General features: G+C 43.4%; 1 protein-coding gene and 3 pseudogenes across 1 annotated transcript; 1 reads left to right on the top strand and 3 right to left on the bottom strand.

Moving 5' to 3' along the window:
• Window positions 1–39,399: 39,399 nt before the first annotated feature.
• On the top strand, window positions 39,400–103,961 carry LOC141917701 (secretory carrier-associated membrane protein 1). The gene is made up of 9 exons (XM_074811096.1): window positions 39,400–39,617; window positions 66,326–66,403; window positions 71,962–72,060; window positions 72,338–72,449; window positions 76,895–77,023; window positions 93,538–93,697; window positions 97,351–97,452; window positions 99,273–99,390; window positions 101,124–103,961. Exons 1-9 carry the CDS (start codon window positions 39,561–39,563, stop codon window positions 101,280–101,282), a joined length of 1,014 nt encoding a protein of 337 aa, XP_074667197.1. The 5' UTR covers window positions 39,400–39,560; the 3' UTR covers window positions 101,283–103,961.
• Window positions 103,962–106,972: 3,011 nt separating this feature from the next.
• On the bottom strand, window positions 106,973–107,740 carry LOC141917607 (uncharacterized; annotated as a pseudogene).
• A 188-nt stretch (window positions 107,741–107,928) lies between these two features.
• Window positions 107,929–109,182, bottom strand: LOC141917606 (uncharacterized; annotated as a pseudogene).
• A 68-nt stretch (window positions 109,183–109,250) lies between these two features.
• LOC141917806 (LHFPL tetraspan subfamily member 2 protein-like) lies at window positions 109,251–142,715 on the bottom strand (annotated as a pseudogene).
• Between the last annotated feature and the right edge of the window lie 1,464 nt (window positions 142,716–144,179).

Raw genomic sequence — 144,179 nt, 5'->3', positions numbered from 1 at the left:
CCTCGGGAAGTGGGTGCGCGCCGTTGGTGGAGCAGGGACTCCCCGGCCGCCCAGCGCTGTTTTGCTTATTGCCGCTTGCTAAAATAAATAATTGAAATTTAATTTGTCCTAACTTGCATCATTTTGGCAAGATAGTCTATAACAATACATAAATCTTCTTTCAGCAGGAATAACTCTTCTTCCATGATTACATCCTGCTGTCTTGGCCAGTGTTAATGATTGCTGGGCTCTATAAGTGTGCTCATGCTTACCTTTGCTGCCTGTGGGATGGGAAACAGCCAGACAAGTTCAGTCTCAGAGAAAAATGAAGATGGTTTTGTAATAAAACATATATGGTATTTGTTATTCAAATCTCAAAGGGAAAAAGAAGTTGTAGTCAGGACATCCACCTCCCCCCCCAACTCCCCGGGGCTGGGGAGCTTCCCCCCCCCGGGGCACCGTTGCCTTCGGGGTGGAGGCAGCTGAACTCCTCCCGCTGCTGGCTCCAGCTGGGACAGGGCTTGTTCCCGGGGCGCCACCGCCCGACCCGAGCAGAGTGCCCAAGCCGAGCCCTGGAGCAGTGTCGCGGAGCCTGGTCCAGCGTGGGGGAGGGGGGGGGCAGAGCTGCCCACTCCCCAGCCGGGAGGGCTTGTCCCGAGCACCCAGCTGCCCCGGGGGGGTTGGGGCTGGGGCAGGGGGCACCGAGCGGCCCTAGTGAGGCTCCGTAATGCCAAATTAGCGTTTAGGTTTCTTCTCAGAGACAGGCGGCAGTAAACTGTCTCGAGGGGGCTCTGTGCTGAGCCCCCCCCCCTTCTAACCCACTCATACTTGTAACCACGTTCTGTTAATACCAAATTGCGTTGTACCTAAACTATGTTGTGGCCGAATGTATCGGGTCTGGCTGAGCTGGAATTGGTTTTCCCCTGTAGCAGCCCTCATGGTGCTGTGTTTTATGCTGGGAGCTGGTAGGGTGTTGATAGCACACTGGTGTTGTGGCTACTGCTGAGTAGTGCTTACACAGCACCAAGGCTCTTTCCGACATTTCCCCCCCACAGTGGGACGGGGTGGGCAAGATCTTGGGAGGGGACACAACCAGGACAGCTGACCCGAACTGACCAAAGGGATATTCCAGACCATATGACGTCTGCTCAGTATAAAGCTGGGAGAAAGGAGGAAGGGGGTGGGGTCACCCTTGGTCCTCCGAGGCAACCACTACGCGTATTGGAGCCCTGCTTCCTGAGAAGGCCCGACATCGCCTGTTCATGGGAAGTAGAGAATAAATCTGTTTTCTTTTTTTTGCTTCCACGCGCGGACCTTTGCTTCGCTTTGCTTATATTAAAACTGCTGTTGTTTTACCCACAAGGGTTGGGTTTTTTTCCTATCTTATTTTCTTTCCCTTCTTTGCCCTATTGAGAAAAAAAGGGGAAGGGGGGGGAAGTGATAGAGCGACTTGGTGGGTACCTGACATTTAGCCAAGGTCAAACCACCACAGTCTATTTTGGCGCCCAACGTGGGGCGGGACAACGGCAGTTTTATATTAATTGTGCTATAGCTATAGCAGTTAGTAAGCGACAAGCTCTTGTGCTGGTCACAGGTTTGTTTATTGCTCTGCTTATCTATATTTTGCTAAGCTCGGGAACATGCTGGAAGAAATTGGGAACATCATGAGTGGTTTTATTCTGCAAGCTCCCGAAGTACTTATTAATCCTTATGTTAGCTCTTTGATACTGTTCATTAATGCTATTCGCCTATTGTGGGCTGTGTGGAGCTCGTTAGGTTTTTGGTGTAAGAGAAAGCAAATTTTGGGTGAGAGAATACCAAAATGTGCCCTGAGGCGGCCTGTCCCTGGGTGGCAGGGGGAGTGGAAGGATTTGGGCAGATTCCTAGGATGGTTATCACCTCCTGTAGCCTGGGATCTTACCCCTGAACAGGCAAGCAACCCTGCAAAATTGACACAACACCTGATAGAAGGGTGCCTTGTCTATCCCGATGAAAATCAGCAACTCCTAGCGCTGTACTGGGGCCTGGCCTGTGCTTATCGAGCTGCAGTTCAGTGCTCTCAAAGGACTGTGGTGGAGATGGGAACTCAAACAATAACAACAACAGCAGAGATTGCCCCAGTAGTAAAAAAGAAACAGTGGACAAGGAGAACAACAGGCCCATACCCTCGATTAATAAGGGACGAGAAAGAAGAGGAAGAAGCGGGTCCTTCAGCAAAGGGGTCAGAAGAGGGAATAACAGAACTCAAACAGGAGGCAGAAACTACCCGGTCCCTGACATCATCAGAACTGCGAGATCTGCGGAAAGACTATAGCCGCCAGCCAGGTGAGCGGATTGCTGCCTGGCTGCTTCGATGCTGGGATAATGGGGCTGATGCTCAGCAGCTGGAAGGTAAGGAAGCCCAACAGCTGGGTTCCCTTGCTAGAGATCGAGGAATTGAAAGGGGAATTGGAAAAGAAACAGGAATTTGCAGTCTGTGGAGACGGCTCCTTTCAAGTGTTAGAGCAAGATATCCTTTCAAGGAAGATCTTACGGACAACTCCCCAGGGAAGTGGACTACTGCAGATGAAGGTGTCCAGTACCTGAGAGAATTAGCAGTGCTGGAAGTCATCTATAGTGATCCAGATAATGATGAAGCCCCTAAAAATCCAGAGGATGTCCTGTGCACACGGGCCATGTGGAGGAAGGTGATTAAAGGTGCACCATCCTCGTATTCTGCCGGCTTGGCTGCGATGTACTACCCAGAAATGGATGTGGGAGAAGGACTAAGATGTACGCCAACTGTGGAGGCAGTCTCTTCCTGGCTTCAGAACTTTGAAGAGAGTCTTGGTACCTCCTCATCTCTACGGGCGAGTGCCTTAGATGTCAGGAGCACCCCAAGAAATCGGTTCTCTTCCACCCCAGTCAGAGGGAAAGGGAAACCCAGGCGCATGACACGTGGCGAACTTTGGTTCTTCCTGCGTGACCAGGGGGAGGACATGAGGAAGTGGGATGGTCAACCCACCTTCAAATTGGAAGCTCGTGTACATGAATTGCGAGGAAAGACCCCTGCCAAGAAGACAACATCCAAGAAGGTTGTTAATGTAGCTGGCATGAAACCGCAAGAAAGTAATCAGCGATCTCCCAGATACAGGAAGACTGAGACCACCTCCCTTGGCCCTGATGAAGGAGTTTCCGGCCTGGCACAGCAAGGGTCAGACAGTGAATACTCTGACCAAGAACAGGAATAGAGGGCCCCTGCCTCCAGCCAGGAGGAGGAAAGGGATGATCGGGTGTATTGGACAGTGTGGATTCGATGGCCTGGCACATCAAATCCACAGAAGTACCAGGCTTTAATCGATACCGGGGCACAGTGTACATTAATGCCATCAAGTTATAGAGGGGAAGAACCTATCTGGATCTCAGGAGTGACAGGCGGATGTCAAGAACTGTCAGTACTGGAGGCCGAGGTTAGCTTGACCGGGGACAAGTGGGAAAAACATCCCATTGTAACTGGCCCAGAAGCCCCTTGTATCTTGGGCATTGACTACCTCAAGAGGGGGTATTTCAAAGACCCAAAAGGATACCGATGGGCTTTTGGTGTGGCCAGTGTGAACACAGAGAAGGTCAAACAGTTGTCTAATCTGCCTGGCCTCTCAGAAGATCCTTCTGTTGTAGGACTGTTGCGAGTTAAAGAACAACAGGTGCCAATTGCTATGAGGACCGTGCACCGACGGCAGTATCGCACGAACCGAGACTCTCTGGCTCCCATCCAAGAACTGATCCGTCAACTGGAGACCCAAGGTGTCATCAGTAAGACACATTCGCCTTTTAATAGCCCAATATGGCCAGTGCGAAAGTCTGACGGAGGGTGGAGGTTGACAGTAGACTATCGTGGCCTGAACGAAGTGACGCCACCACTGAGTGCTGCTGTACCACATATGTTAGAGCTCCAATATGAACTAGAGTCAAAGGCAGCCAAGTGGTACGCCACAATCGACATCGCCAATGCATTCTTTTCAATTCCTTTGGCAGAAGAGTGTAGGCCACAGTTTGCTTTCACGTGGAGGGGTGTCCAATATACCTGGAATCGACTACCCCAGGGGTGGAAGCACAGCCCCACTATTTGTCATGGACTAATTCAAACTGCACTGGAAAAGGGTGATGCCCCTGAACATCTACAGTACATCGATGACATCATTGTGTGGGGCAACAAGGCAGAAGAAGTGTTCAAGAAAGGACAAAAAGTAATTGAGATTCTTCTGAGAGCTGGGTTTGCCATAAAGAAAAGCAAGGTCAAGGGACCAGCACAGGAGATTCAGTTCTTGGGAATAAAATGGCAAGATGGACGCCGCCATGTGCCTATGGAGGTTGTCAACAAGATAGCAGCTATGTCTCCACTGACCAACAAGAAGGAAACACAAGCTTTCTTAGGACTTGTGGGATTTTGGAGGATGCACATTCCAGGTTACAGTCAGCTGGTGAGCCCTCTCTATCAAGTAACCCGAAAGAAGAACAATTTTGAGTGGGGTCTTGAGCAACAACAAGCCTTTGAGCACATCAAACAGGAGATAGCTCGGGCGGTAGCTCTTGGGCCTGTTCGGACAGGACCAGATGTGCAAAATGTACTTTACACATCAACTGGGGAGCATGGCCTCACATGGAGCCTCTGGCAGAAGATACCAGGTGAAACTCGGGGTCGACCATTAGGATTTTGGAGCCGGGGATATCGAGGATCAGAAGCCCACTACACTCCAACTGAAAAGGAGATACTGGCAGCATATGAGGGGATTCGAGCCGCTTCCAAAGTTGTTGGTACAGAAGCACAGCTCCTCTTGGCACCGCGATTGCCTGTACTACATTGGATATTCAAAGGAAACATCCCTTCTACACACCATGCAACCAGTGCTACCTGGAGTAAATGGGTAGCGTTAATCACGCAACGAGCTCGACTGGGAAAACCCAACCGTCCAGGAATCCTGGAAGAGATCATGGACTGGCCAGAAGGTAGAGATTTTGGAGCACTGCCTGAGGAGGTGGCTCGTGCCCAAGAAGCACCGCCATATAACGAATTACCAGAAGATGAAAGGCGGTATGCTCTGTTTACTGATGGATCCTGTCGTGTGGTAGGAAACCATCGAAAGTGGAAAGCTGCTGTGTGGAGCCCCACAAGACAAGTCGTTGAGGCCACTGAAGGAGAGGGCGAGTCAAGTCAGTTTGCAGAAGTAAAAGCGATCCAACTAGTCCTAAAGTTTGCTGAACGAGAAAAGTGGCCAGTACTGTATCTCTACACTGACTCCTGGATGGTGGCTAATGCCCTGTGGGGGTGGGTACAGGAGTGGAAGAAGACCAATTGGCAGCGCAGAGGTAAACCCATCTGGGCTGCTGCATTGTGGCAGGACATCGCTGCCCGAGTGGAAAACGTGGCTCTAAAGGTACGTCATGTAGATGCCCACGTGCCCAAAAGCCGTGCCACCGAAGAACATCAAAACAATGAGCAAGTAGACAAGGCTGCTAAAATTGAAGTAGCTCAGCTGGACCTGGACTGGGAGCGCAAGGGTGAGCTATTTGTAGCTCGATGGGCCCATGAAACATCCGGGCATCTCGGGAGAGATGCAACGTACAGATGGGCTCGTGATCGAGGGGTGGACCTGACCATGGAGGCCATCTCACAGGTCACTCATGAATGCGAAACATGTGCTGCAATCAAGCGAGCCACACGAGTAAAGTCTCCCTGGAACAGAGGGCGATGGCTGAGTTTTCGATATGGTGAGGCCTGGCAAATTGACTATATTGGACCACTGCCACGAACACGCCAAGGCAAGCGCTACATACTCACCATGGTGGAAGCAACTACTGGTTGGCTTGAGACGTACCCTGTAAATCATGCCACTGCCCGAAATACCATCTTAGGTCTTGAAAGGCAAATTTTATGGCGACATGGTACTCCTGAAAGAATCGAATCAGACAATGGGACCCATTTTCGAAATAATCTCATAAACTCCCGGGCAAAGAAACACGGCATTGAGTGGGTGTATCACATCCCTTATTACCCACAAGCGTCTGGAAAGATTGAAAGATACAATGGACTGTTGAAGACTATGTTGAGAGCATTGGACAATGGGGGATGGAAACACTGGGATATAAATTTAGCAGAAGCCACTTGGCTAATTAACACCAGAGGATCTGTTAACCGTCCTGGTCCTGCCCAAACCAAACCCCTTCATACTGTGGGAGGAGATAAGGTCCCTGTAGTACACACAGGGAAATGGCTGGGGAAGGCAGTGTGGATTGCTCCTCCCTTGGGAAAAGGCAAGCCCACTCGTGGGATTGTTTTTGCTCAGGGACCTGGATGTACTTGGTGGGTAATGCGGGAGAATGGGGCTACTCAGTGTGTGCCTCAAGGAGATTTAACCTTGGGGGGGAAATAATCTGTGGGTTGAGTTGTATGTTGCAGGAAGTGATGGAGGAAGTAGGAACGACGAAGAGTGAACCAGATACGTGCGATGATGACCCAAACCTAGCCGGTGCTGGAGTCCAACAGTCAAACATACTGCTCCTGTCGTGAACATCCATCTTGACAGATGGGAGCCAAGTCACTGAACATCTGGAGGAGTGAAGAAAGCTTACGGAATGAATAAATGAGTGTTATGTGGGAGCTGGGCATGACGTAAATGGTATGGAATAAGGGGTGGAGACTGTACTGAGTCTGGCTGAGCCAGAATTGGTTTTCCCCTGTAGCAGCCCTCATGGTGCTGTGTTTTATGCTGGGAGCTGGCAGGGTGTTGATAGCACCCTGGTGTTGTGGCTACTGCTGAGTAGTGCTTACACAGCACCAAGGCTCTTTCCGACATTTCCCCCCACAGTGGGACGGTGTTATAAGTTGAGAAAACGAGACCAAAAGTTTCCAACCCAATCAGAATTTATTATAATTTCAGCAAGTAAAGTTAGCGAGCAAAAATCAGCGCTGGGCAGTCGGGGAGTCTCCGCTCCATCAACGGCGCCACTCTTCCCTTTTTACAGTCCCTTTTTATATACAGTCTTCTTCCTGGTTGACGTAGTTTCTTACGGTATACTCTGCGCATGTTCGTTTTGCTGCTAGGGGGTCGCAGGGATGGAGGTTCTCAATCTTCCTTATTCGATCCTCTCAATGTCTGGGTGGAGACTTGACCTGTGGGGGCTGATTAAGCAGGCCAAACGACATCTGGGTGGAGACCAGACCTGTGGGGGCTGATTAAGCAAGCCTAACGGCATCTGGGTGGAGACCAGACCTGTGGGGGCTGATTAAGCAGGCCTAACGGTATCTGGGTCTCACCCACCAAGAGGCCCCCAGCATATCCTGCCAAGCAAACAAGCACTTTATTCTGCTGACATTTTAGTGAACAAACCCACCCAATCTATCACAATCCCCCCTTTTCTATTTCTTAATTTTGTTCACTAAATCTTTTTAATTCTTGTTGACTCAAATTCAAGTTTTCTTCCATTTCCATATCTCCTCGGAGTGGTTTGTATTTAGTTCTAACAAGCATTAAGTGTGCAGCTTCCAAGCGACTTTTTACAATTGTAATTAGTTCGTTAAAAATGCATGGTTCAAAAGTTAATCCCAAAATAAGCAACAGCAGAGGGCCAGCTATAGTCGAAAGCAAAGTTGTTAGCCAAGGGGAATAATTGAACCAGGATTCATACCAGCTCTGTTGAGCCTCTCTTCCCCGTTTCCGTTGTTCCAACCTCTTTCGTAACTTAGTCATTGTATCAATTGTTACCCCTGTATGGTCTGCATAAGTACAACATTCTTCCTTGAGTGCTACACATAATCCTCCTTGTTGTAGTAACAAGAGATCTAATCCCCTTCTATTTTGCATTACTACCTCAGATAAGGATCTTAATGACTTTACTAATCCATCAATCGCTAGCTCAATTTTACCGAGATCTTCGTCTACTGTTACTCGGAGTGCCTTCATTTCTTTTTGATTGTTTACTAAGGAGGCGATTCCTGTTCCTGCGCCTATGCCACTGATGGTGAGAAGAGTAGCAATGGTAAGGACAGTGATTGGTTCTCGTTTTACTAAATGATGTTCAGGGGTTATATGCTGATTATAAATATATTCGCTAGGATGGTAAGTAATACGTGGTATTATTGATACCTGAATGCAGTATTCACTGCTTTCGTTAAATGCAACAAGAGATATACACGGGGTGATCCCAATGTTTGAACATATCCATTTCGTATTAGCGGCGGGAATCAGCCACTGTGTAGGTCTCTCGTTTTTTGATATTTTTGCTCCACAGAGATGCATTTTATGGGTGGGGACCTTTCCAATGCATCTCCCTTTACCTGTTACTTGGGACAAAGTGAGTCCCTGTGTCTGGTCCTTTCCTTTTTTCCACAGGTACCGTGCAGGGTTAGTTCCATTTACTCTTTTAGCTTTAGCAGTCATTCCTACAGCTTCATAAAAAGGTGGCCTAATATTATAACATAACCAACAGTCTTTCGTTAACTCAGGTTTGGTTTTGTTTAGTATCCCATAACTAGCTTGTATAATTTTCCATAGAGTACTATATCCATATATATTGATTTCAGAGGTCAAATTAGTGGGTTGGGTATACTTTCCCTGGTAATTAGTGGTATTGTTTTTAACATTAATAGTAGAAATTGCCAGATTTGGTCCAATGGGTTCTGGGGTTTCATTAGGTGCAATTTCTTTCTTAATTGTTATAAGATTTCCCCGATCTGCTCCAGGTTCCCAATGTCTAATTCCCCAGGTTCTTCCCAGGATCCACCCTGGGTCTTCTGGCTTTTTTATATTAATATATATATATGAACATGTTCCTTTAGAGAGCATCTCTCCTGAGGGACCTTTCCAAGGTGGTGTACACCCAGCTGGACCAAATCCTACTTTAAGATACTGATCTGGTCCCCCTCCTGGAGCCCAATCAGAAGCGATAGTTTCACAGCCCCAATAGGCACAAAAATAATGGCCAGGGTAATTACAATATGGTTTCCCTTGGTTGGAACTAGGACACATGTAAAATCCTGTTAAATTCAAAATTTTACCACAGTGGTCTATTCCCGTTAGATCACACAATCCCACAATGAAGCTTGGAGCCCCTGGTACAGTTGATGTACGTAAGATTTTACCATCTAATCTGGTTAGGGACCATTTAAAAGGTTGGTGTGTTTCCAGTTCTGCAGTACAATAACTTAATTTTAGCCATAACAATATTACAATTATGATATGCAAGGTTTGAGATGATGTTCCCCTGTATACCAGATTCCCTCTGCGTTGATTCCTGTGAAATGCAGACAGGGTTAAAAGTATGTTATTCACCCATTTTTCTTTACCAATCCCGTGGTAATTCTGCCAGCATCTCAGCAACGCTCCAGTTGGACGGCTCCTTCCTCCACAGTCGTCTTTCCCTCTGCCTCGCTCGTCGACTCAGGTGCTTCGAGCCACGAGGTGTACCATCTTCTCGGCAGCAAGGATGTTCTTCAGGAGGAAACGCTCGCCATCTAAGATCCTGTCTCGTAAAATAGGATCTCCAATTTGTATGTTTAATTTCAGGAACGTCACAGCGGACTTTACTGATGAGCTTACGACAGAGGCTCTCAGTGATTTCCGCTACAAAAGGCTTTGGTTCATTCGGGTGATAACAATAAAAATTTGGTTCAATTCCTTTTGTAAATATATCCCACCATTCTTTTGAGCCCGAGGTTAATTCTCCTTTAAATATTTTGCAGGTTAATGTCCAATTAGTGATTTCCCTTTGCAATTTATAACAGGAGATGCAAACCCCTCGGGGAGGGTATCCTTCAACACAATGAGTCCACCACCTTTCCTTGCATACTTTACAGGTATAACATACAAAGGGATGACAATTACAGTACTTATTTCCACACCTTATTCTAACATCATCATTACTTATAAGTCCATCATCTAAGTAATAAGGGTTAAGTAAATACTCAATCCTGTAAGGGTCCAAGTCCATTAAGTCCTCTGGAATTTTAATTTCAAGTCTCCAACCGTGCTGGTGATTTTCCACGAAGAGTTAGTGATAGGTCCTTTTATTAAGCGGGCATGGGTCCAACCTCGTTCAGCAGTTCGGACAGCAGTCTCTGTGGTAAGCAATACAAGGTAAGGTCCGTCCCATTGAGGGGTTAATGATGATTCCTTCCATGATTTAATTAATACCCAGTCTCCTGGCTGGATTTTATGAATAGCCAAGTCCAGAGGAGGTCTTTGCACCACCATTCCCTTTTTCCATAATTCATTTCGATATTTCATTAAGTTTATAATATAGGAGTTTAATTTCTGGTCTCTCGATCTAGGATGGTCTTGGGGTTCCTCTAAATCATAAGGCATTCCGTATAGCATCTCAAAAGGTGAAATCCCAAGATCAGCCCTAGGTCTAGTTCTCAAATTAAGTAGTGCGAGTGGTAAACACTTCACCCAGGATAACCGGGTTTCCATCATTAGTTTGGTGAGCTGTTTTTTAATTTCTGCATTCATCCTCTCTACTTTTCCCGAACTTTGGGGATGCCATGGTGTATGATGTTCCCATTTTGTTCCCATTGCCACCAAAACCTCCTGTATTATTTTAGACACAAAGTGGAGACCTCGATCTGAGTCAATAACTTCACTCATTTCATATCTTGGTATTATGTTTTCTAACAGTATTTTTACTACTGTGTGAGCAGTTGCTCTAACAGTGGGGAAAGCCTCTACAAAATGAGTTAGGTGGTCTACTATCACTAGCAAATATTTATATCTTCCCACTTTTGGTAGCTCAGTAAAATCTATCTGAATGTTAGCAAATGGTCTGTGGGCAAGCTGTCTGCCACCCAGTGGTCTTTCTCTAACTTGGGTTTTATTGACCCTTTTGCAAATTAGGCAGTCTTCTACTACTCGTTTTGCCAAATTATATATTCCAATGCTCATATATTTAGTAGCAAATTGGTCTACTAATGCTTGTACTCCCCAATGAGTCTGATTGTGAAACCTTTGTAAAGTTTCTAGTGCAAGTGATTTTGGTAGAATAGTTCTCCCATCGGGGAGATTCCAATGTCCCTCCTGGTTTTCTTTTACGCCCATCTCCTTTAATTTAGCTTTCTCCTGTAGGGTGAAGCTATACAATCTGTATTTCTTTACCTCTGAGGTATCGTGGCTAAGAGTATCAACCGGGGTCCAGTCTTTTAGGGCCGCTCTTTTTGCTTCTCGGTCAGCTACATTGTTTCCCCTATTTCGGATATCCACTCCTTTTTGATGTCCCTTTAGATGTACCACTGCAATTCCTTTTGGACTCCGTAGAGCTTTTAATATCTGCACTATTAATTCCTGATGGGTTATGTCCTTTCCCTGTGAATTTATTAATCCTCTTTCTTTCCATATTTTCCTAAAGGTATGCACTACTCCATATGCATACTTAGAGTCGGTAAATATAGTTCCTACTTTATTTCTTAGATATTCCAAAGCTCTTAGCACTGCATATAATTCACACGCCTGGGCTGACCAGGAATGATTTAATGGTCCTGATTCCAATACTTTGAGATTTGGTCCTTTAATAATTGCATATCCTGATTTTCTTTTCCCATTCACTACTCGTGACGAGCCATCCACAAATAATTTTTCTCCTTCTCCTAGTTCTTCCTCTTCCAAATCTGGTCTAATTTTAGTTTGACTTTCTATGGTTATGAAACAATCATGTATCAACTGTGAGTCCCAGGGTTCTCCGTACAGGAACTGGGCTGGATTCTGGAGGGTTGTGACTTCCAGGGATAGTTTTGGGGAATCAATCAATATTCCTTCATATTTTAAAAGCCTGGAATCTGTGACCCATTTTTCTGCCTTTTGTTGCAAGATGCCCCGAATGTTATGAGGCGATAAAACCCTTAATTCTCCATTAAAAGTTACTTTATTTGCTTCTTCTACCAGGAGTGCAGCTGCTACTACTGCTTGTAGGCAGGTGGGCCAACCCTTGCTAACCGGGTCTAGTAACTTAGACAGATATCCTACTGGTTTCTTTTTCCCTGCCCAGTCCTGGGTAAGGACTCCATAGGCAGTTCCCTCATCAGTATTAACAAAGAGGGAAAAGGGTCTTTTTAGGTCAGGTAAGCTTAGTACTGGGGCAGTTATAAGATCTTTTCGCAGTTGTTCCAAATGTTGTTCATCTTCCATGGTCCATTTTAGCAGGTTATCCTGGCTCAATTTATTATACAAAAATTTTACTTTGCTGCTATAATTTTCAATCCATTGTCTGCAATACCCGACCAGACCCAATAATTGTCTTATCTGCTTTTTATTTGTGGGAGGGGGTATTGACAATATCCCTTTTATTCGTTCGGGATCTATTCTCTTTTCTCCTTTTGATAAATAATGCCCCAGATATTTAACTTCTTCTTCCACAAATTGTAGCTTGGATCGTGATACCTTCAGTCCCTTTAGAGCCAGGAAGTTTAATAATTTAATGCTTTCTTGCCTTACTATTGCTTCCTCCTTTCCTGCAATTAAAAGATCATCCACATACTGGATCAAGATGGTATTTTCATTTACCACATATTCTTGGAGAATTTTCTCCAATGCTTGCCCGAATAAATTTGGTGACTCGGTAAATCCTTGAGGTAAGACCGTCCACCTTAATTGCTGTCGACGGTGGGTTTCAGGATCTTCCCACTCAAAGGCAAAATAATTTCGGCTTTCCTCACTCAAGGGGCATACCCAGAAGGCATCTTTTAAATCAATTACACTATACCAGTGATTTTCTGGCCCTATCCTACTAAGCAAGGTATAAGGATTAGCCACTATGGGGAATCGAGTTACGGTTCTTTTGTTAATTTCCCTTAAATCATGCACTAATCTATAAGACCCATCTGATTTCTTTACGGGTAGGATGGGAGTGTTAAAGGGGGACATACATGGTTCTAAAAGGCCTTTTTCAAGTAACCTTTCAATCTCAGGCTTTAACCCCCACTTTCCTTCTGGTGGAATTGGATATTGTTTGATTCGTATAGGTACCTCCGGATTAATAATGGTTACTGAAAATGGAGGTATCTGTAGCTTACCAATCGTTTCTGGGGTATACCATACCTCTGGGTTAACTTCCTTTTCATCTTCCACTCGAAGGGGGCATAATCTAATCTTTAGTTCTTTATTTTTTACTTCCAAATTAATTCCTAATTCTATTATTAGATCTCTACCCAATAAATTGTAATCAGCCTCAGGGACTAATAATAATGATCCCATCCCAAATTTGGAATGTGTTTCAAATACTATATTTTTGATAATGGGTACTTCAAAGGGTTCTCCCTTGGCTCCTATAACTTGGGCCGTTTCTGACGATACTTTACAGCCCTGGGGCATTATCTGGATAGTGGATCTTTCAGCCCCTGAATCTACCAGGAACTCGAATTCCTGTTGCTGGGGACCTACCTTAACTTTTATCAAGGGCTCCTTATGTTTTTGGGTCCCCAGCAAATAGAGCCCCTGACACCCCTAATCTTCCTTGAACATTCTTTCGTCCCGCAGCCGCTTCCTGCATTCCCTTTTTATGTGTCCTCGGGCACCACAATAGAAACAGGTGCCCTGTTCTCTTCGTCTTATCATTTCTTCAGTTTTTTCTGTCCTGAATCTGGGGTTTTCTTTTAGGAAATCCCCATATTTTCCTAGTGTACGAGGAGGTGTCTGATTCCTTGGGCCTTTTTGTCCCTCCCGGACAGCTGCCACCATCATCTTGACTTGCTTCTTATGATTTTCGTCATCCCTCCGGATGTACACTTTCTGAGCCTCTCGCAATAACTCATCTAACCCCCGGTCCTGCCAGTTGTTCATCTTTTCTAATTTTTTTCTTATGTCATCCCAAGATTTGGCTACAAATTGAGTTTTCAGCAATGCCTGTCTCACTTGGGTGTCCGGATCCAATCTTGAATACATCTGGAGGCTTTTTCTCAGCCTCTCTAACCAATCGGTGGGGCTTTCCTCTTTTTTCTGCCTCTCATTAAAGGCTTTGTTTATATTTTGCCCCCTGGGCACAGATTCTCGGATGTCTTGAATAATAATAGTCCTTAGGTCCTGCATATGAGTTCTGTGGTTTGGGTTTTGGTGGTCCCAATTTGGTCGCTGTAGGGGCCATTTTTCATCTGCAAAAGGACCTTGTACATGCTGGGCATCCCATATTCTCATTCCGGCCCTTCTGATCATATTTCTTTCTTCTGCAGTAAATAGTATACTCAAAATAGACTGCATTTCATCCCAGGTATAGGTGTTAGGACCTAGGAATTGATCAATCCTTTCAGCAACCCCCAAAGGATCTTCTATCAGGTTTCCCATTTCTTTTTTGAATTCCCTAACATCCCCTGAGTTAAGGGGTATAGATACAAATCTTATCCCTGGTTGTGGTCCCCCCATTGGTGTCTCCCGGAGTGGATATAATTTTTGTTGTTTTGCCTGACTTCTAGTTGCCCTTCTGGAACTTCTGGGGGCGTCTGAGGAAGTTCCAGAGTCGCTCTCAGTTTCCTCAGGGGCTGAGGGTGGTGGATTGGCAATAGGTGGTGGGGGTGGTATATAAGGTGGGGGTAATAAGGGAACCTCTTCTTTGTCTCATTTTTTCTTATCGTTTTTCCCACCCCCCTTTTCTTTTAGGGTAAACAGATAGCTTTTGGCTCCTGATCCCATCCACATGTTAGCATAATCACTCTCCTCCGGATTAACCGGTTCCTTAGAATTGACATATGTGTTTAGGGCCTCACATACCCAATTTTCAAAAGACGCAAAGATTGGCCAGAAGACATGTTCTTCCTTAATATTCTGACCTCCCCAAATTTCCATACAAAAATGGATCATTTTTGCTTTATTCTTTCCTTTGCTTTTTGAAAAATCCCTCCAATTTGTCAACATTAATCCTAAGGGACTATCAGGCGGGATAGGGGGCAACCGCACAGGGGGCCCTCCACCCATGGGACCAGGGGGCTTGCTTTTCCCCTGTCCCATCTTCCGAAGCGCACTCTTTCTCACTCACACACGTTCCCCTGGTTCGTGGCCCACGCCCTCGCGGGCTATGGGAACCGCACTACTGAGGGTCCGCACTCGCTTGGTTCCACTGGAACCACTCACATGCAACGCTTCAGGATCACCAACCCCAACCGAACGGATTTCCAAATATACTTACACGTCCTGTGTCTTCGTCCGGACTTTTTGTGCACAAAGATTACAGGGTCGACCGGTTCCTTTTGCTCACTACTTTAGATTTTGGGTTCGTCAGTGGAAAGTGTGGAGACTTTGGGAACAGCTAGGACCACCAAAGGATGGTGGGGCGCCTTCCCTGCTGCCCAAGTCCAGCCACTATATTTCCATCCGAGTCACGGCACCAAATTGTTATAAGTTGAGAAAACGAGACCAAAAGTTTCCAACCCAATCAGAATTTATTATAATTTCAGCAAGTAAAGTTAGCAAGCAAAAATCAGCGCTGGGCAGTCGGGGAGTCTCCGCTCCATCAACGGCGCCACTCTTCCCTTTTTACAGTCCCTTTTTATATACAGTCTTCTTCCCGGTTGACGTAGTTTCTTACGGTATACTCTGCGCATGTTCGTTTTGCTGCTAGGGGGTCGCAGGGATGGAGGTTCTCAATCTTCCTTATTCGATCCTCTCAATGTCTGGGTGGAGACTTGACCTGTGGGGGCTGATTAAGCAGGCCAAACGACATCTGGGTGGAGACCAGACCTGTGGGGGCTGATTAAGCAGGCCTAACGGTATCTGGGTCTCACCCACCAAGAGGCCCCCAGCATATCCTGCCAAGCAAACAAGCACTTTATTCTGCTGACATTTTAGTGAACAAACCCACCCAATCTATCACAACGGGGTGGGCAAGATCTTGGGAGGGGACACAACCAGGACAGCTGACCCGAACTGACCAAAGGGATATTCCAGACCATATGACGTCTGCTCAGTATAAAGCTGGGAGAAAGGAGGAAGGGGGTGGGGTCCTCCGAGGCAACCACTACGCGCATTGGAGCCCTGCTTCCTGAGAAGGCCCGACATCGCCTGTTCATGGGAAGTAGAGAATAAATCTGTTTTCTTTTTTTGCTTCCGCGCGTGGACCTTTGCTTCGCTTTGCGTATATTAAAACTGCTGTTGTTTTACCCACAAGGGTTGTTTTGTTTTCCTATCTTATTTTCTTTCCCTTCTTTGCCCTATTGAGAAATAAAGGGGAAAGGGGGGGAAGTGATAGAGCGACTTGGTGGGTACCTGGCATTTAGCCAAGGTTAAACCACCACACCGAACAGTTTTGTAATTCTCTTATGTAAATAAGAAATAAGATATATGTATATAGTTTCTATTGTTAAAATCAGTTGTTAGAAGGGAGCTAAAATGGCCCCCATCTTCAAGCCACTACAAAAACACCTGTGCTGAGTCATCCCCCCTTCTCTGATGGAAACCTGAGAAAAGCCCGCGAAAACGGGAGAAAAGCCCTCCAAACTTGTTTACACCTTTGCAGACCCCTCAGGGTACGCCCATCATGAATATGGATGAAGCCTACACTATAAAGGGACTCAGTTCTGTCCTGTAAGGTGTGTGTCCTGGTAGAGCAGAGACTCTTGGCACACCCAGCGCTGTTTTGCTCACTCGCCGCTTGCTAATAAAATTTTATTGATCGCTAAAAATTGAGAAGTGGTTATTTCCCACTAAATTACAATTAATCAATAACAGGCTTGCTGGTGATAGCTATGCTGTGCCTGCACATTCCTAAGATACAGGCATCCCCTGCCATGGGAGAAGGGCTCTACTCCTTGGATGAGGACCAGCAACTGGTCCACAGGGAAAAGAAGCAGAGGGAAGGATGGTTTGATGATGAACTACTCTTTGTAGAGTCCCAGAAGAGACAGAGCAGAATAGGACTAAGGGAAATATGAAGAGCAGCAGAGACTGATGGCTCCACTGGGGCCAGCTTTTACTTTTCATATCTAACCTTCATTTCAAATGACATGACACTGAGCAATGTCATTCTACATCAGCAAAAATGATTCTTTGCTCAAGCCAAGAATGACTCAATTTTGTTATTACACACTTAGAGCACCTGGACATTAGCAAAATCAGTTACTCTAACAAGTATGAGATTTTGGTTCTCTGCTGTGAACTAAAGTTCAGTTCTGATGCCCCTGAGGCACTGCATGAGGAACAGTGGCTGGATGCACATGTCTGGGGTATAGCATTGAGGGTACATTCAGTCAGAGCAACAGAGTGGGATAAAGCATGGAGATGCAGGGCACGAGATCACTGGCAGTACTAGACTGACCTTTGGCAAAATGACCACAACCTGGCTATGCATCAGTTACCTGTTCCCTGCTACGATTCAGCTATTGCCCCGGGAATCCTTATCCTACCTCTGAAAAGGTGAATTGTCCACAGAGAAGAATTCCAAATATCCTGCTACAGTTCTGGAACACAGTGGGAAAACCTAAGTGTTTGGCTTCAGAAAGTTATAAGGGTTTGCATAAAAAGGTCAAGACACTCACCAGTCTGTGAGTATTCACTGTTGCACTTGTTAGGCAACCCCAGAGGTTTGGCTTGGTCACGCACCACTCCCTGTGAGCTGGCTAAGCTGGTTCTGCTCAGAAAAGGGTACAAGTGCACAACACTTGTACAACAGAACTGGCAAAGCTGCCTCACTCCCAGAAAAAAGACTAAAGCTACCTCTTCCGACTATTTTAAACAGGTTTCTATTGGCTCAACGCTTTGCATGATGGAAACACAGAGATTTTGATTCGGCAATCAGCATACTGAAACTGGATTTATTATCTTGCGGAACCAGGGCTTTATTGATTTTAAGAAAGAGAAAGAGAGGTTAAATGAGAGTCTGCATATAGCAGATTCTTAAGAGTTCTGAATGCTGTTGTTATTTCTGCCATTTCTCCTCTCTTCTCCACAATTTTTTCTTTTAAATTGAAGCAAAATATTTTGGGGAATATTGCAGCTCATGACCTTCAAGTATTATATTGAAATGCCTGCTTATCACACTTCTCTTTTCTCTCTCCTAAGTTAAAAACTTACTAACATTTTCTAAGTAAATCTGTCTGCTGTAAAACCTAGAAAAAGGTTCTTGCTATTTTAAATTCTTCCAAGAGCTGTTATCAAATAACTCTTCAGGTAAAGTTAACTACCTAACAGACTAGGTGTCTTCTCCCTAAACTTTAACCAAGACTTTAAAACTAATATCTGCATATGATCTAATTTGAAGCTGTACCTTGCACTTACACTACCATAGAGTTGTCTTGCTTGTTTCTTCTACATGAGTTTCTAGCAGTCAATCTTCCATACCAGTCATTTTGCCTAACTTCTATAGCAGAGCCTTATCTAAGTGCTCATGTAGCACATTGACGTTCTCCATTCTTGTTTTTTTCTAACAATTATTCTTGCATTTGATGCTGCATAGACTTCTCCATTCTGTGAAAGAAAACATTTCTTTAGAAGGGTTACTAGGGCTTGTTACAGCTTGATTTTATTTTTTGAAGGTCCATCCTCTGTAAATCTGTGATCTACTTTATTGGGACAGAGAGCTGATCAAGACACATCCTTTGGTTGCCTACTCAGAGTTCAAGCATTTTGGACTGAGAAAAAACTGATGGATTTTCCTCTCAGCTGATCTGAGCACTCCTCACCTGTGAGAGACTGAAATGTCAAATGACTGTCTCAAAGCTTGCTTGTGTCTGTGCAAAACTCAAGGACAAGGTGCAGCCTTTGGATTAGTCTAAGGAATGTCACCCAAGGAAGCAGGAATGTATCAAAGGATGCACCCCCCACTCCCTTGCAGTTGTATTGTCAAATTCCTTAGATAAGTTTCAAAGGGGGAGACATGGACTGAGCAGAAACCAAATGTTTATCACTGGCTCCATGTGTAGCCATTTGTGGCTCTATTGTGTACGCCAGACACCATGCATGCATTGCTAATGAACTGATAAGAGGTGAGCATTTCTGCCCCAGAAGCGGGATGCAGCAAAAACCTGTGGGACCAGAGAAAAAAAACCCTAAAGGTGGGCAGATATGCTAATCAGCAGATAAAATGAACTTAAAAAGGCAACAGAAAACTTTGCTGCGTGTGCACCCACCATCGAAGAACTGAAGACTGAGGACCAACGGGATGCCACTGGATCCATGGTGGTGACTATTCTTGTGACTCTGTCCCGCATGCTTGCTTGATTTCTGTCTTTTCCTTCCATTCTGTCCTATCGCTACCACTCTTCACTTTTAATAATAAAACCTGTTTTGGGTATACGGCATTTGACCTTGTTTGTGTCTTAATCTTGCTCTTGGGATCGTATCGAAACCTCCCCTGACATTGGATCGGGACATCATCACCATCTGAGGTTGGCATAAACACTGTAAATTCCACAAGTGATAGAAAATTGAGAGAACCAGGACTTGAAGGAATCAAGTCCATTTCCTTACACAAGATTTCTTAAACACAAGTATACACGTACAGTACTCACACAAGCAGCCCAAATCTACTGTTTGTTGAAGTTTAAACTCTTCTTTCTGAGAAAATGACCAATTCAGCTTAAGATAATTTTGTTTGCTATGAAGGCAACTATTTCAGAATTATTGAAAACCACTGAATGAAACCAATTCTGTGAGGCTGGGGAATTTTTAGTTGAGATATTTTTATCTAAATATAATGTCACCCATTCTCTACTAGAAGTTATTTTTCAATGAACTTATTAGCATATTAAAAATCAGATTGATATCTTGTACCAGAATTAGAAACAGTTAACTGCAAGTAGGTAATTCTTACCTAACACAGAAAATTAAATTCTACTATTTGGAAAGCAAGGTGCAGAGAGGACTTGTTGAGGGGGGGCATCCTGGGCCAATCATGTATCTTTTCTAATTCTGAAACTCCTTCATATATAATTGACAATGTCAACCCTCAGCATCAAATGATGACCATTTATATTTCCCATGTTGTATATGTATAGTATAAACTACTCAATTAGCTGGAAGCATATATTAATTCTCATTTTTTATTAGCTGACAATCAGCTGGTATCTCCCAAAGTTAACATTTTTAGTAGCAAGCAATAATGCACTGTCAAAGTTCTATCATTTAATTGTAAAATACTTATTATCCTTTTCAAAAATGTCCTAATGCAGTTTCATTATTGCCTTGAAAGTCATATAAAATGACAGATTATTCCCCTTTAACTGTGCACAAACAAAATATTATCAGAGAAATGTTGCAATGGCCATGATTTGAAGCACAAGCAGCCACACAGGAAAAGGTATTCTTTTCAGCCAAACATTCATTCATTCATGCATGCATTCATTTATTCATGTTTAGCTGAAAGAAGAGCAAATATACAGTTGCCAATGCACACAGCTTTTGAACTATCAACATGAATCATTGAGCTATGATATATTGAACCATGGGTGAATATAGGAAAACACAATTTAATTTGCTGTCACCATAAGTGAGCTATATGAATGACTGTGACTGTGAGCCAACACAGGCAGAATGCAGGGACAACCACAAAATCACAGATGAAATGCAAAGAGGAAATTTATTCTCATTACCTTGCAACCCGGGAGATCTCCGCAGCAACACCTGGGCAGAGGCACGCAAGCAGGGATGCAGGCACCGCGAAGCTTGGTCCTTGCTAGCCAGAAAGAGGTGAAGAAAGAAAAGATCTTGAACCTGCTGCTTTCGCCTGTATATATCAGGGATTTTTGCAGGCATAGTTTTCCACTGTGCTTTGGTCTTTCCCACAGCAGGGCAGGAATCTCAAGGATGTTTGATAAGGTGCCTCTGAGTCTCTCACAGGCCTGTGTTATCTAAGCACAGACATTATACCGGTCAAACACACAAAGCTAAACAACAATTAGAATTGTGAGAAATGCGGTGTGAAGCACTCTTTATTACGTTCTTGCAAGACCGGGCGCCCCCATCAAGTGGACGCGCCTACCAGCCATCATGCAATGGTTTATATCCCTTTCTCCCAACCGCCAGTTCCCTCCCCTGATTCCTCATTGGCTGAGTACTACAGGGTGTACAGACTTCCCGAACCGCCTACCGATACGCCCCTTCATGTATGTGTTCATACGTCGCATGTTCATGGAAATGAACCTTGGCTTTCTCCAGGGCGGAGAAGTTAATATGCATGAGCTCATCACGCAAGCCTACTAAGATGGAAAAGTTCGAAATTCAGGTTCCCCAAGTCTTTCGGTATCTGCATCCATCTAAAGCCAGTTCTGAGTATTGGGTCATCACAGTTGACAAAAAGACCACTTGCCTTCTAGCCCTAGGCCAGGGATTTCAATGGTTGTGAATTGCTCTTGTTGATTGCTTTGGTGAATGCTCCTGCCCTTCCCATCAGGCTTATTATGCGAAAACAACATTCTTTCCCTTACAGTATGATATATGTGTTTTTCAACACCCCAGGTGCAAGTCACTTGAGCATGTTTACAATCCTCCTTGTCAATCTTCCCTTGTATTCCCACAATGACTAATACTATAATGTACTTTTGTTGATTGTACAACAGCTGCCTTTGTGCTTTTCGAAGTATGAAGTATTTTACACTTCATAGCAACAAAAAAGTTGAAAGTGTTTTGTTCTTTAGAAGCTATGCTTTTATGATTTGTTTAATTTGCATACCAACTTATATCTAACAGTCTTTCACAAATAATTGAGAAACATCTGCATAAATTAGAGCAAGCCTTGAGGCAATTATTGTTTTCTTTACTGATCCATACAAAATCAATTCTCTTGTACGTGTAGGATTTTTCCTGACTTGTTGACAGAACACCACCATTGCAATGACTGCCAGTGTCAGGATCAGAGTAATGATATATGTAGAGCCATTAAAATACATAAAAGTGTTAACATTCTGAATCAGCCTTCAACAAACCCTAGATAGTGTGCCTCAAAGTTAGTCTATGATTATTACATGGGAAAAAACCCCACATTTGGATACCAAAAAGTTAAAAGGCCAATTTTACTCTCATAGCAATTTCTTTTAGGTAGACTATAGGCTAACCTGTCTCAAACCTCTATTTTTGCATTTAAATGAAAGTTTAAATAATTTCTTTAGAAAGCATGTAAAGAAATCCAGAATTCACTGGTTTTAAAAGTGTTGTATCAATGTAGACTGCTACTGTCCAATATCAAGTATACAGGATTTCAGATTTCAACGATAGCTCTGAACCAAAAGTTCTTCAGTGCTTCAAACAGCTGTTCCCATTTATTTGCATAATTCAGACCAGGTTCTTCAAACTGTGAAAGGGCTCAAACCAAAGAATCTCTGATTAAGACTAAACTGTGATGCATGAAATTTTGCTTGTGTTTGTTTCCCAAGGACTCCTCAACTGTTTTCCCTAGGCCTCTTTGTCTGTCTAGACAAAAGTAAACCGATCCCTATATAACTCACTGATAGCAGCCTTCAGTGGGCACTTGGGCAAACTAAGATAAGGGGAACTCAAACAAAAGGACACAGAGATACAATCTAGGGAGGATGATCTCTCTAATTTAGGAAGAAGAGACCTGGATTTTACTTCATAGCCATGCTCTGGAAAGAGCAGAAACCGTGAAGAAGCCCATGTACTTCTTCCTTCAACCACGGAAGACCCTCACCCTATTTCTACTACACATGCTCAGACTATGTAAATGAATTCCGGGAACTCATTATCATAAGACACCCCTTTCCAGGATATCTAATGAATATGTATGATTTGTGTGTATGTAAACTGATGTCCCTTGCTAGTTTGGGGGAGCCCTTATGGTGGAGAATCCCCAGGGTGACCCCAGCGCTGCTAATAAAGAATACCTGCTTAACAGATATATTGGATTCTGACTGTTGAGTGAATTTCTTCTTTTCAACTGCAGTGTCAGCATTTCTGAGGAAGTATTTGAAAAGTCTTTTGAACATTTCAAAATGGTTGAACATTTCCAATAAGCCCTTTCAATGCGTCCACACAATTAAGCAGGATTTTGTGACCATGGTTCAAAGCCATACCCTACCTACACCCCTTGTTGAACCTTTGTACAAGACATCTGAGAAGTCGTATACTTGGCATGCTATTTGTAAGGGAAAGAATGTTGTTTTCGCAAGACTTGGGGAACCTGAATTTCGAACTTTTCTGTCTTAGTACGCTTGCGTGATGAGCTCATGCATATTAACTTCTCCGCCCTGGAGAAAGCCAAGGTTCATTTCCATGAACATGCGACGTATGAACACATACATGAAGGGGCGTATCGGTAGGCGGTTCGGGAAGTCTGTACACCCTGTAGTACTCAGCCAATGAGGAATCAGGGGAGGGAACTGGCGGTTGGGAGAAAGGGATATAAACCATTGCATGATGGCTGGTAGGCGCGTCCACTTGATGGGGGCGCCCGGTCTTGCAAGAACGTAATAAAGAGTGCTTCACACCGCATCCTGTCTGAGCCGCTGATAATTGGCAACTGAGCGTTTCTTACACTATTTATCATGCCAACAGAAGAATAGAAGAAGGGAATAAGGGAGTTATAAGGCAGCCACCCTGGCTGAGGTGGTGGCCCAGAGCTGGCCAGCCGGGTGCCACTTTCTGAGGGGAGGCACCCCACTCCTGCCACAGCTGTTGGCAACATATGCATGTGCTTCCCCCGCTGCTGCGCTGGGCCTGCCATAGTGTCACCAAAACGGTATAAAAGAACTTATCGACACCAATGTGATGTTGTTACTGATTGTCATTGATTTGTTATTGATTTAAGTTGATTTTGGGGTTTATGATAAAAATGATCATAACTAAATAACCAAATAGAATTTTATAAGAATATTAGTTTTACAAAACTTAGAGGATAATTGTATATTGTTTTAAGTAACTATGGAACACTGTGTAACCATGTAACCAGCTATGCTTCTATGAGCTCACCTCTTAGACCAAGACCGCATGGGCCACATAGTTCAATAATTATTAATCTTGAAATAATACTTTATTGTTTTGCATGTCAAAAGGTAAGATTAATAGAAATTAGAGAAACTGAACTGTAACAACCTGCCTATGTCTGCCAAGTTATGAAGAAACTAGGTAAAAGGTAATTCCGACAGGGGGAGATCGCGACCACCGACCCATGGACCACCGACTCTTATTACACCCCAGACTCATTTCAGGACTCCAGTGCACATAACCAGAAAGAGGCGTGGATATTAAAATGATTTACAGGAATTAACATGTTTATGTATGAGCACTTAATTAATATGTATCATTGTATCCTATATAATCAGCATGTTATACGAATTAGGTGTGCGTTGTTGGTGAGACGATTCCCCTACGCACCCAGCACTGCTAATAAAGGAGTGTCTGCTTATCTACATCACATTGGTGTCGATAAGTTCTTTATCCCGTTTTGGTGACAGTTTTTGGCGACCCAGATGGGACAGCGCTGAGAGAGACCGGAGGAGTCGGGGACCTGATCGGTTCCAGCTGGCACCGAGGAATTCTCAGGGATACCCATCGATCCCCAATCCATAAGGCTCTTTGCGACGTCCCCTGAAATTGGTAAGACAGTGTGAGAAACTGTGGACTAAGGTATTGTTTATTAAGATTTATGTTAAGCTCAATGTAAAATTAGATGACAGAAACCACTCATGCAAACAACCACTGGACGCCGCCTGTGTGAGATAAGATAACTGTAATCGCTCACACAAACTGAACCAGATACTGCTCATGCAAGATAACCACCAGATTTCCAGGAAGCGACAAGAAACAGGACAAGACAGCCCCATATAAGGATATATGAGTGAAAGATCAACTATGAGACAAAGAGGGAAGACTTCTTACTTCAGCCTCAACAAATACCAGGAGGCAGGAAACGACCCCCCTAACAACAACTGAAGCATGCGCGGAATACCTCCACTACCTCATGAGCACGGAAGTAAAGATGTATAAAAAGGGGACTATTTGAACTACTCAGCACGGCAGTTGGCGGAGCGCAGACTCCCCTGCCGTCCAGCGCTGTCTTTGCTCATATTCTACTTGCTATAATTAATAAAGAGTGAATTATAGTCCATTGTGGTCTCAATTTATAACAATTCCTGGTGCCGTGACTCGGATAAGGAACGGTGGGCTTCTGTCCTCCGGGGAGGCGCCCCGCGGCAATCCGCGGCCCCGCGACTGACAGCCTACCTCAACCTTACCGACGAACCTAAATTCTAGAATAGTGAGCAAAGGAGAAAACCGGTAAAATCCCATAAAAATTCTGTGCACGGGAGTCCGGACGAAGACGCAGGACGCGTAAGTATATTGCGAATTTGCTCGCAGGTTTGCCGTTCGGGCGGGACTGGGTTTCCTGGAATATAACGAATGAGAGGTTCGATATACTGAACCAAGCGAGTGTGGACTCTTAAGTACTGCATTTCCCATCTCCCGCGAGGGATTGGGCCAGGAACAAGGGGAGTGAGTGAGTGTATGTTTGTGGATATTCCAGAAGATGGGGGCGAAGGGCAGCAAGCCTTCGACTCCCATGGGAAGGGTACACACTGTACCTAAGAATACCCCTTTGGCATATGTCTTAGACAATTGGAGGTATTTCCCTGGAACCCTAGGGAAAGATAAGCAGAAAATGATAGAATACTGTACTAAGATATGGGGAGGGAAGAAGATTTCTAAAAATACCTTTTGGCCAGTCTATGGGTCAGAAGATTGGGTAAGACAGCAATTAAACCTCTGGGTCAATAATAAAAAACCCCTTAACCCGGAGGAGAGTCAGTATGCGGAAGTATGGATAAAAAGACCGGGAGCTAAACTTTACCCACTGAATGAAGTAAAAACTAAACAAAAGAAAAAGCAGGAAGAGTTAGACGAAACCCTTCTAACCCCCCCTCCTTACATTCCTCCTCCTGCTCCCGTAGCCCCTCCCGAGGTCCCCAGAGCTCCCACTCCCCCACCGGAGTCGGAACAAGGGTCTTCCCCTCCTCCTAGACGCATGACTAGAAGTCAAAAAGGGGCAGTTCAGATGTATCCTCTAAGGGAAATGCCCATGGGGGGACCTCAGCCTATGATTGGATATATTTCTGTACCCCTAAACTCGGCTGACCTACGAGATTTTAAAAGAACCGAGATGGGAAACTTGATTGAGGACCCACTTGGAGTGGCAGAAAGATTAGATCAATTTTTGGGACCAAACCTTTATACTTGGGATGAGATGCAATCTATCCTTGGTCAATTATTTACTACCGAGGAAAGAGATATGATTAGACAAGCAGGAATGAGACTGTGGGATGTTCAGCATGCCCAGGGACCCCAAGCAGATATCAAATGGCCACTCCAAAGACCTAACTGGGATAATCAGGATCCGGTGCATAGAACTCATATGCAAGATCTGAGAACTATAGTAATTCAGGGGATTAGAGAAGCAGTACCCCGTGGCCAGAATATCAATAAAGCATTTAATGAAATGCAAAAGAAAGATGAGAGCCCTACTGAGTGGCTGGAACGACTGAGGAAAGTCCTTCAACTGTACTCTGGGGTAAATCCAGATGACCCTTTAGGGCAAGCGCTCCTAAAAACTCAGTTTGTAGCAAAATCATGGGAAGATATCAGAAAAAAAAAGATTGAAAAGCTAGAAGACTGGCAAAATAGAGGGTTGGATGAATTATTGAGGGAAGCTCAGAAAGTCTACGTAAGGCGGGAAGAAGAGAGCAGCAAGCGACAAGTAAAAATTATGGTAGCAGCTGTCAGAGAGGATCGCAACGGGCGGACTGGTGAACACAGATCTGCTGGAATAAAACAAGGGAACGCAGTAGTAAAGAAGGAACAGAGATGTTGTTTTTACTGTGGAAAGAAGGGACACATAAAGAAGAATTGCAGAGAAAGGATCAGAGATGAGGAAATATTGAAAGCAGAATAGGAGAGTCAGGGGCTCTATATTTTAGGGGACCGGAGTCATCATGAGCCCTTGATAAAGTTAAAAATAGGTCCCCATAAACAAGAGTTCACCTTTTTAGTAGACACAGGGGCTGAGAAATCGACTATTAGGCAAATACCTGAGGGATGTAAAGCTTCCCCTGAAAAAGTACAAGTAATAGGGGCAAAAGGAGAACCCTTTAAAGTAAGCAAAATCAAAAATGTGATATTCGAAACTGAAAATAAATTTGGAATGGGTGAACTCTTGCTCGTCCCTGAAGCAGAATTTAATCTGTTGGGACGGGATTTAATTGTTGAACTACAATTAGAAATCAAAGTAGAAAATCAAGAGCTAACGGTGTCTGCTTATCCCTTGACCATGGATGATCAAAACCAAATCAACCCCGATGTCTGGTACTCTCCGGATACAATAAGTAAATTAGAAATCCCACCGATTAAAATTCAAATTTCCGAACCCCACATACCTGTAAGGGTAAAGCAATATCCTATATCCTTAGAAGGACGGAGGGGATTAAAACCAGAAATTGATCGATTGTTAACACAAGGAATCTTAGAACCTTGTATGTCACCCTTTAACACTCCTATTTTGCCTGTAAGGAAGCCAAATGGAAAATATCGGCTTGTACATGACTTAAGGGAAATAAACAAAAGAACTATCACCCGGTTCCCTGTAGTAGCAAATCCATACACACTGTTAAGCAAGCTAGGACCCCATAACTCCTGGTATAGTGTGGCTGATTTAAAAGATGCTTTTTGGGCCTGTCCATTGGCAGAAGAATGCCGTGATTATTTTGCCTTTGAATGGGAAGACATAGAGACGGGCCGAAGACAGCAATTGAGATGGACCGTGCTCCCCCAAGGGTTCACTGAGTCCCCTAATCTGTTTGGACAGGCCCTGGAAGAACTCTTAAAAGAATACCAGGTACAAACGGGAAACGTGCTGTTACAGTATGTAGATGATCTGCTCATAGCAGGGAACAATAAGGAGGATGTAAGAAAAGAAAGCATTCGACTCCTAAACTTTCTTGCACAAAAGGGACTACGGGTATCACAAGAAAAGTTACAATTTGTGGAGGAAAAAGTGAAATATTTGGGACATTATTTGTTTAATGGCAAAAAAATATTGGACCCAGAGCGCATTAAAGGAATTCTAGAATTACCTATGCCTGTCACTAAGAGGCAAATTCGGCAGGCATTAGGGCTATTTGGGTATTGTAGACAATGGATAGAGAACTACAGCTTTAAAGTTAAATTTTTATACGAACAATTGTCTAAAGACAAAATACTCAAGTGGACCCCTCGGGATCAAGAGCAGTTTGCTAATCTCAAAAGGGAGCTAAGTCAAGCACCGGTTTTAAGCCTCCCAGATTTAAAGCGGCCATTCCATTTATTCGTTAACATACATGAAGGAACGGCATTCGGAGTATTAACTCAGGAATGGGCCGGACAAAAGAAGCCGGTGGCATACTTATCGAAGCTGTTGGATCCTGTGAGCAGGGGTTGGCCAAGTTGTTTACAAATCATTGTCGCTGCTGCCTTATTACTTGAGGAAACGAATCGCATTACCTTTAATGGAGAAGTTGTCTTATATGCACCTCATAACATCAGGGGAGTGTTACAACAAAAAGCGGAAAAATGGCTTACAGATAACCGACTATTGAAGTATGAAGGAATACTCATAGAATCCCCTAAATTTTCTTTAAAAACTATTGGAGCAGTTAACCCCGCTGAATTTTTGTACCCAGGAGAAGGTAATGAACTATTACACAATTGTTTTCAAACAATTGAACAACAGACACGCATTAGGCCAGACTTAGAAGAAGAAGAACTACAATGTGGGGAAGTATTATTTATAGATGGGTCATCACGAATAGTGGAAGGTAAACGATTGTCCGGATATGCCATCGTTAAGTTGGAAAAAGGAGAATTTAAGACAATAGAATCAGGCCCCCTGAGTGCCAGCTGGTCAGCTCAAGCCTGTGAGCTGTATGCATTGTGGAAAGCATTAGTGTCACTGAAGGGAAAGGATGGAACTATATATACAGACTCACGCTATGCGTTTGGAGTGGTACATACCTTTGGAAAAATATGGGAGGAAAGAGGATTTATTAACCCACAAGGAAAAGAATTGATACACCCGGAATTAATTCGGCGAGTTCTGGGGGCATTGAAAGTGCCGAATAAAATAGCAGTTGTACATATAAAGGGACACCAGCGAGGTACAAATTATCAAGTCAGGGGAAATAACGCAGCTGATATAGAAGCAAAACGAGTGGCAGGCAATTATAATACGATTTTGACTATACAACCAGTACCTGTTAGTAAAAATTTGAGTTTTGAGTCTGCAGAAAAGGAAAAACTAGAACAAATGGGAGCTAAGGAACGGGATAGTAAGTACATATTACCAGATGGGAGAGAAGTCTTGCCGAAGGGCATAGCACTCGAAATATTTTCAAAAATACACAGTAAAACCCACTGGGGAACCCAGGCGTTAGTTGATCATTTCAATCAACAGTTTGCCTGTATAGGCGTATATAATATAGCAAAGACAGTCACAGCAGCCTGCGAGACCTGTCAAAAGGTTAATCGAAACAACACGAGACAAAAACCTCTTGGAGGACGTTCCCCAGCATACAGACCTTTCTCACACATACAAGTGGATTTTACTGAACTACCCAGAGTAGGGCGTTACAAATATTTATTAGTAATGGTGGATCATTTAACACATTATGTTGAGGCTTTTCCTACCTCCAAGGCAACTGCTAACCAGGTTACTAAGGTATTACTTGAACACATTATACCTAGATATGGAGTACCTGATGTAATCGACTCAGACAGAGGAACACATTTTGTGTCAAAAATTGTTAGAGATCTAGCAGAAAACCTGGGAATTAAGTGGGAATACCATACGCCATGGCATCCACAAAGTTCGGGAAAAGTTGAAAGGATGAATGGAGAAATCAAAACTATTTTGACTAAATTAATGATAGAAACCAAACTATCATGGATCAAGTGCCTACCCATGGCACTATTAATACTCAGAACCAGACCCCGAGCAGATATAGGAATATCAGCGTTTGAGATGGTATATGGAATGTCCTATAGAATTGAAAGTCCACAAACAAATGTTTTAATTCGAGATCGTGTAATTAATGAATATGTTTCACAATTAGCAGAGCATCGTAACAAACTTTGGGAACATGGGCTGATTGTGCAACGACCTCCATTGGACTTAAAAATTCACACTTTCAAACCGGGGGACTGGATATTAGTTAAAACATGGAAAGAAGAAACCCTAAAACCCAATTGGGAGGGACCTTATCTTATTTTGCTTACAACAGAAACAGCTGTCCGGACTGCTGAGCGTGGATGGACTCATGCCAGCCGCGTTAAAGGCCCAGTGACAAGACCCCACTGGAAAGTAATCAGTACTCCAGGTGACACCAAGATAACCCTGAAAAGATAAAGTAATGATAAAAACTTTGCTTGATCATTTTGTCGCATTACCTTTTGGTATAAAGTGTGTATTGTTGTTTATATTCGCAATAATTATTTCTCTCTTCGTATATTATATATGGAAGCATACAAAATGTACTAAAGGAAATTGTTAAACTCATGCAACCACACAATATTGAATATAGAAAATATGTTGATATAAACACTCTAGATATACGAATTAAGTGTAATAATTTGAACCGCAATTGTTATCCGTTTGCTTGTTCCAAGTGTATGGTATGCCAGGATAAATGGTGGACTCACTGTGAATGTGGATACCCTTCAATAGGGGTTTGCACACAGTGTTGGAAAATCCAAAGAACTCTCACTGAGTGAAAATCAAAGCAATTAGAGTCTAAACAAGAAATTATTTAAGAATCCCATGAGTGGTGGGAAATTTTTACCAAAGGAATAAACCCTCAATATTATTGTTACTATTCCAACGAACCAATCCCCTTTGTAACTGAAATCTTGGCTATAAAGTGTAAGAAGGGAAGTACCAACTGTGCCTTGCCTCATCCCATTAGTTAAAGCTGTAAAGTGGGGAGCCTATATAAACAGGCAGAAAGCCCAAAACAGCTGTTCTCCTGAAGAATTCCCTTGCTGCCGAGAAGATGGTACACCCCGTGGCTCGAAGCAACCGAGTCGATGGGCGAGGCAGAGGAGGAACAAACTGTGGAGAAAAGAATCAGAACAATGGGACACAAAAGCAACAATGGCCAAACTTCCCCAGGGATGATAAAAATATACTTAAATTGGCAAAATTGACAGACACCTTTTTTTCTGGTGTACCGCTAGTTTTGTTATTGATAATAACCCAAGCAAATGGAAACCCCCATGAACCAATGCTCTGGAAACTATATAACTTACAGGAATCTAGACTAATACAAAACCAGACCTCTCCGGGAAATTGGAATTTTACTGTCCAATTAGTCTCAATGATTCCGGTCGATATCCAGAGAGGCTGGGAGGCGACGGAAGCCAACTCCAAAGCCTTCTATGTGTGTCCAGCTTCCAATCCTGGAAAGAGTTATTGCAACTATCCAGGCCATTTTTATTGCGGTTATTGGGGTTGCGAGACAATAGCCTCAGACTGGCCAACAAAAGGAGACAAATATATAAGTATCACTTGGGGACCTCCAGGTTGCATTCCACCACAACATGGATCTGACGGCTCCGGGGTCTGGGGATCTGTAAGGGGGGTGAAATCATCTCCATCAGAATGCGACAGAATAGAAATTGAAGTTAAACAACCAGAAGATGACACATGGTTAATTGGCCGTACCTGGGGAATTAGATATTGGGAACCTGGAGCAGATAGAGGAAGCTTTTTCAAAATAATAAAAGAAAGGATACCCCACGATCCTTTACCAGTAGGACCAAATCCGGTCCTGAATCCACCCACTTTCTCTAAAAAAAAGGTTGTCCCCGTGAACATCACAACCCCTTCCCCAGACTCCTTCTTGAAAACAGCTAATGGTACCATGACTGAATTCTCCTTATCCAGGGATTTAAAGTTGTTAGAATCCAAAGACCCTTTATGGAATCTAATGCAAGCCTCTTATCGTACCCTTAATGAAAGCAAACCAAATTTAACTGAAGAATGCTGGTTATGTTATAATATTAGACCACCATATTTTGAGGCAATTGGAAAACCAGGAAGGATTCGATGGTCTAACGGTTCAAACCCACGAGAATGTCCATGGGATGGCCGGAGGAATCATACGCAAGGAATTACTATTCAATTAGTAACGGGTCAAGGAAAATGTATAGGTACAGTGCCCGAAAAGTATCAGCCTTTATGCAACCGAACAGTCACTAATACCAATATAGAGAAACACAAAAATCAAAAGGACAAATGGGCTATCCCGACACCAGGAGCTAAATGGGTTTGTTCAGATATCGGAATAACGCCTTGTCTATCTCTAAATGTGTTTGATCAATCTCAGTTTTGCGTGCAGGTAATTATTGTTCCTCGTCTAATCCATCACACCTCGGAAGAAATATTGCATCACTTTGAGGGAGACCGGAATAGACAAAAACGAGAACCAATTACAGCGGTAACCCTAGCTACACTACTGATAGCGGGTGGAGTTGGAGCAGGCACAGGTATAGCCTCTCTAGTACAAGGTCAGGAATTACAAGGTTTGCAAATGGCTGTAGATGAGGATTTAGCGAAAATAGAACAATCTATCCAAAATTTAGCCACTTCAGTAAAGTCTTTATCAGAAGTAGTACTACAAAATAGAAGAGGATTAGACCTATTATTTTTGAAGGAAGGAGGGTTATGTGTAGCTCTCAGTGAAGCATGTTGTTCTTTTGCTGACCATACGGGAGTCGTCCAAGACACCATGTCCGAACTTCGGAAAAGGTTAGACCAACGTAGAAAGGATCGTGAAGCGGGCAGGTCATGGTATGAAAACTGGTTTAATGTTTCACCTTGGCTAACCACTTTGTTGTCGGCTTTAGCAGGACCACTTATTATGTTGATCCTGGGACTTATATTTGGGCCTTGTATATTACGCTATATTTTTCATTTTATTAAAGAACGGTTTGACACAGCTAAATTGCTTATTTTAACCTCGAGAGTAGAATATGAAAGTGTATCTAATAATGAAGATGAAAATTATTGTGAATGTATTATGCCACGCGAAAATCATTATTGTGAGTGCTATAATAAATGTCGAAATTGTGAAAAAGAAATTGTTTACAAGAATGAAGATGAAAGTAGCACCTAATAAACAATAGGATAAAAAGAAAAAGGGGGGATTGTGAGAAACTGTGGACTAAGGTATTGTTTATTAAGATTTATGTTAAGCTCAATGTAAAATTAGACGACAGAAACCACTCATGCAAACAACCACTGGACGCCGCCTGTGTGAGATAAGATAACTGTAATCGCTCACACAAACTGAACCAGATACTGCTCATGCAAGATAACCACCAGATTTCCAGGAAGCGACAAGAAACAGGACAAGACAGCCCCATATAAGGATATATGAGTGAAAGATCAACTATGAGACAAAGAGGGAAGACTTCTTACTTCAGCCTCAACAAATACCAGGAGGCAGGAAACGACCCCCCTAACAACAACTGAAGCATGCGCGGAGTACCTCCACTACCTCATGAGCACGGAAGTAAAGATGTATAAAAAGGGGACTATTTGAACTACTCAGCACGGCAGTTGGCGGAGCGCAGACTCCCCTGCCGTCCAGCGCTGTCTTTGCTCATATTCTACTTGCTATAATTAATAAAGAGTGAATTATAGTCCATTGTGGTCTCAATTTATAACAACAGTAAGACACTTATCTGGTCTGGAAAGTCTGCCCATCAGACGTGGCGAAAGCTGTGCAGGGTTGGACTAAGGGTACCCGTCTGGAATCTGGAAGCCCAGGTGTCTGCCCGTAAGACATAAGTGAAAGCTATTGCAGGGTTGGACAAATCTGGTATCTGGAAAAACCTATATGCTATAGAGTTTTTCATCTGCATTCTGGTATTTTATCTGTATCTGGTATCTGTATTCTGGTATTTAAAACTGGTGGTGTTTGTGTGAGTTTGAGACGTACAAATAATTACGAAGTGAGTGTGGAGTTCAGATCTGCGGTTCTGTTATCCTGCGAGGGGTGCAGCTGGAGAAGGACGAAGTGAAAGATTTGAGTGATTGTGTGAGTGCATTGTAAAATAATCTGAAATGGCATCTAAGCTAACACATTTGTTTAAGAGTAAAAGTGTTGGTAATTTGGCTTCTGATGAAAAGGTACCAAAAACTTCCCCGTTAGGATGCCTGTTAGAACACTGGGGAGAAATACATGATAACTTACATAAAAGCCAAATGATAGAATACTGTAATCATTGGTGGCCTTTGTATATTTTGGAAGATAAAGAAAAGTGGCCAACCAATGGAACTTTGAGTTATAATACCATATTACAGTTAATGTTATTTTGTAGAAGGGAAGGAAAATGGAATGAAGTTCCATATGTAGATGTTTTGCTGATTAGGGATATCAATTAAACTCAGACACCAGAGTAAAAAGAGCAGGCGTATTTTACTAGAAATAACTAAATAATATAACAGAATAATACAGAAAACATACAGTAAGAAAAGACAGAATAGTGCACTTAAACAAATAGGAAAATACAGGGTAATGCATCAAATCATTACTACAAGAGAGAGAGAGAATAGTGATTAAGAAAGATCCATCACCACTTGCATACATTACCATCATCCAGACCCGCAGTCGCTGGGCAGCCCCGGTTACAGCGAGGATTTGGAGAGCCTGTCCCGGCAAGTGGGAAATCCTACGCGGTGCGTCCACCCGTAGGTGAGGCTTCCAAAGTCGCTGTGAGCGGGTCCAGCCTTATATACCTAAAAATCAGTAAGCCAGAATAGCTGGCACCTTTGTTTTAAGCGGAAACATCTGGTTTTCATCTCACATTAGGTTCCCCCCAGAGCCTGGCCAGGGCTTAAGGGAGAAGCTAAGGGAGTTTCCCTGCTGGTCTAGTTAATTTATGAGCAAGGTCACAAGGCCAGACAACTGTTTCTGTGGCCTTGTTATCTTGCTCACACATAAAGAAATATAAGGATACATTCAAGATAGACATGTTTTATGATGTTTAAGCTACATCTTCTATGCATATTTCACTAATGACTACATACGGAGTTAGCAGTTTCAGTTCAGGGCCTGTTGCTCAAGCTTCAGTATTCCCACCTTTTACATCAGAATAGTTGGTTTGCTATAACTTAGTATAATGCCTATTAGCACAATGGTTATCAGTTATAAAATGTACAGGATTCATCTATAGGTCAACTCTGGCTTGGGCTTATTGTCCAAGCCTTAGCACTTCAGTAGATTTGTTCTTTTATCTGAGACAACGAACCGATTGGCAAAAGGAATGCAAACTGATTAGTAGAGATAATTTAGTAATGGCTTCAACTTCTGAAAACAAGAAAGTAAAGAAATGCTGTTCTGCATGTGATATTGGGAAAAGGTGCATAAAATATATACCTCCCAAGGAGGATGAGGAAGGACCAGAATTAGATATAGCCCCTCCACGAAGAGAACAGAGAATTCAGAGGTAGGGATATGGAGGTAGGAGAGATCAAGCGATAGAGGCACCAGAGCCAGAGAGTAGTGGAATAGAAGATGAGGATGAGGGACCTGCTGAAGTTGTAATTCATACTCCCATATCTAGGAGAACCAGACAGCAGGCACAGGTGATAGCCCCTCTGAGACAAGGAGTTGGTAATGATGGACCAGTATATGTAAAAGTGTCTTTTTCAGTTACGGATTTGATGGCTTGGAAGCAGGCAGCAGGGACATATAGAGAAGATCCTGAGAAAGTAGGCAGGATAGTAGATACAGTTATTAGAACACAGAATCCAGATTGGAATGATTTGCAAGTGATATTGGATACTTTGATGGATGGCACAGAGAAACAAATGATATTAAGGACTGGTAAAGCGCAGGCAGAAGTAGTAGTGATGAGTGGGACGACTGATGGCACTTTAGAGCAAAATTTTCCTTCTGGGGATCCGCAGTGGGATCCAAATTGTGCATAACATAGAGAAAGATTAAGTCGATATCAGAAATGGATTCTATATGGGGTAAAACATGCCATGCCTAAATCTGTGAATTGGTCTAAGCTGTATGAGGTGAAGCAGGATAAAAATGAATCTCCCTCTGCGTTTCTGGAGAGATTGAAGGAGGCTGCCAGAAAAAATACTGACTTGCAAGTGGAAACTGAGGCAGCTCAAACACAATTAGCTTTGGTTTTTATGGGTCAGTCTGCACCAGATATAAGAAAGAAACTCCAGAAACTGGAGGGAGAGGATTCGAGGAATTTAAATAAAATGTTAGAGGCGGCATGGAAAGTGTATAACAATAGAGAGAAAGAAGAGAGGAAAACCAGAGATAATAGGTTATTGGTTGTAATAACAGGAACATCAGTGAGAGGTCAGGGCAGGGGAAGAGGACGAGGGGCTATTGGAAGAGGAGGATTTGTAAATTCTGGAAATCGAAACTTTAATGCACCTCTAGGAATAAATCAGTGTGCTTATTGTAGAGAAGGGCATTGGAAAAAGGATTGCCCAAAAAGAGGGGGTAGTCAGCAACAGGAAGCAAGAATAATGGTTTTCGACGACTGAAGGGGACCGGAGGGGAACCCAGCTGAACCTCTGGTTGTAATTAAGCTGGGAGAAAAAGAAGTTAAATTTTTAGTAGATACAGGAGCAACATTTTCAGTATTGAATACCTGTAAAGGAAAGATAGGAACAAAACCAGCAAACATAAGGGGAGCAACAGGGAAAGAAGAAAACAGGCCATTCCTACAACCCCTGGATTTGAAATTTGGGAACAAAATAATTACACATGAATTCTTGTATGTACCAGAATGTCCGATACCCTTGTTAGGAAGGGATTTGTTGTCTAAATTAAATGCGCAAATTGTTTTTGAAAAAGGGGAACTCTTCCTAAAAATACCTGAGTCAAAAACTGGAGAAATCCTGATGATACAGGAGAAAATAAAAGAACAGGAGATTCCACAGGAAGTAGATTTAGCAGTAATTCCTATAGTATGGGAAACAGATAAACCTGGCAAATCAAAATTAGCATCACCTGTGAAAATAGACTTGAAGGAGGATGCAAGACCAGTAAAGATTAGGCAATACCCAATTAAACCAGAAGTTAGACAAGAACTAAAGAAATTGATTGATAAGTTTTTGGAGTATAAAATTCTTGAGGAATGTGAATCTGTATATAATACTCCAATTCTACTGGTTAGAAAACCTTCAGGTGAATATAGGTTAGTGCAAGATTTGAGAGCAGTGAATCAGATAGTTAAGGATATTTATCCTGTAGTAGCAAACCCATATACATTGTTGACAGCATTAAAGAAGACTCATCAGTGGTTTACAGTGCTTGATTTAAAAGATGCTTTCTTTTGTATACCTCTGGAGAAGGAAAGCAGAAAATTATTTGCTTTTGAATGGGAAAATCCACAAACGGGATGAAAAATGCAATTAACGTGGACAAGACTACCCCAAGGATTTAAAAATAGCCTGACAATTTTTGGAAATCAGCTGGCAAAAGAACTTGAAATATGGAAACAGGATGATACACGGCCGAAACCTGGACATTTACTTCTGCAATATGTGGATGACATACTGATTGCTACAGAAGAAAGATCCACCTGCATAAAGGTAACAATAGAACTTTTAAATTTCCTTGGATTAAATGGGTACAAAGTATCCAGAAGGAAAGCCCAAATAGCAAGTCAGACGGTAATATATCTGAGCTTTGAGATTTCAAAAGGACAGTGGCAATTAGGAACAGACTGTAAGGAAGCTATTTGTGGCATACCTGAGCCGAAAAATGTTCATGAACTGAGAGCCTTTTTAGGAATGGCCGGGTGGTGCCGCCTTTGGATAATGAATTACGGTCTAATAGCTAAGCCGTTGTATGAAGCTCAAAAGAACTTTCCTTTTGTATAGGGCCCACATCAGCAACAGGCTTTTAAAGATTTAAAACGTGCTTTAATATCTGCACCTGCCCTAGGACTTCCAGATTTAACCAAAGATTTTCAGCTGTTTGTTCATGAAAGACAACATCTTGTACTAGGTGTGCTGACCCAGAGAATGGGAAGCTGGAAGAGATCAGTCAGATACTTTTCCAAACAGTTAGACACTGTGAGTAAAGGATGGCCTACTCGCCTTCGAGCAGTTGCTGCTACAGTAATGCTTATACAAGAGGTCTGGAAATTGACTTTGGGAAGAACAATAACAGTATACGTCCCACACATGGTAATAACTGTTTTAGAACAAAAGGGGGGACATTGGTTGTCCCCGAGCAGAATGATGAAGTACCAGGTGGTCCTGACTGAACAAGATGATGTGATTTTAAAAACAACTAACCTGATAAACCCTGCAGTCTTTTTAAGTTCTACACAGGAAGAAGGGCAACTGGAGCATGACTGCTTGGCTACTATTGAGCATGTGTACTCCAGTCGAGAGGATTTGAAGGACACACCGCTGGAAGATCCTGACTGACGGTAGTAGCTTCGTGGAACATGGAGTCCAATACATTGTTACCAAAAAATGGGATAAAGAACTTATCGACACCAATGTGATGTAGATAAGCAGACACTCCTTTATTAGCAGCACTGGGTGCATAGGGGAATCGTTTCACCAACAACGCACACCTAATTCGTATAACATGCTGATTATATAGGATACAATGATACATATTAATTAAGTGCTCATACATAAACATGTTAATTCCTGTAAATCATTTTAATATCCATGCCTCTTTCCAGTTATGCGGACTTGAGTTCTGAAATGAGTCGGGGGGCTGCTTTTGCAACCACCACAGACTACTGACTCAAAAGAAAGACCCTCCAATGCCCTTGACTCAAGGACTTTGGCTCACATTGCAGTCTTAACATGCTCCGAGGCCCTTTCACAATACAACTTTTAAAACACCTAGTCTCCAGGGCTATAAATCATCCTTACTGAACAGTCTAACAATGGTACCTCATCTAGCAGCGTAACTGGTTGTATGGTTACTTTAAACACAACATCTCTATGACTACTTAAAACATTACACCACTATCTTCTATAAAAACCGATATTTTTGTGTGATTCCATTTAATTGATTAGTCCTAATCATTCCTTATCAAAATCTCCAAAAATCATCAACTCAAATTAATAACAAATCAGTGACAATCAGTAACAATAGGTGGGAAGCCCTGGGCCTCCTTCCGCCTTGGCTCCGGGCTGGTGCTGACAAGTGAGGGCGGTGGGCCAGAGTCCCCCCCGTTGACTCCCATCAGCTGAGGTGGTGCAGCGAGGGCGATGGACACCCAACAGCCCTCGCCACAGCAGGTCTCCAACCCTCACAGCCCATCCACCCGGAAATGGGCTCTTCCAGTTCTCCTCCCTCCCCGTCCCAGGATTGGGCTCTTCCAAGCCCTTCTCTCTCCCTGCCTCTTGCTTGTCATGGGAGTGGGTGTTTCCTTTTTCTTCCAGGGTTGTTCTACTCCATAACCTCATTTCCGGAGGAGCCATTTTGGGAGGTCGGTGCTCTGTGGATGGTTGGTGGCCGGTTCGGGTTTGGGCCCGGGTCGTAGCGGCTGGTGATAGTAGCAGGGGGCAGCCCGCGAGCTGGCGAGTGTGGGGGGTGCTGCAGGGGAAGAGTTGCCGCTCAGTGATCGTTGTGTCCGCCTGCCCCTGTCATGTCGGACTTCGACAGCAACCCCTTCGCCGACCCAGACCTCAGCAACCCTTTCAAGGTGAGGTTGCGGCTGGCGGGGGGCTGCGAGCCTTCCTCGGTGTTGTGGTGAGGGCAGAGTGAGCTGCGCGGAGCCGCGGGCGTCCCAGGGAGGGAAGGGCAGTGGCCCCGCTGCGTGCGGGGGGGGGGGGTCTGCTCTCAGCCGTGGGAGATAGGGAAGGGCCAGCGCTGCAGGGTGGCGCTGGCTTCGGGGGGGCTGGGGGGCGCCGATTAGCAGCGTCGGAGGCGCCTGCCTTCCGCGGGGGCTTGGAGCATGACGGCTCTGGGGGGGTTGTAGGATAAGTAGCGCTTCTGGAAGCCCTAGAAACGGTCGCAGCCGTTTCACAAGTTCAGGTTTCTGTGTTTCGTCTTGCCTTCTGTTGCTAAAATGATACAAATTGCGTTTCAGGTGCGTTATTTTGAAGGAAAAATAAAAGTTTCTTGATTTTGGTGGTAACAGTGTATGTGTGCATGATGCTACAACGTTTTTTCTTCCATTTGATTGACCCAGATAGTTTAGTGAGTTTACCCCCGTTTTCCTCTCTTGCCTCCTCCCAGCTCCTATCAAGCTTACATGCTTCTTTATGTTATTTCTGAAGCACGCAGGGTACTGATGGCTAGGCGTAAGTTCTACTCTGCATCTCAGAATGCTGTGTTGTAGTGTATTCTAAAGCTTTTAGTTTTTGTACTACTGACCTGTCATACAGCTGAGACTTGTTTCTGAACCTGCTGTTCTGGTTTCAGCTGTCAAGATGAGCTGACATCCTTGGATGCTTTCACTCCTTATCTGTTCTTTCTTTGCTGTTTGAATCCAGTTCAACTAATTTCTCGAGCTACTTTAATAATCTTACTGAACGTTTTGTGCCTTGCTTTTATTTCATGCTGACACTTTAAAACACACACATACTAGCGCATCAGCTAGAATAACTAAGCCTTTTAAAAATTGAGCTGTCACACTTCAAGCATATTTTTGTGCAGGTAACTGTTGGAAGCATGGCATTACTGACATTTATTCATTGGAGTCTGAATCATTAGTTAAGGGTTTTTGATCATAAAATTTAGTGTATTCTTTAGGCTAGTCACTGTGTTTTTTCTGCATGTTTTACACAGTGCAATGACCTTCTAAATGAACAGCAGCCCTGGCACTGAGGTTGTCACCAACAGTAGTTTGGACTGGCACCAATGGTAGTGAGCACTGTTCTTTTAAATACCTTTTGGTACCAAGTACCGAAAAGGTGTCATTGTTCTAGACTATGTCTTCAGTAACAAAAGTATGTGATGCTTTTCTTTGCTTTTTGTAATAGTGATGAAAATAACATAGCAAAATTTATCGTGTATAGATACCCGGAGTGGTTAGGGGTATTGGAAGCGGTATAGTTGCCCCTGCATGGCTCATCAGCCCAGGTAACTTGTCCTATGTAGTGTTTCTGTGACCTAAGCTAGGGACCTACCTCAACCATACTTACAGTTTGAAGACATTGCTTAAAGTGCAATAGTTTATTCCAGTTTCTCATCAGGGAAAGCCTTCTATTGTACCTGTCAGGCAAAATCCATGCTCTACTTCTCATTTGCAATGCATCATGATAAAAGGACTCTATAATGATTTCTCTGTAACTTGAAGCTCACTGTTAAACATGGTTCTGGATTTCTTTTAATTGTAGAACTTGTTTTAGGAAAGCTGTATGCTTTTCCTATCTCTGCTGACTTCTGTCTTGTCCCACTGACCACAGAAGGTAATCTTGCATACGTTTACTCATCCACACATTTATTTGAAGGGACAGAAGGCCTCACGTATAAGCCAAACCTTGATTGTCATTCCATTGGCATAACAACTTTGAAATTAGTGGGTATTAATGCATGTCTGCATTTAATTTTTGTTTGACTATGTGTTTTAAAATACTTTATATGTAGAACCAGTATTTCCAGATGGACCCTGACAACCTAAGTCATGTTGTCTGAACACCTTATTCAAATGTATTCATATTTGTATTTGTGCTTGATAATTTTATGTATGATGAGGTTATTTTCCTTACCTTCAAAGCTACTTCCTGTGCTTATGTAAAATCATAAACTAGTATGGCAGAGAAAGGAGAGGGGGGTGTCATGTGGAAGAGTTATTGCCAAGGTCTAAAGATAGATCCTGCTTTTTCTTAAATATTTTGGTTTCACTAATTTTTTGTGATCTACTTGTGAGGTTTCCTGTGACTATTATCATGTCTTAATAAAAAGATTACAGCAGAGATTCTTACTTGATATTGAATCAAAAAATACGTTCTCTGGGAAGATAAAGGTAAAGCAGAAACATCTAGTTTGCTCAGTATTTTGGGTAGTTAATTCTTTTGGTAATCTAAAATTAAATTATGTTTCTGCTTTGTGATTGCCTGAAAGTAATTTAGTTTGTAAAATAGAATTTCTTGTTTCAATTTTTTGCTTGTTTGGATTGATCATAAAACGTTGATTTTGAGACAGTGGCTATTTAACATCTGCTTTTTTTTTAATGTGGCACTTTTTTTTTTAATTTTTTCTTAAAAAAACTTGAATGAAATCCAAAAACAAACCAGAAATTGAACTGAACCCAAAGGCTGATATGCTTTTGAAGTCATAGTATTCCTCTGTAAATAGCTGTCCTCTGGATGGTGTACCAACTAACCCAAGACGTGTTTTGGTTTGAAAGATAAGGTAATGGAACAAACAGATAAGTAACATTCTAAAGTTAAAAAGCTTTTGATCACGTTAAAGTTGTGCAGAAGAAAATACATCCATGTACCATTCAAAATGAACACATGATAATCTTGCTAGAATTTGATGTAGTAGTATTGTGAAGAAATATACATTTGGTGTAACCTCAAGTTAGCTAGCGGGTTGAGGGAGGTGATTCTCCCCCTCTACTCTGCTCTTGTGAGACCCCACCTGGAGTACTGTGTTCAGCTCTGGGGCCCCCAGTATAAGAAGGACATGGACCTGCTTGAGTGGGTCCAGAGGAGGCCACAAAGATGGTCAGGGGGCTGGAGCACCTCCCTTATGAAAACAGGGTGAGAGAGTTGGGGTTGTTCAGCCTGGAGAAGAGAAGGCTCCAGGGAGACCTTATGCCGGTCTTCCAGTACTTCAAGGGGGCCTTCAGGAAAGATGGGGAGGGAGTCTTTGTCAGGGAGTGTAGTGATAGGATGAGGGGTAATGGCTTTAAACTGAAGGAGGGTAGATTTAGATTAGATATAAGGAAGAAATTTTTTACTGTGAGGGTGGTGAGGCACTGGAGCAGGTTGTCCAGAGAGGTTGTGGCTGCCCCCTCCCTGGAGGGGTTCAAGGCCAAGTTGGATGGGGCTTTGAGCAGCCTAATCTAGTGGAAGGTGTCCCTGCCCATGGCAGGGGGGTTGGAACTAAATGATCTTTAAGGTCCATTCTAACCTAAACCATTCTATGATCATAGATGGAAGTGGGCTAATGGTGAAAAATTTTTTTTTATTCCTTTCATTGAGAAACACTTGTCACAGCTTGTGAGCATGAATTCATACTTGCTAAAGTTCTCACTGACAAATGGTGCAGTCCTACAGCACCCAAGCAGGGTTAGCACAGCAGGTCCAGTGATGGTAACTGCATTCAGACAAGAGTCCAGAGTGTTAGACAAGTCCATAATGAGGAGTCGGATACAATCCCAATTTATAAAGTCAAGTTGGGGTCAGTATCAGGTCCAGCAAAAGTAACCAGGGTTGGCCAACAGTCCCATGATGACCAGGCAAGTCCTTAGTGGTGAGGTGGGTTTGACCACCTAGGAGAGGTTTGAGTGTCCCTAAGTGCCCTGACAGTTTATTATTGAATAGACTAAACCAGTATGAAATAAATTTACAAAGATTAATTTCTAAAATCAGCTTAAACATTTTCCTATGTAGCTGTCTCCTTGGTGTCTGTGAGTGTTTGGTGGGTTGTTTTTTTTTGTTTTGTTATTTTTTTGTTTTTAAGTCATAGGACAGGGAATAGTTGTAGTCTTCCACCTTGAGAGATAATACAGATACAGAGGTTCTGAAACTGCAATCTCTTGGAATTCAATGTAAGTTTCACTTACTCAGAAACAATTCAGTAGTTCATCTACTCTAAAAATGTGGGGTTTTTTCTTTTATAAGTGAATGATACTACTACTAAGAGAAGAAATTATTCTTTTTTTTTTAAAGTAGATTTATGAATTTCACTGGCCTTTAGCTTGGCTGACAGACTGTAAAATTTTGGAGGGCTGGTTGTTACAGTCATCCAAACATGTGAAACTTACTTCTGAGTGATTGTGGAATCGGGGCTTTAAAAAGTGGGTTCTGTGATGAATTCTTTTGGGTTGGTTCCTCTGATGTGATTGGAGCTCTGAGCAGGTATTTGATACTACAGAAATTATGGTAGGACTGAAAACTAAAATAGATTTGTGTTTAAATGTGAATGGTGACCTTCAGGTAAAAACCAAACCACTAAGTGATATAGATGAAGATTTGAACAGAATGCCCTATGTCTGTCTTGTTCAGTTACAGTGTGGAAGGACAGGATCATGGAAACCCTCAAATGTATGTAATGTTAATTATATGAGTAGTTTCTTTGGGTGGAATTAGGTATCCAAACAGTGCTTAGCTTTGAGTTCTTGCTTCAAAAAAGATGTGGGTCTTATGTAGTTCTGTCATGACTGCTGTTCTTGTGTGGATATCCGAGATGCTCTAAGAGATCTAAAAATGGTATTAGGCACCTGAATTGCTCCCACTGAGGTCACAGGATTACTTGAGTCACTAGAGTTAAGTATATGTTAGAGCTTAACTTTACTACAGAGGTAGTTCCAGTTATAATTTGGATATTACACTTAATCTGACTCACGTGAGCACAAATTAATCTTCTGTCTGATTTGGTAGGAAGTACAAGCTAGAGATCTGATGCTGAAGCTAATAGTAAGTTGACAGCTCTGCTACCTTGTGTGGTAGAAGAATCTATACAGTTTACATCTTGACTGCTATTGTTCAAGTGAAGCTAAAGTGATAAAAACGTATAGCAAGGAAGAGAAGCCTTAATTATTTTTGAAGGATCAGGACCCTAATTACTTGACGTGTTTCTGCAGTATTTGTGCTTTAGAATTAAAAAGTTTTGTTGTGTGCCTGTATGCGTATTGCATCCAGCTCAAACGAGGGAGACAAGTGACTTAGATTTGTAAATCCCAAACAGAGTGGACAATGGTGAGACAACTCTCAAAGTCCAGACAGTTATTAATTTCCCACAATGTACTAATTGGATACATGATAATTGACTAAGTATATAACAAATTATGGCAAGCGATATAGTATGCCTTGTGTTACCTTATGATAATAAGGAAAAAAGGGAAAAAGAAAAGAAGAGAGATAGAGAGGTAGAAATAGAGAACACTGGTCTGGGTTCCTGTGTCAGTCCCGCCAACGAGGGTTCAAGGATGCATCTGTTGTCTTCACTTTTTCATGTCTTCTTTTTTTCTTTCTATATTTCACTCCTCTCTCCCCCCTCGATTTATACACACTTTCCTTCAGTCCATCCCCTAGGTCGACCCACATACCTACTGTGGAGGTTTGAACTCAGCCGGCAGCCAGATGCCACGTGGCCGGCTGTTCACCTCCCCCTCCCCCCTCTGGTAAGATAGGGGAGGGACAAAAAGAAGAGAATTCGTAGGTTGAATAAAAAGAAAGAATTTACTAAATATAGCAAGAGAACAACAGTAACAATAGTGAGTCCAAAAAGAAACGGGTAAAATGCAGCAGTGGCTTACTGAGTGCGGCGACCGCCCCCACAGCAACAACAAGACCCGACGAGCAGACAGCAGCGTCTTCAAGCGAGAGAGATCGACCCTGAGAGCGCGCCCACCCCCCTGGGCATGACATCACATGGTATGAAATACTTCAATGAAAATTAACTCCATCCTGGTCGAAACCAGGAGACCTACATATCCCATGTATGGGGAGGGGTAAGGTGTTTCATGGGATGATGTAATTAGCATGATCATGTTAGCCCTCGTTAGCATATTGAGGGGTGTTAACTTTAATATGCATTTCGTGGATAATGAAGCAAAGGTCATTCACCGGACAGATGGCCCTTGAAGTTTTGGCCAGGTGCACCAGAGCAGAGCCGTCCTGTCTTCACAGGGCTCCCTCCTCCAGTCCCATCTTGCGTTATTCGGGCAGCCTTATCAGCTTTGACCTCCACAGAATGCACCCTGTGACTCATAGTTTTGTCTTGCGAGTGTTTGAGGCAATCCTTAGCTCAGAGGGCCTCCCCTCCCCCTGCTAACTTTTATCTCTTTCTCACGTTGTTTTTCTCAGTCTTTGTTTCTTGAAGGCCTGTTTTTTGTCTCTCACACCTTGAAACTTGACCAGGTGTACCAGAGCAGAACTGTCCTGTCTCTGCAGGGCTCCGTCCTCCAGCTGCATCCTGTGCTATCCAGGCAGCCTTATAAGCTTCAGCCTCCACGTTATCCACCCTGGGACTATAGTTTCATTACTTGTGTTTGACACATTCCTTGGCATTCCTATCCCTTATCTCTTTCTCAGGCTGTTTTTCCCAGTCCTTGTTTCTCTCAGGCCCTGTTTTGGAGAGTTACAAATTCTCTCCCAATATGCATAACTTAGTTTTAATTCTTTTATATGACTGTAAAATATACCCAATTAAGTTGTCTGTCTTTAAATTAGTAAAGGACATAAAATACAAATATTTTTCTGACTTTATCTCTTTTCCCTTTATGACTTCAAAATTTTATAATTCCCTAAATATTGCATAATTTATTGTCAAACATAATGACATTGGAAATGTCCTTTAGCTGACCTACATGGTAGTTAGCTTTTGAGAGTACACTTCATCAGTGCTGTAACTGCATTGTAATCCATTAAAACTGTGAAGTGTTTTAATAGATATTCAGTATCAGTTATAGCTGCATTTTTCTCCCCAGACTTTCAGTAAAGTGTTAGCATGTATTGCATTAGTATTGCAGTATATATTGAGACTTTAATATTACAAAGACGAACATAACACACTTTTCAGAGCTGAGGAAGGGGAGAGTTTTGAGAACAGTGATGACAGAGATGATACTTTGTTGGGCATCCAGTACTCCATTGTGAGATGGGACTGGTGTGGGCTTTAGGACAAATTTGGCATTGTGAGTTTATGAAGTTGTTCTTGGTTTCAGAGGTGGGGAATTTGCCTTGCTCAGTATCTCAGAACCCTTCATAGCTCTGTGACCATGGGATAAAGTGGCCTATAATGGGCACTGCTTGAAAGCCAAGGATAAGAAACCCCAGTTGGCTACTTTTCCACTATCCTATTTAATAGTTGTGTCTTGACAGTGCTAGGGTGAGGGTGGGAAATGGCTGATCAGTGAATGAGATGTTAAACTTGAAAATGTGAAAGAACTAACTGTTCTAGTAGTTACTCAGATTTTTACTAGAAGTACAGAAATAGTTTTTACTTTGCCTTTAAGTCATTAATTCCTCTGAGTGTTACATGTGTAACCTTTAAGGATGGTTCTTTCTTGTAGTGTTTTTTAATCATAGGTTAAAATATACTATTGTAGGTGCAAGACATTAAGGCTTCTTTTACTGTTAAATGTAAACTGTTAATACTGCTAATGTATGGAATCAGAATTGTCTAGGTTGGAAAAGACCTTGAAGATCATCCAGTCCAACCACTAACCTAACACTGACCGTTCTCAACTACACCATATCCCTAAGTGCTATGTCAACGTGACTCTTAAACACCTCCAGGGATGGGGACTCCACCACTGCCATGGGCAGCCCATTCCAACGCCTAACAACTTGTTCTGTAAAGAAATACTTCCTGACATCTAGTCTAAACCTTCCCTGGTGCAACTTGAGGCCATTCCCTCTTGTCCGATCACTTGTTACTTGGTTAAAGAGACTCATCCCCAGCTCTCTGCAACCTCCTTTCAGGTAGCTGTAGAGGGCGATGAGGTCTCCCCTCAGCCTCCTCTTCTCCAGACTAAACAACCCCAGTTCCCTCAGCCGCTCCTCGTACGACATGTGCTCCAGACCCTTCACCAGCTTCGTTGCCCTTCTCTGGACATGCTCGAGTAATTCAATGTCCTTTTTGTAGTGAAGGGCCCAAAACTGAACACAGTCATCGAGGTGCAGCCTCACCAGTGCCGAGTACAGGGATAAGATCACTTCCCTGTCCCTGCTGGCCATGCTATTTCTGATGCAAGCCAGGATACCATTGGCCTTCTTGGCCACCTGGGCACACTGCTGGCTCATGTTCAGCTGGCTGTCAATCAACACCGCCAGGTCCCTCTCTGACTGGCAGCTCTCCAGCCACTCCTCCCCAAGCCTGTAGCGCTGCTGGGGGTTGTTGTGGCTGAAGTGCAGCACCCGGCATTTGGCCTTATTGAAACTCCTCCAGTTGGCCTTAGCCCATCGCTCCAGCCTGTCCAGGTCTCTCTGCAGAGCCTCCCTACCCTCGAGCAGATCAACACTCCCACCCAACTTGGTGTCATCTGCAAACTTACTGAGGGTGCACTCGATCCCCTCATCTAGATCATCAATAAAGATGTTAAACAGGAGTGGCCCCAAAACCGAGCCCTGGGGGACACCACTCGTGACCGGCTGCCAACTGGATTTAACTCCGTTCCCCACAACTCTCTGGGCTCAGCCACCCAGCCAGTTTTTTACCCAGCAAAGCGTGCGATCATCCAAGCCTCGAGCAGCCACTTTTGCCAGGAGAATGCCGTGGGAAACGGTGTCAAAGGCCTTACTGAAGTCAAGGTAAACTACATCCACAGCCTTTCCTTCATCCAATAAGCAGGTCACCCTGTCGTAGAAGGAGATCAGGTTTGTCAAGCAGGACCTGCCTTTCATAAACCCACGCTGACTGGGCCTGATCATCTGGTTGTCCCGCATGTGTTGTGTGATGGTACTCAGGATGAGCTGCTCCATCAGCTTCCCGGGCACCGAAGTCAAGCTGACAGGCCTGTAATTTCCCGGATCATCCTTCCGACCCTTCTTATAGATGGGCATCACATTGGCCAATTTCCCATCTGTTGGGACCTCCCCGGTCAGCCAGGACTGCTGGTAAATGCTGGAAAGCGGCTTGGCGAGCACCCCAGCCAGCTCCTTCAGCACCCTCGGGTGTATCCCATCTGGTCCCATAGACTTGTGTATGTCTATGTGATGCAGTAGGTCACTGACTGTCTCCTCCTGGATTGTGGGGGGGTCGTTCTCCCAGTCTCTGTCCTCTGGCTGAGGAGGCTGGATTCCCTCAGTACAACTAGTCTTGTTATTAAAGACTGAGACAAAGAAGGCATTAAGGACCTCAGCCTTCTCCTCATCACTTGTTACCATGTTTCCTCCTGCATCTAGCAGGGGATGGAGGCTCTCCCTGCTCTTTCTTTTGCTGCTGACATACTTATAGAAACATTTCTTGTTGTGCTTGATTGCTGAAGCAAGATTAATTTCTAGCTGGGCTTTAGACCTCCTGATTTCTGCCCTGCATAGCCTCACAGCATCTTTGTAATAATTGTGAGTGGCTAGTCCCTTCTTCCAAAGGCCTGTACTGGGTCTGGCTGAGCCGGAATTGGTTTTCCCCTGTAGCAGCCCTCATGGTGCTGTGTTTTACATTGGGAGCTGGCAGGGTGTTGATAGCACCCTGGTGTTGTGGCTACTGCTGAGTAGTGCTTACACAGCACCAAGGCTCTTTCCGACATTTTTCCCCCCCACAGTGGGACGGGGTGGGCAAGATCTTGGGAGGGGACACAACCAGGACAGCTGACCCGAACTGACCAAAGGGATATTCCAGACCATATGACGTCTGCTCAGTATAAAGCTGGGAGAAAGGAGGAAGGGGGTGGGGTCACCCTTGGTCCTCCGAGGCAACCACTACGCGTATTGGAGCCCTGCTTCCTGAGAAGGCCCGACATCGCCTGTTCATGGGAAGTAGAGAATAAATCTGTTTTCTTTTTTTGCTTCTGCACGTGGACCTTTGCTTTGCTTATATTAAAACTGCTTTTGTTTTACCCACAGGGGTTGTTTGGGTTTTTTTTCTGTCTTATTTTCTTTCCCTTCTTTGCCCTGTTGAGAAAAAGGGGGAAGGGGGGGAAGTGATAGAGCGACTTGGTGGGTACCTGGCATTTAGCCAAGGTCAAACCACCACAAGGCTGTAAACTCTCCTTTTCTCCCTGAGTTCCAGCCAAAGCTCCCTGTTCAGCCACGGTGGCCTTCTCTGCTGCTGACTTCTCTTATAGCACCTGGGGACCGCCTATTCCTGAGCCATTAACACTTCCTTCTTAAAGAGCTCCCAGCCTTCCTGGACCCCTCTACCCTTCAGGATCATCTCCCAAGGGATCCTTTCAAGCAGGTGCCTAAACAAGACAAAGTCAGCCCTTTTGAAGTCCAGGATGTCAGTTCTGCTACCCCCTCTCCTGGCCTCTCTAAGAATAGAGAACTCTATTATTTCATGATCGCTGTGCCCTAGTCGGCCTCCAACTGCCACATCATCCACCAGTCCTTCTCTGTTCACAAAGAGGAGATCCAGCAGGGTACCTTCTCTGGTCGGTTCTCTCACCAGCTGCGTCAGGAAGTTCTCTCCCACACATTCCAGGAAGCTCCGGGACTGGTCCCGCTCTGCTGTGTTGTATTTCCAGCAGATGTCTGGGAAGTTAAAGTCTCCCACAAGAACAAGAGCAAGCGATCATGAGATTTCTCCTAAATGCCTATAGAATATTTCATCCACCTCTCTGTCCTGGGTGGGTGGCCTATAGTAGACTCCTACTACGACATTTGCCCTGTTGGCCTTCCCCCTTATTCTAATGCAGAGACACTCCACCCAGTCGTCACTACACTTGTGCTCAAAGCAATCATAACAGTCCCTAACATACAGCGCCATTCCACCGCCTCTCCTTCCTTGTCTATCCCTTCTAAAGAGCTTGTAGCCATCAATTGGCATGCTCCAGTCATGGGAGACATCCCACCATGTTGCTGTAATAGCCACAACATCATAATTTTCCTGTTTCATCATGGCTTCAAACTCCTCCTGTTTGTTACCCATGCTGTGTGCATTGGTATACATGCACTTCAGCTGGGCTGATGTCCTCAGCACCTTTTTGCATTTAGAGGTCCTAAGTCCAGCCTGACCTTTCACAGGTATTACCATGGTTACTGATCCATCAGTATCCCTTGCATCTTTGTTGTGCTGCATGTCTCTTATCCCTTGCCTCCACTGAGATGGCAGGGTGAGGGTCATCGCTGGCACAACAGCCCACAAACTCTGGTAATCTTCCCTGGGGCTTATGTCTGGGAGTTCCAGTTTTGTCCCTTTCCCCCTTCAGATCTAGTTTAAAGCTCTGTCAATGAGCCCAGCTAACTCCTGCCCCAAGATCCTTTTCCCCCTCTGGGACAGGTGCATCCCATCTGATGCCAGAAGGTCTGGTGCCGTGTACATGAACCCGTGATTGAAAAATCCAAAGCCCTGATGGTAACACCAGTCTTGGAGCCACAAGTTCATCTGTTGAATTCTCCTGTAATCTTTCTCATCCATCCCTGAAACTGAAGGGATGGAGGAGAACACAATTTGTGCCCCTGACCCCTTAACCAGTTTCCCCAAGGCCCTGAAATCTCTCTTCATTGATTTAGGAGTTCTCCTGGTAATATTGTCGCTACCTACCTGAAAAACCAGGAGAGGGTAGTAGTCCTTGGGTCTCACTAGAACGGGGAGTTTTGCCTTGAGGTCCTTGACATGGGCCCCAGGGAGGCAGCAGACTTCCCTATGAAGTGGGTCTGGTCTGCATATGGGGCCTTTGGTACCCCTCAGAATGGAGTCACCCACTACAATGACTCTTCTGGGGTTCTTTTTAGAACTGGTTTTAATACCTGGTCTAGAGTTACCTGGCCTTGGTGGACCTTGGTCTTCCTCCTTGTTTGACTCATTTTCTTCATCTTTCTCTGCTTTTTTCAAAAGTTCCAGGGCCCCGAATCTATTGTGAAGGGACACCATGGAGGGTGAGGGAGGTCGGGAGAGGATTTTCCTGCCTCCCTGAGCAGGGACCTGTTTCCAGCCTCCCCCATCTCTTAGGTCCCTTCCTTCTGCCTGGTAGCAAGAGGATGAGCGATTACCTACCTCATTTGGAGCCTCCATTTGCTCCTGTTGCTTCCGGGGTGCCAAGGTGTTACTCCACCAATCAATTTCCCTTTCACACTCCCTAATACTTCTTAATCTCTCGACCTCTTCTTTGAGTTCCACCACCAGGCTGAGCAGGTCATCCAGCTGATCACAGCGCACACAGGTGTTATCACTGGTGCCTTCCGACAGGACTGACAGGCTCAGGCACTCCCTGCAGCCCGGGACCTGGACCGCTGCATGTTTGCGTGGCAGCTCCGTCTGGGTCACCACGTTCTTTCTGGTGGTGGTTTTGACCCGAGTGGAGACCATGGTTCAGTCTACTCGTGGAGGATGATGAGGTGACTACTAGCAAAGATAAGCTCTAGAGCCAGTAGAGGGACTATGCCCTATCTGCACGCCTTACCTGCGTGAACTGCCACACAGCACTCTGTCGCTCGCGCTCCCTGGGGGCTGCTCTTGTAGGTGAGCCGCGTTGGGCGTCATCACTCCAGTCTCCGCCCACTGCCCTCGTTAGCAGCAGCTCACTCTTCTCGCTCAGGGGGAGGTGCCTTGAGGCTCTCCCTCTTCCCTGGGCTTCTGCCTTCTCATCTTGTGGTTTTGCCGTGGGTTTTTTGATGCTTTCGGAAGGGTCCCCTGCCACTGTCCTCCTCTTCGGAGCCCCTCTCCTCAGCAACTATTAGGATAGTGAAACATGAGATCTCAATTAAGCTGCTTTGTGAAGTTTCTGTAACTTTACTCCTTCTTGGGCCTGGGATGATATAAATAAAGCATGAAGAACCGGCAGTGTTTGACACTGCATTAAAACATGAGTAAGTTTGTGAAACTTTTCCATATGCAGCTTGCTGTAGCATGAACAGGGAGGAAGTCTTTGGGAGTTTAGCTGTTTGATTTATACTGAATGTGTACTGAACATGTGTAAATTGCAATCTCAGAGGCTTAATCTAGTTGAATATAGATAGTGTTATGGGGTTGAAAAACACATCCTTCATGTGCAGGCTACTTTCTTTTCTAAGTGTCAGGTCCTAATTTAAAAGCTGAGACCCAGCAGTTAGGAGGGAAGAAAGCTTTGATGTCTGTTGCTGGCCAAATACTTTTGAGAACAAAATTGGAAGAAAAAAAAGAAAAAAAGTTAAACTTTGTCAGAAATCTCTCCCCAAAAATGCTCATGACATATTGAAGGCAAAGTATATCATACGGAGTTTCAAGTGAAACAGCAATAACATTGTTTGCTATCCAGAACTCATTCCTTTATGAAGAGTGGGATGGATAGTGTTCTCTTTGATCAAGAAATCAAAAAAACTCAGGCCAGCAAACAGTTTCAGGCGTTTTTTGTTGCATTTTTGCCTAATTTTCTGAGCCAGCGGTGTGATTTTAGGAAGTACTCAACAGAGCGTGGGATGTACAGCTGTTACTATCAAATAACACTCAGGATGGATTCTTACCAGAAAGTGTACAGTTAGTATTATTCACATTTAGAAAAGGGCAATATGAAGTGCATATAGGGAATAATTTGTGATAATCAATGGAGAGCTTATCTTGAAATGAAAAGAGCTTATCTTTTTCATGCAGCAAAACAAAGGTGATTGGGAATGCATACCTGGGAGAGATAAATGAAGGCTTATGTTGTGCTTGAAGATGGGTATAATTGATCGGTAGTAAATTTAGACTGAAAACTAGAAAGGTTCTAATCTTTGCGACTGAGAAACTTAAACAGCCTTTCAGTAGGAGTGGTAGGGATAGGAAATCCTAGTTGGTCAAGACTGATTTTGCTAGATTTGTGGATCTGATCTCATGATTTCCCCAGGGTGGATTCACCAGTCTGGATTCAGTCCTGGTAGACTTCTGGCTTCTGCTTCTAATCTGTATACAATCAGATTTTTTTAAGGTATAACATCGTTGCTGAGCATGTTGAATAGTTTGGAGGATAAGATTGGGGCTGCTCCTCTCTCGCTCTCTGGGAACTTCCTTCCAAGCACAAAAAGCAACAGGGAAAACGTGTAGCTAGGTGAAGGTGGTTATAGAATGATAAATGCTGAAAAAGTTGGCAGAGTCAAGGCTGGTTGGTGTCAGCAACTGATAAAGCAGTTAGGCAGGATAAAGTAATTTGTGGGGTCTTGAAGTAAAAGACAAAAATTGTATGGTGGCATAGCTGAAGGGTAGTAGGTGACTGATGACTGATATAATGAATTATTTGTAATAAATTTTTTTATAAAGGGACTTCGTCTTCTAAGAGTTTTTGTGATGAGAACTGTTTTCTTGACTTGGATTGAAACTACTCCAGTCATTAAGAGACCATTCTTATCCTTTGAATTTAACCTAAACTAAGGTCAAAAATGAAGATTTCTACAATCACCTATAGTAGCTCATTCTTCCATCAGCTGTATTTAAGGAACTACATAACTGATAAGTTGTCTTCCATGTTTTCTGATTTTCACTAAAAATAATTAATCCTTTTCTTTTAAAATACAGGGTTTTTTTCATAGTGTGTTGTTTCTCTTCAGTCTTTTTTCCTGAGAGGAACCAGGTGTACTTCTGTCAGTTTACTCAGATATTTACTTGGTGCTGTCCCATGATTCCCATGTAAATAAAAAAAAAAAAAAAGAAGAAAAAAAAATGCTGTCACTTTTAAATGCAGCATTCCATATTCTTTTGATGTACAATACTCCTGGTAACATAGAATCATAGAATCATTCAGGTTGGAAAAGACCCTTGGGATCATGGAGTCCAACCATCAGCCCTACTCTACAAAGTTCTCCCCTACACCATATCCCCCAGCATCTCATCTAAATGACCCTTAAACACATCCAGGGATGGTGACTCCACCACCTCCCTGGGCAGCCTATTCCACTGTCTGACCACTCTTTCTGGGAAAAATCTTTTCCTAATGTCCAGTCTGAACCTCCCCTGTTGAAGTTAAAAGCCATTCCCTCTTGTTCTGTCACTAATTACCTGTGAGAAGAGACCAGCACCAACCTCTCTACAATGTCCTTTCAGGTAGCTGTAGAGAGTGATGAGGTCTCCCCTCAGCCTTCTCTTCCTCAAACTAAACAGTCCCAGCTCCTTCAATCTCTCCTCATAGGATTTATTCTCCAGGCCCTTCACCAGCTTCATTGCCCTCCTCTACACTCACTCCAGCACCTCGATATCTCTCTCGTGTTGAGGTGCCCCAAACTGGACACAATACTCCAGGTGTGGCCTCACCAGTGCAGAGTACAGGGGGACTATCACCTCCCTACTTCTGCTGGTCACACTATTTCTAATACAAGCCAGGATGCTGTTGGCTTTCTTGGCCACCTGGGCACACTGCTGGCTCATGTTCAGCTGCTTGTCAATTAGAACCCCCAGATCCTTCTCTTCCAGACAGCTCTCCAGCCACACCTCCCCAAGCCTGTAGCGATGCATGGGGTTGTTGTGGCCCAAGTGCAGGACCTGGCACTTGGCCTTGTTGAAGCTCATCCCGTTAATGTTGTGTCAAATATTCCTTGAGAAAAGTGGAAGAATGGGACCATGTGGCCTCCACCTGGCTTTGCATTCCACCTTGGTGCCATGGCAACACAAATCACTGGATCTCCATCCCATCCTGTGTTTGTTCTGGGCACCATGTGTTAAAGAAAAGTGTGTTTTGCAGGTTTTTTTCTGATTTGCTCTTCCCACACTTCCAACAACTGGATATTCAGTTAATTTTGTATCTGAGTGATGTGAACATAATTTGTTAACCTAGCTGTGGTGGGTTGACGCTGGCTGGATGCTAGGTGCCCACCAAGCTGCTCTATCATTCCTCCTCCTCAACTAGGTAGGGGAGAGAAAATATAATGAAAGGCTCGTGGGTCGAGGTAAGGACAGGGAGATCACTTACCAATTACTGTCATGGGGAAAAACAGACTCAACTCGGGGAAATTAATTAAATTTATTGCCAGTCAAATCAGAGTAGGGTAATGAGAAATAGAACCAAATCTTAAAACACTTCCCCCCCACCCCTCCCTTCTTCCCGGGCTCAACTTCACTCCTGATTTTTCTCTGCCTCCTTCCCCCAAGTGGCACAGGGGGATGGGGAATGGGGGTTATGGTCAGTTTATCAGAAGTTGTCTCTGCTGCTTCTTCCTTCTCACATTCTTCCCCTGTTCCAGTGTGGGGTCCCACCCATGGGAGACAGTTCTCCACGAACTTCTCCAACACGGGTCCTTCCCATGGGCTGCATTTTTTCACGAACTGCTCCAATGTGGGTAATTTACACAGGGTGCAGTCTTCCAGGAACAGACTGCTTCAGCATGGGTCCCCCACGGGTCCACAGTTCCTGCCAGGAGCCTGCTCCAGCACGGGCTTCCCACAGGGTCACAGCCGCCTTTGGGTGCATCCCCCTGCTTTGGTGTCGGGTCCTCCACGGGCTGCAGGTGGTATATGCTTCACCATTAACCTCCATGGGCTGGAGGGTCACAGCCTGCCTCACCATGGTCTTCATCAGGGACTGCAGGGGTATCTCTGCTCTGGTGCCTGGAGTACCCTGGGAGTAGGCTGGGGATCTGCAAGAAGTTGGGAGGGGACACAGCCTGGACAGCTGACCCCAACTAACCAAAGAGATATTTCATACCATATAGTGTCATGTTCAGCAATAACTTTGGTGGTGGTGTGTTCCAAAGTAATCATTGCTCAGAGGCTGGCTGGGCATCTGTCTGCTTGTGGGGGGTGGCGAGTGATTGCCTTTGTATTAGTTGTGTGGGAGTTTTTTTGTTTGTTTGTTTGTTTTCCTGCCCCCCCCATCTTTTTTTCAACACCCACAAGTTTTACTTTGTTTTGTCCTTCCAATTCTCTCTCCTGTCCCATTGGGGAGGGAGTGAGCAACTGGGTGTGGGCTTAGCTGCTGGCTGGGGTGGACCCACCCCAGTAAGTTAAAAGCTTCCAGCTGTATACAACTTTCTACTGTCTTGTATATTGAATTATGAAATTGTCTTGTTTGTATTAATTTTTGTTTTAAGAAGCTCATCTTTTTTGATCTTGTACTAACAAGTCCAGTAAACTAATGCCTAAATCAGATATCAGGTTTCATTTTTCCCTTAGTTCTATGATCTTTTTGTTCAGTGTTTCAAATGTTTCGTAGCTGAATTTTACAACAAATATTCTCTCCCCACACATACTTTCCCTTATTTTTGTTGTTCATCTGCACAATATTTTGTGCCTGTCACTTAATGAAAGGACATTTTACAAGAAGTTAGTCCATTAGGTCCATTAGTTTATTCAAGACCTGATGAGATTTTAGTTGGAACAGTGCATACAAGTCTAGGATGGTAACTAAAAATATGGCAAACTTGTAGGGGAGAGTGTCACCAGGGTGGCTTTATTGAAATCACTAATTATGGTATGTTCTGCTGATTAAGGATGCCTACTAAACTCAGACACCCGAGTGGAAAGAGTAGGCTTATTTTACTGTTAATAATTACAGGATATAACTAAGTAGTACAGAAAATAAGTAGTAAGAAAAATACAGAATAATACCCTTACTTATTACTACATACAATTAAACAAGGCAATGCACCTAATCATTACTACACAATGCGGAGAATAGTGATTAAGAAAGATCCATCACCACTTGCATACGTTACCAACATCCAGATCCGCAGTCGCTGGGCAGCCCCAGTTACAGCGAGGATTTGGAGAGCCTGTCCCGGCAAGTGGGAAATCCTACGCGGTGCGTCCACCCGTAGGTGAGGCTTCCAAAGTCGCGGCAAGAGGGTCCAGCCTTATATACAAAAAATCAGCAAGCCAGAATGACTTGCACCTTTCTTTGAGCGGAAATATCTGGTTTCATCCTCCTGTTGGATTCCACCCAAAGCCTGGCCAGGGCTCAGGGGGGAACCAAGGGAGTTTCTAACAAGGCCAAACACTTGGGTTCTCAGCCTTGAACAAGACTAAACAAGGGAAGTTGGGTACATTCTCACAACATTACATCCTCACTACTGATTACATTTTGTCACTACATCTTTCACTAGTGAGCATACATATTTTGTTAATGATCAGATACTAATAATAAATGCTAATGTTAATACAGATTTTACTAATTAACAGATACTAATAATAGATAACATTTGGTTGTGAGGTTCATCTAGAGGTCAACTTTGTTTCAGGGCCTATTATTCAGGCCCCAGCACTACATGGTGTAAGTCAAATGCAGGATAGCTGATTTTCAAATTGCATGTAATGTTTTGTATTCATTTAGAGAAATCACAGAATCACAGAATTGTCTAGGTTGGAAAAGACCTAGAAGATCATCTAGTCCAACCATTGAACTAACACCTACAGCTCCCAACTACAGCATATCTCTAAGCGCTAAGTCAACTTTACTCTTAAACACCTCCAGGGATGGGGACTCCACCACCTCCCTGGGGAGCCCATTCCAACGCCTAACCACCCGTTCTGTAAAAAAATGCTTCCTAATATCCAGTCTAAACCTTCCCTGGCGCAATTTGAGGCCATTCCCTCTTGTCCTATTGCTTGTTACTTGGTTAAAGAGACTCATCCCCAGCTCTCTGCAACCTCCTTTCAGGTAGTTGTAGAGGGCGATGAGGTCTCCCCTCAGCCTCCTCTTCTCCAGACTAAACAACCCCAGTTCCCTCAGCCGCTCCTCGTACGACATGTGCTCCAGACCCTTCACCAGCTTCGTTGCCCTTCTCTGGACACGCTCGAGTAATTCAATGTCCTTTTTGTAGTGAGGGGCCCAAAACTGAACACAGTCATCGAGGTGCGGCCTCACCAGTGCCGAGTACAGGGATAAGATCCCTTCCCTGTCCCTGCTGGCCACGCTATTTCTGATACAGGCCAGGATGCCATTGGCCTTCTTGGCCACCTGGGCACACTGCTGGCTCATGTTCAGCCGGCTGTCAATCACCCCCCCCAGGTCCCTCTCTGACTGGCAGCTCTCCAGCCACTCCTCCCCAAGCCTGTAGTGCTGCTGGGGGTTGTTGTGGCCCAAGTGCAGCACCCGGCATTTGGCCTTATTGAAACTCCTACAGTTGGCTTTAGCCCATCACTCCAGCCTGTCCAGATCTCTCTGCAGAGCCTCCCTACCCTCGAGCAGATCAACGATCCCACCCAACTTGGTGTCATCTGCAAACTTACTGAGGGTGCACTCGATCCCCTCGTCTAGATCAACATAGATGTTGTTTCTTGTTCAGTCACTGTTAAAATACTGCTTTGCAGCTAAATGTATGTTTTAGCCAAAAGTGGTAGCATTTTATGTGAACAGAAGGGTAGTTTTATGTACACATATGCACATGATTTGATTAAAATATGCAACATATAATTTTTAAATTTTTGAAACAATGCTTTTCTTGTCTTAAACTTTTTTATAGTCAAAGCGTTTTTTTTGTCTCATTTTAATACATTTGTGACTATAGCTAGTGAAAGAACACTTGTTCTCACTTTCTGTATCCTTCAGGATTTTAGAGTTGATAGACATTCTTTCCTACTTTTTTCTCTAGCTATAAACAAGTTGAATGCAGCCATTAAGAAAATGTTATTCCTGCACCTATAGATTAAGCTATTGCTGTAAAGACTAAGATAATGGTGTAATAGATGCTGATTTGAAGAATCTAGATTTTATTTTTCAGTAGCTTAATAGTTTTTGTATTTCAGTGTAGATTAAAAAAAATACAAGAAGTGACTTAAGTTGGACAAATATTTCATACTGAGGTTTTCATTTCAGTGGTCTTAAGAGGAAATTAAAATGTAAATACTTATCTTCATCCTGGTCTTTATCAACTCTAGTGTGTTTTCTAATTTTGAACTAGACTGTTGAAATTAAGAAAAAACGATGTGTATATATACATAACAGTTATAACTAAATAGTATATTTATAGCTATTTTGTATGTTTGATATACATATGAAATATTGTGCACTTGTTTTATGTATTTATGTAAATATAAATGTAACTAACCATATCAAATAAGTGGATTTCTTAGTTTTCAAGAAAACCCTCCTTTCATCCATTATTATGTTCTGAAGATGCAAAAACCTTAAATTAAGCCACAGAAACGATGTAGTGGAAGCAGGCATCACATGAAATATGTACAATTTTTCTTCATATGAAGTTAGTGGGATCTGTGATGGTGGGCACTTCTGCTCTTCTGCAGAATCCAGCCTGCTTGTCTCTAGCACAGAGAAATGTTTCATTCCTGAAGTTGTTTTCTCAAGCTAAACCTTAAGCAGTCTTTTTTACCGTAGAGTTCATTGGAGGGAAAAATTACACCTTTTTCTTAATTTCTACCAGTTCAGATAGAAGCTGAACCAGAGGTGCTGTTGGCATTATAGGACACTGTTTCCTCAGCTTTATTTTTCTGAAATGCTTTTCCTGTTCCTGAAGGTTCTGGAGGTACTTCTGGGTAGGGAAAACTAAGAGTTGACAGAAAACTCTTTTCTTCTGTTGTGCTCTTTGGGTGTATATTTGTACAGTCCAGTGGTCAGCATAGCAGGATACAGTTTTCTTCCCTTCTCTATTGAGAGCTTTTTTCCCTTATAAATCAAATGTATGAAAGATGGAGTTTCTTTTAGACTGTTGTGGTGGTTTAGTCCCTGCCGGGGTCTGAGACCACGTGGCCGCTGCCCCTCCCCCACAAAGGGAGTGAAATACAAAGCCCAGGGGCTGAGATAAGGAAAGGTTTAATACAACAGTGCAACAGCAACACAGCAAACAGCAACCATAACAATAACAGTGATAACAATGAACAGAGCAAGATATCTACCAATACAGCAGTGGGAACAGAGCGATGGCATAACACACGTGTTAACCGACTCTCTCGGGCTAATGGTGCCAGGATGAGACGTCCGCATGGTATCTGAATAACCCGGCTAGAGCTCCCCCCCCACTGCTGGGGAAACTTAACCCTATCCTGGTTAAACCAGGACATAATCCACCCCTTTATTCTATACCATGTGCGTCACATCCAGCTGCCATTTAGCAATTAGCATTGACTAAGAAAAATTAACAAAAGCACAGTATAACTCACGGTGTGTTCTCACCCACAATCAAGTCCCCTTGTGGCACGCATCGGACCTCTCCATCCTTCTGCATCACCCACCAGGTGCACCCAGGTCCTTGAGCAAAAACAATCCCGTGGATGGGTTTGCCTTTGCCCGGCGCAGGACTAACCCAGACCATTTTTCCCAGCAGGTCCCTCATGCGCACCACAGGGACTTTATCCCCATCCACAACACGTGGAAGTTTTGACTGAGCCGGGCCAGCTCGATTGGCAGATCCTCTTGTGTTGACTAACCAAGTGGCCTTTGTCAGATGTGTGTCCCAGTGTTTGAAGGTTCCACCCCCCATTGCTCTCAATGTAGTTTTTAACAGTCCATTGTAGCGCTCGATCTTCCCAGAGGCTGGTGCGTGGTAGGGGATGTGGTAGACCCACTCGATGCCGTGTTCTTCTGCCCAGGCATCTATGAGGTTAGTTCGGAAGTGAGTCCCGTTGTCCGACTCAATCCTCTCTGGGGTGCCGTGTCGCCACAGGACTCGGTCTTCAAGGCCCAGGATGGTATTCCGGGCGGTGGCGTGGGACACTGGATAAGTTTCAAGCCACCCAGTGGTTGCTTCCACCATTGTGAGCACGTGGCGCTTGCCTCGGCGGGTCTGTGGCAGTGTGATGTAGTCGATCTGCCAGGCCTCTCCATATTTATATTTCATCCATCGATCTTCATTCTGCTGGGGCTTCACCCATTTGGCTTGTTTGATTGCAGCACATATCTCACATCCGTGGATGATCTCTGCGATGGTGTCAATGGTGAGGTCCACCCCTCGATCTCGAGCCCACCTGTATGTTGCATCTCTGCCTTGGTGGCCCGAGGTCTCATGGGCCCACCGGGCTATGAACAGTTCACCTTTACGCTGCCAGTCCAAGTCTACCTGAGCCACTCTGATCTTAGCAGCCTGGTCCGCCTGCTGGTTATGTTGATGTTCATCAGTGGCCCGACTCTTGGGTATATGGGCGTCCATGTGGCGCACCTTCACAAGGAGGTTCTCCACCCGGGCTGCAATGTCCTGCCATACTTCAGTGGCCCAGATGGGTTTGCCCTTGCGTTGCCAGTTGTTCTGTTTCCATTGCTGCAACCACATCCACAGGGCACTTGCCACCACCCACGAGTCAGTGTAGATATAGAGCCTCAGCCACTTTTCTCGCTCAGCAATCTCCAAAGCCAATTGGATGGCTTTCACCTCTGCGAACTGGCTCGATTCACCTTGTCCCTCAACAGCTTCAGTGGTTTCTCGTGTGGGATGCCACACCGCAGCCTTCCATCATCGATGTTTTCCCACAATGCGACAAGACCCATCAGTGAACAGGGCATATCGTCTCTCTTCCTCTGGCAGCTCGTTATATGGTGGGGCCTCCTCAGCACGTTTCACCTCTTGTTCTGGTGACATCCCAGCATCTTTGCTCTCTGGCCAGTTCATGATCATTTCCACTAATCCTGGGGGGTCGAGGTTCCCTATTCGAGCCCGTTGTGTTATCAACGCAACCCATTTACTCCACGTGGCATCTGTTGCATGATGTGTGGAGGGAGCCTTTCCTTTGAACATCCATCCCAGCACCGGCAGTCGAGGTGCCAGGAGGAGCTGTGTCTCAGTGCCGACCACTTCTGAGGCAGCTCGAATTCCTTCATACGCTGCCAGTATCTCCTTCTCAGTCAGGGTATAGTTAGCTTCAGAGCCTTTGTATCCCCGGCTCCAAAAGCCTAGAGGTCGGCCTCGGGATTCCCCAGGTGCTCTCTGCCAAAGGCTCCAGGAAGGGCCATTCTCCCCGGCTGCGGTGTAGAGCACGTTCTTTATCTCCTGCCCTGTCCGGACTGGCCCGAGGGCCACTGCCTGGGTAATCTCCTGCTTAATTTGTTCAAAGGCTTGTTGTTGCTCTGGGCCCCATTTAAAATCGTTCTTCTTGCGGGTTACGTGGTAGAGAGGGCTCACAATCAGGCTGTAGTTTGGGATGTGCATCCTCCAGAACCCCACAGCGCCCAGGAAGGACTGAGTCTCCTTTTTAGTGGTTGGTGGGGCCATGGCTGTTATCTTGTTTATCACCTCCATTGGGATGTGGCGACGCCCATCTTGCCATTTTATTCCTAGGAACTGAATCTCCCTTCCAGGCCCCTTAACTTTCTGTCGCTTGATGGCAAAACCAGCCTTCAGGAGGATTTCAATTACCTTCTTTCCTTTCTCAAAGACTTCCTCAGCTGTGTCCCCCCATACAATGATATCATCAATGAACTGCAGGTGTTCTGGAGCCCCACCTTTCTCCAGTGCAGTATGGACCAGTCTATGGCAAATGGTGGAGCTGTGTTTCCACCCCTGGGGCAATCGATTCCAGGTGTACTGGATACCCCTCCAAGTGAACGCAAACTGTGGCCTGCACTCTGGTGCTATTGGGATGGAGAAGAACGCGTTAGCGATGTCAATCGTGGCGTACCACTTGGCTGCCTTCGACTCCAGCTCATACTGGAGCTCTAGCATGTCCGGCACTGCAGCACTCATCGCTGGCGTAACTTCATTCAGGCCACGGTAGTCCACGGTCAGTCTCCATTCGCCATTAGGTTTTCTCACTGGCCATATAGGGCTGTTGAAAGGTGAGTGAGTCTTGCTGATCACCTTCTGGCTTTCTAGTCGACGGATCAGCTGATGGATGGGGACCAGGGAATCTCGGTTAGTACGGTACTGCCGCCGGTGCACCGTCTTGGTGGCAATTGGCACTCGCTGCTCTTCAACCTTAAGCGACCCCACCACCGAGGGGTCCTCTGAGTGGCCGGGTAAGGTGGACAATTGTTCAACCTCCTCCAGGGCAGCTATACCAAAGGCCCACCGGTACCCTTTTGGGTCTTTAAAGTACCCTCTCCTGAGGTAATCTATACCTAGGATGCACGGGGCATCTGGGCCAGTCACAATGGGGTGCTTATGCCAGTCCTTCCCAGTTAAGCTTACTTCAGCTTCTAATAGGGTCAGCTGTTGGGACCCCCCTGTCACTCCGGAGATGCAGATGGATTCGACCCCACTGTGGCTTGATGGCATCAGGGTGCACTGTGCGCCAGTGTCTACCAAGGCCTTATATTCTTGTGGTTCTGATGTGCCAGGCCATCGGATCCACGCCTTCCAGTAAATCCGATTATCCCTTTCCTCCACCTGGCTGGAGGCAGGGCCCCTCTAATCCTGCTCACCATCACTCACTTGATCTAAGAGTGACTCCTGCAAGAATGAGTTCCTGGTCCCCTCAAGAGGGTCAAGCATAGTGTTGGCCATTCTATTCTGTCTGGGGGATTTCCGACTGGACGCTGGAGCTGCATCTCTCTTGGAAGACTCCCCTTTCATGGTGGTCTTCCCTTTCAGTTGCTGTACTCGTGCAGCTAGGGCGGAAGTGGGCTGTCCATGCCACCTCCTCATGTTTTCCCCATGGTCGCGGAGGAAGAACCACAGGATGCCCCGTGGTGTGTGTCTTCCACTGCCCTTCTCTTGGGTGGGGAAACGCCTGCTTCTAATGGCTGAGACATTGGCCCGTGCAGGTGGAACATAGGACATGTCCTGTTCCACTTTCTGGAGCCTCTGAGACAGTTCCTCTACGGCTGAAACCAAAGCATGTTGGGAGGAAGGGAGACTTCCCTCATATTGCCGGAGCTGGATAATCACTTCATCTACTGTCTGAGTCTGGGTGTCTCGCCACCAGGACTCTACTGCTAATGCTTTGGAATGTGCCTCTGGTCCACTTTGCAGGAACTTCCGCCACATCAGCTGTGTGCAGGGGGCCTGATCTGGATCCATTGGTGACTGCTCATCATTCAGATCACCATAGACCATGTCAAACACAGCCATTTCCCTGAGGTTTTGGATGCCTTTCTCCATGTCGGTCCACTTGCCTAACCGACATAGAGCATCATCCTTGTAGGGGTACCTCTCCCTCACAGCGAGCAGGAGTCGCCTCCAAAGGCTGAGGGTTTGAGCCTGTTTCCCTATTGAAGGCAATACCAGCCTGCTTGGCTAAAGGTCCCAGCTGCTTGGCCTCTCTCCCCTCCAGTTCCAAACCAGCAGCTCCACTATCCCAGCATCGGAGCAGCCAGGTGCAAATTTGCTCGTCTGCAATGCGGCTGAAATCCTTCCGCATATCTCACAACTCACTGAGGGATAGAGATCGGATGATTACCTCCGGCTCTTCCTCCTGCTCTCGTGATGGGCCTGGTTCATTATCACCCTGTACACTGCGAGGGGATTTTTTGGTATATTTGGTTTTCCGTATTGGGGCGACCGGTACTGGCGCTGCCTGTCCCCCTGGCCCAGCTGCTGTACCAGCAGGTTCACTTTCAGACCCTGCAGCCCTTTCTCCCCCTTGAGGGCAGTGATCAGTGTTAAGGGCGATGCGGTAAGCATGGGCAAGCCCCCAGCACATCGCAGCGAGTTGCATCTCCCGGGGTTTGTCAGATTGGCAGCACACCTTTTCCAAACACTCCACCAGTTTATCAGGACTCTGCACTTGTTCAGGAGTGAAATCCCAAAGCACTGGGGGTGACCACTGACTCAGGCACTTGCCCATCTTCTCCCACACACCTTGCCATTTATAACTATCTGCCCCCGGGGCAGGTTTCCGGGTGGTGCTATTGTTGGAGAAGTACCGCATGGCCCAAAACAAGATCTGGCAGACATTCAGAAAGCACAGAGCCGCAAGCACACTGGCCTGGGTGCTCCAGGGATAGCTGAAACTCTCAAAAACCGAGAGGATCTCTTCCCCTGGCTCACCCATAGAGGGGGTGAGACCCCAAACAAAAGACCAGGCAGCAAACAGGTACCGGTTCACCCCCACAAGCAGCGAAACGAGCCCATTATAAGCAGACAGTAACCAGTAGAGCAGAACAAGACCCTTGATACATTTTCCACCGAGAACAAACATCAGCACTGGGAACACACAGTGGATATAAGGATTAATCCATCCCCACCACGCAATCAAGTTGGCCAGCATTGCAACCGTTTCTTATGAAACAATACAAATAAAAACAGAAAAATTGCACCTAACGCACCTTCTCCTTTTGTCCTTATCTCAGCCCTCTCGTGCCCCACGTTGGGCGCCAAAAGTTGTGGTGGTTTAGCCTCTGCCGGGGTCTGAGACCACGCGGCCGCTGCCCCTCCCCCACAAAGGGAGTGAAATACAAAGCCCAAGACTGAGATAAGGAAAGGTTTCATACAACAGTGCAACAGCAACACAACCAACAACAACAATAACAGTAACAGTGATAGCAATGAACAGAGCAAGATATTGAACGATACAGCAGTGAGAGCAGAGAAAATCGCATAACACACGCGCTCACCGATTCTTCTCGCGCTCGCGCCAGGATGTGACGTCCGCATGGTATCTGAATAACCCGGCTAGAGCTCCCCCCCACTGCTGGGGAAACTTAACCCTATCCTGGCTAAACCAGGACAACTGTCTTAATCTATTTTTGTAAGAAGCTCAGGATGGAATGATGTCATTTTGGGGACAGAGAAAGAGGTGGATATTTACAGGCTTTTTTAGTGAGAAACAACTTTTTTTAGAGTTTTATATGATATAATGATATGTGCTGACTCATTGCTTGTATATGTATGCATACGTTTACAGAACTGTTTTCTTTCCTAGGATCCTTCTGTTACACAAGTGACAAGAAATGTTCCTCCAGGGCTAGATGAATATAATCCTTTCTCAGATTCAAGAACAGTAAGCACATTTACTTATTATAATAACGCTGTTAATCTTTCAGGTAAGATTTGTGGGGTATTGTTTTCAGAGTTTGGGACTGATGGAAAACATACAAATTGGGGGACCAGAGGTTAGAGAGCAGTCCCGCAGAAAGAGATCTGGGGGTTTGGGTTGATGGCAAGTTGAACATGAGCCAGTAGCGTGCCCTGGCAGCCAAAAGGGCCAACCATGTCCTGCGGTGCATCAAGCACAGCATAGGTGGCCAGTCGAGGGAGGTGATTGTCCCCCTCTGCATGGCACTGGTGCGGCCCCACCTCGAGTACTGTGTGCAGTTCTGGGTGCCTCAATATAAGAAGGACATCAAACTATTAGAGTGTGTCCAGAGGAGAGCGACCAAGATGGTGAAAGGTCTCAAGGGCAAGACTTATGACGAGCAGGGGAGGTCACTTGGCTTGTTCAGCTTGGAGAAGAGAAGGCTGAGGGGTGACCTCATTGCAGTCTACAACTTCCTCAAGGGGGGCAGCGGAGGGGGAAGTGCTGATCTCCTCTCTCTGGTGACCAGGGATAGGACACGTGGAAATGGAATGAAACTGTGTCAGGGGAAATTCAGATTGGACATTAGGAAAAGGTTCTTCAATGAGAGGGTGGTCGGTCAGTGGAACAGGCTCCCCAGGGAAGTGGTCACGGCACCAAGCCCGTCAGAGTTTGAGGAGTGTCTGGACAATGCTCTTCATCATATGGTTTAGTTTTAGGTAGTCTTGCAAGGGACAGGGAGCTGGACTTGATGATCCTTATAGGTCCCTTCCAACTTGAGATATTCTATGTCAGGGGCTAGCTAGAGGTAATGGAAGATGTGTAAGGATAGATAGTCCCATAAAGTATTTGGAGAATTCAGTGGGTAGGTTGACTTAAGTGAGCTTTGACACCTTAAGGAAAGGTGGCTCCCTGAAAGGTGGCCAAAACAGAATTGAGTTTTTCCTCTGTTCAGTAAGACTTCTGGTAGTCTGTCTTTATGCTTTTCTAGATTTTACTTGCTTTAAAGTTTGTGAATGTGGTACGCTTCCTCAGTGTCTTGCTTTTGATTTCCATTGCACTTATGAAAGTGCAGTTCAGAATAAGAAAAACATTGCATTTAAGTAACAGTCCACAGGCTATGAATAGTTGTCCTGTACTAAAAGGAATAATTATGTCTGAGAAACACAGTTTGGTTTTGCATCTAATTTGTAAAGTTTTAATTTTACCTTGTGCTTATTTTCACCTGGGGGGGAATACAAGGAATGGGGTAGTAAATTCATACTGTAACAGCATTTCTCAGTGGTTACTTTTGATAGGCAAGATTTTGTGCAAGATCTGCAAAACATATGGATGATTACTCTCTGTCAGTATAATTTATAAACATTTAAATACTATATTTTTCATATGTAGGCTTATATTTTTTTCTATGGTAATTCTGGTAGTGCTGACAGGGAATGTTGGTATTTGAGTCTTTGCAATGCAACAGTAAGATTTCATACAGTGTTAAAATGCTAGACTGGAAGAAGCTTTTTTTTTTTATAAGCTAGCAGCAATATTAAATAAGTCTCAAATGTTTTTCTCCTAACTCACAATATCACAAATGGTATTTGATTTATTTTTCTGAAGCTTGAAGAGTTTCAAAATTGCTTTGTACAGACAAAGTAAATTATAAATGTCAGGTAGGTCTGTTTAAAAGCACTAGGTCTTGTTTAAAAAAAAAATCTAGAGCTACTCTGACTTATTACTTATCTACTTATTTTAACATGCAGCTCGGTGCATAAAGGAAAACTGAAGTATATGGTTAAAGTTATTTGGCTTCTAACAGTCAACTGTGCATGTATAAAAAACTCTAATCACTCATTACAGATGTCACACATACAGAAAAATTGGGAGGATGGAAATCTTGAAGTCAGTATTCAGATCTACTGAATATGTGCTATGTTCATGTACTGATTCAATTAATAATCTATGGGATGTTACCAAATCCATAAAAACTGTCTATTGAATGAGCAGCTCTTTCTGCAGAGGAAAAAAGGGAACTTGTTCAGGCTTTCTTTTCAGTAAAGTATATATTCAGCTAAGAGTGCAGTAATAATCAACTTTTAGATTATACTCTTTTTGTATCTTGTGGATGCTGATTATGTAAAGAAGTATTCCATAATCGTATGCATTTGCAGGAATGTGCTTAGATACCTGAGGATATGCTCACAATTCCATGTGCTCACCTCTTTTCCTACCAGCTGTGTGTGCAAGAGAAGGGCATACTATGCATGTACAAATGTATGCAACAGGAGTAAGGGAAGATAAAGTGGAATTGAATGCCTTTAAATATTGGATGAACAGATGTAGAAAGCAGGGTCTGTGAATATTAGACTTGGAGGATTACAATGCCCGTCAGCATAGGGATAGAAATTACTCTGTATTTTGTGTGCTGCTCAGAGTAAAAACATTCAGATAGTTTCCAGGGGTTTGGTTTTGCTGCTGTTCTTTGTTTTACCTTTGTTGGGAAGCTGAGCCATCTTGAACAGTTTTGATAATCCCACTTCTAACATTTGAAAACCATAACAGTACTAGCGAGCAGAAAGCATATATGCTGGTGGTAGCAAAATATGTCCTGGAGATTTGTGCTCTTCAGTTTGAGAATCACTGGCCTGTAAGACTTTAAATGATGTTTGTGTTTCGCTGTAAGTAACAGTGTGTAGTTGTAGTTTTTTTAAGGAAGCTGAGAATGGTATGCTTCAATTAGAAATCCACATTTTTCCTGTTTATACAATTTAGCTAATGCTAAGACAGTATCTTATAGTCTGTAGCATTAACACATCATTAACCTGCTTCATAGAATCACAGAATGGTTTGGGTTGGAAGGGACCTTCAAAGGTCATCTAGTCCAACCCCCCTGCCATGAGCAGGGACATCTTCCACTAGATCAGGTTGCTCAGAGCCCCGTCCAACCTGACCTGGAATGTTTCCAGGGATGGGGCATCTACCACCTCTCTGAGCAACCTGTGCCAGTGTTTCATCACCCTCATTGTAAAAAAATTTCTTAGAAGATGGTTTATAATACCTGTGCCTGTTGTGCATTGAATTATGATCTTTAAATAATAACCTGGAAAAATAAGCACATTAAAGCAATATTGAACTTCCACCATTAGAAGTAGATTTGAGCGCTGACACTTTCTTCCCCTGTGTACACAGTATGAAGCTAAGATTTAATTTCTTATATATATATATCTATATTTATATCAACTTAGCAGAAATTCTGGAGTGATACCCAGCAAAAATTAACAACAGATGTTGAAGTAGATACGTGATTTTTCTTATCTTTCCCTTACTACCTCTGACTCTCACAAGCTCTTCTCTCTACTTTTTCTTACGTTGTGCACTAATTCCAGAAAGTGATATTAAATAACACATAAGTGCTATTAAACACACAATAACTTAAACTAATGGTGTAGACATACCTACTGTAGCTCAAATACAGCTACTTTAGATAAACCATAAGAGACTAACCGTGTTGGCTTCTGTGAGAAGCTGCTAGAAGCTTCCCCTGTGTCTGATACAGCCAATGCCAACCAGCTCCAAGATGGACCTGCCGCTGGCCAAGGCCGAGCCAATCAGTGATGGTGGTAGCACCTCTGCGATAATGTATTTAAAAAGGGGAAAAAACTGCTGTGCAGCAGCAGCCGTAAGTGAGAGGAGTGAGAATATGTGAGAGAAACAACCCTGCAGACACCAAGGTCAGTGAAGAAGGAGGGGAGGAGGTGCTCCAGGCACCAGAGCAGAGATTCCCCTGCAGCCTGTGGTGCAGACCATGGTGAGGCAGCTGTGCCCCTGCACCCATGGAGGGTAACAGTGGAGCAGATCTCCACCTGCAGCCCATGGAGGACCCCACACCAGAGCAGGTGGATGCACCTGAAAGGGGCTGTGACCCTGTGGGAAGCTTGTGCTGGAGCAGGTTTGCTGGCAGGACTTGTGACCCTGTGGGGGACCCACACTGGAGCAGCCTGTGCCTGAAGGACTGCACCCTGCAAAAGGAACCCACGCTGGAGCAGTTCATGGAGATCTGCAGCCCGTGGGAAGGACTGACATTGTAGAAGTTCGTGGAGGACTGTCTCCTGTGGGAGGGACTCCACACTGGAGCAGGGGAAGAGTGTGAGGAGTCCTCCCCCTGCGGAGGAAGAGCAGCAGAGACAACTTGTGATGAACTGACCACAACCCCCATTCCCTGTGCCCCTGTGCTGCTCAGGGGAAGAGGTAGAGAAATTGGGAGTGAAGTTGAGCCTGGGAAGAAGGGAGGGGTGGGGGGAAGGTGTTTTTTAAAATTTGGTTTTATTTCTCATTACCCTACTCTGATTTGATTGTCAATAAATTAAATTAATTTCCCTGAGTTGAGTCTGTTTTGTCCGTGATGGTAATTGCAGATTGATCTCTTCCTGTCCTTACCTCGACCCAGGAGCTTTTCATTATATTTTTCTCCCCCCGTCCAGCTGAGGGTCAACCTACCACAGTTGGAAAAGATACAGATAAGCTGGGCCAAGTCATAATTTGCCAAGTTAGTGGTATTCAGTTGATTCCTGCTTTGTTTAAAGGTGTTTTTGTATTTAAAACATCACACTTCTCACCATATTTTTGTTCTTGATTTCAGTCTTATTAGGAACAAGTGGTTGTGTCTTAAAAGATCACAGAACAGGGAAGTCTTTTATGTTACAAACTCTACACAAAGAAAGATGTGAATTATAGTTTTATACCAAGCATATTTAAGAATAAAATAATATCATAGTAGGGCTATACTGGTCTGCTTTGGTAAAGTTGTCGATAATGTTAATCTAGGCAGTGGTAACTTCCTTGGTTTGATATGTACTGGTTAACGTTGTGTATGATAGAGAGATGTGGAGAAAGTCAGAGAAGCTGACAGATAGAAATAAGCAGGAGAGGATTTTAAAAAAGGAAAAGGAAATCACAAAATTGAAAAAACCTGAGCTAATAAAAGCTTCTTGTAAGATGTGTTCTTATAGGTAATGACCAAGTGACTGAATTGCTAGTGGTACTTGAAACTAGATGCTACAGTACATACTGGTGGAATAGTTAAGCAATAGATTGTGGATCCTCAGTTGGAAAAATTAATATGCTTCTCTAGTTAACCAGATGATATAAGCCTTTGTTAATTAGAAAGCTGTGGAAGACATTACTAATAAATGACATCATGTTTGAGAATATGAATAGACCACTGTTAAATTCCACAATTCTCTTAATAACTGTCCTTATACATATTCATGTCTGAACAAAATTAAAATTCTATTTATTTTCTACTGATCCATAAAATGTCATGTATGTTTATGGCAAGTAGTGCAGTGTAAAAACAAACAAGCAGAACGCTGCACCACAGAATATAGTTATCTTCTTTTTTCTAAAGGTTATAAATATTGCAGGCAGCATATCGGATTTTCAGTTTATCAGTAACACTTCATTTAAAACAACCGCATTAGTTCTTACAGAGTTAATGAAAATATGTTTATTAGAATAGAAGACTGTTTCCCTATAATTGTCTCTTGTTTTCTTAGCCTCCTCCAGGGAATGTGAAAATGCCTAATGTACCCAGTACCCAGCCAGCAATAATGAAACCAACAGAAGAACCACCTGCTTACACACAAGTTGCAAAGGTTTGTCTATAACTTTCAGGCACTAGGTTCCTTTCAATTATAATCATATAAATACACTTCTGCAATGGTGTATTTTATAAATAAGCATTGCTTTCCTGATGATTTATGAAAATTAATACTGCCTTTAAGTAATCAGTTACTGCATGAATTCATGTAATATTAGGTAAGTCTTCATCCATAACTGGAGATGCTTAATTATGGAAAATATACTTGGAATACTTATTTCATGTTTGTATTTTTTTTTTAATCAATATCTAACAATGCTTGTTTTGTTCAGGAGCATGCCTTGGCCCAAGCAGAACTGCTAAAGCGTCAAGAAGAACTGGAAAGAAAAGCAGCTGAACTAGATCGCAGAGAAAGGGAAATGCAGAGTCTGAATCAGCAGGGGGGTATGCATGAAAAAAATATTTCTTTAAATTGCAGAAATTTCACTTTTTCTTAGAAACTGCTTTAGTTTTACAGTGACATTGTGAAAGAGATCAAAGAGGGGTTTTATAATCTCTCCAGAAAAAGAAAATTTATCTGCCTTGAGACAATGTATAGTGTGAATAAAAACTGGGCTGGCCTGTACAAATTTTCACAGCAAAAAATTTAAATGTGGCTGTTGTGGTTTGAGCCCAGAGGGCAACTGAGCACCACACAGCTGCTTGCTCACCCCTTTCCCCTCAGGAATGGGAACGAGAAAATAAAGCAAAAGTCTCTGGAATCAAGGACAGGGAGGGATGACTCACCCATTATGGTCACAGGCAAATGACAGACTTGTTAGGGAAAGAAAAAGAACGTTAATTTAATTCAAACACCACCACCACCACTTAGCAGACAGAGTAGGACAGTGAGAAGTATAACCACATCTTAAAAATACCTTCCCCCCGCCACACCTCCCTTCTTCCCAGGCTCAGCTCTGCTCCCGATTTCTCTCCCTCCTCCCCCACAATGGCACAGGGGGGCAGGGAAGGGGGGTTGTGGTCAGTCCTGCCGCTCCTTTCCTCCTCAGGGGGAGGAATCCTCACACTCTTCCTTTGCTCCAGCGTGGGTCCCTCTCACAGGAGACAGTCCTCCATGAACTTCCTCCAGCATGAGTCCTTCCCACAGGCTGCAGCTCTTCCCGAACTGCTCCAGCATGGGTCCCTTCTGTGGGCTGCAGTCCTCCCAGTAACAGACTGCTCCAGCATGGGCTTCCCTCAGAGTCCCGGCCTTCTTCATGCACAGCCGTCTGCCCCAGTGTGGGGTCCTCCACAGGCTGCACATAGGTATTTGCTCCACTGTGGACCTCCATGGGCTGCAGGGGGACAGCCTGCCCTCTCACCATGGGCTGCAGGGGAGTCTCTGCTCTGACTCACCTCCCCCTCCTCCTCCTTTCGTCCACTGACCTTGGTGTTTACATAGATGTCCTCCTTGCAACTCCCACTCCTCCCAGGTTCCCCTTCTTAAATATGTTATCACAGAGGCGCAGCCACCATCGCTAATTGGCTTGGCCTTGGACAGAGGTGGGGCCGACTTGGAGCTGGGGGAGCTTCAAGAAGCTTCTCACAAGGGGCCACTACTGTAGCCCCCTCCTCTGCTACCAAAACCCCCGCTGCACACACAAACCCAACACAGTGGCCTATGTTACATATTACTCTTTGCTATCAGCTATTTTAATTCTAGGTTAATATCCAAATAATACTACTGAATAGAAATGGAGCAGTTTGGGAAAAGGAAAAGTAACTTCATAAATAACATCTTTGATTTCTGTCAGTATTTATAGCTGTAGGAGAGCTTTCCTGTTCTGAAACATTTTCTTTTGCTGTGCTACAGACACAGTATTCTATGCAAATAGCAGAAAGATTTATTCTATTATTAATCTTTTATTAATTTTTTTCATATGACACTTTGGAACCCATAGTCAAGATCCGTATCTCATTTTGCCATAAACTGTGCTGTGTGAAGCCATCAGTTTTTGTTCTGCAATTTCACAAATGAGATTTATAACTGAAGATACTTTGCTAGAAGTAGATTTATAGGAATACTCCTTTTCAAAAAGAAAAGCTTCAGACTGAAGTTAGAAAAAAACCAACCACAAAACAAACAAAAAAACCACCATGTGCAATGTTGACTTTGTGTGATCTTTTCACTTGTATCTAGAATTCTGACTGTTGTATTTCCCCATGTGCTGTGGTTTTTTTGCTCTTGTGGAAACTGGAATATGCAGCGATACAATTCCAGATTGCATAATTGCTTAGTAATTCAAATTCTCAGGGAACTTTATGCCAGTCATGTGCTAGGATCTGGGAATGGGGAATTGCTATTCTTCTAAGGAAAAAAATCATGGTAATATTGTCCCTACATTAAACCATTTTTATTTTCTCAGTATTTTTTTTTTTAATCCCTTTATTAAATTTCTGTACCTCTTCTCCCAGATAACCATTTTTTTGGGTTGTTTTTTCACACGCAGAATCAGACAGAATCATTCAGGTTGGAAAAGACCCTTGGGATCATCAAGTCCAACCATCAGCCCTACTCTACAAAGTTCTCCCCTACACCATATCCCCCAACATCACATCCAAACGACCCTTAAACACATCCAGGGATGGTGACTCCACCACCTCCCTGGACAGCCTATTCCACTGTCTTTCATTTCCTTCTCCATATATTGCTCTTCATCTGATTTCACTAACTTATATTGATGGTCTGGATTGATTACTTGTCTCTTCCAGGCTTCAGGGACAGTTTTGTTCATCTATATTATAGGGAACATAACTCTGATACCCCATGCATGTTTCAGGATATTTCTAAAATGGGTATTTAATGTGTTATTAGGTTGCAGCTGTTCACATCGAAGTGCAGGAAGAGTCCTTGAAGAATCTAAAGGATTCTTTAGGAAGGCTGAATAGAGAAGAGAGCTCTTAAAGCTTTAAAGAGGATATTGTTTTTTTGCCAAATGACTGTGTAAAAGATGCTGCAAATCAGAAATTGTATGTTGTGACTGAGAACAACATTCTTTCCCCTCTGATTTTTTTCTTTTGCACACTCATTTGAATTCCTTTGGAAACACTAGAGATGTTTTGATTGGAGGGTAAGGTCTTTTGCAACAGTACTCTAGCTATTTGCATTCAATTTAAGATGCTGCACATCTAGGACACTGTCATCATATGCAATTGACTACAATGCAGAGATCTTCAGGCTGATAGGTCTGCTCAGCTCAATGCTTTCAGTCTTCTCTGCTCAGGTTCTGTGCAGTATTGCACTTGAGATTATTAAAGTGTGTTGCTTCCTATTTCAGCTAGTTTATTTGGACATGCCTGAAAATCCCTTTCTGGGCTTGCATGAAGCTAGTTTGGGGGTGTCTGCGTTCATAGTGTAGGCATGCCATTGAAATTATGTTAATAGGCCTTGAGATGGTAACTTGTGTTGAATGAAATAACTCTGAGATAGGTCTTTGCTTATCAAGATACAACCTTGGAATATGAGTATCCAGAGTGTATTTAGAAAAAGGCCACTTGTTTTTTTTAATCTCAAACCATCTCACCAAGCTGTCTTTCAGTCTTAGTTGAGAATTTTGAAACCTGTGCAACAGGAGTAGGAAAGCACATCAAATAAAATTCTTAAATAAGAACTTGAACTATTATAAGATATCCGATTTTTTTTTTCTGTGACTCTGTCTTGAAACTGTCAGTCCTGAAAGAAATAACCATATACTGCAGAATGAAGATCTGAATTACTGTCAGATATTTTTCATATAAGAAATCCAAAAAAAGATTTTTAATATGGATGGGGATATTACTTGATTACCTTCTGTATGCTCCCTCTGTAAATCCCCTGCTCTAAAAGGCTTGATAAAAAAATGTTCAGTGGAAGAGGCAGAAAATTTAACAGATACTTAGTGCCTTTGACCTGTTTGGACAGAACTGTCAGCTTCATCTTGTCTGAGTAGGGAAAGAAATAAGAAATAATGCAAGTGTGTAAGCTTTGCAAGTTTTCTGTTCTTACCAGATGAACTGCTAGTAAAGATATGGTTGAAGATAGAAATTGCAAGCAAAACCGTGTCAGAATTACAAATAAAGGTGCCTTTAGGTTAGTCTCAAGTTCAGCTCCATTTTTGGAATATGGTGATTAATGTATCTCTTGCATCCAGAATTTGAAATGCTATGGTAAAGGTTTGTTGTAGTTATCTTAGTTGAATCTCTGAGTCTATGCTTGGTATACTTGTGTTTGGCAGAATGTATGCTCTAGTCTGTGAGCATATCAGCATACAGGAAATCCAAATGTCTGATATTGTGTTGTCCTTTGTGGTGTCCTCACTCTCACACAACTGTATCAAAATATATTGATGCTGTAGGGCATCTTCGTGTAACAAAAAAGTAGTTTAGACTATTTAAATAGCTTCCTTTCTTCAGGCTTACGGGCTTTTAGGTAAAGCTTTGACTGTAAACTATTGGGAACTAGTTCAAAGTATTAGAGATATCCAGGTGTTACAAATATCAGGATGCACAGGGAAATGTGCATTTAAAAGTCAAGGAACTCTGAGAAATTTTGTGAAGAATTTTCTTTTCTCATTACTTCATAGGAGCTGTCAGATGCCTGCTTAGTCTTTTACATAGATAAAATATTGTACTTTCCTTGATCTGTCTGCACTTCATTGTCTTTTATTTCTGAAGTTTATTTCTGAAGTTTATTTTCAGTATTGTATGAGGATTGCTAATAGAACTCTTGGGTTTTGGTAGCCCAAGTTATCCATATGCTTGTGAAACTTGTGCATAAACCAATTTGAATAAGTCCAAATGCATATCTCTTTCTAATATACAGAGACTAAACTGTATTGTAAAGAGTGCTTTTTTTCTTTTCTGATTTGCAGGTAGAAAAAATAACTGGCCACCCCTTCCTGAGAATTTTCCAGTGGGTCCATGTTTCTACCAGGACTTTTCTGTAGACATTCCTGTAGAATTCCAGAAGACAGTAAAGATTATGTACTATTTGTGGATGTGTAAGTAATTTTTTTTAAAATAAAAAACTAAGTGTCTATTTGAACTTGATGATACATACCTGCTACTTTGACTTTTGCAACATCTGTAATGAGAAATTGTTTTAAATCCAGAAGTCAAATGTTGAAGTGAAATCTTTGTTTAGCTTCAATTTTAAAAGTATTGGATTACTTCACAGAAACTTCCACAGAAAAAAAGGGGGAGGATTACCCAAAGGCAGTTTGGTTATAGTATATTGCAGTTTTCTGTTTTAAATAACCCTGTTGCTGTAAAATGAGCTTTGATCATTTATTACCTTAGAAATAATTTTACTGTTTTTAAAATTAGTTTATATATAAAGAAATATAATTCACAGCCAGTGTTAATATAGACTTGTGAGTTTAAGAAGTGTAATATCCATTTGCTTTATAATAGACATAGTTTTATATAGTTTAATGTGATTTTAGTCTATAGTGGAGACTTAATATCATTTTAGTTTATTTAAAAGAAAATACCTAAAGGGGGCATACAAGAAAGCTGGAGAGGGACTTTTTACAAGGGCATGTAGGGATAGGACAAAGGTAATGATTTTAAACTGAAAGAGGGTAGATTTAGATTAGATGTAAGGAAGTTCTTTACTGTGAGGGTGGTGAGACACTGGAACAGGTTGTCCAGAGAGGTTGTGGCTGCCCCCTCCCTGGCAGTGTTCAAGGCCAGGTTGGACGGGGCTTTGAGCAGCCTAATCTAGTGGAAGGTGTCCCTGCCCATGGCAGGGGGGTTGGAACTAGATGATCTTTAAGGTCCCTTCCAACCCAAACCATTCTATGATTCTAATAATGTAGGTGCCAAATAGCATCAGTGCAACTTGTGGTCTTTATCTACAATTCACTTTCAAACATTAATGGATGATAAAGTGTAGTTAATTAAGACAGGGAATGTATATTCTGGTGCCTCTTGGAGGAAAATATGATTTGTCCAAGGGAAATGTGTTTGGAGTTCCTTCAGCCCTTTATGCATTGACATGGGCATTTTGCTTTAAGATTTTTTTTTTTTTCCACTAAGTTGATTTAGGGCTTATTTAAGTACTAGTTAAGGGGGAAGCAAAGATCTTTGAAGAGTCTTTTTTTCAGAATCTTCATTATCTTGCCAGTTCTTTACAGTCAAAGCTGACGTGAGCTGTTCTGGAGCCGAGGCAGATCTTGGTGTACAGGGGAGTTTCCTGAGGCAGGGAAATGCTAGGGCAGTGGAGAGACCCACCAGGAGCCAGCAGCTCTCGTGAGAGATGCTGACAAGGCCTGGGCATTGCCAGAGCAACTGCGGCTACCCCCGCACCTATAAAAAGCAGCCTAGGGGAGCGCCAGTGACCAGGGTATGGTGTGGCAGCTTGTGCGTCAGTTTGCATGGAAGGATGTCATCACCCTACCAGCTCAAAAGGTCAGTTCAGTCAGTGGTCATCACCTTCCCACAAAGAGCTTTGCTATGGTATCCATCTGGCAGAAAGCTGTGTCCTCTGTACTCACCAGAACAGATGTGGCAACCCAGACAGAGCTCCTACAAAAACATGCAGCCACCCAGGTCTCAGGCTGCAGTGTGTGCCAGAGCCTTTCACTAGTACCTGATGGTAGTAGTGAGAACACCTGTGTGAGGTGTGACCGAGTGGATGACCTGCTCAGCCTGATGGCAGAGCTACGAGAGGAAGTAGAAAGGTTAAGGAACATCAGGGAGTCTGAGAAAGAGATAAACTGGTGGAACCATGCTCTACCCTCCCTGAGACTGAAAAAGGAACAGCCACCAGAAAAAACACAAGATCAGAGGGATTCTGTATCCTCTCCCTGCCAGGCTGAAAGCAGTCACATAAAGGAAAGGAGTGTCTACGCTTGGGGTGGCAGATGAACCCCCTCCTTGTACCTCGCTTTCCTAGGTGCCTCTATACAATAGGTATGAGGCTCTGGATCTGGAATATCAGTCAATGGATGATGTGGATGATGGTCCATCTACACCAGAGGTGTTGCCAAGGTCAGAAAGGCTTACCCCCTGTATCACAGCCACCTTGACGAGGAAGAAAAGATGGGTTATATTTGTAGGTGACTGTGGGGACGAGATCCCGTGCAGGCCACAGGAGACAAGACCACAGACAATCAATATGATTGGAAGTCAAGCTCAGAGCTTTATTAGCAAGCAAGCCCTTATATACTCTGCTGTCTTCTAAGAATAGCAGCAAGCCTTTATATATTGTTGTGCATTCTAAAAGTAACTCCCCTTGGCACTTTCCACAAACATTGCTACCCGCACACAGCCAGTAGATAAGTTCCTGCTTTTGCAATTCCAAAAGGTCCCTTCTTTATCAATGTCCTGGTTTAACCAGGATAGGGTTAAGTTTCCCCAGCAGTGGGGGGGAGCTCTAGCCGGGTTATTCAGATACCATGCGGATGTCACATCCTGGCAGGTCACATTTTCCTGGCGCGGGAGCGCGGTGCACTCGTGGTTTTGTACATCGTGCTTCAAACTGCTGTATTTGGTAGCTATTTTGCTCTGTTCATTGCTATCACTATTACTGTTATTGTTATTGTTGTTGTTGGTTGTGTTGCTATTGCACTGTTGTATTAAACCTTTCCTTATTTCAGTCTTGGGGCTTTGTATTTCACTCCCTTTGTGGGGGAGGGGCAGCGGCCGCGTGGTCTCAGACCCTGGCAGGGGCTAAACCATCACAATCAGTTTCTTCCTTAACGAGCACATTCTTTTCTTCTGGCCTTCTTGTAACTATTTCTTGTTTTCAGACGTCATTAATCTTCTGCCCGAGTGCTGGTTGTACTTTTCCATTGTCAGTGTGGGCAGAAAGTTCAGTAAGCCAGCATGCACACCCACAGGTGACTCCCTTCCGAGGGGAACAGAGGGTCCAATATGCTGGACAGATCCTCCTCTTCGGCAAGTCTTCTGCCTCCCTGGGGCCTGGGTTAAGGACATCACTAGGAAACTTCCTAGCCTGGTATGGCCCTCAGACTATTACCCATTATTGTTCTTCCATGTGGGTGGCGATGAAGCTGCAACATGTAGTCTAAGGGCAATCAAGAGAGACCTCAGGGACTTGGGATGGTTGGTAAGGGAATGCAGAGCATGTGTAAATTTTTCCTCTCTCCTTCCAGTTGCGGGCAGAGACATTGGAAGAAACAGACAGATCCAGTCTATTGATACATGGCTCTGTGGCTGGTGTCACCACCAGAATTTGGGGTTTTTTGATAATGGGATGGTCTACACGGCACCAGGCCTGCTGGTGTCAGATGGGATTCACCTTTCTCAAAGGGGGAAGAGGGTCTTTGCTCATGAGCTAGCGGGGCTCACTGACAGAGCTTTAAACTAGACTTGAAGGAGGAGGGGGATAATATCAGGCTCGTCCATGACAAGCCCTGGGACAACATGCCAAGGTTTGAGGGACAGGGTGCTAGTGAGGAACCTTAGCCTGTTTTTCTGAGACTTGCTGGGTACGCTGGAGCACACTTGAAGTCTTAGAGGAGCCAGGGCCTCCTGAGGTAATAGGAGCCAACAGGGAAACATGAGTGAAATACCTCAAAGGCATTAAGGGGTGTTCCTCTAAAAAGGTGACATGGCTGACAGCCCAGCTGAAGTGCCTCTACACCAATGCACATAGCATGGGCAACAAACAGGAGGAGTTGGAGGCCACTGTGCTGCTAGAAAGTGACGACCTAGTTGCCATTATTGAAACTTGGTGGGATGAATCCCATGACTGGAGTGCAGCTACTGATGGGTACAAGCTGTTCAGAAGGGACAGGTGAGGAAGGAGGGATGGAGGGGTTGCACTCTGTGTCAAGAAATGGATGGATTGTGAAGAGCTGTGTCTGAAGAATAGCCACGAGCAGGTTGAAAGTTTATGGGTAAGAATTAGAGACTGAGCCAACAAAGGGAACCTTGTGGTCGGTGTTTACTACAGGCCACCCAGTCAAGGGGAGCCTATTGATGAAGCCTTCTTACTCCAGCTTCAGGAGGCATTGCGCTTGCAGGCTCTCATCCTGCTGGGGGACTTCAACCACTCCAGCATCTGCTGGAAAAGTAGCATGCTGAGCTGCAGGCAATCCAGGAGACTTCTGGAGTGCATAGAGGACAACTTCTTAAGCCAGGTAATAGACAGCCCTACCAGAGGGGATGCGTTACTGGACCTGCTGGTCACCAATGCAAGTGAGCTAATCAGAGATGTCAGGATTGGAGGCAGCCTGGGCTGCAGTGATCATGCACTGGTGGAGTTTGCAGTCCTGAGGATATGGGTCAGGTGAAGAGTAAAGTCAGGACCCTGAATTTTAGGAAAGCAAGCTTCCAGCTGTTCAAGGAGCTAGTCAATAGGACCCCCTGGGAAACTGCCCTCAGGGACAAGGGAGCAGAGCAGAGCAGAGCTGGCAGATCATTAGGGATTCTTTCCATAGAGCACAAGAACTCTTGATCCCCATGTGTAAGAAATCAGGAAAAGACTGCAAGAGACTGGCATGGCTGAGTCAAGACCTGCTGGTCACACTACAGGGCAAGAAGGAAATGCACAGGCAGTGGCAGCAGGGACAGGTATCCTGGGAAGAGTATAGGGACATTGCCTAGTTGTGTAGGGATGAGGTCAGGAAGGCCATGGAGCAGCTGGAGCTAAACTTGGCAAGGGACCCAAAGAATAATGAGAAGGACTTCTATAGGTATGTTAGCCAGACAAAGAAGGTCAAAGAAAGTGTACACCACCACCCCCACCCCCCCCCCCGATGAACATGACTGGCAAATGGGTAACAGCGGACAAGGAGAAGGCTGAGGTACTCAACAACTTTTTTGCCTCAGTCTTCACTGGCAATCTCTTTTCTCACACCTCTCAAGTGGATGGACCTCAAGGCAGGGACTGGGGGAGCAAAGTCCCTCCCACTGTAAGAGAAGATCAGGTTTGAGACCACCTGAGGAACTTAAACATACATAAGTCTATGGGACCCGATGAGATGCATCCCAGAGTACTAAGGGAATTGGCTGATGTAGTTGCCAAGCCACTCTCCATGATACTTGAAAAGTCATGGCAGTCAAGTGAAGTCCCTGGTGACTGGAAAAAGGGAAACATTGCAGCCATTTTTAAAAAGGGTAGAAAGGAGGAACCTGGGAACTACCGACCTGTCAGCCTCACCTCTGTGCCTGGGAAGATCATGGAACAGATCCTCCTAGAAGCTATACTAAGGCACAAGGAGGACAGGGAGGTTGATTCAAGACAGCCAGCATGGCTTCACCAAGGGCAAGTCTTGCCTGACCCAATCTAGTGGCCTTCTGTGATGGAGTGACTACATCAGTGGACAAGGGAAGAGCTATGGATGTCCTCTATCTGGACTCCTGTAAGGCCTTTGACACAGTCTCCCTGTCTTGGCCCACATGGTGGGTTACGAGGGGGGTGAATCTTTTGAGTTCCCCCAGAGCCTGCGTGCTGGTGGAAGAGCTGGTCTCTGCTTGACAGAGCTGCAGGGTGGGCCGAGTCACCACAATGACTCAGAGGAACAATTGTGCTGGTGACTTTGTTAATGACCAGTTCAGTGAGTGAATGGAGACAATTTGGCAACAATCAACTGATAACTGTCCAGGGAACAAATAAAGGCACTTTGGCGATGAGATTATTTTGCTAATAACCTGTCAATGATCAACCTATCGCAATTTAATTCGTACAAAACTTATATACATGAATATATGTGAGAGAGAGAGAGAAAAGAGGAAAGAAAAGAGAGGAGGAAGGGACAGGAAAAGGGGAATCAACACCTGTTGCATTTTAAAGTAATGAATTAATTTGGTAAGAGACGAATCCCCTTGTGTTCCAGCCGATCCTCAGAGATCAGAGGGGCTGGGGGCGGCTGGACTTATCTCTTAATAGCTATGCCAATTATGGCTGTAACTATAGGCCTGACACCAGATGCACGAACAGCCCGTATGCTGTAGGTCCGGTTGCATTCAAGAGAAGCAGTCAGGTTCATGAATAGTACGGTTTATTCTTATGCAGCATCTACAGATTCTTGGAGATTGCCTATGATAAATGCACAAACTGCAGGTTGGCTATATAGCACTACACACAAAAACCGATTGCAATCACACACACTTAATTCCTGGGCAATCACTCGGCATAGCCGAGGGCCCAAATCTTACCAAAAGGCATCCTTCTGGGGTGGGGCGAGGAGCACAAACCCGTCGATCTGTCCCTCCAATTTGGTATCGGATTATCGTGCCTCCAAGTTCGATACAAACTCGGGGTAGTATTTATCTAAGTATGTATATGTGAGTGGGTGGGACTGTGGTCAAGCCATTGTTTCTTGAGTAACGACACAGCACATTCCTTGGTGCAAGGTGTGCGCTGGTTCTGTGGGAAAAGAGGAAGAATGAGAGATAAGGTCTGCAGAGTTCTGCAAAACAGTCCTTGAGAGAAGGGGAAGAGCAGGAGATAAATCTGCATAGTCGTGTCAAATATTCCTTGAGAAAAGTGGAAGAATGGGACCGCGCGGCCTCCACCTGGCTTCGCATTCCTCCTTGGTGCCACGGCAACACAAATCCCTGGATCTCCATCCCGTCCTGTGTTTGTTCTGGGCACCATGTGTTAAGGAAATGTGTGTTTTGCAGTTTTTTCACTGTTATGCTTTTCCCACACTTCCAACACCACCGTTGGATCCCGCGTTGTCACAGAGCAGCCAGCTTGGTCCGTAGATAGTGGGTCGACCAAGACACATGTGGGGTGTTGCCTTTATAGTCTTTCTTATGCATGCGCAATAGGTTGTTCCAGAAGATTCTCATTTTCTCTGTCTTGTATCTGTGCAGTTAGGCAAGTTCTGTCTCTGGGCAACCACAGGAGGGAGGGGGAGAGAAATGAGCTCCACAGAGCTCTCTCTGCTTCTCCTCCCCCAGGGCATCCCACTGGAGTTGTTTGAGACATCCTCTTTATGAACGGTTTCTTGTTTACGAACAGTTTGTGACACTGCCCCATGGCTCAAACAACAGGAGTCAGTGGAGTGTTTTCAAGGTCATCCTCTAGGTTGGTGGAGTGTTTTCAACGTCATCTTCTAGGGTGGTGATACAAACATAGTGGACAGCAAGAGAAAAGAGAGAAGAAATAGAAGCGAATAGATGGGTAATCATACATCGGATAATAGCTATGCCAATTATCAAGAAGAAAAATCCAACCAATAAAATTATTCCAATTTGTGCTAACCACTTTCCCTACCCCATGAGTCCCCAGGACTGCAGGAGGGAGGTGACCAAGATCAGTGAACCAGTCCTTTGGCTGGAGTGACTGGAAGATTTCGGCAGTTTGGCAATTTCTTTCGTTTTGGCCCATGTTTCCTCTACAGGACTACTGGTATTATGGATAGTTACACAACATTCTCCATCACTTAAATTTAACATATCACATATCCCTTGCTCTTTTAACAATATCATATCTAAAGCTAAACAATTTTGAAATGTCATCTTTGATACTTGTTGGACTTGTAAATTCAGTTCTCCTAAAGCATACCTTGTCAAGTTACTTAGAAGGTGTACTTGCCAGGTGATGTTTTCTAGAACAAATTGATGTTGCATCAGAGTTATAGATGGAATAAAGATGTTTTCCATTAGAACGTTCCCATGCTAGTCCCAGGGGAGCTGGGTATATACTAGTTTTACAAGTCCAGGTATCATTATAATCCATAAAATATGCTTCAGGTTTTGCAGCGAGTGGCAGGCTCTTCAAAGGGTAGCGTGTACGGGGTATACCACAATATTTACTCCTGTTATAATCTTCAGTTTTATTATAAATGTTATTATACAGTTTATCTTGATTTTTATATCCACTAGAACGGTAATGCCAACATGTACACATGTCCCTTACTCTCTCCAAGAGCCAGGTTTCTGGGTGGTCTCCCAGGCCAGTATTGCAATCAAGAACTTGTAACATATGTGAATAGATCAGACCAGCTATGTTGTGGGGTATTTGCATATTTAGACTGGGGAAGGGCAATGCATATCCCTTGGTTAGTTCTATTCCACATTTTTATAAACCCACAAATTAATTCACACGCAAGGATTGAAGGAGTATTACTTCCACTCCCCCCTTGTTTCCCTCTCCCAGAGGAGAGGAGGGCAAGGGTCCACATGAGAAACAGTAAATACATACTAGAATTATTACTAAAACAACAATTACGATTGATAAACCAATACTAAAAATGTAACAGTAGCAGTATTCGTTGGGGTCCGACACTGTTTCAACGGGGCAGATTCGTTTGGCAGACGATGAATCCAGTCTTCTTCCTGTAAAAGAAAGGGGAAAGCTCGGTTCTTTCAAACTGGCTTTAAAAAGAAGGGGTTATCCATCTAGTATTAATTTTGTGGTCTTTTCCATTGGCATCGGTAGCCACCCAGGTATAAAGGTTCAGTGGGGTTTTCAAAGTTGATGGAACTTCCCCTACTGTGGGTAGGTCTGCCAGCACAGGTTGCCCTGGATAATGTGGGATTTGTTTGGAACCCATCGTTTTTTCTGTTCCTGGGAGAAGACTCAGGGTTTTTGGGCAGAAGGCAGTAAGCCTAGGGCATCCATTCACCCCCCATTGACTACTGACCTTGGTCACAGAATCCCTCAGGCATGCTGACCAGCCAGGATCATGCGGCCTTAGGGCACGCTTCAAGAGCCCATTAGTTCATTCCGCTATCCCATTTGCTTGGGGATAGTAGGGAGTGTGGAATGTCCACTGTATCCCTTCATTTGCTGCCCATTCTTGGACCACCCCAGCAGTGAAGTGGCTGACATTGATTGTATTGATTTGGGCTCGGGTAGGACACTGAACCAAAGTTTCAACCCTTTTACTGTATTTTCTTCAGTAGCCCATGTTATGGCTTAGGCCTGGGCAAGTCCAGATGCTATCTCTACTCCTACTAACACATGTTGCTTTCCCTCTGATCTCCTAAAGGGTCCTATGTAGTCAATCTGCCAAATTTCCCATAGCCCTTTCCCATCTTGAAGGTGGAGTGGAGGATTTTGCAAAGGATGTTTCTCCAGCCGAGTGTGACATAGGCTACAAGCAGAAATTATGGTACTGCACATCTCTCTAGTGATGGGCCATCCTCTACTCCCAGCCTCTTTCAGGAGGTCTTTAATCCCTGAGTGTCCACATTTGACATGCAGCCACTCCAATAGGTGTTCCCATTTTTCTTCCTCTCCTTCTGTTGCTAACACAGCCAAATGGGTGAGTCTACTTGGTTGTTCACAATGTGTGCTGGGTGGTTCCCTCCCTGATGGGCAGCTACCCATCCTATTAAGATAGATCTTTTCCTAACTGCTTGCAGGATATCTTCCCACTTCTCCTTTTGCCAGACAGGTACCCGGTTTACCTCCCACTGGTTTTGTTCCCAAAATGGGAGCCACTTGGTGCACCCTTTGAACACAGCATATGAGTCTGTGTAGATAGACGTAGGGTCCATGTCATCCCTTTCTCTCATAACTGCACTCCAGACTGCCACCAACTCTCCCACCTGTGCACTACCCTTGCCCTCTGTTATGATTTGTTCTCTGGAATCGACACACAGAGCTACTGCTCAATATTTCCATACTTTACCTTCCCTTTTTGAAGAGGTGTCAGTAAACCATACATTCTTTAACTGGGGCTCATAGGGAGGAGCCTCTTTTATACAGGGATGATGAGGTTCCTTTTCCAGGGAAACAGATGATTTATCCTGTATTTGAAGCACCTTGGGGGCCCCATCTGTCACTTGGTATATGTGACTGTAATGTTCTAATTGAGCATACCATTTTCTAACTGTCTCCCGCTGCGCTACCCCTGCAGGAGGTGGGGTACCCACTAGGATGGGTTTCAGAACTTTAAAGGGTCCTTGCGGGATTATGGATTGTTTCCATATGATTTTTCCAACTTCTTGTAGGGCTAGGGCTACCACAAATAGACCCTTTTCCCAGGTGGAATACCATTTCTCTGCATCCTTAAAACTGCGTGAAAAGAACACAATGGGGCGAATGGGGCTCTCTGGTCCCTTTTGCCATATATGTGTTGGTGCTTCATGGATTGCAAAACCCCGTTCAATTTGAAGTGTGTCTGTGGGGTGGATCGGGCCCAGGGCCTGATATACTCCTGCCTCAAACACTAATAACTTTAGGGCCTCCTCGTGAACAGGAGTCCAATCCCAAGCAGCTCGTTTATGTACTAAGTCATAAAGAGGATGAGCAATAATGGAGAAATCTGAAATATGTTTTCTCCAGAAAACCAGCAAGCCTAAAGCATGTTGCAGTTCCTTTTTATTGTCTGGGGCTTTTACCTGTTCCAAGGCAAGCAGGGTTTCAGGAGGTATGCACGCTGTGCCACCTTTCCACCATACGCCTAGAAATTTCACCTCAGGGGCAGGTAACTGTATTGGGATTTGGAGGCCCAATTTTTCTAGGTGGGTAATTACGTTTCTTTGGGCTTCCCCCACTGCAGTAACATTGTTCACCTCTATCAGTACATCATCGATGTACTGGTATGTTTTTACTCCCTCCTCAGGAAGAGGGGCTTCCACTAGCACCTAGGCTAGGACATGGTGTGCCAAAGTAGGTGAATGTTTCTAGCCTTGCGGGAGGTGGGTAAAGGTATATTGTATACCATCCCAGGTAAACGCAAATCTGTCTCTATCGCTCTCATGCAGGGGCACTATGAAAAACATGTCTTTAACATCAATAGTTGCTGAAATATCATGAGACTGTTCTTGGATAGTGGAGACTAGCTCTGCTATGTTAGGGACAGCTGCTGTTAGTGTGCCACTGCCTGCACTGAGGCGTCGATAGTCAACTGTTAAGCGCCATTTTCCATTTGGCTTACGCACTAGCCATACAGGGGAATTATAAAGGGAGTGGGTTTGTACAATTACTCCCTACTCCTGCAACTCTTTTATCACCGGAGTAATTCCCTCTCTGGCTCCCAATGGTAAGGGATAAGGCTTTACGATTACTGTTTTAGATGGGGGAAGTGCTGGGGTCTCCTGTAACAGTTGTATGGAGGTGATGGTAGGAGATCCAAATTTCCATTCCCTCCCACTCGAGTCCTTCCACCCTCTCTCTTTTAATACATCAAGTCCTAGAATGTTCACCGGGTACGGGCCAACAACCATAACCACCCAAATGGGACTGTCTTCTTCGGGCAACCAGCACTTCACTGTGGCTGTGTTTTGGGGCAGGGACTTCCCAAACACATCAGTAACCCATATTTGGTTTTTATCTGTTACGATATTGTGGCAGGCTGCCACATCAGCACGTAAAGCTGACATCTGCGCTCCAGTATCTACTAAAAAGGTAACGGGTGCTCTTCGGGGCCCTGTGGGGAAAGTGATCATTAGATCTCCCTGCTGGTTTGTGGTGAGCCATCTTACATAAGTCCACAAGCTGTCCCTGGCCCACCTAGTAGGGATGGTAAAATGAGTTTCCCGGCTTAACTCCAGAGCCCTGGTGTTCCGGTGGGGGAGCAGAGTCGGGGGGGGGGGGGGGTGAAGTGCTAAGGCTTGGACAACAGGCCCAAGCCAGAGTTGACCTATAGATGAATCCTGTATATTTTATAACTGATAACCATTGTGCGAGTAGGTATTGTACTAAGTTATAACAACCCACTTATGCTGGTGTAAAAAGTGCTAAAGCATTGAAATACTGCAGCCTGAACAACAGGCCCCAAGCTGAAGCTGCTAACTTAGCATGTAGTCATTAGTAAATATGTAAACTCGCTAGTGAAAGACAAAATATAATCAGTAGTGAGGAGAGAATGTATCCAACTTTCCTTTCGCAGCCTTGTTCAAGGCTGAGAACCCACGTGTTTGGCCTTGTTAGAAACTCCCTTGGTTCCCCCCCCGAGCCCTGGCCAAGCTTTGGGTGGAATCCAACAGGAGAATGAAACCAGAAATTTTCTGCTCAAAACAAAGGTGCCAGCTATTCTGGCTTGTCGATCTCTGGTATATAAGGCTGGGCCCGTTTGCAGCGACTTTGGAAGCCTCACCTACGGGTGGACGCACCGCGTAGGATTTCCCACTTGCCGGGACAGGCTCTCCAAATCCTCGCTGTAACCGGGGCTGCCCAGCGTCTGCGGATCTGGATGATGATGATAATATATGCAAGTGGTGATGTATCTTTCTTAATCACTATTCTCTCTCTCTCGTGTAGTAATGATTTGATGCATTACCCTGTATTTTCCTATTTGTTGCTTTGGATGCACTATTCTGCCTTTTCTTACTGCATGTTTTCTGTATTACTCTGTTACATTATTTGGTTATCACCAGTAAAATACGCCTACTCTTTTCACTCTGGTGTCCGAGTTTAATTGGTATCCTTAATCAGCAAAACACTGCTCCATCTCCCCCCAGGGGTAATGGCCAGCTACGTCCCTGTTAATCGTTTCACATTCCTTAGATAAACTAGAGCACCCACACTGACTGTCATGATCCTCTTTCCACATCTCGGCTAATTCCAAGCACAACTCTCCTCCCGAACAAAAGCGTTTCCAACTGACTTTGCAAACTGTTCGCCGTTACCTCCGCCTGCAGCTGCTTTTTCTGCTCAGCTTCTAATTCTGCTTGTAAGTTCTTAACTAGCCCTTGTAAAGATTCGTTCGCCTCCTGCTCAGCCTGTTTCACTACACATTTATCCTTCTGCGCTCCTATCAGCGCTGCTCCCAAAACACCACAAACCACAGCTTTTCCTTTTCCAGGTCTTGACCTCTTCTCTTTCGCCAAATCCTTTATTCGCTCTGGGACAGTGAGCAGGGATTGCCAGTTCTCCTCTGCCCAGGCTCTCCCTCTGGGAGTTGGGCAAGATTTATATGTTTTCAACAGCTCTAGCAAAGAGGAGCAGTCCAGATCAGGCTGAACCTGGGAAGCCATGATCATCTGCCGCAGGATTCGGACTCAGATGACTTTACGTCCTCCCTTCTCAAACTCAGTTGATATCTCTTCTACGTTCCTCTCACTGACCAACTCAGGGAACCCCACTTCTGACACCAAAATTATTGTCTTGTCCCATGCGGTGGGTTACAATGGGGGTAAATCTTTTGAATTCCCCAAGAGCCTGTGTGCCGGTGGAAGAGCCAGTCTCTGCTCGGCAGAGCCACCACAATGACTCAGAGGAACAATTGTGCTGGTGACTTTATTAGCTGACCACCTTAGTGAGTGAATGGAGACAATTTGGCAACAATCAACTGAAAACTGTCCAGGGAATGAATGAATAAAGGCACTTTGGTGATGAGAAGACTATTTTCCTAATAACCCGTCAATGATCAACCGATCGCAATTTAATTCGTACAAAACTTATACACGTGAATATATGTAAGAGAGAGAGGGAGAGAGAGAGAGAAAAGAGGAAAGAGAGGAGGAGGGGATAGGAAAAGGGGAATCAACACCTGTTGCTTTTAAAGTAATGAATTAATTTGATAAGAGATGAATTCCCTTGTATTCTAGCATGGCCAGCAGGTCGAGGGAGGTGATTCTGCCCCTCTACTCCGCTCTGGTGAGACCCCACCTGGAGTACTCCATCCAGCTCTGGATTCTTCAGTACAGGAAAGAAAACAGGAAAGCTCCTGTTGGAGTGGGTGCAGAGGAGGGCCACGAAGATGATCAGAGTGTTAAAGGATTTCACCAGACTGTGGGTACCTCTAGGCTTGCTTTATTAACAACTCAGAGTTGGGCCATCACCTCAGTGAGTGGCAACAGCTAACAAAAAGCACCTTCTATATATATGATATAACATACAATACAAAGAGTCTTTGGTGATTTTCCAGGAACTTTCAGCTCTCAATTCATCATCTATTTCAAAAGTCCATTGTATTCCACAGTTTGGGCTAGTTCTTATCGTTCCGTTCTAATTCCTCTTCGGACACCACTGTTCACTGATGCAGTCTTCGGTCATCGTGGTTACTTATCTTCAGTATTGTTCCTAGAGCACCTGTGCATACTGCATTGAACTGTCAGTATTGTTCCTAGAGCACCTGCGCTCTATTAATTAAACCTATAAACCAATATCAATTTATTAATTATTCCTGCTATTAATAATATCCTAAGAGAAAAGAGTTTTCTAAAGCTTCTTCCTTTTACACAGAGGGTTGGAACACCTCTATGAGAAAATGTTCAGAGAATTGGAGTTGTTCAGCCTGGAGAAGGCTCTGGGGAGACCTTATTGTGACCTTTCAATACTTAAAGGGGGCTTATAAGAAAGACTTTTTAGTAGGGCCTGTAGTGATAGGACAAGGGATAATGGTTTTAAACTAAAAGAGGGGAGATTTAGATTAGATAGGAGGAAGGAATTTTGTATGGTGGGGGTGGGAAACACTGGCACAGGTTGCCCAGAGAGGTGGTAGATGCCCCCTCCCTGGCAGTGTTCAAGGCCAGGTTGGACGGGGCTCTGAGCAACCTGTTGTAGTGGAAGATGTCCCTGCTCGTTGCAGGGGGGTTGGACTAGATGACCTTTAAAGGTCCCTTCCAACCCAAGCCATTCTGTGATTCTGTGTTTCTTCTTTGAACCTTACCTTCCAGTAGAATTGCTAGAATGTTTCTCTGGACTTAAATAAATTATTGCTGTAAGGAGCTGCTTGTGCACTTTCAATTATAAATACTCTATCCTGATGGAGAAGGATAGAAACTATCCTCTGATGTAGCAAAATCACTCCTGAATCAGTGGTTATTGCTGAACAAAGAGAGAAATTCATGTTCATCTTTTAAGTGTGGCATAACTAACTTCTGTGCCAGATAGCATGAAAGTCGTAGTTGTAGTGTTTCTTACTACTGCTGTATCTTTTTCTGTTCCAAGAACTAAATATGTTTGAAATGAACTGCAAGGTTGTAATGCCAACACATTTTCTTTAGTAGAAATTCAGTAATTAACCTGTAAGAAGGTCTACCAATGAGAAAATGTCAGTATTGAGCTAAGAACTGAGCACCAAAAAGGCAGATATTTAAGACCAATGTTATAAAATATTTGAATATGCAGTATGTATTAAAGGATCTGGAACAGCTTCTTGCAGATCTTGTTTTCCTGAGAAACACTTTTGGTAGATAGGTTTTTTGCTTCATTACATGTAAGACAAAGAGCTTTTCATTAAAAGATTTTTTGAAAAAAATTTCCTTTCAAATTGCACTGTGTACAGTGCTAAATTTATGATGTATTTTATATAATTTATAAGCTTTTCTCTAAAAAAATCCAGTAGTTTTGTATTGTAATATTAAGGCTGACAGTCCTGCACTCATTTACTTGCTTGATTGTAAGAGAAAATAAATGACCAACATGTTTAAAAAAAAAGTGCAAATATCTGTATGCAGTAATTACTGTAGAAGTATCAATTATTGCAGCTGTAGAAACCACTTTTTTCATCATTTTAGGTTTGAAAATATTTTATTTTTATGACAGATTTTTTCTTCATTATACACCTGATACTACTTGAATTTTCATGTTTAGTACTTTGTCGCAGATGAAAGTATTGACACGGTAATATTTAGTAAGAAATCTAGGTTTATTAATAACTAACAGCAATTTATTATTATAAAATAATTCAGAAATACTAAAAGAAAGAAAAGCAACTTATTCAGATTCTAAAATGACAAGATTCACACTAACTTACTTAACGGTACCTATATATACATATACACATGCATGCACATAACAAAATGGACAAACATACAGAAACAAAGGTGTTTGGATTCAGTAGAATGAACACAGAACAGACATACACACACAGAAACAAGGGTACGTACCCACACACACACACACACACACACACAGAGTAAAGAGAAGCTAGCTCAAAGAAAATTTCCCTCTCGAGTTTAGAGCAAATACTCACAATGCCTTGGCATTCCTCAACGGGCGATAATTGAGACTCGAGCGGGGGACTTCGCCCTGGCCTTCCGTCTGGAGCAGACGACACCTTAAGGGTTTGGTACCTGAGAGGCGTCCCAGCTCAGGGGAGATGCTGGTCACAGGCCCGCTGCGAACCAGGAGAGCTCAGAGGGTCTCCCTGGTGGTCACCATTTATAGGGTCCAAGATAATTGACTTTTGTCAAATGCCTTCTGGTGCCTTCCAGCAGTTACAAAAGAATTTGATTAATGTGCGACTCTGTTATTGTTCCCATTTGACCACATCCCAGGCACAGGTGTGCCAGGCCCTGAGGAGTTGATGGGCCATTTTAACCATTTCCGAGCAATCGGGAGGGGCAGGAGCCAGGCTCGTTAACATTGTCAGTCCTTATCTCCACAGACTGGTGTATAGCTCGGGGGATGTGGGTGGAATCGCACCTAGCACCAAGCAGCCCAACAAAGAGGGGCGGGGGGGGGTGGGTAAGGATTGCACCACCACATACTTTCACTTGTGAATACTGTCTTTAACCTGAAAGTTAGAAAACTATAAAAATCTGCTTATTGCTGTGAGAGGATATTGATTTATTGTCAGCATGCTTATGTTTTGTTTAAAAATGCACAATTTGGGTATTACTTTAACAGGTGTAATAATTTATTATATGAACATAATTTAATTAAGACTTTTTGCTTTTGCTTCTACAGTCCATACAGTGACACTGTTTCTTAATATCTTTGGATGTTTGGCCTGGTTTTACATTGATGCTACACGAGGAGTTGATTTTGGATTGAGTATCCTCTGGTTCTTGCTTTTTACCCCTTGTTCTTTTGTCTGCTGGTACAGACCACTTTATGGAGCTTTCAGGTAAGATCTTCAGCTTGACATAAGATATTTTAAAAAAATACTATGCTTGTTGAAATGCATTAACATTCTAGAATTGGCTTGTTTATCATAATGATAATCCTTTAATATGATTTCATTAGAAACAAGTAGAATGTTTGCCATTAATTCAGTTGCTGTATCTGAAATGATGATAGCAACAGTTAGGAATATCATAGAATATCCTTTTAAAATATTTAAAAAATATTTGCTCCAGGGAGCATGGAGGGCTCAGGAGCATATCTGAAATGCTTGTACACCAATGCATGCAGTATGAGAAGCAAACGGGATGAACTGGAAGTGTTGGTTAGCTCCCAGAGCTATGATATAATTGGTATTAGTGAGACTTGGTGGAATGAGTCCCACAACTGGAGTGCTGGGATGGAGGGCTATAGGCTGTTCAGGAGGGATAGGCAGGGCAGGCGAGGGGGAGGAGTTGCACTGTATGTAAAAGGGAGAGGTTTGATTGTACAGCCCTTGCAGTTAGGGATGATGTGCTTGAGAGCCTCTGGGTGAGGATTAGGGAGATGGAAAACAAAGTAGATGTTGTAGTGGGTGTCTGCTACCGATAGCCCAGCCAGGATGGTAGTACTGATGAGTTATTTTATAGGCAATTAGGAGAAGTTTCTGGATCGGTAGCCCTTGTCCTTATGGGAGATTTCAACTTTCCAGACATCAACTGGAAATACCATACTGCTGTGACAAGCAGGTCTTGGAAATTCCTGAAGTTTGTAGGAGATAACTTCTTGACACAAGTACTCAGGGAGCCAACTAGGAAAGAAGCTCTCCTAGACTTGCTAATTGTGAATAGAGAAGGACTCGTGGGAGATGTGATGGTAGGTGGCTGTCTTGGCCGCACTGATCATGAAATGGTTTAGTTTAAAATTTTCAGTGTAATGAGAAAAAAGGTCAGCAGAGTTGCTACCCTGGACTTCAGTAGAGCAAGCTTTAAGCTATTCAGGGAGCTACTTAGCAGAGTACGCTGGGAATCTGCTTTTGAAGGCTTAGGAGTCCATGAGTGCTGGTCATCAGCAAGTTTGCTGATGATACTAAACTGGGAGGTGCTGTTGACTCTCTTTAGGGACAAGAGGCCTTGCAGAGAGATCTGGATAGGTTGGAGCATTGGGCTATGATTAATGGGATGAAATGTAACAAGTCCAAATGCTGGATTTGGCACGTGGGATGGAGTAACACTGGACACAGTTATAAATTGGGAGAGGAGTGGCTAGAGAGCAGCCCTGCAGAAAGGGATCCAGGGATGCTGGTTGATGGCAGCCAAGAGGGCAAACCACATATACTGTGCATCAAACGCAGTATAACCAGCCAGTCAGAAGAGGTGATTATCCTGCTTTATTTAGTGTTGATGTGGCCTCACCTTGAATACTGTGTGCAGTTCTGGGCCCCACAACTTAAGAAGGATGTGAAGATCCTTGAATGCATCCAGAGGAGGGCAACAAAGCTGATGAAAGGGCTGGAAGCTGTGTCCTGTGAGGAGTGGCTAAGGACTTTGTCCTTGTCTAGTTTGGAGAAAAGGAGGCTGAGGGGTGACCTCATTGCTTTCTACAGCTTCCTGAGGAGGGGAAGTGGTGAGGGAGGTGCCAAGCTCTTCTCCCAGGTATTGAGTGACAGGACACGTAGGAATGGTTCAAAGCTGTGCTGGGAAAGCTTAGACTGGACATTAGGAAGCATTTCTTTACCAAGAGGGTGGTCAAACACTGGAACAGGCTTCCTCGGGAGGTGGTTGATGCCCTAAGCCTGTCAGTGTTTAAGAGGCATTTGGACAATGCCCTTAATGATAGGCTTTAACTTTTGGTCAGCCCTGAATTGGTCAGGCAGTTGGACTAGATGATCGTTGTAGGACCCTTCCAACTGAAAATATTCTATTCCATTCTTTCTATTCATAGCTTCTACCATTGACATAATAGCTGTAGGAAATGTTTAACTTTGTATTGGGCTGATAACAATTTTAATGAAAATTCTCATTAAATCTCTATCCCTTCACAAGCAGGTTAATAGTTGTCTTCAATTTTTGGCTTTCTGAATGAACTTCATAAAACTCTACACTTAAAAAAAATTTTACATTGTTAAGTGACCTGCAGTGTCTGTAATTGAAGTAGACTGAGATTTATAAGAATGAGTAGACCAGGTATATAGTAATCAAGCTCCAGTATTTTTCCTGTCTTTTAGCAATCTTGATTTTGCAGCCTTCACAAGCTTAGGGTGTGGTATCTTAGTCTTTAAACATAGGATGGTTGGTTTGCATGCAAAATTGAACATTTTTGTGAAAATCAGCATGTAGAGATTCTAAATTCCTGTACTCTTACAGTATTTCTTGGGAATTATTTTTTACATTGAAATGCATCAGGATGTTCTCAGTTTAAATGCGCTAATTTTTGTAGAGAAAGATTGATAGCCATAAATTGCAGTTGAGCATAACCTTTAGACTAAATGAGATGTTTCTTTTTGCTAACCAAGGAGGTATTGCTGTACCCACATATCTTTGAGGAATCATATAGTTTAACTTTCATTTGCTCATACACTAAATTTTTACATCCTTAAGGCTAAAAAATAAGAAGAGTATTTTTCCATTTACTAGTGTAACTTTTGTTCATGACTTGGGTTACAATGTGGGTACAAATTGAGATAAATTAAAAATACAGAGAATTTCCAGTATTTTAAAATGATAGCTTTCATTAACCAATTATAAATCTTATATACTCTCTCTCCTGATTTGGTGGAGTTCAGTGTCATGTTATCTTTCAGGGTTTTAGATCTAGTAAATCCTTAGCATTTCTTAGTGACTATTTATTGTTTGGAAAAGGAAAACTACTACTTACATATTCAACTTTCAATCACTTGTTCAGCTGAAAAGTTAGTTATTGAACTGAACTGGTTGAATAAATAGAAATGAACAAATTCTCTTCTGCAGAAAGAGCTATTACTGGCAAAATCTGGTTCTGTGACTTAAGTAATTTTTACTTCCTTTAGAAATTTGGTAGGAAGCATATCATGCAGTCATTATTTTTGACAATAATGCATTGAGGTCTTTTGAGATTTTGCCTGTAAATGTTTATATTTGGGTTTTTTGATAGGCTTTTAACACTTTCAGTCTTTGTCAGGCTGACATTTTAGTAATTTAAACAGCAAACATATTTTGTATACTTTGTTTTTAAACAACAGCCGCTTCAGTATTCTGATTTGCATTATGCTTCAGTAATTCCATATTAGATTCTATTTCCTCTTACAAGTAAATTATTTTCTTCCTATCCTGCCAGCGGTGTGAACTTCAGTGTGAAAGTGGAGCAGATTTCTGTTCTTCATGCATTGTGGCAGAAGTTGTATGTATAGTCTAAGAGGCCCTGCTGTGTGCTGAACAGAACACTAAGGAGTAGTATCTTGCTGCTATTCTCACCTCTGTTAGAGGTGCAAGTGGCAAAAATAATATATTAAAGAAGCAGCAGCAGCTCTTGTAAATAAACATTCCACAAAACCACAGAATTACTGGTATTTCAAGTCACCATCAATAACTCAAAGCACTTTCCTCTAGTTAATGCAATAAAAGAATTAGATTGGTACTACAGTATTTGTAAAAAGTCATAAATTTCCTAGCTGCTTTAATTTTTCCCCCCCTCTTTCAGGAGTGACAGTTCATTCAGATTCTTTGTGTTCTTCTTTGTATATATCTGTCAGTTTGCTGTACATGTACTTCAAGCTGCAGGATTTCAAAGATGGGGAAACTGGTGAGTATTCTGTTTTCCGTAGCATTGTACTGTCTGTAAGACAAACACTCATATTTGATATATCAACTTCAATACAGTCTGTGTTTTTTTCAAAAAAAACATCTTGTGTTCACTGGAATTGTTACATTTAGCACTCAAAAAAGCATTTTTGGACTGCTCTTAACTAGGAAATGTGTGTGAAACATCCCAAGAATGTGAGGTACTTCTGTTATTAGGCTGGTCAGAATTTTATCTTTCAGTGTAAGCCACTTTGAACTACTCTTTTATACATTACCTCCCCTATTTTGGTAGTGTGTGGAGATGTTATTTGTTCTATATTTAGGATAAAGAAATAAGTAAAACTAAGAGAAAATGAGAATAATTTAGGCTGTAGTAATATACTGTTTCAATATTATTTTGTATAATTAGTTATCTCTAATTATATTAATATACTTATTAATGAAATGTATGGGTAAAATTTGAAGAATGAGTCAACATTGTATTTGCATGAATACAGTGGTATATTTTTGATATTATTTAAAAAGCTCATTTGTTCGGGTCAACTCCTTATTCTGTAATAGCTGATTTTTCATTTTGATGCTTGTAAGTATATAAGATTTTATGTGTATATAGCTTTTATTTGAAGCTTTAAGGTCTAATATTTAGATTTTACAAGGAAAAGCTATTGGGAATCAGTCACCCTTCTTGGAAAAAAACCCCAACAAACTTGAATTAACAAAAAGCATGGTTGTAGTAGCCAGCTGATAGCATGGAGAGCTATGACTGGTAATAATGTACCTGGATAATTAAATTTCTGTGTATCAGTGGTTTTCTGCTAACCTCCAAATGTATGTAAAGCAGACAAAACATCATTGCTTTAGAACTGGAGTGTAAGGAAAAATCCTGGTTTATTATTTTTGCTCTCAAATCCAGTATTTTGCTTTTTCATAAATACCTTGATTGACATGAACAAAGTAAAAAAGTAAAAAGGACCAACTGTCAGAAGTATGCAGAGTGTGCTTTTAAGGATACTTGGGGAAGGGGTATGATAAGTAGCCAGATCATCAGAAGATGCTGATTGCAGTTTGAAACAAGTAGAGGAAAGTTTTAAGGTTGTTTGGGTTTGCAGAAATTTTTTTCTTTTTTTGGTGGAAGAATCTTTTCCATCTTAATGCTTTATTTTTCTTAAGGCAAGTTGCTTTTTGTGGCTTCAAGTTTGATATTGTACTTTTATGTTGGTGTTTCAGTTTTTAAGAATGGGGAAATATTTGAAGTAGATACTGATATAGCAATCTTTTCTCTTAATTAATCTGACACTATCTACTTACAAAAAAATAAATATATTAACCTCAATTGAGAAAGCATCACTGTGTGGATACAACTAAATGAGTTCTCCCAAATAGAAGCTCTGTGTGTGTGGCATGTTTTTGTTTTGTTTTTTTTAAGAAGTTAGAAACTATCTTTTTAGGGACATTTTCTCTTCCACGAAGTCATGTAGTCTTAAATTATTCTGAAATGACAGTATGACCAGAAAAACCAGAAAAGTTGATGAGCAACTCTCTAATGTCTCTCTTAATTTCTTCACAACTCTCCTCAAGGATAATCATCTTTGCTAAAATTTTCCTTATAGTTTCAATGCATGCATTGGAAAAATGGCAACTAAGCTGTAAAAACTTATTACTGAACAGAAATATGCTCACATATAATTTCCATTACTTTTTCTTCAAAAATATTCAGTTGATCAGAAGCAGGAGGTTATAAAGCTTCCCTTGATGTGGATACCTGTGGTTGAATGATTCATGTGCTGTGCTAGTAAAGTTTGTCTTTTCTTTTTCCTTCAGTGGGTGGATTTCATCTCTTACTGGTCTTAATAAGAGTATCCCTGTTGGCATTATGATGATAATCATAGCTGCACTTTTCACAGCATCTGCTGTTATTTCATTAGTTATGTTTAAAAAGGTAAGTTACTTATTATTCCCCTCTTCTGTTTCCTATGCTTGATCTGGATTTTGATTTCTTGCTTGAGAGGTACACTCTCACAAAGTAATGGGGATTATATTATATTCTCAAGGGGATTAAATTATATTACCTTTTAACAAGTGTGCTTCTATAGTACTTTTTTGCTTATGCTGTCATGGAGTTATGAAATGCTGTTTTTACAGTGCACTTATTTCTGAAAACTAAAATGGGGGAGGATAGCTTTGAATAAGACAAGTTGGAAGGTAAGCCCACAATGGAAAGGGTAGGTGAATACACTGAACACTAAGGTAGGACCTGTAGATGCCAGGTTGCAATTTTCAGTTCTCTGGTGATTCATCAGGCTGAGTGAAGTGCGATTCAAATGATTGCTAAATTTCATCCCTTATCAAAATCACTCCCATTAAAAGCAATAGAAGAGGGAGATGCCTGGCACCTCAGAAAAGGATTTTTATTTCTCGGCTTATATTATTTTAACATTTTACTGTCAATTAATGATTGTGTAGCATAAAAGCTCAAAGAAAGATGCTTTTCTCCCTTGGTTCCTTTTTGTGAATTTCCATCCAGAAGGCTTAAGTTTAGATACTAATGTGCTAGTAAGTTTTTTATGTTGTTTTGATTAAATGTAACTGAAAATTCTGCTGCTGATGTGCTGTCAATTCTAATAATTCAACCTCAGTTACAGTTACACTTAAAGGTTTTCACATACCTAAACTCTTCTGGCCCTATTTACAGCAAACTAGAATTTTAAGCATAGCCTGGAGGTGTCCCTTCTCCTTATTTGTTTTCTGCATAAATACTCAGGTACAGGAGAAAGAAACAAACAAGAATAGTCACATTTATAACAAAGAAAAAAGTTACAACATGAATTTTCCTGCTACACTTGAATGAAAATGTCTTTGTAATATTATTTAACAACTTTATTGTGACTTGATTGAATATGAATCAGAAATAGCATTTTAATTTTAATACTCAGTTACTTGGAAGTTACTCAAGATTTGTTTTTTTTGTTGTACTAGAGATTATAAACCATGTTGTTTAATACCTTTGCTTATTATGCAGAGCAATTATTCATCACACTAGCAGATATTTATCTGAATTATTGGGATATTTTATACTTTTTAATGTTCAGTCATAGCTTAGCTTAATAGGTTCTTGTAACCATGTCAACCAGAGAAATTAAGACATTTCTAAAAAATTGATGTTGAAAAAAGTTCACCAGAATGTTATTGACACAGTAGATTCAAAAATACATTTTTGGTTTTGTTTCCTGCTGTTTCTTTTAACATGTACACTTATGAAATCTTTTAATGGGTATGCCAAGTTGTATACAAATCGAGACAGAACATGCTTTTGTAGGCTATGGGTCCTGCATTATGCTAAGGATGCAGCCTATTTGTGTATTTGAATATGTTATTTCAGACAGTAGATACCATACACATTTTAGTGAAGACCTACCTACAAGACCCCTCTGAACTTGTAAAAAGTTACAGGTATCCCTACAGTCAAACTGTGTGTGCACAGCAGAGCAATGAAAAGTTGTAGGATTTGTGGAAAAAAAAGTCTGTTTACTCATTTCCGGATCCTCCCAAACATATGAGCAAACCATATTTCTCCACCACACCACTCTGCTTTGTTATTTGAGACTTTGCTATTACTCTACCAAGAAATAGAAGGCTCAGCACACTTTTTTCACTGCTTTTCCACCTCCCTAGGTGCATGGTCTCTACCGCACAACTGGTGCTAGTTTTGAGAAAGCACAGCAGGAATTTGCAACAGGAGTGATGTCTAACAAAACTGTACAAACTGCTGCAGCCAACGCCGCATCAACAGCAGCAACCAGTGCAGCTCAGAATGCGTTCAAGGGTAACTGAATGTAGAGAAATATAAAAAGTCATGATGGTTCTCTTCGATTGTACTTTATTTTCCAGTCACATTCCTTAAAAACATGGATCAAAATACACACAGCATGTTTGTCTCTTCTGCAGCTGTGTACAGGTAAAATGAGAAATGTTTGTTTTATTTTATAATAATTTTATTTATTTTAAAAAGATAAACATTCTCTGCCCTTCTTTAAAATGTTGCATTCTAGAATATAAAGCCTTCCATATTTTATGGAGGATAAATAATTTCAACAATTGGCCTGAGAATGAATTGTGGTATATAATGATCAAATAAATATAATAAGAATTTTAGTGGTTCACTCTGGTATTTTTTTTAACTTCAGGAAAGCACTTTGGATATTTTTTTTTTTTTTTGTAATAACTGTTTTCCCTATTTCTGCTATAAGAAGTAGGGTAGACTGAGAGATGTAGAAAGTTAGGTTTGGCTACTGCTTTTGCAATTTCAGCAGCTGCTGGAGGACAAATACAAATAGGATAGATATTATAAATACTTTTCTTGGATTTTTTTTTTAAGATAAGTCTTTTGATATAAACCTGTAAGTTTGCATGAATACTGTTGAGTTATCTGATCTTGTTTAAATAGTGTTTTGGTCCAGAATTTACCTGTGCCACTTTATAATTATAGCGTTTGTTTGTATCTATTTTCATGGAGTATTCTCTACCTGTGAGAAATTAGTATGGTGCAGAAACATTCTCTGTAATAGAATGTGTAATGCAGTGTACAGTTTAAGGAAGTTAACTGATGGTTTCAATCACAGAGCTAAATGATTATATACTTGCTATTTTTAATTTCAGTATTCATGTCTTGAGTTAATCATCTTGCTGGAAAAGAAACAAATATTGAGCTTTAGAACACTAGTTTCATGCCCCTCCTTCCCTCTTAGATGCAGTGGTATTTTTGTTGTGTTTGGGATTTTTTAAATTTTTTTTTAGTGTAGTTTTGTGTTTAACAGTGGTACTAAATCTCTAGCCTTGTCAGTCACTCTGTTTACTGCTTGTCCAAAAATCTAAATATGCAGTATTTAATTTTCTACCAGGAATATTGTCTAAAATGAAGCTTTTTAAGCAATGGCATTTAACAGATACATGATTTCATTTTAACGTAACTCAGCCATGTCTATGATTTGATTTAAGCTGGGGAAAAAAAGCTTTTAAACTATTTTGAGTTGGAAAAGTCAGAAATCTTCATCTTTCACAAAGTTAAATTTTAACTCATTGAACTGGAGGCCTAAGAGGTTAAATTGGTGCTGTGGAACTGAACAATCCATAATGGTATGTACCATCAAAATATTCTAGAATTGGATCTTACTATAAAAGTGATGTTTCTCGCCTTTGAAGGCTATTTGATATTCTTGGATTGCCTCATGAGTCTTACGCACAATACTTGGGCTTTTTTTTTAAACTCTGCTTTAGAAAATTAAAACAGGAAGGGACCAACCTGTGTAAGTACACACTGTAGCTGAAATGAATTCAGCTCTTAAGGTGAATTACCTTTAGTAAGACTGAGCATAAAATTCTGAGGCCCATCTATGTTCTGAATGTGGACAAAATTTCATATATTAATTCTTTTTCACTACAGTGTATTCATAATAACATAAGAGCATTACAAAAAATAAACCCCTTAGCTTAATCCCTGGATCAGTATTGTAATGTTAGCATGAAGTCCCTATTAATCTCTTTTCTTTTAGCAATTTCTTTAAATCCAACTTAAATTTGGATAAATGTAGTAGTTTCACCTATGTTGAAGTTCATATTAATGAATATACTTGCTTCTAAATATTCTCTGCATCATGAAGTTAAAAGTAATTTAAATATTCTGTGTAATAGGGGGTCTAAAATTCTATACTAGTGAACATGCTGGCATTGAACTTAAACTTGTGTGGAATGTTATTAAAAGCTTTCCAGACAAAAGCCACAATTTTTTGTTGAGATCAGGCATCACACTTCTGGCAGCTATATATCAAGATTGTTCTTTTCATAATCTTTTTAATTTAACTTGAGGATTGTATCTAGGAACTCTACTATGGATTACTTTTAAATCTAAGTAATTATCTTGGATATCTCTTGGATATGAATCCTAGGGACATCATCCTTGCAAAAAACATATTTAATGTTGTATGTATAGGGATTGTTGATTTGTAATGTCATGGGTTGAACGTACAGATTTAAACCTCCTAAGTGAAGTTCAAGGTTCAGTTACATGTGAATTGTTTAAAGCAGAAATCTCTGACACTTTGCAGCTCAAAAGGGAGGGAGAAGTTTGAGTTTATCTTTGACAACAGAAGGCCGATATTTGTTAAAATATTTTGTACCTAAAACTAGATTTTAGAGTCTCTTATTAGAGTATGGTGCCCGCTTAAGTTGTCATTTTGTAGTATTGTGGCAAATTGAGTACAAAGTATGAAGTTTAAACACTGGAATGTCTGTAGTCATTGATCTGTAATTTAGGAGTTGGTTTTATTTATCTGGGGGATGTGTGTATATTTTGTAAATTACTAACAATGCTCTGCCATCCTGGTGAATGTCATGGTTCTCTACAAATGTACTACTTCTGTCCCTCTTGCATGTCTGTGTAGTTCAGAAGTTTTGTATATTTATTGTATTAACACAGTGAATAACACATAGAATAAAAAATACTTTTTTCCTGGATGTTTGCTCTGTATAGTTTTGAACAATATAGGGATTTTTCTTTTAAAGGTCGGGATAACATGCAGGGAGGATGATCTATGTGAAAGTCTCACTTGATTTTTATAATTCTGTATATAAATGCTGTAATTCTGCTGAAAAGGGGAAACAAAATATCCACTATCAAAATAATACATTAGGGTAACGGGAATTAGTCTACTCAACTGTTATGAAGAAAATTCTTAAACACATGCAGCCCACTTTCTTGTGCTGTAAACTTAAGAGAGTTAAAATCTAAACGTGTTCTGTCATTACCAAATGAAATACTATGGGTATTAAGTGAATCCTAAAACATTATTGAAACTAAAATGAAGTTGCTGAAAACAGCATTGCTTTGGTAGTGTTTATTTTCCTAAGTTCTGTCTATGAATTGACACTTCTGTATCACTGCTGTGTCTTGCTTCTTGCTTTTTTTTAAGGCACTATCAGTCTGATTTTTTTTACTAGGCTTTCTTTGAAGGACAAAACAAATTCTTCTAGACCACTGTGATGTAGTTACGTTTGCAAATACACAATACAGAGAACAGTGCTCTGAGGTACAGTTGGGATTATTTTGGGAGATAGCAGATGAGTTTTTGAAGACACCTGTGCATACATGCATCATTTAGTAGTGAAGTTCATCAACTTGATCTGTTTCTTTGTAATTTACAGATCTAGGGTGGAAGTGGCAGCAGACTAAACAGTTTTTGAACTTCCTTGTAAGCACAGTTGTGCAGCATGATACAGTCATGTTTTATGAGTAAAATAATTCCCCTGATTTGCCAAAGCTAATTGTAATCACTAAGTTGGGAAAGCAAGCACACACACACAGAAGACAGCACAGGGAAGAGAACTATGATTAAAAATGCTCACATTTTAATTGAAATTTAGATTAAAAATAACACATTATGTACATCATTCATGCTAACAAATGTACATAGTGGTGACTTAAGAAAAGAATAACAGTACCACAAATAAACCATGGCTCAAAATCTACTCTAGCTGGATTGCCACAGCCTCTCTTCCTATACAAGGTGGCTGTGGTGTATACGTTGCTGCCATGCTCTACTTTTGTTGGGCTCTCTCCATTCCTTGTGGTAGGCACCAGTGCCCACTGGTTTCAAGGAAGACTTGAACTCTCTGTTTACTGCTAGGATGTGAGATACTTTGGTGTGGGATAACAATGCAAAATGGAAATTATTTGGCTGGAAAAAAAAAATCTCACAAGCCAGAGAACTTTATTGAGTAAAATAGATACAAAGGTGATATAGACAACCTAGAAATAGCTCGATAGGAATGTTTTTTGCAGTGCCACATTATAAATAAACCACATTAAGAAAACTTGCTGAGCCTTTTCAGCTTTTAGATTGTATATTGTCAGAGATGGATACAGCTTCACATTTTAATTGTGTGTATTATATAGATTTGAGTATTTAAAATCAATCTAGAAGAGATTTTTGTTTAAATCTCTAAGCTACTGTTACTACTGTTGTATTCATCTTCAAAATCAGTGATTTTGTTGCATTACTCTATGCTTAGTTTGTCCACACCATCAAAACTCCAGCCACTTCTTCCCTGGGAAGTCACTTTTCAAATACCTTGTTTAAAACCAAAACCATAAAAAAATAAACAAACAAAACCACCCAAACCCCATTCCTGTTACTGCACATCTCACACAAGTTTATATGTGTAAAAATATATATAAAAAATGCTACTACTTTTAAAAAAGGTCTATGGCACTTTACAGAATATAAGTTTACAAAGTCGATCAAACCACAGATGTATGAAGAAATTTTCAGTACCACAAAACCAGTTAAACTGAACTAATTGGCACACAGGTTTTAAAGAATCCACAGCAAGTTCTTCTAGATCTTATGCAGTGCATGTACATTAAGTAGTAGTTACACTCTGCAGCCTCCTCATGAAATTAATTAAAGCTGATTTATCTTTTTTTTTTCCCAAACATATTTGAAAGCTACTGCTGAGGTGAAATTCAGGTGATACCGTAAAAGTCGGTCGGAGAAGAACTCTCTAAAACTCAGAAGTCAGAGTGTTAGAAAGCAGGCATTCTTTATTTCAGCACTGGGTGCATGGGGGATCTCTCCACCAAACATGCACACCTTAAGCCAGTGAAACCCCGACTTAAATGCAGGTATCTCATACATATCCACGAAGTCTTACAATACAAACATACGTATTCATAATGATGTGTAATTAGTCCTGGAATTTCTGTTATCAACAGTCTCTTCCGTAGGCCATAAATGTATCAACATTGTCATGCTTTCCTCCATCTTATCAAAATGTGATATGATGCGCATCCTTGAGCGGTGCCATCTTCCTTGGTTCTCGGTTTGATGTGTGATGCATATCCTTGAATGGGGAGTCATCCTTTGGGTTGCAAATCACAGGTGCCCCTTGTCTGGGGGGGGGTGGGGGGTGGTGGTGGTGGTGCAGGTGTCCTCCATCTCTGGGTATGCAGATGTCCTCCATCTCCAGGTGTCAGAGGCCCCAGTCCTTTGTCCTTGTTTTACAATTCAGAAATGCCTTGCTTTTACAGCTCAGAGATGCCTTGCTTTTACAGCTTAAAGGAATTTTAGTTTAAAGTACAATTTAAGTTTACTATAGCTAACTATTTTACAGTTATGCTTAACTTTCTTAATATACCTATATCACAGGAACAACTTTAAACAGCTGTCAAATTTAATGAGTGCACCCTACACCTGAATCTGCAATATATACCATCTTATCACTTGCTAGAAAAGCATGAACCCTGAGAAAAAGAAATTCTGATTTTTTTTTCTGTATTTTTTCCCAGCCTGTCTTCTATCTGTGCAATGTGATGAACATGGATATTCTTGCAAGTTGATTACGCTATTGCAGAGCAAGCTGATAGTATACCAGCAACAAGCAGAAAAGCTGGTTCTTGGTTACAAATGCGAACAAAAGCAAAAAGAAAATACTTCCATTGTACTTAAAAACTCCACTATTAAATTTTTCTAAGTGTTCTGTAGATCACAGCAGAGGTTGGCTAGTATTGTATATGAAGGTTGGTCATTGTTTACTTCTAAGCCAAAGCGCAGCTGAGCTAGTGCCCCAGCCTCTGTAGCACACACTCCAGTAGGGGGCTCAGGAGGAACATCAGAAGGAGGGTTTGAATCACCTTGCAGCTGTGCTGGACAAGCCAAGTGCATGCTCTTCAGATGGTATGTTTGTGTGTTATAGGAAAAAAAACCAAGAAGAAAAACACAGGTGTGGACAGGACATGCTGGCTGTGATTTTTGTCCTTAGACACTGCCTTGTGCTAGTAATTTTGATTTGTTACAATCTTGCTTTGTGCAGGCGGTTGGCATCATAACTTTTTTTTTAAAATTAAATATTTAAAAGTTAATTACCCATTTTCAACTAGAATACGGTGGGAGTGGGCTGCAGAAGCAGGTGAATGCAAGAAGAGGCTAGATTAAAACAATCTCTTTTTAATAGCGGCAGAAGTTGACCTTGGTTTTTGCACAGTGGCTCAGAGATCACCTCCATATCCATCCAGCATACGGCTTGAATACACACTGGGCACAGATATGTGCAAGCTGGGAGCTGGACCTGGTTTGCTCCATAGTTTGGCTGGGCCAAGGTGGTGTCTGTGCTGCACAGCAAACGCTGAAGGGGTGCTCAAACACTGCAACTGCTGGTATTCGCCCATGCTCAAAGCTAGCCCTGGGCTTGCGGTCGTGACTGCTGAACAAGTCTTGTATTCTGAATGACTTGAGCATTGTATTAAAATTAGCTATCTACCTGTACAGTAACAACACTTTTAATATCTATAAATACCTAGTGGCACACTTTAATGGACTGACCAGGCATAAATGAGAATCTCTGATCCATATTATACAGTGAAGTGATGGAGAACAACACTGACATTGGATGATGTTAAATGTTACTAAGAAGTAAGAAGAGGGTTCTAAAATTCATTTAATATTTCATTAGAATTGGTTCTCAGATTAATTCTTCCCAATGCTCCTAAGCCACAGTTGCATAATTCCTTTTTTAAAATACCTTTTAATTTTTTTTTCAGAAATAGTTCTAGTAAGTGATGCGACACCACAAGTAGTACAACCAGCTGCCTTTGAGAAAGGAATGTCATTTGTGGCAAGGTCTGTTTTATTTCTGCTGATTTAGTTGGAAAAGGGACTATATTACATATGGTTAAAAAAATGGGAAAAGATCTTCTCAGCCATTTAGAATTTGGCATGACTTCCTGAAAAAAATGTAAATTTCTTAAGGACTTGGCTGGCTCTGGGATATGAGACATACTGATTTGTAGACTAGGAATGAGGTTTCACTGGCAAGAGAAAGAATAATACTGTTAAAGTCCAATGCGTGATCTACATTTGTAGGAAAGGCTACAGCCCAGGCCAGGCTGTTGTCATTCACAACATAATGCCCAGCTGTGCTGTGGGGAGTGGGCATCTGCTTGGGATTTCAGGAGTTTCTAATAAAGGCTGTAGAAATATTTCCAACAATGGGATTTCTAACAATTTTATTGGAATCAGGTGAAAGCCAGTGTAACAACAGCTTCTTTGCCCACTCAATGAAACCAGAATCATTTACCTGCTAAGTAACAAGTGGCACACACTTTGCACTATAAATTTCAAGACAAAGAAACCTGTCAGGGACTGAACTACAACTGCTTAAAGACTGGTGTAAATTGTGTTACGTCAACTTTGCTCTCTTCATCATATACTTACTATTCAAGAAGGCATTGTACTTTAAGGAAGTTCAGTATCAAAAAGCACCTCAATGAAAAGTATGGTACCAAATCAGGTGGTGGTGAAATATTCAGGTGAGGGGAGCCCTTGGAAACAAAGCCTAATTAAAATAGGCTTCTCCTTTGTATATAAAAAAAAAAAAAAGTGCTGGCTTCTATTATTTTAAATCCAAATTCTTCAAAGTGATCAAGGTAGGTAAATCAATCAGAATTTGTCAGTTATAACAACATTCCTGCTATATACACATGATCCCGCACCTCCCCAATCAGATTAATAAATTCCACTGTGTCCTGATAATAGAATGAAACTAAGAAATTCCCAAGTATTTACATTCTGCTTTCTTGGGATCCTTTGATCCTCATTGCCTAGCAAGGAAGAAAGACCATTTCTGTAGTTCAGAGCTGGAATGCAGGGAGGTCAGTCACACAAATGGTGGAAATAGGTAAGCAAATCTGCTTGTCCAGTCAATGGAAAGCAAATTAAGATTCATGCACTGGTGTTTTTCCTACTGGAGTTAAAGGAGGCAGATAAGGTTTTTTCCTTCTTCTATTTCTTCTTGCACTTTGTCACTGGATGTGGCTATTTCAGCTTGTGCCGAGAAGACTGCACAGATGAACGTCAGAATAGTGCCACCAATAGCTGTGTAGAAAGCCCAGCCCAAGGAGCAGTCTCCTAATTTATAAGCAGAAGCATAAGGTCCACAATAGCTTATTGCTTTCTGGCATCCTCAACCTGCAGGGTAAAATATCAAGCCTAAGATAAGGAAGAGGCCTAGAAATAAAAACAGAAAGAGAAGTTTAACAAATGATCAGTTAAACACCAAACATAGCACATGTAGTAATGGTTATCATGGTGACTACTCACTCATAAGTACCAGGACTGGGAGAAGATGATGCTTCCCCATCCATCCTTCCTTTACTGATTGATTGTTCCCTAGTATATACCATGCAGTGTTTTATCTAAACTTGGAGCTATCCTATGATTTTTCTTATGACAGATTTATTTCATATGATAATGACTGTTCTTAACTTTAATCCCTGTATTCCCTCTACGTCGTTTGTTTTCACACATTATTGTTAGATATACAGAGCTTGCAAAATATTCGAGCATCTCTACCTACTGTTTATGCTTGCACTTTTCGAATACTTAGGAATGTTTGCATCCACTTTTGAATTCGTATTTAGCTAGCCCTCTTTCAGCTTTATTTAGTCATTTATCATAAACATTTTTGCCTTTTTCCTCTGGATTTTTTCTACCTTGATTTTCTTGCCTGGAAAAAATAAAATCTCAAACTGCATTTCCTTATTTGGCCACAGTAGGATATACTAGACAAATAATACAGCCAGTTCAATAAGCAAGCTGCTTTCACAATGAAGGGATTCTGGAATCAGTCACAAACTAATGGATCTAAGTACACACCGCCAGTGCATAGGTAACACTGGGATCCTTTAAACAGATAATCAACTGCTGCAGAAGGAAAGCACATTTCTAGTGATGCATGAGCAAAAGCCTCAATTCCCGATCGTGCTAAACCACCTGAACATCCTGCTGTGCCTCAGGAAAAAGCTCAAGCTAGATGATTTGCCCATCTGATTGTCTCTCATCAGCTGGATAACCTGCTCAGCCTGGTGGCAGAACTCAAAGAAGAGGTCGAGAGATTAAGAAGTATTAGGGAGTGTGAAAGGGAAATTGATTGGTGGAGTAACACCCTAGCACCCCTAAAGCAACAGAAGCAAATAGAGGCTCCAAAAGAGGGAGCTGATCCCTCACCCTCTTGCTACCAGGCAGAAGGAAGGGACCTAAGAGATGGGGGAGGCTGGAAACAGGTCCCTGCTCAGGGAGGCAGGAAAATCCTCTCCCGACCTCCCTCACCCTCCATGGTGTCCCTTCACAATAGATTCGGGGCCCTGGAACTTTTGAGTGAAGAAGAGGAGGAAGTAAATGAGACAAACAAGGAGGAAGACCAAGGTCCACCAAGGCCAGGTCATTCTAGACCAGGTATTAAAACCAGTTCTAAAAAGAACCCCAGAAGAGCCATTGTAGTGGGTGACTCCATTCTGAGGGGTACCAAAGGCCCCATATGCAGACCAGACCCACTTCATAGGGAAGTCTGCTGCCTCCCTGGGGCCCGCATCAAGGACCTCCAGGCAAAACTCCCCGTTCTAGTGAGACCCAAGGACTACTACCCTCTCCTGGTTTTTCAGGTAGGTAGTGACGACATTACCAGGAGAAGTCCTAAAGCAATGAAGAGAGATTTCAAGTCCTTGGGGAAAGTGATTAAGGGGTCAGGGGCACAAATTGTGTTCTCCTCCATCCCTTCAGTTGGGGGGATGGATGAAGGAGAATACCGGAGAACCCAACAGATGAACTTGTGGCTCCAAGACTGGTGTTACCGTCAGGGCTTTGGATTTTTCAATCATGGGTTGGTATACAGGGCACCAGACCTTCTGGCATTAGATGGGATGCACCTGTCCCAGAGGGGGAAGAGGATCTTGGGGCAGGAGTTAGCTGGGCTCATTGACAGAGCTTTAAATTAGATCGGAAGGGGGCAAAACACCAGCCCATCTGAAGTGCATGTATACCAATGCACACAGCATGGGTAACAAACAGGAGGCGCTTGAAGCCATGATGAAACAGGAAAATTATGATGTCGTGGCTATTACAGAAACATGGTGGGATGTCTCCCATGACTGGAGTGCGCCTGTTGATGGCTACAAGCTCTTTAGGAGGGACAGACAAGGAAGGAGAGGGGGTGGGGTGGCGCTGTATGTTAGGGACTGTTATGATTGCTTTGAGCACAAGTATAGGGAAGACAGGGTGGAGTGTCTTTGCGTTAGAATCAGGGGGAAGGCCAACAGGGCAGATGTTGTAGTAGGAGTCTACTATAGGCCACCCACCCAGGACAGAGAGGTGGATGAAATATTCTATAGGCATTTAGGAGAAATCTCACGATCGCTTGCCCTTGTTCTTGTGGGAGACTTTAACTTCCCAGACATCTGCTGGAAATACAACACAGCAGAGCGGGACCAGTCCCGGAGCTTCCTGGAATGTGTGGGAGAGAACTTCCTGACGCAGCTGGTGAATGAACCGACCAGAGAAGGTGCCCTGCTGGACCTCCTCTTTGTGAACAGAGAAGGACTGGTGGATGATGTGGAGGTTGGAGGCCGACTAGGGCACAGCGATCATGAAATAATAGAGTTCTCTATTCTTAGAGAGGCCAGGAGAGGGCTAAGCAGAACTGACATCCTGGACTTCAAAAGGGCTGACTTTGTCTTGTTTAGGCACCTGCTCGAAAGGATCCCTTGGGAGATGATCCTGAAGGGTAGAGGGGTCCAGGAAGGCTGGGCACTCTTTAAGAAGGAAGTGTTAATGGCTCAGGAGCAGGCAGTCCCCAGGTGCTGTAAGAGAAGCCGGTAACAGAGAAGGCCACCCTGGCTAAACAGGGAGCTTTGGCTGGAACTCAGGGAGAAAAGGAGAGTTTACAGCCTTAGAAAGAAGGCGCTAGCCACTCACAGTGATACAAAGAGGCTGTGAGGCTATGCAGGGCAGAAATCAGGAGGTCTAAAGGCCAGCTGGAAATTACTCTGGCTTCAGCAATCAAGGACAACAAGAAATGTTTCTATAAGTATGTCAACAGCAAAAGAAAGACCAGGGAGAGTCTCCATCCCCTGCTAGACACAGGAGGAAACATGGTAACAAGTGATGAGGAGAAGGCTGAGGTCCTTAATGCCTTCTTTGCCTCAGTCTTTAATAACAAGACTAGTTGTACTGAGGGAATCCAGCCTCCTCAGCCAGAAGACACAGACTGGGAGAACGACCCCCCCACAATCCAGGAGGAGACAGTCAGTGACCTACTGCATCACATAGACACACACAAGTCTATGGGACCAGACGGAATACACCCGCGGGTGCTGAAGTAGCTGGCTGGGGTGCTCGCTGTAGGGAGTGGCGTTCGGAAGATCTCACGATGTACGGAAGGAATAGCTGTAGCCCTCCCTTGTTACGAGGTAAGGTGATGGATAGGCTTGTAATGTTAAGGGCACACCCACGAATGAGGTACTTGGTGAATGTATATAGGTGAGATACACAGTTTAATAAACGGACATTTTGTATCCATCATATTGGTGTTTGTACTGATGTCCCCGTGAAGGTCTTAACCTCCTGCAGCATTAGTCTGCGATCTGAGCGCCACTGACATGTGGATTGGCAGGTTTAACGAGGCAGGCTAATTGCGGTGTTGCAGTATTAGTCTCTGCGACCTGAGCGCCACTGACATGTGGAGAGGCAGGTTTAAAGAGGCAGAGCTAACTGCAACAGCTCGCCAAGCCGCTTTCCATCATTTACCAGCAGTCCTGGCTGACCGGGGAGGTCCCAACAGATGGGAAATTGGCCAATGTGATGCCCATCTATAAGAAGGGTCGGAAGGATGATCCGGGAAATTACAGGCCTGTCAGCTTGACTTCGGTGCCCGGGAAGCTGATGGAGCAGCTCATCCTGAGTATCATCACACAACACATGCGGGACAACCAGATGATCAGGCCCAGTCAGCATGGGTTTATGAAAGGCAGGTCCTGCTTGACAAACCTGATCTCCTTCTACGACAGGGCGACCTGCTTATTGGATGAGGGAAAGGCTGTGGATGTAGTTTACCTTGACTTCAGTAAGGCCTTTGACACCGTTTCCCACAGCATTCTCCTGGCAAAAGTGGCTGCTCGAGGCTTGGATGATCGCACGCTTTGCTGGGTAAAAAACTGGCTGGATGGCCGGGCCCAGAGAGTTGTGGTGAACGGAGTTAAATCCAGTTGGCAGCCAGTCACGAGTGGTGTCCCCGAGGGCTCGGTTTTGGGGCCTCTCCTGTTTAACATCTTTATTGATGATCTAGACGAGGGGATCGAGTGCACCCTCAGTAAGTTTGCAGACGACACCAAGTTGGGTGGGAGTGTTGATCTGCTTGAGGGTAGGGAGGCTCTGCAGAGAGATCTGGACAGGCTGGAGCGATGGGCTAAGGCCAACTGTAGGAGTTTCAATAAGGCCAAATGCCGGGTGCTGCACTTGGGTCACAACAACCCCCAGCAGCGCTACAGGCTTGGGGAGGAGTGGCTGGAGAGCTGCCAGTCAGAGAGGGACCTGGGGGTGTTGATTGACAGCCGGCTGAACATGAGCCAGCAGTGTGCCCAGGTGGCCAAGAAGGCCAATGGTATCCTGGCTTGCATCAGAAATAGCGTGGCCAGCAGGGACAGGGAAGTGATCTTACCCCTGTACTCGGCACTGGTGAGGCCGCACCTCGATGACTGTGTTCAGTTTTGGGCCCCTCACTACAAAAAGGACATTGAATTACTCGAGCGTGTCCAGAGAAGGGCAACGAAGCTGGTGAAGGGTCTGGAGCACATGTCGTATGAGGAGCGGCTGAGGGAACTGGGGTTGTTTAGTCTGGAGAAGAGGAGGCTGAGGGGAGACCTCATCGCCCTCTACAGCTACCTGCAAGGAGGTTGCAGAGAGCTGGGGATGAGTCTCTTTAACCAAGTAACAAGCAATAGGACAAGAGGGAATGGCCTCAAGTTGCGCCAGGGAAGGTTTAGACTAGATATTAGGAAGCATTTCTTTACAGAACGGGTTGTTAGGTGTTGGAATGGGCTGCCCAGGGAGGTGGTGGAGTCCCCATCCCTGGAGGTGTTCAAGAGGCGGGTTGACATGGCGCTTGGGGATATGGTGTAGTTGGGAACTGTTAGTGCTAGGTTAACGGTTGGACTAGATGATCTTCAAGGTCCTTTCCAACCTAGATGATTCTGTGATTCATATTAATAGTTTTCTCTCCTATGAGGACCGGCCTGTATCTAAGCAGTTAAGGGCTTCATTAAGGAAATGAAAAGTCACATTAGAGTCCCTGTACACATGATGTGTCTTTGTACAAAGATGTGTGATTTAAACAAAATGCCTAATATGCTAGTGGCTACAATGCTCTCATATGAGTCCTGTGTATTGTGTTTGCATGGCAAGGTTTTGGTAGCAGGGGGCTACAGGGGTGGCTTCTGTGAGACACAGTGAGTTAAAACCAGGTCTCCTTCCTACAAGGTATGTAACTAAACATGAGTATAGCTCATAGGTATCAAAATTTGCTTTCTGTTTTCCTTAGAATTTTACTTATAAGAAGAGGAATAATTATGCAAAACAGTTTTTGCTTAAACACAACCAATTTATCCAGCAAATGAATACAGCATTCTAGATCCCAAACACATTACCAATTTAGTTGCCCTTTACTGTAAAGCCCTTTATTTAACCTGACACTTTGAGGAAAATAGCTGGTAAAAGTGTTATCTTCTAGAAGTGGGCTGAAGGTTGTGCTTTTTATGTATGGTGCTGGTTCATCCATAGATGTCATCCAATCCCAAAATTTCTACTAAGTAATAAAACAGTCATTTTTTCTAACCTATACTAACAGATTACCAAGAACAGCTGTAAAGACTTGTTTGCATCTTCTTCAATTCAGTTAGACTAGCCCATTCTGCAGTATGTTAGGTTTTCTTAATTGTTTGTTTAAAGAAATTCAGCCAGATGCAAACAACTTCCTCATTAAGAAAAACTGGGTCCTAGCTAGTAAGCAGTTAATATACACAAAATACAAAAACCATCATCCAACTGTCTAAAATTAATGTCTAAGAATGCCAGACAGTTCACAAAAGAAAGTCCTTCCTCCAGTGTTTTTCTAATGATGACACACCACCATGGGCATGAATGAACTAAATATCATTATTTGTGTCAGTAAAATCTATTACTGAGTGATATCCATTCTCTGTGAAGGGATATCATCTCTGCTTACATTTAAGAATCAATGATAAATTTTATGCAGTGTTTCCTGCCTGATTGGCCAAACTACATTAAGTATAAAGTATTGCTTTATCTTGGACAGGCCTGGATAAGCCATGCTTTCATCCTGCTGAGCCCAGCAGCTGTTTCAGACTAAAAACCAGCATTTCCTTCTCCTCTATTCATCACTAGTTTCCTGTTCTGTGTAATCAGCATGACTACACAATGTATTTTTCTGACTGTACATTGGTATGGTCCAGTTGCCATTTTTCTCTAATGATCACAAGCCCTTTGGTAGTTAAAAGTCACCATCACTGAAGTAAGAAACTGATTCTGAAATGGCAGTGTAGCTGCTGCCACCAAGGAAGCTTTTAAAGTTTACACCCCCTATCACTAACAAACCTAGAAAGCCTGTGTTTAACTGCAAACCTGGCTTATGGCTGAGTCACAAGCAGGACTGAGAAGTTACATCCATCTCTTTTTACCAAAAACAGAGCACTGAACAACTCCTGAAAGCTACTGGTTCATGGCATATATTCCCCAAGCTGAAAAGCCATTACCCAAAACTCAGCCCCCTCAAAAGGCTGCAGCACTGTCAAGTGTATTCATCAGGACTTTACTGAATTAACATTTTTTTTAAGCGTATAGAAAATTCCTGGAGAAATACTGACTGCAGCTCACAATTTGATAAACTACAGCTGTTTTCTCACAGTTGAAAACAAAATTTGGAGAAAAGTCTTAATTATGGGCTGTGAATATGAAATATGGTCAGGTTATCACCTTTTTTTTTCCTTTAGATAGCTAACTTTGTGAATCCTATACTGGCCTAGGATAATAAAAGAAAAAAGTAATGTTTTCACTACCGAACCTACCTTCTACTCCATTTCAGTGCAGACAGAAAGCTTCTCAGGACATGCACGTCTTCTCACTATCACTAATATTTATTATCATTTCTCATTTCATTAATACCTGGTTCCTACTTGCTAGGAAAAGTGAATAAAAATGATTCAATTAAGGCAATTCAACATACTCCACAACAGAAATGACATTATTTGGATTTTATGCTGACTAACAGCAAGTGGAGAAGCACAGACTCCTTCAGCTCAAAACTCCGGTACCCGGCACAATGTCTGAGCTGAGCAGGGTACAAAGATCCCTTCCTGACTCTCCCTCCCTGCCCAAAAAGGGGTGCTCGTATAAAAAGTTCAAGAGGAGCTTTGCCTCCTGCTTCCTAGTAACTACAAAAGAGCTACAGAGATCATTTCAATGATTCCTGCAGCTTAAACAAAATACACACAAGGTGATTTACCACTCACCAACAGAGCAAACCCTGGGTTAAACCAGAAGCCAAGCAATCCAAAGCACTTAACTGTTCAACTACCTATAACCATAGCAACAGCTTCCAGAGAGCCAAAAAAAGAACCACCTCTGTGCTCCTGGGAACACAGATGCAGAGGGAAAGGAAGGAAAAATGTCAATGTGGAAAGAACAAGGTAAGATATAGCAGGGATAGCAAGGGCAGGAGCGGTTAGGATGCTGCTTGGAAAGGCAGGGTCTGCTTTTAAACAGGTGAAATGGTTAAATGTGATACGAATAGCTCAGCAGTCTCTATGCTCTTCCACCTTTGACCTAAGGAGCACCACACAACCATTTTATGCAACACAAAAAAGCCACTGAGCTATTTCTACAGATAATGCTGTAGCCTTGATCTACATCTAACACACATCCAAGCAGCTGCAGTTGAGCAAAAACTATGTACAGGCTAGTCTGTGGCTAGATGATCCACAGGGGGAAAAACCATGGTAAATCCTCAGCACTGATTTCTTGTACCAGTGTTCACAGGGCAGAGCCTGGCCAGGTCCCTTATATCTCTACTTCTTTGACAGAAGTTTATGCTTAATTGCCTATATCCCTGCCTTTCTGTAACCACTGCTCAGTCCCTGGGGCTCACCTGCTTGCAGCTCTCTCATTTTGGTTATTTATTTGCATTACCACAGAGCCAGGCAGCTCTGCTCACAGTTTCTGCCTCCAATAGCCAACAACCTACTTTTCAGATGAGACACACAGAAACAGAGCACAAGGCAGAAGCGAGATAACCCCAACCAGCACACTGGCAATAGTTTCATCACATCTATAGCCTGACAATTAGCAAGTTTTTCTTTTACAGCCTTTGCAACAAGACAAGGAAAATGTCTATACTGTGGTTCTGTATCAAGGTTTTGGTAGTGGAGGAGCTAAAGGGGTGGCTTCTGTGAGAAGCTGCTAGAAGCTTCCCCTCTGTCTGATACAGCCAATACCAGCCAGCTCCAAGACAGACCTGACACTGGCCAAGGCTGAGCCAGTGATGGTGGTAGTGCCTCTGTGATAACATAGTTAAGAAGGGGAAAAATTTGCTGCACAACAGCAACTGCAGTCAGAAGAGAGGAGTGAGAATATGCGAGAGAAACAACTCTGCAGACACCAAGATCATTGAAGAAGGAGGGGGAGGAGGAGGGGCTCCAGGCACTGGAGCAGATTCCCCTGCAGGCCCTGGTGAAGACCATGGTGAGGCAGGTTGTCCCCCTGCAGCCCATGGAGGTCCACGGTGCAGCAGATATCTACTCTGCAGCCTGTGGAGGACCCCACGCTGGAGCAGGTGGATGTGCCCTGAAGGAAGCTGTGACCCTGTGGAGAGCCTGTACTGGAACAGGCTCCTGGCAGGACCTGTGACCCTGTGAGGGACCCACACAGGAGCAGTCTGTTCCTGAAGGACTGCACCCCATGGAAAGGACAAGTGAAAAGGACCCATGCCAGAGCAGATCATGAACTGCAGACCATGGGAAGGAAAAGGACCCACGCTGGAGAAGTTCGTGGAGGACTGTCTCCTGTGGGAGGGACCCCATACTGGAGCAGAGGAAGAATGTGAGGAGGAAGGAGCAGCAGAGAGAATGTGTGATGAACTGACCACAACCCCCATTCCCTGTCACTCTGCACCACTCAGGGGGAGGAAGTAGAGAAATCAGGAGTGAAGTTAAGCCTGGGAAGAAGGGAGGGGTGGGGGTAAGGTGTTTTAAGATTTGATTTTATTTCTCATTACCCTACTCTGATTTGATTGTCAATAAATTAAATTAATTTCCCTGAGTCGAGTCTGTTTTGGCTATGACAGTAATTGTTGAGTGATCTCCCTGTCCTTATCTCGACCCACAAGCCTTTCGTCATATTTTTCTCTCCTCTGTCCAGTTGAGGAGGAGGAATGATAGAACTGTTTGGTAGTCACCTGGCATCCAGCCAAGGTCAACCCACTACAATGTCAAAAGGAGTGAAATGGGTTTTCAGTTGCTTGTGGAAAGCACAAAGCAGCATGGGAGTGCGTGGTTTTGTTTTCTGAAGAGTCCCCAGGAGGGATGGCAGAAGAGAACACTGGATGGGCTGCACAGAGACAGGAGCAAAGTATTCTGCTAATGAATGAAGGATGTCAGAGAGCATGGCCTGGAGCTTACAAGGGGCTGAAAAGGGGAGCCAAGCGCCTTATCCTTGGCATTCATTTATACTCACAGTGCACAGGAACACAAGACCAGCTCCTAGCACAATCTACTGATTTGTGTATAAAAGTCACTTTCTGGATCAATCAACTATTATAACTCAGGTTTCTTGAATTTGACTCAGTTATTCTTACACTTGACTCATTTAAATATTACTTCTGTATTTAATCTGCATTGTGCTGCTTTCTAAGCCATTTAATGCTGTAAATTAAGATTAAAGCACTTAAGCTTTTTTTAGTTGTCAGTTTTCTGTTGTATAATTTTATGTCAGCATAATCTGATGAAGCAACAATTATCTCCTGTCAACAATTTGCCTTGAGACAGATCTGTCAGGAGGACACTAAATATTAATGATACAGGTTTATTTTTCTTAATAAATCATGTTTTGCTCTTGTCCCAGTAGCTTTGAACAGAAGCCAATCTTCAAGAGAAAGAGCACAGAACAAAATTCTGGTGCTCTGTCTGAAGAAAAGTTTTCTGCAAGGAATCCTTCTAGTTCCTTGTGCTAACGTACAATAAATGAGTTTTAATTCACAGCCGATCTACCTGTGGATTAATTGCTGTTTGTTCCACCAGCTGGGAGGAAAAAATTCATTTTGAAAACATTACAGGCTGTTTTCCACTGTGGTCCTCTACAGGCTCGCAGAGCTCAGGCTTGCTCTGTTCTAGTTTTAACCCCCTCTCTGAGCACAGCTGCACTCCTGGGTGGTGCAGCTTCTGCTGTATGCATACGCTTGTTCCTAATTCTTAATTAGCTCTATCCCACTTCTTTAAATCAGTATGATAATTTTTCATAATTACATTTTCCTTCTTGTTAGTTGTAGCCAGCACTCAGTTACCTTTTCTTTTAGGAGTCCTTAAAACAGAGGGCTGAAAGACTGCTACACAACACTGCCATATGCCTAGGAATGACAACAGAAAACTATTTAAATTACTTTTTTATCCAGAGACCTAATCTAAAACTCTTTGGTATAAATCTGTCAGCAGAGAACATTTTCTCATGTTTCACTGAAGGCAACTTGCCCACATAGCATTTTATTATCAATCCCTAATTACCTGCTTTCAAAGAGAAATAAAAAATTGTAATCATTTTAATCAGATCACAGCTAATGAGGTGGGCTCAGGCCAGCTGATGAGGTCGTCACAGCACTCCACACTGGCTATAAGAAAAGGGGTGAGGATAGCGCCAAGGCACAGAAGGGAGCGCTGGTTACGGTACCCGCAGTGTAGTGGTGCCCAAGACCTGCCTCCACAGCCGCTCTCCATCCACCTGGGTAACTGTAGGCCCCACTGAACACAAGCAGCTGACCAGAGGCAAGAAGGTCTTTGCACAAAAAGAAAGGGGAGACTGCAAGCCTGAGCGCCTTGGAGATCACCTCTGGCTCATTCAGAAATGCTGCAAAACAAATAGAAGAAAAACTCCTAACAATAAGAAGATCAATGCTTAAAAAAGCCTACTCCATACTTGCAGTCACTGAAGAGGACCACAGCCATATGCAGATTTTGATGTACCTGGGATACCCTAAGCTGAGGCAGGAGAATTAATTGTTTAAAATTATAACCAGGTCATCCTTCAAAACCTGCACAGATTTTTTTTTCCCCTTTAAAATTGTCTTAGGGTCATATAAGGGGAAGCAGTTACCATAAGAGGTTACCACTGCCTACCCCAAGCTGAGGAAGAGGATAAGATCCCTACTCTTTTCAACAGTAAATTAACTATGCTCATGCATCTTTTCCCATTTATTAAGCAAATTAAAGATGCTCATTCATAACCAAACCTATGTAAAAATAATACTTCTGATGGCATCACTGATGTTAGGGTGTGGAAATAGGGACAGGGAGGGGATCTGTGTGACAGAAGGTAGAAGGGAAGGCTACTGATGGGAGACTCAGACTATTAGGTATACTTTGCTACCCACAGAAAAAGCAAAAAAATAAGTCAGTTTATAAGCCTTGATGTGGGTTGCTTTGGCAGAATGACAACATATGGGGGATTTGTGATTTATTTTTTTGATAATGGTGTGATCTTACTGATTGGACTTCTCTTGAAGAAAGTGTGAGCCTGTAGACTCCTGTTTTTAGGAGAGGGGAGGGCAAATTCCCCATTAGCTTTTAACAAATTTTATATATGTGGTGAGAGTCCCCATTAGTTGGGAGGGAAGGAAATGCGGAGACTCAAAGTAAGATCAGTCCCAAGCCCTGAAATGACACTGAAGCCCCTTTGCTGGCCATAAGCCATGTGGAGTCATGTCACTGCACTTCACAGGGGCTTCTGTGCAGCAGATGTGAGCCCTGCAATTAAGTCAAAATCAAGCACCATATAGGGGAAAAGCCAAATGCTTATGAATTTAAAGCAATGCAGAGGTAAGTGAAGACCTCTCTGCTTGCGGGGCCACTGCTCAGGCACAGCTGTGAGGGCTGGTCACTGCCCACATTTGGCCTCAAAAGCCAATGAAGCATCGAGTGGTTTTAATCTAGGACAGCCCAATAACAGGCTTGAAACTGCTAAATGAGTAGCTAAATTGTGGATAGTAAATTTGAGAGGTTCCCAAGTTAGGGGAGGAAATATCAGGCTGTATCAATTATTCCATCCCCAAAAGAAGCAGAGGAGAAGACCCGGTGTGTTTCACAACACTTGCCATAACCTTTTCCACTGCCATCCGACCGGTGAGAATCAGTGCCCTCCAAACCATCAGTTGCTTATTCTGAATCAGCAGAAGAGGAAAGAAAACCACCACCTCATGACCATGGGAGGCTGAAGCAACAACCTGCCTCAGCTTAAACAGAGGTAAAAAGGTTGTGGGCCATTTGTTTTTCGTGGCATTACATTCCCTTGATACTGATCCCACAGCACAAAGACGACCTTGGGGCGGGCTGCGGAGGAGCTAAAGCTCAGTGAGAAGGAAAAGGCGAAGGGGGACATGGGAAGGGGAGAATTTTGGGTGGCTTGGCGGGCCGTACAGCAGCAGAGTGCAGGCCACCTGTGTTGGGGAAGGAAGCAAGCTCAAACACACCAGTTTCCTTCACTACCATGCCAGGCACACCCATGAGAGGAGCTAAGCATCAGTTAGCCTCCCCATCTTGAAAGAGCCACTTTCATCTTTTTTCTTGCATTTGAGTGAAAATACAGCTGTTGTTGAATTTAAATATTTTCCTATTTGCAACCAATATATAACAGCAGCATCAGTCTTGGCTCTGAGGCCTGAAAGCAAAAATCAAACCAAAAGCGAGCCCCACTACTCTCCCACTGTCCCCCTCACTTTCTTGGGGGGCAGCCAGTGCTCTCTTACCCTACATCACCAGAACAGGGGGTTGTAAAGAAGTTCTCAGTGTCTCACCTACACCAGTAGAGGTAAGGGACCTTGGCATGCATATGTGCCACAGTAAAACATTTCTCAGTGGGTAGCATGAGAGTCTCACACTGAGCACTATTTGATGGAAGAAATTTATGCTTGCTGAGAACATCAGCTGCCAAACTTGATCAGTGAAACACTGAATTTTTGTCTCTCTATTCTATTCTATTTACAATCTGCTGGGTGTCTACTGGTTCCCACCTGCCCATCTTGGTACCACAGGAGATGAGCCAACCACCAAATCTAACCAAACACTGAAACCTTCACTTTATTTCTTTGAAGTTACTAATACTCTCCCTCAGGCTCAATGACAATTTAGCACTTGAACTCATTTTCCTTCCCTGACATATTCCAACACAGCAGTCCCCTTAGCTTGACCTTCCAGCAGCCAAGTATGTATTAGATGTCATGCTGGCATTTGGCCATATAGGTTACAGGAAGCATTATACCACAGAAAGCGGTTCAGACTGTTTGGATTTCCATTAGAAATATCCCCCCTCCCTTTTTTCTTTCTACCCACCCCAAGAATTCAGAATTCTAGCATCAGAAAAGAAAAACTCTAAGCTGAATCCAAGAGGAAATATGCTTTTTGAAAAATGCATGCTCTGCATTTTAAAGACAAACAAGTTTCCTTTCCTTTGAAGGCAAAACTGCTCTTGCTCTGCTCTCCTACTTCCCAGGCTCCCCAGCTGAGCAACAGCTTCTGTCACCCACAGGCAGCAACATGAGCTCACAAGGTGCTTCCTTCCTTGCTTGCCAGCTTGGCCCTTTCTCAGACAAAACAATGCATCTTTACAGCGTGCTGCTGCCTACAACTGAATATCCTAAACTACTCCGCAGCTATCGTAACCTTTCGCATCATGCTCTGAGCATCAGAGATCTCTAGCAGCCTCATGCCCCCACCGCAGAAGCTTGCTCTCCTGTGTTTTCTCCCCTCTCTGAGGAAAATCCTGGCTGACCTCTCACTTCCTCCTCTGCAACTCCCAATAGCCTCCTTACCTCCCAGCAGCCAGGAGTATGCAGCCACATGGCCCCACGCACCATGAGTCCTCAGAAATTGCCCAGTCCTCCCACACAGACAGATCCTACTTTGTACACCCCCACAAGCAGCTCCAGGTCCTCTTCCCCTTCCGATGGTTCCCATCACGCTCTGCTCAGGGCATCTTGTAATTACCCAACCACCCAAATGGAAATGGTGTCCAATAAGTATAACACACCGAATTATTTCTTAGTGCAAGAGATGTAAAACAAACCCTTCCAGCAGCAAAGATGGACTGTTACAGACACAGCTGGCTTCAAACTGGGTTTCACCTCTTCATTTTAGAAAATTGTCAAGAAGTTTCCTTGCATTTGAGGGTAAAGCTGTACTCCTGTAACTGAACTATTGCCCAGGTACTGCAGTAGTTTCTGATTGAGGACCACCCCCCCCGCAAGGTACCACAGCAGGGAACAGGAGAAGGCATGAACAGTAATACAAGGGAAAAATAAGAAATCATGGAGATGACAGAAGAATGAATGCAGGAGAGCTTGTGAGGATATCTGAAAAGATAGAGTACCATGGAAGAGACTTCACTACTTGGAACTGAGCAGGACAAGTGCCAGGGTAAAAAAACAGCCTCAAAGAACAAAGCAGGGGTACAAGAGGAAATGCTGGGCAGGAATAAAGTAGGGTGAAATGTTAAGGAAACCTCAGTGCTGGAAGATAAGAGGAGAATACTAAAATGGGACACAACAAAGCTTTCTCAAGGGAAGAAGCTGAGTCGCCTCCCTGGCAATGCTGGAGGAGAAACTGCTGGGGTGAGGGAGGTGTTACGGAGGCTCTCAAATAAACAACCAACCACCAAAAATAAAAAAATTATTAACACAGTTAACTAGCTCTCCATAAATTACAGATTCGAATGTCTGTGAGAGGAGAACAGAACAACTTTTTAGGGTTTAACGGCAACCCAAAACACAGAACAAAGCCCCACTCCCTAGGGTTTAATGACAACCCAAAACACTTTATCACTCACCTGATAAGTGAGGGCTCTCAACCTCGAGGACCTGCTCAAGGCAGCGTCCCGACCCAAGGCACGTCGAGGAGTTCCCTTGGGCAGTGTCCTGACCCAAGGGGAGAGTCCTCGACCGCGATGTGCTGCTCCAGGGGACGAGCTCAAAATGGCTCCCCCAGGGGACTCCATTTATACCCAGGCTGAATCTGACCTGTAGGCAATAGCGGCTCCCATTGGCCAAAGGCCCCAATTACCGTGAGGCCCTGAGAACAAAGGCAGTCAGGAGCTTCTACCCTTCAGCAGCCAGGAAGCTCTGCTTTCATTGGGCGGATGCACCTGCCACAATCCACCCCGTGACTACAGTCATGATTCGGCTGGTTTCCTTGAAGTGGTGGTGCAGTCACCTCTTGCCTCCAAGGTTAAAAGGGAGTGCGGTCCTGGTGAGTCTCCATACTCGTTGTGGGTTGTCATTCCTAATGATTATACAATCAAATCTTAAAAAAAACCCCACCCCTCCAACCATACAATGTATTACAAACAAAACTGAAGGAAGCTGATTAACCATTCTAACAAGGAAGATCCAAACATATCCAATTAATCAATTAATGCTTAATATAGCAACAATTGCCTCAAGTCTCTTGCCACTTTCTTCATTTTTTGACCTAAAGTGACAATAAGACAATAGCACCAAGTCCAATCACATTCTTCTGAATGCTGCCAATTTCACAAGATTCATTCGCCACCACGTTGTCATCCAAGTCTTGATTGTCCATATGGATCCCCATGGCCAAGCAGGATGTCGAAGTCATCTGTTCCTCCAAGATCCTAACAAAAAAAAACCAGAACTAGGCCTCGGATCAGAACCCGGGCATCAAGTTAAAAATTAGTAATTATCTACTGGGCACTAATATGGTGAGTTCTTCCACCTTTCCCTAAGGCTTTGTGAGAAACTGTGGACTAAGGTATTGTTTATTAAGATTTATGTTAAGCTCAATGTAAAATTAGACGACAGAAACCACTCATGCAAACAACCACTGGACGCCACCTGTGTGAGATAAGATAACTGTAATCGCTCACACAAACTGAACCAGATACTGCTCATGCAAGATAACCACCAGATTTCCAGGAAGCGACAAGAAACAGGACAAGACAGCCCATATAAGGATATATGAGTAAAAGATCAACTATGAGACAAAGAGGGAAGACTTCTTACTTCAGCCTCAACAAATACCAGGAGGCAGGAAACGACCCCCCCTAACAACAACTGAAGCATGCGTGGAGTACCTCCACTACCTCATGAGCACGGAAGTAAAGATGTATAAAAAGGGGACTATTTGAACTACTCAGCACGGCAGTTGGCGGAGCGCAGACTCCCCTGCCGTCCAGCGCTGTCTTTGCTCATATTCTACTTGCTATAATTAATAAAGAGTGAATTATAGTCCATTGTGGTCTCAATTTATAACAATTCCTGGTGCCGTGACTCGGATAAGGAACGGTGGGCTTCTGTCCTCCGGGGAGGCGCCCCGCGGCAATCCGCGGCCCCGCGACTGACAGCCTACCTCAACCTTACCGACGAACCTAAATTCTAGAATAGTGAGCAAAGGAGAAAACCGGTAAAATCCCATAAAAATTCTGTGCACGGGAGTCCGGACGAAGACGCAGGACGCGTAAGTATATTGCGAATTTGCTCGCAGGTTTGCCGTTCGGGCGGGACTGGGTTTCCTGGAATATAACGAATGAGAGGTTCGATATACTGAACCAAGCGAGTGTGGACTCTTAAGTACTGCGTTTCCCATCTCCCGCGAGGGATTGGGCCAGGAACAAGGGGAGTGAGTGAGTGTATGTTTGTGGATATTCCAGAAGATGGGGGCGAAGGGCAGCAAGCCTTCGACTCCCATGGGAAGGGTACACACTGTACCTAAGAATACCCCTTTGGCATATGTCTTAGACAATTGGAGGTATTTCCCTGGAACCCTAGGGAAAGATAAGCAGAAAATGATAGAATACTGTACTAAGATATGGGGAGGGAAGAAGATTTCTAAAAATACCTTTTGGCCAGTCTATGGGTCAGAAGAAGATTGGGTAAGACAGCAATTAAACCTCTGGGTCAATAATAAAAAACCCCTTAACCCGGAGGAGAGTCAGTATGCGGAAGTATGGATAAAAAGACCGGGAGCTAAACTTTACCCACTGAATGAAGTAAAAACTAAACAAAAGAAAAAGCAGGAAGAGTTAGACGAAACCCTTCTAACCCCCCCTCCTTACATTCCTCCTCCTGCTCCCGTAGCCCCTCCCGAGGTCCCCAGAGCTCCCACTCCCCCACCGGAGTCGGAACAAAGGTCTTCCCCTCCTCCTAGACGCATGACTAGAAGTCAAAAAGGGGCAGCTCAGATGTATCCTCTAAGGGAAATGCCCATGGGGGGACCTCAGCCTATGATTGGATATATTTCTGTACCCCTAAACTCGGCTGACCTACGAGATTTTAAAAGAACCGAGATGGGAAACTTGATTGAGGACCCACTTGGAGTGGCAGAAAGATTAGATCAATTTTTGGGACCAAACCTTTATACTTGGGATGAGATGCAATCTATCCTTGGTCAATTATTTACTACCGAGGAAAGAGATATGATTAGACGAGCAGGAATGAGACTGTGGGATGTTCAGCATGCCCAGGGACCCCAAGCAGATATCAAATGGCCACTCCAAAGACCTAACTGGGATAATCAGGATCCGGTGCATAGAACTCATATGCAAGATCTGAGAACTATAGTAATTCAGGGGATTAGAGAAGCAGTACCCCGTGGCCAGAATATCAATAAAGCATTTAATGAAATGCAAAAGAAAGATGAGAGCCCTACTGAGTGGCTGGAACGACTGAGGAAAGTCCTTCAACTGTACTCTGGGGTAAATCCAGACGACCCTTTAGGGCAAGCGCTCCTAAAAACTCAGTTTGTAGCAAAATCATGGGAAGATATCAGAAAAAAGATTGAAAAGCTAGAAGACTGGCAAAATAGAGGGTTGGATGAATTATTGAGGGAAGCTCAGAAAGTCTACGTAAGGCGGGAAGAAGAGAGCAGCAAGCGACAAGTAAAAATGATGGTAGCAGCTGTCAGAGAGGATCGCAACGGGCGGACTGGTGAACACAGATCTGCTGGAATAAAACAAGGGAACGCAGTAGTAAAGAAGGAACAGAGATGTTGTTTTTACTGTGGAAAGAAGGGACACATAAAGAAGAATTGCAGAGAAAGGATCAGAGATGAGGAAATATTGAAAGCAGAATAGGAGAGTCAGGGGCTCTATATTTTAGGGGACCGGAGTCATCATGAGCCCTTGATAAAGTTAAAAATAGGTCCCCATAAACAAGAGTTCACCTTTTTAGTAGACACAGGGGCTGAGAAATCGACTATTAGGCAAATACCTGAGGGATGTAAAGCTTCCCCTGAAAAAGTACAAGTAATAGGGGCAAAAGGAGAACCCTTTAAAGTAAGCAAAATCAAAAATGTGATATTCGAAACTGAAAATAAATTTGGAATGGGTGAACTCTTGCTCGTCCCTGAAGCAGAATTTAATCTGTTGGGACGGGATTTAATTGTTGAACTACAATTAGAAATCAAAGTAGAAAATCAAGAGCTAACGGTGTCTGCTTATCCCTTGACCATGGATGATCAAAAACAAATCAACCCCGATGTCTGGTACTCTCCGGATACAATAAGTAAATTAGAAATCCCACCGATTAAAATTCAAATTTCCGAACCCCACATACCTGTAAGGGTAAAGCAATATCCTATATCCTTAGAAGGACGGAGGGGATTAAAACCAGAAATTGATCGATTGTTAACACAAGGAATCTTAGAACCTTGTATGTCACCCTTTAACACTCCTATTTTGCCTGTAAGGAAGCCAAATGGAAAATATCGGCTTGTACATGACTTAAGGGAAATAAACAAAAGAACTATCACCCGGTTCCCTGTAGTAGCAAATCCATACACACTGTTAAGCAAGCTAGGACCCCATAACTCCTGGTATAGTGTGGCTGATTTAAAAGATGCTTTTTGGGCCTGTCCATTGGCAGAAGAATGCCGTGATTATTTTGCCTTTGAATGGGAAGACATAGAGACAGGCCGAAGGCAGCAATTGAGATGGACCGTGCTCCCCCAAGGGTTCACTGAGTCCCCTAATCTGTTTGGACAGGCCCTGGAAGAACTCTTAAAAGAATACCAGGTACAAACGGGAAACGTGCTGTTACAGTATGTAGATGATCTGCTCATAGCAGGGAACAATAAGGAGGATGTAAGAAAAGAAAGCATTCGACTCCTAAACTTTCTTGCACAAAAGGGACTACGGGTATCACAAGAAAAGTTACAATTTGTGGAGGAAAAAGTGAAATATTTGGGACATTATTTGTTTAATGGCAAAAAAATATTGGACCCAGAGCGCATTAAAGGAATTCTAGAATTACCTATGCCTGTCACTAAGAGGCAAATTCGGCAGGCATTAGGGCTATTTGGGTATTGTAGACAATGGATAGAGAACTACAGCTTTAAAGTTAAATTTTTATACGAACAATTGTCTAAAGACAAAATACTCAAGTGGACCCCTCGGGATCAAGAGCAGTTTGCTAATCTCAAAAGGGAGCTAAGTCAAGCACCGGTTTTAAGCCTCCCAGATTTAAAGCGGCCATTCCATTTATTCGTTAACATACATGAAGGAACGGCATTCGGAGTATTAACTCAGGAATGGGCCGGACAAAAGAAGCCGGTGGCATACTTATCGAAGCTGTTGGATCCTGTGAGCAGGGGTTGGCCAAGTTGTTTACAAATCATTGTCGCTGCTGCCTTATTACTTGAGGAAACGAATCGCATTACCTTTTGGTATAAAGTGTGTATTGTTGTTTATATTCGCAATAATTATTTCTCTCTTCGTATATTATATATGGAAGCATACAAAATGTACTAAAGGAAATTGTTAAACTCATGCAACCACACAATATTGAATATAGAAAATATGTTGATATAAACACTCTAGATATACGAATTAAGTGTAATAATTTGAACCGCAATTGTTATCCGTTTGCTTGTTCCAAGTGTATGGTATGCCAGGATAAATGGTGGACTCACTGTGAATGTGGATACCCTTCAATAGGGGTTTGCACACAGTGTTGGAAAATCCAAAGAACTCTCACTGAGTGAAAATCAAAGCAATTAGAGTCTAAACAAGAAATTATTTAAGAATCCCATGAGTGGTGGGAAATTTTTACCAAAGGAATAAACCCTCAATATTATTGTTACTATTCCAACGAACCAATCCCCTTTGTAACTGAAATCTTGGCTATAAAGTGTAAGAAGGGAAGTACCAACTGTGCCTTGCCTCATCCCATTAGTTAAAGCTGTAAAGTGGGAAGCCTATATAAACAGGCAGAAAGCCCAAAACAGCTGTTCTCCTGAAGAATTCCCTTGCTGCCGAGAAGATGGTACACCCCGTGGCTCGAAGCAACCGAGTCGACGGGCGAGGCAGAGGAGGAACAAACTGTGGAGAAAAGAATCAGAACAATGGGACACAAAAGCAACAATGGCCAAACTTCCCCAGGGATGATAAAAATATACTTAAATTGGCAAAATTGACAGACACCTTTTTTTCTGGTGTACCGCTAGTTTTGTTATTGATAATAACCCAAGCAAATGGAAACCCCCATGAACCAATGCTCTGGAAACTATATAACTTACAGGAATCTAGACTAATACAAAACCAGACCTCTCCGGGAAATTGGAATTTTACTGTCCAATTAGTCTCAATGATTCCGGTCGATATCCAGAGAGGCTGGGAGGCGACGGAAGCCAACTCCAAAGCCTTCTATGTGTGTCCAGCTTCCAATCCTGGAAAGAGTTATTGCAACTATCCAGGCCATTTTTATTGCGGTTATTGGGGTTGCGAGACAATAGCCTCAGACTGGCCAACAAAAGGAGACAAATATATAAGTATCACTTGGGGACCTCCAGGTTGCATTCCACCACAACATGGATCTGACGGCTCCGGGGTCTGGGGATCTGTAAGGGGGGTGAAATCATCTCCATCAGAATGCGACAGAATAGAAATTGAAGTTAAACAACCAGAAGATGACACATGGTTAATTGGCCGTACCTGGGGAATTAGATATTGGGAACCTGGAGCAGATAGAGGAAGCTTTTTCAAAATAATAAAAGAAAGGATCGTGAAGCGGGCAGGTCATGGTATGAAAACTGGTTTAATGTTTCACCTTGGCTAACCACTTTGTTGTCGGCTTTAGCAGGACCGCTTATTATGTTGATCCTGGGACTTATATTTGGGCCTTGTATATTACACTATATTTTTCATTTTATTAAAGAACAGTTTGACACAGCTAAATTGCTTATTCTAACCTCGAGAGTAGAATATGAAAGTGTATCTAATAATGAAGATGAAAATTATTGTGAATGTATTATGCCACGCGAAAATCATTATTGTGAGTGCTATAATAAATGTCGAAATTGTGAAAAAGAAATTGTTTACAAGAATGAAGATGAAAGTAGCACCTAATAAACAATAGGATAAAAAGAAAAAGGGGGGATTGTGAGAAACTGTGGACTAAGGTATTGTTTATTAAGATTTATGTTAAGCTCAATGTAAAATTAGACGACAGAAACCACTCATGCAAACAACCACTGGACGCCGCCTGTGTGAGATAAGATAACTGTAATCGCTCACACAAACTGAACCAGATACTGCTCATGCAAGATAACCACCAGATTTCCAGGAAGCGACAAGAAACAGGACAAGACAGCCCATATAAGGATATATGAGTAAAAGATCAACTATGAGACAAAGAGGGAAGACTTCTTACTTCAGCCTCAACAAATACCAGGAGGCAGGAAACGACCCCCCCTAACAACAACTGAAGCATGCGCGGAGTACCTCCACTACCTCATGAGCACGGAAGTAAAGATGTATAAAAAGGGGACTATTTGAACTACTCAGCACGGCAGTTGGCGGAGCGCAGACTCCCCTGCCGTCCAGCGCTGTCTTTGCTCATATTCTACTTGCTATAATTAATAAAGAGTGAATTATAGTCCATTGTGGTCTCAATTTATAACAGCTTCCCAAGCATGTTGACAACGCCCATTAGCCTGAGGATAGTATGGGGTGTGCAAACCCTCTAGATTTTACCAAGGTCATAGGCACAATGCCAACTGAGGGCAACTTCACCATGACAGGTTGGCCTGCATATATTTTCAGGGGGAACTGGCCCTTATGATTGTCAAATATAGGAACATCATCACCTGATAATCCCGTAGGACAAAATGCTCGTATTTTTGGGTTCACATAATGTCCCTAATGGTTATTAACAATAAAAACCGCTTGTGCCAGCCTTATATCCCAGTTAGGTGTATGAAACATTGGCATGTCTCTTGATCAAGCCATTAATTCACCCAACTATGCCCATTAGTTGAGGGTAATATGGTGTATGAAACACCCACTTGATGCCTTGTGTGCCCACTCCTGGACCACCCCGGCAGTAAAGTGGCTCCTGTTACCTGATTAAATTGATTTGGGTGTTTCCTTCTCTATCTGCCGTGGGTGGCAATAATGATCTCACTGCACACAGCGCTTCCTCGCAGTGAGAAACTGCCCGACTGCCACAGGACGGGGGGGGGGCGGTTTCCAGAGATCTTAACCCCCTCTCCGGGAGTGGTTTTAGTGAGCTTTTGAGCCAGTCCATAGCAAGCAATTGTCAGCGAAAGACATGCAAATGTAAATTGCCCGCCGTCCCACGGGGGAGCAAAGCCATCTCTTGCTTCTGACAAAGAAACCACAAAGAGCCGGTCCCAGACCTGGCGGCTCCTGCAGGCTGTGCCAGCCCAGCCAGGCCCTGCAGCTGACAAAGGCCTGGATGGGCATTCAGCCGCCCATAATGGACTGTTAATTGCCACCTTTTGTTTGGTTTGGGACTGGCCACACCGGAGAATTCTAAGGGGAATGTGTACGATTTATCTTTTTCCAGTATCATGAATCACCTCAAAAATACCCTGTTTGGCAGCAGTTGGCAGTGGATATTGAGAGACACAGGTAACTTCTGTTACATGTCTTTCCTCCAATTCCTTTATTTCCTCTGAGCCACTTTCATCAGACTCTCCCCAAATATCTCCATCCCACTCCTCAAGATCTACACTGGTAATTAACTTTCAAATCTGAACAACACTAGGGGGCTTTTTTGCTCGTGCCAGCATAACTTCAATTTTTTTCTCTAATAACCGCCTTCTCTCTCTGTCTCGTAATAATTCTGTCTTTAAATGATCAATTTCCAACCGCTCCTCTAAGGCATCTCTCTCCACTACTACAAAATAATCCTGCGCCTGAACCAAGCAGGCACCTAATATGGGGCACATTTGTCCTTCACTTCCGCTATTCCACCAACTTCCCCGGCTTTGTTCCAACTTTCTCGCAACTTCCACCAGATCAAACCACCTCTCTTTCACCCATTGTATCTCTGAGGGAGAAGGGGCACGACTATATTTCTGTAATAACTCCTCTATCAACATCCTGCCAACTATGCCAATTGTTACAGAGGCTCTCAAATAAACAAACAACCACCAAAAATAAAAAAAATTAATTATTAACACAGTTAACTAGCTCTCTGTAAATTACAGGTTTGAATGTCTGTGAGAGGAGAACAGAACAACTTTCTAGGGTTTAACAGCAACCCAAGATGCTTTACAAAGCCCCACTCCCTAGGGTTTAATGACAACCCCAAACACTTTATCACTCACCTGACAAGTGAGGGCTCTCAACCTCGAGGACCTGCTCAGGGCAGCGTCCCGACCCAAGGCACCTCGAGGAGTTTCCTTGGGCAGCGTCCTGACCCAAGGGGAGAGTCCTCGACTCAGGGTGCTGCTCCAGGGGACAAGCTCAAAATGGCTCCCCCAGGGGACTCCATTTATACCCAGGCCGAATCTGACCTGTAGTCAATAGTGGCTCCCATTGGCCAAAGGCCCCAACTACAGCGAAGCCCTGAGAACAAAGGCAGTCAGGAGCTGCTGCACTTCAGCAGCCAAGAAGCTCTGCTTTCATTGGGCGGGTGCACCTGCCACAGGAGGGAATCCCAAACCTGTGGCATTTGGTCCAAGCTGAAAGTGGCTGGGGGAACCTAACGTTCCCAATCCACCTGCAGCGGTCTTTGAAGACAGAAGCCTCTGCCTCATCTGACTGAACATACATTGGTTAAAGGCAGAACTGCCAGTGGCCCAGTCTGCTAAGCCACACAAAAGCAAAATGCAGCCATGCATTCACCTGATCAAACCAGAGACACCCCTCGGCACACATTCAGCACACAGCTGGTCTCCCGACTGATGTAACATGATTTTTACATACTTTTTTTTTTTTTTTTTTGCATGCTTCTGTCAGAAACCCTTTTAGTCAAGCCCTGTTTGAACTAGAAGACTGTGGATCATGAACAGAGAAAGCGGTGAGAGGGGGGGTGACCCGTAAGAGGACTCACAGATGAAGCCATCAACACTCTGGAAAGGCTTTAGATAACAGGATCTATTTTATCCCCTTTTGGTAAACCTGCCTGGCAATACAGCCCTGCTCTGGCATGGAAAAGCAGGAATAACAGAAACTGAATTCCCAAACCAAGTGGCCTTCCTAACATGCCAGCACCCCTTCCCCTCTACTCTCTCCAAAACTTTCTCAGGCAAAAAATAGTGTAGTTCCCCACAAGGAAACATAGGGGCCTGCTCAAGTTCTGAGATCAAGATAATATATGTGCTGCTAATTTAGCTTCTGCTTCCTGACACGCAGTCAGGATGTCACCGTCAGGTCATGGCTCACCACCAGCCACACTGCCTGCTGTGGGGAAAGAGCTGTGTCCATCCAGCCATGAAACTGGGGGCCAGCTCTGCTGAGCTGTACCCTTAGAGGTTAAAAAAAAAGCCAAGAAAAGTTGTTGATTGATGAACTTCATAAAGAAAATTGTGTCAGAGACAGATGGCTGAACCTGTTTTAGGCTCTGTCCTAAGTTCCCCCCCTACCCTCCTTTTGAGGCCAGGATATGTTTAGATTATATTACAGTGAAGTACCAAAGCCCAAATAAGGCTTGTAAACATATATGCAACTATCCTATATCCATACCAAGATATGTCAGTAGAGGATCATCAATTATTTACTTCCTATAACTAGATGATTACTGTAAAAATTTACTTTGAATAGGTTATTAGCTACCATAAAATAACATATTGCCTCTTCTAGACTCTGCATTTCAAGTGATTCACAGACTGTAAAAACAGAATACTTTCCCCAAAAAGACATTCAAATGAAAGTCTGCCTGGACTTCTTGCTGCTGGGTAGTAATTATCTGTTTAATTACATGGCTCCATTCTTTGCACTCTCTGTTGCAGAGAAAAGATGATTTTCCAGATGAAACAATCTTCAAACATTTCTAAAACCAAGGCCACTGATTACAGTTTCTACAGCTCCAATATGAAAGACTCTGCAGTCTGAAAATAAGTGGTAGAAAGTCTTGCTCTATAACAAAGGAGTTACAGGAGTTTAAACAAGAGCCATATTTTCTTCCTTTATAGCTTTGCATTTCAAATTTTCTGCCACAAAAAACCCCAATCTTCTGTGGACCAGATATGTGTATGGCTCCTTCCCACTGACCTAAAGGAGAGTCTGCATGTTTCTCCAAGGGCTGTAACAGAAGAGATGTGGCTCTGTGTTCCGTAATTTCACCATAGGCATCATCCAGGTCACAACTAATGTTGCTAGACTGAAAAGATATATCCAGTATCTGTTACTGTTTTTTCATATTGTGGTGGTTTGACCTTGGCTAAATGCCAGGTACCCACCAAGTCGCTCTATCACTTCCCCCCCTTTCCCCTTTTTTCTCAACAGGGCAAAAAGGGGAAAGAAAATAAGATAGGAAAAAAAAAAAACAACCCTTATGGGTAAAACAACAGCAGTTTTAATATAAGGAAAGCAAAGCAAAGGTCCGCGCGCGGAAGCAAAAATAAGAAAACAGATTTATTCTCTACTTCCCATGAACAGGCGATGTCGGGCCTTCTCAGGAAGCAGGGCTCCAATACGCGTAGTGGTTGCCTCGGAGGACCAAGGGTGACCCCACCCCCTTCCTCCTTTCTCCCAGCTTTATACTGAGCAGACGTCATATGGTCTGGAATATCCCTTTGGTCAGTTCGGGTCAGCTGTCCTGGTTGTGTCCCCTCCCAAGATCTTGCCCACCCCGTCCCACTGTGGGGGGGGAAATGTCAGAAAGAGCCTTGGTGCTGTGTAAGCACTACTCAGCAGTAGCCACAACACCAGGGTGCTATCAACACCCTGCCAGCTCCCAACATAAAACACAGCACCATGAGGGCTGCTACAGGGGAAAACCAATTCCGGCTCAGCCAGACCCAGTACAATTATGAATTCCAGGAATAAATTAACTTGCTGTATGTTTTTAATTATAGTAAATCTCCACAGCAAACATATAGATATTTTAAATGAGATTGAAACTCAAGAACTGAGAAAGTTGAAATTAACAGCTGTGATAAGTCATAAGGAAAATACTTTCAACTAAGTAAGCAGATGCTGTAATGCTACTGGCACAAAAGTAGCAGTGGACCCAATAAAACTAATCTTGAGAAAATGAGTTGTTAGCCACAAGACACCTGGCTGCAAATACTGGCAGGTATACTTCTCACAGCAATAGTTTCAGTAATGTGGCCTTTCAATTACCCAGTTTCATGCTGTGTCATTATTTATCTGAATTATAAGAAGGGAAGTGCTTCTATCCTCAGTACAGCTCAAAAAAGGACTGATCTATCCCCTAACATGTATATTTGGTTTGATAGGGGTTGGACTAGATGACCTTTAAAGGTCACTTCCAAACCAAACCATTATATGATTCCATGATAATAAAACATAAAACTGCCTTTGCACATATTTTCTCACAAATACATGATCTCCAGGATGATTTTCTAAGATACAAGAATCTACTTCCTGCTAATCTTGATGTTTGACTAGATATTTTGAGATAGTATCAGAGTTGTAAGTAAGGTTATCTTTTCAATAGACCCAAGTCTGACATGCCAAACATCTACTTATGCTGCTAATCAATCTCTCCCATACAAATACAGTTCCAACAGAAAAGAACTAATATCATCTCTTGAAAATCAGGTTTCATGGCTGTATGAAGTATGGGGTAAGAAAGCAAGGAGATAAAACCTTCTCCTGGCTCTAACCTGCACTGCAGAGCTGCTTACTTGTTGCACTGGTGCTGGCAAATACTGTAAACCAGGAGTGACTATAGCAAAGCCTGTAATTTTTATCTGCGGGAGATATGGGCAGTACAGACTATCAGTGTGATTAAGCAATGCCCATTTTATTGTGGTGAAGCAAGCCTTTTATAATGCAGGTGAGAATCACATGATATAATCACATGGTATAATTCTTTCTGATTGGACAGTTAGCTTTGCACATGCTCCTTAAGCTTTCTTCTGATTGGATGAAAACTGCCACATCGACATTGTACAAACTTCCTTCTCCGCCCAAACCCACACCCTGAATTGTTTATCTTCCTGGGTTCTTCCTCATTCTTTCAGGGTCATTCCCTCGTCACATCCTTGCCGAAGCTGAGGCTTTACCAGTCTTGCTCATATGCAGGATTGCTCACATGTCCATTTTCTCACAGGGACTCCTTCCGAATCCCCACATATCCCTCTTTTTGTTTTTGAGCAATCCAAACTCCTTGTAAGCCTTTTTGCAACGATTGTCCAAGTCAGGAAATTAAGCATGGCAAAATAATAACAAGCACAATAATCACAATAATTACAGTGATTACTCCTTTTAACAATTTCCTCAACCATCCTATAATGGGGGTACTAACATTCAGATCCACAATTGCTGGGGAACCCTGGATGCAGCGAGGATTTAGAGTGCCCTTCCTCGCAAACCGGAAATCCTACGCGATGCGTCCATCCATAGGTGAGGCATCCAACATCGCTGCAAGCAGGTCCAGCCTCTAAATCAACAGGCCAAAATAACTGGCAATTTTCTTTGAGCGGAAACATCTGATCTCATCCTCCTGTTGGGTTCCACCCAGAGCCTGGCCACCACTCAGGGGGGAAAACCAAGGGAGTTTCTAATAAGGTTAAACAGCTGGCTCCTGAGTGTCCACCAAAAGCTGCCTCTCACGCCTCAGGTGTGGTTGCACACAGCTTGCTGGTAACCACCTGTGGGGACTGTGACCTGTGAAGACACAAGCATAACCTTGTAAGGGAAAGAATGTTGTTTTCGCATAATAAGCCTGATGGGAAGGGCAGGAGCGATTCAGCAAAGCAATCAACAAGAGCAATTCACAACCATTGAAATCCCTGGCCTAGGGCTAGAAGGCAAGTGGTCTTTTTGTCAACTGTGATGACCCAGTACTTGGAACTGGCTTTAGATGGATGCAGATACCGAAAGACTTGGGGCGAACTTTTCCATCTTAGTAGGCTTGCGTGATGAGCTCATGCATATTAACTTCTCCGCCCTGGAGAAAGCCAAGGTTCATTTCCATGAACATGCGACGTATGAACACATACATGAAGGGGCGTATCGGTAGGCGGTTCGGGAAGTCTGTACACCCTGTAGTACTCAGCCAATAAGGAATCAGGGGAGGGAACTGGCGGTTGGGAGAAAGGGATATAAACCATTGCATGATGGCTGGTACGCGCGTCCACCTGATGGGGCGCCCGGTCTTGCAAGAACGTAATAAAGAGTGCTTCACACCGCATCCTGTCTGAGCTATGGATAATTGGCAACTGAGCATTTCTCACAACCTCTTCCCCAGGTTATTAAAGGATATGGTCCTTCCCAGTTACCACTTTCCAGGTTTTTTGCTAACACTTGAGCCTTATGACACTTGAAACACTTAGTTCGAACAAACAGGCTGCACCGATGACTCCACACTCCGCAGCTGCAGCTGGGCTGTGTCTCAACACACAGAAAACAATCACACAAAGAGGCCCCTTACACTTATCACTCACACAACATAAAATGACAAACACTACAAACATCCAAACACCATTAAGAATATATAAAGCCATTGCTAGTTGATTATGTGGTGCGCCCAGAAAATTCCCCCTTCTTAGTTTTTAAATCAAGGCCTTTAGTGCACTGACCATCAGAAAGGTTTAAAGTTAGTCCTTTTAGAATGGACAAGGGACTCCGCATCCCAGTGTCAGCACCTTCTGTAAAAACTGCCGCTTTTGGTGTTCGGGGGAGGCGGGACAGACGATCGCGCGGTGCCAGATGGCCGCAGGCAGTCGCTCCGCGGCGGGGGGGCTCGGGGAGGCCCGGGGCCGCCGACACCAACTCCGCGCTTTAAGAGTGTCTGAAACCAACTTCCAAGTGGTCGCTGATAGCCGTGGTTTCTGCACCATTTAAGTAACCTTCGTACAGAAGTTTCATTATAAGTTATCCCTCTCATAGAGAGTATATGCAGCAGGAGTCTGACAGTGGCCGTCTCCTCTGCGGACTTGCTCTGCCCCATGCTCTTATCTGCGTCCCGCCCACTACTGGAGTCCTATGACTCTTCCGGTTTCTCCTCAGTCGCTTTCCGGTTGGCATCAGATACGCTTCCGCTGTTTCCAGCCCCTGATTGCGCAGTTTTGGGTTTAGCCCCCGCTGCTCGCTGCGGTCCCAGCGGCACGATCGATAAGGCAAACGGATTTTTCGGCTGACCCAGCGTGGCGGGAGCCGCAAGCAGCGTAGAGCACCCCCGGCCCTCGTCGCTCCGGGGCGAGGGGGCCGGACCGTCCCTCTGGCCGTGGCAGTGCAGTAGCGGCGGCAGCGTGGCTGAGAGCTGCAGCGGCATACGCCGCAGCCGTACGCTCACTACTCATCTCCTGTAACGCCTCTCGGATTAATTTCCATAGCGCAGTGTAGCTGTTCACTTCTCTTGCCGACTTTCCTCCATCACTGACCGAGTCCCATAGCTGTTTCCCTGTGGCTTCCCAGGTAGCGGCTTCAAATACACGCCCTGTACTGGGGATAAGTCCCTTCTCTCGGCTCCACTTTAATAAGCCTTCTAACGCGGACTTGTCATATTTTATCCCTCTCACGGAGAGGATATGTTGGAGGAGTTTCACTACTGCTTGCTCATCTCTGGTAAGCGTAGACCCCATTCCTCCCCAGCTACCGCCTCTCGTGGAGCCTTAAAGTTACAGCGCGCTGATTCTCACCTTCAGACACTGGGGCAGCGTCTGGATCAGTTTCGACCGGCTTTCCACCCGTGATTGCACATCACCGAGTCCTCATCAGACTTGTGCTAATCTTCGGGTCTGTCGCGGATGAAAGTATTGACACGGTAATATTTAGTAAGAAATCTAGGTTTATTAATAACTAACAGCAATTTATTATTATAAAATAATTCAGAAATACTAAAAGAAAGAAAAGCGACTTATTCAGATTCTAAAATGACAAGATTCACACTAACTTACTTAACGGTACCTATATATACATATATACATGCATGCACATAACAAAATGGACAAACATACAGAAACAAAGGTGTTTGGATTCAGTAGAATGAACACAGAACGGACATACACACACAGAAACAAGGGTACGTACCCACACACACACACACACAGAGTAAAGAGAAGCTAGCTCAAAGAAAATTTCCCTCTCGAGTTTAGAGCAAATACTCCTAATGCCTTGGCATTCCTCAACGGGCGATAATTGAGACTAGAGCGGGGGACTTCGCCCTGGCCTTCCGTCTGGAGCAGACGACACCTTAAGGGTTTGGTACCTGAGAGGCGTCCCAGCTCAGGGGAGATGCTGGTCACAGGCCCACTGCAATCCAGGAGAGCTCAAAGGGTCTCCCTGGTGGTCGCCATTTATAGGGTCCAAGATAATTGACTTTTGTCAAATACCTTTTGGTGCCTTCCAGCAGTTACACAAGAATTTGATTAATGTGCGACTCTGTTATTGTTCCCATTTGACCCCATCCCAGGCACAGGTGTGCCAGGCCCTTAGGAGTTGATGGGCCATTTTAACCATTTCCGAGCAATCAGGAGGGGCAGGAGCCAGGCTCGTTAACATTGTCAGTCCTTATCTCCACAGACTGGTGTATAGCTCGGGGGATGTGGGTGGAATCGCACCTAGCACCAAGCAGTCCAACAAAGAGGGGCGAGGGGCAGGGGGGTAAGAATTGCACCACCACAGGGTCCCTGTTCGGACACCATATGCAGGAGATATGGACAGTACAGACTATCAGTGTGATTAAGCAATGCCCATTTTATTGTGGTGAAGCAAGCCTTTTATAATGCAGGTGAGAATCACATGATACAATCACATGGTACAATTCTTTCTGATTGGACAGTTAGCTTTGCACATGCTCCTTAAGCTTTCTTCTGATTGGATGAAAACTGCCACATCGACATTGTACAAACTTCCTTCTCCGCCCAAACCCACACCCTGAATTGTTTATCTTCCTGGGTTCTTCCTCATTCTTCCAGGGTCAGTCCCTCATCACATCCTTGCCAAAGCTGAGGCTTTACCAGTCTTGCTCATATGCAGGATTGCTCACACGTCCATTTTCTTGCAGGGACTCCTTCCAAATCCCCACATTTATCTAAAGGATAAATCAGATAAAGCAGATAATTAATCTGCTAGTTGTACGTCATCATCTGAACAGAAGCATCTTGAGCCAATTTAGGGATCTAATTCTGCCCCAGAAGCATGAACCTTACATTGTGGCTGATGCAAAATGAGTAGTATGCTTTTATACTGAAATTACATGAAATGGAGGATGGTGAGAGTCACTGCACTAGTGCTTTAGGAACCAGTGTCGGCCGGTCCCAGGCCTGTACCACTGGCTCCAGAGGGGTGCAGTGGGCACCAAGTTCAGTTTTTGCCTACTTCCCCCCATGTGTTTAGAATAAGAATAATTTAGGCCTCCACTAAGCAAATTAAACTAACCAGCTTCATAAAGGTTTGAACACCTACCATTACACCTCTTGCCTAGGTATGGCCACCGCAGATGTGTTTGGCTGCCTCAGTTGAGGTGAGGAGAGGGAAAGCCGGATTCTCATTTTGAGCAAACAAGTTAAAACTCCTAATTTTTATTGTAATTAAATCATTTTATGAATTGAAAACATCTGCTTAAGAGCATCACCAAGAGGGAAAGAGGAGGTTGCCCTGTTCATTCTTTCCCTCCTCGCAAGTCTGAGGGCTGCCAGAGGTAGGGCAGAAGACCACCCTCACACAGCACAAAAGACAAAAACCTGCGTATGGGACAGGGTCTCCCTATGGCTCGCTGGTGAGTAAAGAAAGCCAAATACTGCTTTAACTAGGGCTGTCCAGTGTTGGTCTACATAACAGTCACTTAATCTCTGTAAAATCCACGGGTTTAAGCAGAAACACTAAATCTCTAGAACCAATTCATCTTTTCAGGCAAAGCACAGCTGAGACTGGGACAGCAAAGAGATAAGCTCACCGGGCTGTGTAATTGCAGCTGAATAATAAGCTGGTTAAAGGAAGGGTTTATTGTAAGGTATCGCTTGTCAAGCTCACAGCCTTGAAGGAGGTTGCTTAGCATGGAACCATGGGTGTGTGACTCTGCAGGCTGTTCTTATCCCCGGGGTGGTATTTGCTCTCACCACAATCATGAAGTGTCTGAGACACTGAGAGAACTGCCTTCGGTCCATGGAAAAATTACTTAAGTAGTGAGAGGGAGATAGACTGCCTTAACAAGAGTATTAACTTTGCTCTCTGCTGGTAACAAAGGAGTCTGCCTAACACAGTCTGTAGACAGGACAAAATCACTATGTTTCTTCAGCTGAATGGCACAAAAATTAAAATCTTTAGTTGCTCTCAAAGTACACATACCTGCAATTTCTTGTAGCAGCCCACGGACATTAAAAATGCTTTTCTTCATAATACCCTGCACACACATAGTAAAGACAGACACAAACACCATGGCGCAGAGGATCGTGATTCCCAAGGCTAGAAAAATAGTGGTTGCCTGCCAGAACCCGCTGGCAATCTCATTGAAGTTTTCAGCATAAGGACCACAAAGTGTGTCTTGTCTGGAAAGCTGCATGTGGGAGATTCTGCTGCAGTGCCTGTAGATGCCCAGCATCAGATGGTAAGGCTCCTGTGACTTCCCCATTCTGTTGTTCATGTCCTCAGAGCTCAAAGGCTTTGCTTTACCAATCAGCCAGTCTTCACTCATGAAAGCAATGAGCTCTGTGAAAGCCACAACAATACTCAGGAGAGTCCATAGCATTGACTGACATGTTACAATGACATGGCACATATTGATGTCCAGTGCTTGTGATCAGTGCAGCTGACAGTCTTAAAATCCAAGCACGAGGGGAAAAAAATTAAATTAAGAAAGAAAAAAGGACCCTAAGAAAGTCACTGTGGCTGCTCTGCTTGCTCTTTCAGCTCTCACAACAGCCAAGATGAAATTTCTCAGAAGAAAAAGTGAATGCCCCAAGTTTTGCAAGCAGTACAGTAATTCGTTCTCTCTGTTTAGTGCCTCCTTTTTTCTTTCTGGGATGCTGATCTCTGAAGTATGCTTTTCTTTCTTAACATTCATACTGGCACATGACACTGCAGGCTGGGGGGGGAGACTGCAAGGACTGCCCACTCTTTGACATCACACATCTACAAGAAAAAAAAAGAGATAACACATCAGCAGTGAGAAAAAAGTTTTCATTTCCATCCCCACAACAAACCAAGATCTTGCGCAGATCCACATCAACATGTAAAAGCTCTAATGAGGGTCTGTCAAACAGGGCCTGCTGGAAACCTCCTGGGTTCGTCCCAAAGGAGCGATTAATTTCCCTCTGCCTGGCAGTATTTCTGGTATCTGCTCTGCCCCTACCCATTGTGGGTGTTTGTCAAGCACTTTGCAAGCAAAGGTCTCAGTAACACCCAGCAGTCCCACCCACTCCTACCACCACACCCCCATCATCTTCTGGTCAAAATTACCAAGGTTGCTGGCAGTTACCCAGCAAAATATTAGTACACATTTAAGCAGTTTCACAGACATGCAGCTCACCAGGCTTGCTGCCCTGCCTTCGGTTCAGGGAGTCAGCATGGCACGCCTTCAGAAAGGAAGCCTGGCACAGCTCCATATGCCACAGGCACCTGAGTGCTGTAGTGCTAGGGCCTGAATAATAGGCCCTGAAACAAAGTTGACCTCTAGATGAACCTCACAACCAAATGTTATCCATTATTAGTATCTCCTAATTAGTAAAATCTGTATTATCATTAGCATTTATTATTAGTATCTGATCATTAATGAAATATGTATGCTCACTAGCGAAAGATGTAGCTTAGACAAAATATCAGTAGTGAGGATGAAATGCTGTGAGAATGTATCCAACTTCCCTTGTTTAGTCTTGTTCAAGGCTGAGAACCCAAGTGTTTGGCCTTGTTAGAAACTCCCTTGGTTCCCCCCTGAGCCCTGGCCAGGCTTTGGGTGGAATCCAACAGGAGGATGAAACCAGATGTTTCCGCTCAAAGAAAGGTGCAAGTCATTCTGGCTTGCTGATTTTTGGGCTATATAAGGCTGGACCCGCTCACAGCGACTTTGGAAGCCTCACCTACGGGTGGACGCACCGCGTAGGATTTCCCACTTGCCGGGACAGGCTCTCCAAATCCTCGCTGTAACCGGGGCTGCCCAGTGACTGCAGATCTGGATGATGGTAATGTATGCAAGTGGTGATGGATCTTTCTTAATCACTATTCTCCCCATCATGTAGTAATGATT

The sequence above is a fragment of the Strix aluco genome, chromosome W (assembly GCF_031877795.1).
Source record: "Strix aluco isolate bStrAlu1 chromosome W, bStrAlu1.hap1, whole genome shotgun sequence".
Taxonomy (NCBI): domain Eukaryota; kingdom Metazoa; phylum Chordata; class Aves; order Strigiformes; family Strigidae; genus Strix; species Strix aluco.
The sequence above is the reverse complement of the archived record's forward strand: the minus strand, read 5'-3'. Positions and strand labels throughout refer to the sequence as shown.

Excerpts from the sequence above, each read along its gene's own strand:
- LOC141917701 (XM_074811096.1), top strand. The coding sequence starts at position 39,561 with ATGTCGGACTTCGACAGCAACCCCTTCGCCGACCCAGACCTCAGCAAC. Across the intron at positions 39,618-66,325 it reads ACCTCAGCAACCCTTTCAAG|GATCCTTCTGTTACACAAGT; the intron begins GTGAGGTTGCGG and ends TTTCTTTCCTAG. Across the intron at positions 93,698-97,350 it reads CCACTTTATGGAGCTTTCAG|GAGTGACAGTTCATTCAGAT; the intron begins GTAAGATCTTCA and ends CCCCTCTTTCAG.